Genomic DNA, 105,010 nt, shown 5'->3' on the forward strand with positions numbered 1-105,010 from the left:
ACTTCTGCAGCTCCCAAGATATTTTTAATGGTTAGCGTTCAATCCCAACCGTGTGGTCCACTCGAGCCTTATATCTGGCTAATTTTTGGGTCCATGACTAAAATAATCTGAAAAAATGGGTGGACGGCGTGGATAGAACCCATACATCAAGGCGGGCCTACAGATTCACTACCTGGACGGTCTCGTGCAGGTAGGAACAGGACGCAATCAGCTTCCGCAGAGATGCACCTTTCTTGAACACGAGCTAGTCATTTCTGGAAATTTGTAATACGTGTACCAGATCCAGGCCATTCATCACGTGGGTACTGTGGTTTGGATTCCTTATCCAGAACGTCCGGTTGGTATGGTCATCAGCCATTAGTAAGATGTGGACCTTTGATCAGACTATGGTTAGCCGTCCATTCCACTTGACAGCTGATTGCAGCCTCATTTTGGAGAACGTCACTTAATAGCGCGAGACGCGCGAGTGAGACTGAAGTGGCGAATCACGTCACATGTGCCATGTTTTTAAACAAGTGCAAGATCGGAGCCAATAATTAAATAGGAATCACTAGGAAAAGATCTCCTTCTTAGATAGGATCAACCCCATCATCAGGTGGGCTAAAATCTCATGACAGGAAAGTACCGTGGTCTATATTCAATAAAGTAACATGTGTGACCAGATTATAATTTCAGAACGACCATATTCACATAGTGACACACCTATTACACGTCCCGGATCTCCCACTTGTTCCTGAAATTCTCTCGTGCGACGTGAAGCATCTATTCCCTCTGGAAGTGCGAATTACTTGAAATTTCAATCAGGTCACGTGCCCTCTCCTCGACGGCACGTGTTGTTTCGTTTTTGAATTCTGAAGCGGGCGCCTTTTTCTCCCAAAAGCCAAATTCATTTCGTTAGCCCCCTTTCTTCATTACCCCTTTCATCTTCTCATTTCTTATCTTCTCGTCTTCCCATTTTCTCACTCACAATCTCTCCAAATTCCGTTTCTGTCCCTTCCCTCTCTCTCTGTCACACAAGGTAGGAAAATCTCCCTCCGATCTCGGCCGTCCATGCCATTTCCATTTTCTCGTTAACCGTGATTAGATCTTCAAACGAAGATCTATGACCTTCAAATCTGCATCAGACGCTGCATTTTGTATTTTCCAATTTTCGTGATTTTTGTCATTTTTTTTAATAAGATCATTTTTTGAAGCTCATATGGATCTGTTAGCTTGCTGGCATTTTTTATATATTTGTTTTTGAATTTTTTGATTTTTTTTGTCTGAATAGTTGCCCTAATTTCACCGTTTGCAGTTTGCTACTTCCATTTTTGAGGGTTTCTTTCTCAAATCGGAGGATATAAAACTCAAGAAATGGAGAGTTCGGAAGGGAAGATGGTCTCTGGACATGAAAAGGAGTTGACTCAGTGTGTCAGAGTGGCTGTTAATATCCGGCCGCTGATAACCACCGAGCTTCTCCTTGGGTGTACTGACTGTATCACTATTGTTCCTGGAGAGCCTCAGGTATGGCTGATCTTGATTCTTTTTTTTTTTTTTTTTACTGAATTTTAATGTGAGCTTGTTGATGATTAACTTGCAGTGTTAAACCTGCTGCGGATGTCTTGATTCCTCCTGTTGTAGCTTTGTAGTGTGTATCTTTTGTATAGGATTTATGATTTGAGGCTTTGGACAGCATACTGTGGTTCTCAGTTCCGATGAGTGGGGCCCACAGTTCTGTCGTGAATGGATTATATCGTATAAAACTCTCCCAGGCTGATAGATCCTGGCCACTGGTGTTAGGATTTATTCTTTTGAGTTGAATGTGGATCCTTGCTGTAGTTTTCTTTCCAACCATTCATTTGTTGACAAGAAAGGTTAGCATTGTCCTATGATACTCCATGGTGTGGGGCAACGGACCAGCAGTCTTGTAGACCAAAACATGAGCCCCACTTGCTAGAACTGAAAACCCAAGTGTCGAAGTTGGTCATTTTTCTGATGTCTCCCCCACGGGCGTGCAACCTCAGCTTGAAGATCCTGCTTTTCCTCAGTTCTTATATGGGTTTTACAGGTTTAGAGCTTGTTTGGATGTGTTGACAAGGGCTTCCAAGCGGAAGACCTGTCCATTGACTTGTTTGTCTTGGACATCGAAATCTATGCATTGTGTTTGGATGGATACATGGGCAGGGGTGTGCATGGATGTTGATGTTTTGTCTTTGGATGGCACCTCTTGGAAGTCCTTTTCCTGATGAGCATACCATAGGAACATATATTGAAGAGGTGAGCTATATAGTAAATGTGCCAACTTGGCAAACATACATGAGATCTGGCCCTTGTATAAGGTGGTCCTAAAATGTGAACATGCTCTCCCAGAATCTAAGCCATGTAATGTTGGGTTGTATCTGCTGGAGTACAGTTGTAGTGGGGATGTGAAGCGGAGAGACATTTTTGCGGAAGCCTTTATCCAGGACAATTTCATTCAAGCCTCCCCATTGGACACCACCATACTCAATTTTTGAGACAGTGCTGTCTAAATGGACAACTCTGTCTTAAGTAAATGCTGCATCTAGAATCTAGTCAGCTCCCTTGGACATGCACATCCATGTTTTAAATGGAGTTGTCTACTCATCCAAATGACAACTTATTCTGTTTGAGATATTATAGTACATTGCTTGGCTTGAACCGATGACTTTATTGTTTGGGCCGGCATTCCTTACATTTGGGGCTTGCCTTTCACTGATAGAAGTCAGTTCATCTGGTTGCTCCACTGCATCACGATTGACAAAATAATCTTCTCCATCTTACAATCCCAGCCATTGGTTGCTGGGCATTTTCTCTTTGCTTATACATTATTTTTAGACATCCCTGTTGCCGATTATTGTTTCAATGGGTAGGATTGTGTATTGAGGTTATGCTCTCTGAATAACACATCCACATTAGGGTGGTCATGTAAATGGTCTGGGCAACTAAAAGGTGGCTTCCCCTCTATGCAATGACACCCTGAACATAACTGCTGCTAGTCTGGCCGAACATTTTATTTCTAATATATTTCAACCACTCACAATCTGATTACATCTGTTCCGTTGGTTTTGACCTTTAAAATCTATTGGGTTAGAAAAATCCCGAATTCGTTCATTATTATTATTATTATTTGCATGGGTGTTATTTGTCAAAGTAAATTGTCATTAGGGATTATGATAAGGTGTATAGTCATTCATATTTCAAGATGGTATTTATTTTGGCTTTTGAGTAAGATTTATGTTTTGCAATAAGTCCTTTACATTGGCCAGTAATTTCTTGTTTCCTTATTGTTGCTTGGGTGTTTTTGATACATACACAGGTTCAAATAGGAACTCATGCATTCACATTTGACCATGTATTCGGAAGCAGCAGCTCTCCAAATTCTGCTATATATGATAGCTGTGTTGCTCCATTAGTTGATTCTTTATTCCATGGTTATAATGCTACAGTTCTTGCTTATGGGCAGGTGTGTTTCATCACTATTTTCCAACTCAGTTCTTAAGTTCCTATATCTACTCTCAAAGAGCTGTTTTCTTCATATTTCTGAGACATATTTTTATTTTTGTTGATGAACTGACAATAGTTTATCGCCTCTTGGTGTAGACTGGTTCAGGAAAGACATACACAATGGGGACTAATTATACAGGAGAGGCAAATAGTGGTGGAATTATACCAAAAGTTATGGAAACGATATTTGCAAAGACAGAACAACTGAAAGACAACACAGAATTTCTCATCCGAGTCTCCTTTATTGAGGTCAGATGCTCTCCAATTTCTTTTTTATGTTTGAATATGTTCTCTCTTTAATTTCCTCTTTAGGGTGCTAATTATTTGACGGAACTGTAAAATATAAAATTTCCATTTTAGCATGCATATGACCATGATTTTTTTTCCCTTTTTAATTTCATATATATTAGGAAAGTTGTGAGATGAAGGCTTTTTGATCATTAGAGTTTTCAACCTTTGTTCTGCATCTCTACCATATATATCATTATATCTTGAGTAGATAGGGGCAAAATTGCATGAAATTACTTTTTGAAATGCTAAATCTATGGATTATTTTAGGTCATGGGATGGTAAGGGTTTTAATTCAAAGTAAAGGGCATTTGCAGAATTAAGGTGAAGTTTCCAATTGATGTGTTTTCTCCGCTGGGCTAGACTCCTACAGTAGTTCACCACCATCTTGAAAACACAATGACTTATCTGCTCACACATTGTTCTCATGCTTGACCACCCAACTGTCCAAATTGATAGGTGCATTGTGGCTGGAGCGGATTGCTAAAATAGGTTGATCAAGCAATCTTGACCCATAGCTATCAAATAGATAGCTACAAGTAAAATAATAAGGATCCAAATTCCAAGGGCAAAATCAGATGGTAACTTTCATGTTCTCAGTGTAGTTTTAGCTAAGTCCATCCACTATTAGGTTGGCGATTTGGGTTGTCTGGATTTCTGCACAACCACACCATGTGTACAGTTGAAGAGTTCCCACTATTTTTGAAATGGTGGTTAATTATCACCATCAGTTTAGCCCACCGGAAGAAACCTACTTCTTGTAACCGCTTTCCTCTCCCCTCCCATGGTTTGCAAATCATCCTTGTACATGCATTGCATGTGCTCCCTTAGTAGTATATAACTAAAGCCACTGTATCACCACTTTATTTCTTCCTTGCTTAGTTGCCCCTTTTCATTTTCTTTTATCAGAAGTCATCTTATTTTGCCAATCTTTAGCCAACATTTAATTGTTTCGATGCAACAACAAGATGTTATTTGTAACAAGTAGTTTTTTGGTTGGTTAATTGATCACTTATTCTTCATGAAATGGGTTGGATTGGTATTGTTTTGGATATTCTGTTCGTGATATATTTCCTTGTGCTTCGTAACTTATTTGAGGAACTTGTTGACTTACAGATTTTCAAGGAAGAAGTGTTTGATTTGCTCGACCAGAGCTTACATTCATCTTTGAAAAGTGAAGGGGCTTCTTTAGCCAAGCCTGCCATTCCTGCTAGGGTTCCTATTCAAATTAGAGAGACAGTGAATGGTGGGATAACTCTTGCGGGGGTTACAGAGGCAGAGGTTAGGTCGAAGGAAGAAATGGCATTATATTTGGCTCGAGGTTCTTTATCTCGTGCCACTGGAAGCACAAATATGAATAGCCAATCAAGGTTGACATTTCTGACTCAAATCATGCTTTACAACAATATCCTTATTTTGCTATTATACTTCATCATCATAGTGATCTGCTTAGTTTTTGGAAAGGATTTGTGTAAACTGCATTAGAGTTTAAATACAGGTACTGCACCAGCATTTCTCTAGAAACTCAAATATCACTCAACCTTTATTTGTTCTAGTATTTTACAGGCATAGCCATGGTACTCACTTAAAAGTCAATCTTGCTTAAATTGGTTGAGAATCTGTAACAATTCCTTTAGTGCTTTGAAATTGTTGTTGAGCAGAAAAAGTTTTTGCAGAAAATTGCATTACCCAGATTCCGTGGACAATATATTGTTTTTGTCAGAAGATGGTACAAAGTTGAAATTTGGTTACTCTAATGGTGCTTTCATCGCATTCATTTTACACGTATAATGACTAATGATTGCTATTGCAATCCCTAGTTGCTATGCCTATTAAGCCAACAACATAGCAACAACATACCCACGTTTTTTCTCCTTCATTCCCTACAAGTTTTCCCTGGACTACATTTTTATCAGAAGGTATATCGAAAAATTTGGTTGTTGGATATCATATTCATCTATATTTTTAATCTTCTGTGTTTTTTTTTTTGGTTGTAGTCGTTCACATGCCATATTTACAATATCCATGGAACAAAAGAGAAGCACTAGTTGCCTGAAAGCACTAGCGAATAGCGATGAAGTTGGTGATGACATCCTATGTGCGAAGCTTCATTTGGTGGATCTTGCTGGTTCTGAACGTGCAAAGCGAACAGGAGCAGATGGATTACGATTCAAAGAAGGTTAACTTATGTACATGTTAAAGACTTGCTTATTATATTATAGGGTCTGTTGGGGTGGGAGATCTTTCCTCTGCACAATTGTGTTTTTGGAAGTGTTAGAAAAAAATACTTAATATGCCATAAATGCAATTAAGCAGGGCAAAACAGTGTTAGCGTGGTGGATCTGATTGAATCTTGTTTTTGCAAGATCCCTTATCAACACAAACCCTTGATTTCTTAAGTTGTTGCTAATAAAGATAATTTTTGCATTCTTAGGTATTCATATCAACAGAGGATTGCTAGCTCTCGGCAATGTAATCAGTGCTTTGGGTGATGAGAAAAAGAGAAAGGAAGGGGGGCATGTTCCATATCGCGACAGCAAGCTGACTCGCCTATTGCAGGCAAGGATACTCAATTTGTTTACTTTGCTTTTACCTTCCACTCAAACTGACCAACCATTGGGTCTTGTCTTAATTGTGACGTTGCTTGCCATTGATGTTGAGAAGATCTTTATTATTCTTTTTTCAGGATTCTTTAGGGGGAAACAGCAGAACTGTGATGATTGGTGAGTTGCTTTAATATTTCTATTCAACTTAATTGCTAAGAAGCGATTTCATTTATACATTTATTTTTGGTTTCTTGTGTTATTTTTATGAAACATCTTGCTGCTTGCTTTGACAATACATTTTTATGGCAGCTTGCGTTAGCCCAGCAGATACTAATGCTGAGGAGACATTGAATACCTTGAAGTATGCTAATCGTGCTCGCAACATCCAAAATAAAGCAATTGTAAGTTTACTTTCATAATAGGAATCTGGTTTCTTTCTCTTGTAACATATTAAGTCTTTGTTGCTATCTTGTGTATGTAGATAAATCGCGATCCGATGGCAGCACAGATGCAAAGAATGCGGAGCCAAATTGAGCAATTGCAAGCTGAGCTCCTCTATTTTCGTGGTGAAGGTGCTGCTCCTTTTGAGGAACTACAGGTAAAATCTGTAATGGAGATGTCACGTAGTGCTGCTTAGTATATGGATACAAACCTTATGGATGAATTCTGTCTTTCTTAGGTTCTCAGGCACAAGAACTCGATGCTTGAAGCTAGCAACGCTGAACTACACCAAGCCCTTCAAGAGCGTCAAAATGCTTGTGAACATTTAAAACAACGTGCTATAGATGCTCAGGTTTACTCAATTGGTTTAAACTATTGTCTGATTCATTTTAATGTACTCTCTAGACTGCATGGATGAGTCTAGTTGTTTTCATGTCATGTTTTGAAAGCGAAATAACTGCCTTGTTTCCATGTCATGTTTTGATACCAAACAAACTGAAACAACTGCACCTTTTCTCCAACTTTTATTAGCCGCAATAGAGGATATTCTAATGAAGTTTCGTTAAACTAGATAATCAAAATGGTTTTGTTGTTGGTATTTTAAGATGGACTGGGTAAAGAAGAGGTCATAGCCTTTGTGGTGTATGCACTAATTCGTATACATCTGTGGGGTTTGTTGTTTGCTACAAGTTTATATGTTTTAATATATTTGTTCCATTCGTATACATCCATGCATGGAGCTTGTTTGATATCAACGTTTATATATTTTTCTTATGTAAATTCTATTAAGTCATTTTAGAGCAAGTTTGTCCATTCTTCACTAACATATTCAACTATTCAAGTCAACTTATAAGCTTAGCCCTTTATGGCCTAATATATCAGGTTGATAAAGATAAGCTGATTATGAAAATTGAATCGGCTCGAAATGGAAAATCTTGGGATGAGATTGATAACGCTGAGGGGGAGAAGGTTTGTACTAAGTGGTTTCTTCTTAGTTTTTGAGCATGCTACTGCAGCTATTGAATTTTCTTTTATAAAAAATTCTTTTTGTTGCTGCTTTAATTTCTTAATGTGCTGTCACAGGATTTTGATTTATTGAAGACTTATGTGTCCAAGATTCAGGAGCTAGAAGGAGATCTGCAGAGGCTGCGAGGCTTGAATGGTTCTAAACGCAATAGTTTAATGGATTGCTTTGATTTAGAGGATGATGGGCTCCGCCCCAAAGAAGCACATCTGGCAGGTCTTTATGATTTTTCTCCTCTTGGTGATGATAAAGCTATTGAAATATCTGGTAAGCTGCTGTAGGCTTATCACACCTATATTGCTTCACTTTTTTTTTTTTGAATATATGTTTACGTCACTTCATTATCCATTTGCAAACTAAGATCTATGGATTAAGTCCCTGTTTGGGAGCCTGGAAAAATTTCTCGGAAGCATATGGTTTCAAAGAATTACATTGAAATTGAAATTGACAATTTGGAAGTCTTTCCATATCCACATGTCAAAGTAGAAAACACTAATGTGTCATGATGTCATTTTCATTTTTCTCATAATTATACAGGGACCATCTAACTCAGAAATCCCTGTATACAAATGTATTACAAGAAGGGGGAACAAGACACATTTCAAACAAGGAAGCAAATTCCACATTAGCACATTGTTAGTCATACAGTTTGCCATCCCAAAATCTGTTCACCTTCAAATGGCACAAAAGTAGCGCTTGTAAGCAAGTTAGATTATGTCTGTGATCATATATACATGGAACCTTTTTTAGATGTAGAATGTATTAAAAGTATTACATGAGCAAAATGGGCACAAGTATTCATCATTGATACCATGCCAAAAAAACAGTGTTCTTTAGTCAGGTTAGAACTATTTGCAAAAAACAATAACATGGTAGAGACAATTCTAAAGATTATCACAACAGTCAACAACTCCATATGGTGGCAACTGTTACATCTTACATGAATCACAAATTCGATAGGAGTAGAAGAACGATCAAGTAGGGTGGATGGCGTAAACTAGAATGGTGCAAATAAATTAATTAATGGAATACTAGAGTAAATCAAAGCATAAAATAAAGCCAATCTACCACAAATTTAGAGAAATCCAATATGCAATTAAGCTCAAGTTCAAGAGCAAATCACAATCTTGTAAAATAGATCCTTAAGGTTATTGATTGGACATGGCCCAATGGAAGGTAGAACTTCCATCTAGCATATGATTTGTTCAAGATTTGAGGATCCACTTGTGCTTTGTTAGGGTTTGAGTTTGGAAATTAAGAAATTGAGAATTTATGGTTTTATAAAAGACTAGGATTAGCTTAGGATTTTATAAAACAGAGAAGAAGAGAAATGATCAATGAGGGGGCGGCCGTTCGGCTGTATGGACGATGTACGAGTAGGTCTGTGTAGTGTACGAGCACGTCTGTACAGTTGAACGGACGGTGTGGTGGGGCTGGGTCTGTTTGGTTGGTAATGAGTTGGGATGATGACGATGGAGATAGGGTTTGAGAAATAAGAGAAGATTCAATGGAAAAAGAAGATTTGATAGAGAGAAGAAAGAAATACTTCGATAGGAATAAAAAGATAACTTGGAATCACTTCAATGGCTTCACACCAAATTTCATTCACAGGAACTTTTCTTGCTCAAAAGAAGCAATGCAGAGAAATTTCATTCAATATGTCTATAATCTCAAGTCTCAAGTCTCGAACAAGTATATATGAGAAAACCTTAGCAAACCCTAAGTCTATAACTATTCTTAACCGTCTGAATCTATTAAAGGTCAAGATCAAAACATGAATATCTAATATCCTAAAATAAAATGGAAAAATAAAGTGGAAATAAAGATGTTCTACACAACACAAGGATGATCTCCAATGTGCAACATGTATGTCCACATGTCCACATGTGATCAACGGCCTGAATGAATGTGGTCCAACGTGTCCATGGTTTGGATGTGTAAACTAGAGTGTCTGTACACCTAAAGCTGAGTATCCTAACATATCCAACGGTCTGGATCACCAAACTAATGTGTCCAATATATCCAACAACATAATCTAACGTTTGTAACGTCCAAATGTGGTACATGACAGGTTGGGTTACGTCCAAACAGTCCAAAGATGTATCAATCAGTTCCAAATAAGCAGCTCACATGCATCTTCTTCCCAGTGTGGTGTCTTAAAAAATGCACAACCATGCATGTGGGGTCTTTAATGTGGCTAAGAACTCTAATTGGGTCCACTGGGCCCCATGTAATGATCATCCAACTATAATGAAATCGTGGCTGGGGCCTCAACTCTCCTCCTTCGATAAACTTGTGTAGGTGCTCGGATGCCCTCATCAGATCACCTTATTCGGTTTCAACGTATGCACTTGGATGATACATTCCCAACCTCCTCCTTGGTTTGCAAACCTAAAAAATAGGCTCCAGAACCTGTTTACCTGTGTGCATGACAGGCCTCCCATGTGGTGTATATGTTTGTTTACACCCACTAAAGATGGCATAAAACCTTCTTTGCGCCATTACTGAATAGAAAATCAAACAGAAACCTGTAGAACATCAATACATCTAAATCATTCATATATGAACAAAAACACGCATCTTAAATATATTATCATCCTAGTTTTGCTGCTTATCTGTACAGCCCAAACTTAGAAGACTAACTGAAGGGTGTATACGGGCAATCATGTCCAATTATACAAACATGTAAACAAGCCATCTAATTGAGATTTTAAGTTCCAAAAAGGGTGTCCAAGACAACATATGTACCAAAATAAACTAGAAAGGGGACTCCACATGAGCCCAACACTACAAGTGAACCACTCAACCCGGTCAAAACCATGATCCACATGATACCTCTACTCCATGACCATCATTACCAATTATTTCTTCTTCATATTCTGATCAGGTAAAGAAACAAAACAACAAACTGCTTGTCTTTTATAATTATTTTACAACCTTCCAAAAGTTTAGCCTGACTGAGCACCGCAACCTTGCACAATACAATGCTTTAATCAACACTCTAGCACACTCTATATACGCGGAGCATCTGATCCTGATCTGGTCAGCTATCTTGTTAGCAAGCAATGCAAGACATTCAAGTGAGGAGGCAATGTGCTTTCCAACCTAATTTTTCTTGTATATCTCCATGGACTTTCCTCGCAACTTCGATGCCAATGGTACTGTCCTTCTTCCAGCCAATTCTTGATGCCGCCATTGGAAAACTGACCGTAGGGAACTTCATGGGTGGAACTGACACAGGCTGATTTCATGTTTGTGTTGTCTCCAAGGTGAGTGCTGTTTGCACCCTGGAACTCAGCATTTGATTGAGAATCACCACCACCAAGGTCCACATTGAACTGATTTTCAGTCCCCATCTGTGCACCGGCTTCGTCGGTTTGGTCATTGTTTCCATACAATTTCTTTAAAGTTCTCTGTTGGCTTGTTCTCGAAAGGTCTCTCATTTTTGTGACCCTGTATGCAGTTTTTATGAAATTTGGGAGGCAACTTGAACATTTATTCGGAATTTATTACTACATGTAATGCTTACTGAAGAAAAAACTCTATTGCTTTACCTTCAAGTACTTGATGCATACTACATGTGTCAGTCTTCTCATTTTAGTTATCCCAACCAAAATTGCTAGCCATTTGCAACTGTCTAATAATTTTAAAATCAGACTAACAGGATTTTTCTCGATTTTCTAGCGTATCATTGTAATTTTGGGTGTCTATAAACTCCAATCTTCAAATGTCTCTATTTTGGATGGGCTTCCAGCACGTGTACTAATTCATAGTAAGAAGCTGCAACCATAGAAGTAGCCATGGAAACAATAGTTACAATTGCTCCTATAAAATTTCTTCTTCTTAATCTACATTGTTGTCCTTGTATACCTTAATTCCATGTTCATCATTGCTGACCATTAAAATGAGTTTTGGTCTTCAAAGTTTTGAAATGGTAATAGATGAGTTTTGGTCTTGAGACCTAAATGTGTGCAGCATAAAGGGTGGGAATTTAATTTGAAGAATTGGATCGGATACAATGATTACAAATGAGGTATTTTTTGGTGAGGTTAAGTTTTTTTTTTTTTTTTCTTTTGAGAGGTAAATGAGATAATTTTATAGCAGAATGTGATGTGTGATAAACAAGCACGAATCTGTACATGTGGCATGTAAGAAAATGAAATCGGATTGGGCGAGTGATGGTTCTCAGTTTTAGATATACTGAGCTAATTTTATAAGTATTTTATTAGTGGATTAGTCTGTCCAGTTATGGGTCCCAATTATAGTGGTTTCAACAAATTAGCCACTTAATGATTGAATCAATTTACGTGTATAATATTTATGTGCTTGCCTAAGTATCATCTGCTGATAGAGAAAAAAAACCCCCTTGTGTGCACTGTGATTAATCCAGAAAATGGAGTATGAAGAAAAACAAATAAATTGACCACATGAAAGCATTTATAAATTTTGATGTATGCAGATTATCGTACTCCTCTGGTGTACACAGATTTATGTACACATGTGGAGTACCATATATGACTAGGATTAGGATTAGATCCTCTCATACGTTTTTTTTTGCCTTTTCTCTTCCTTAAAGACTCCTATTGTAAATTATCTTCTCTTAATCTTTTCTATAAATGCAACTTTAAGGTGAGGGGGATATTACGACTCTCCCATCTCATGTTCATCTTCTACTTTCATATCACTTTCCTTCTCCTCTTCTTATTTCACAATAAAAAATTCCTGAACATGGCTGTTGCATTGGATAAATTTAGTGACCCTCGAATACATCATTTTGAAGTGGCAAAAAAAAAAAAAAAACAATATTCTTAACAAAAATGTTTTAGAATATCTACAAATAGCTTGGCCACACCGTAGCTCTCAAAAATATGCTTGAAATTGGCTGTACCATTTCATGAGTACAGTGGCTTTTGAATACAAAGATCAACACTCATATTCTCTAATAGAAGATTTTGGATAAAGAATTACAGATGATTGACCAAGTCCTTAATCAGAGAATAGTATTCAAAATCATATGTTAAACATGGTTTTTGAACACAAGAATTTGAAAAAAAAAAAGAAGAAGATTAATAGATGGACTACACAGCCAATTATTCAGAAAGATTCTTAAACATGGCTGTTGTGCTTCACGAGTTCATTCACTTTTGAGTATGAATATCAATGGCCATTTCACTGTGAAATACAACATTTACAAAAAATTAATTACAAAGGACCATAATTGCTGGGGGAACGCACCTGATTTAATGGCTGCCAGCTGGATTAAGAAACTCAAAAATAACCATAGGGGTCATCGGTTGTGGAAATGAAGAAGATGAAGGAGATGGAAGAGAAGAGCTCGCTAGGGTTTATCAGCTGACATCATTATCATGGTGGGTGGACTGGTTTGCCCCCCAACGTGGAAATGAAATCTCATTCTGAAACCTAAGTAGTGTGAAATGGAAATTATTTGAAGGTATATATTCTGTGGAAAGGCTCGATTTCATCGAACTCCCAATTAAGTGATATATGGTCTTTCCATGGAAATGCATTTCCACTCTTTTCACTTCAAAGCTCCCAAACTCAACATATGATTTCAATCTTTTGCTCGATTTCTTAAAGAATGTATAATTTCTATAAGTCCATCACCTATGCATTTTTTAGCTGGATGACTTCTCCACTTGTTAATATTAGATGCCAATGACCTTCATTAAAAGGTATAGCTATCAACATCCAAATCATAAGATATGTAACGTAACCTGGATCACTTGTTTTGGCAGATTTTGGAGGAGTGATGCTTTGTAACTAGAACAGGAAGAAAGAGGGTTTAAGGGAAATGGAATGCAATCTAGCATCCAAACACACTAAAAAATACAAAAGCAGCTCCGTCTTCTCAAATTTCTCTTAGTTTCTATTTCAAAGCCAATTCTACATGAAATTCTGGAGAATTCCCCTTTCATAGACCTTTGTGCAACTAATCTTAAAAAAACTCTTGTAATACCCTTATTAATCACTAACTAATCCTTGGTTATTAGTTGCTAACTGCAATTCACGAGTAACCCCAACAATCTAAGTAACTCTAACAAACTTTGTAAGTCCCTGACTAGCAACTAACAACTAACAAACACTAGAAGGAAGTCCAAAATTTACAAAAATGTCCCACTTGACGTTACTTGTCTCATGCATTTCATGGGACTAAGCCATGGGTGATGCAATTCAAACTGTCCGAGTAGGGCATGGCTATGTTTCCACATCAATATCCATGTTGATTAACATTTCTCAAATGTTACAGCATTATTTTGGTTGGTTCCCTATTGGGCTTGAAAATATGCAATTGTACTTAGCTAAGGGAGCAGTTTTTGAAGTTTGAACTTCAAACTGATTGCAATGATCTTGGACAAATGTGCACAGGTGATGCTGAAGTAGTCGAGAAGGAGCTAGAACATTCTTCTCTACAAGATAAGTTGGATAAGGAGCTTCAAGAATTGGACAAAAGACTTGAGCAGAAAGAGGTATGCTGTTTCAGTTTCCTCAAGATATAATGATTAATTCATCGTGAAAGTTCGTTTCAAAATGTGGCTTCTTTTTGGGTGGCTTCAAACAACAATACACACACACACACACACACACACATGTTGTTCTTAGCAATTTGGTTAATTTAGGTCAGGGCATGTTCATGGTGGGCCCTCCTATGGGCTGGATCTCACACGTGTGTACTGTTGGCATGTATGCCGCGAGAAACAAAAGTGTAAATCCTCTTTGCACTGCCGTCTATGCATTTCTCAATTGTGTGTGTGTGTGTGTGTGTGTATTTGTTATTTCTCCCTTTTCTTATCTTTCAACCGCATTTAAAATCATGGCTTACACACTTATCATGCATCAGCATTGATTTGTTCCTTCTTTTTATTAGTCTTCTTTTATACTTAAAAAAGCATATCATTTCTAAATGATGAATGAATTGTTGCAGAAAATTCTTGTAAATTTTGTTTCCTTTTCATTGTCTCTGTGTTCCTAAATTTTTAAAAGAATATCTTCTTTTCCAAAATGTTTTATCATCTGCCAACATTCTGGTGTATTTCTAATTTTACCTTCTTTGGGAGTCCTGATCAATATCAGCAGAAGATGCCGTCCTCTGATGATTGTCTTACTAATTCTTGTTAAAGTGTAGAGTTAACTGAACTTTGCAATGATTTTCGTGATACTTTCAAATACTTTTTTCTTCAGATATTTCTGTTATAAAAGAATAAATGAAAACTTCCTCACTATTTGCAACATATAGCAAAAGGATGTAAATTGGGGTATACAAGTAATTCTTGTTAAATTCTTGAGTTAACTGAGCTTTGTAATGACCTTTGTGATAATTTCAAACACCTTTTTGGTCATATATTTTAGTTATAGAAGAATGAACGAAAACTTGGTCACTATTTGCAACATATAGAAAAAGGATGTAAATGAGGGGTGTACAAGTAACAGTGTACAGTGGATGTTATGTCAAATTCTCTTCGTATTAAGAGAAATGACTTGGAAATGCTTTACAAAAGCATAATCTACACCTTTTTGAGTGTTCAAATTGTATATATACAATAGCTGTAGATTCCTTTCTCATGTTGTAACTTCTTTTGTTTATTGAAGGCGGAAATGAAACGCTTTTCAAAGGTTGATACATCAGTGCTTAAGCAACACTATGAGAAGAAATTACTTGAATTGGAGCAGGAAAAGAAAGTTTTGCTGGTAACTTTTCTATTTCCACCGCTTCTCTGTGTTTCCAGTATAGAATCATGCATGCTTTATTTTCTACATTCCTTGATGACAGAAAGAGATTGAGGATCTGCGATGCAATCTTGCCAATATTTCATCTACCTCTGATGATGGTGCTCAAAAGCTGAGGGATGATTATATTCAAAAGTTGAACTTTCTTGAATCTCAGGTTAGTCAATAATTTCTATACCTTTTCAATTGCATCCTATCTACTTTTAACACCTTTTGTACTTGCAGGTGTCAGAGTTAAAGAGAAAGCAAGAAGCACAATCTCAACTCTTGAGGCAAAAGCAAAAAAGTGATGAAGCATCAAAAAGGCTTCAGGAAGAGATTCAGAGAATAAAAACTCAGAAGGTTGGTCTTCATGTCAAAGGAAATTTGCTCCCATGAATGAACATTTTCTATATTCCATCTGTCTCTTTTAATAAGTAAACATGCACTGTCTAGGTTCAACTGCAACACAAAATCAAGCAGGAATCTGAACAATTTAGGGCATGGAAGGCTTTGAGGGAGAAAGAAGTTCTTCAGGTATATATGCACCTTACAATTCTGGACCTTCATGTTTTTTCAATTGTTCTTGCATATACGGAATTATATAGTCTTGATATATCACGGAGTAATGTGTTCGTAATGTACAAGTAGGGCTCATGGTCTGGTGATCAACCCCTGATCTGATGAGTTCCACCGTCTTATTTGTAGCCTTTCTCCAGTATGTTGCTATATTTCATTTTCTTATTTGCACTAATTGAAGAGTTTGGATGTTACAATTGGATTTTTTTTTTTTTTTTTGGAGCATCTCTCTCTCTCTCTCTCTCTTTGAACATTGATAGTATCATTAAAAAAGGCTGAAGCCAAATATTTACAAAAATATAGAGAAATAAGAAAATCACACGCACACGCGTCTTCATGTTTTTTCAATTGTTCTTGCATATACGGAATTATATAGTCTTGATATATCACAGAGTAATGTGCTCGTAATGTACAAGTGGGGCTCATGGTCTGGTGATCAACCCCTGATCTGATGAGTTCCACCGTCTTATTTGTAGCCTTTCTCCAGTATGTTGCTATATGTCATTTTCTTATTTGCACTAATTGAAGAGTTTGGATGTTACAATTGGATTTTTTTTTTTTTGGAGCATCTCTCTCTCTCTCTTTGAACATTGATAGTATCATTAAAAAAGGCTGAAGCCAAATATTTACAAAAATATAGAGAAATAAGAAAATCACACGCACACGCGTGCACACCCACCCCCCCTCCCCCTCCTAGGAAAATGGAATGGAACTAGAATCGCTCAAATCTACCGCCCAATCTATTACAAAACCTTTCGCCAGACCAAACACCTTTGAAGCTTTGGTCCTCTAGTTATTAAAACAAAGATCATTCCTTTCCAACCTCGAGGCCCATTAACCTGCTAGCAAACCCAAGTGCCAAAGTTTTTTTTTTTTTTAAACCTTTTTTTCCCAACTCCCCCGCCATGCCATGATAAGGAAAAAGTCTCAATAAAACCCGGGAGGACCCATAAAACTCCGAAATGCTGAAAAAAATTGTCCCACACATCTTTTGTGAAAGAGCAATGCATAAAGAGATGGTCCACCAATTCTGCATCTTGAACACAAAGCAGATAAGCATTTGGCAAGATCGTTCTTCTTTTGCAAAGGTTATCCACAGTTAGCACCTTCTTTCTCCCCACAAGCCAAGCAAAAGCCGCTACCTTTGTCGGAGCTCCATACCGCCATACATATGTCGTTGGAGAAATCTTAATACAAATATCACCTCCACTAAAAACCTTATATAGGGAATTAAAAACTTGCCTGATTTATCCTTCAACCATATGTTCAAGTCTGGATTTTTCGGAGTCAGGAACACCTTTAACAACACCACTAAAAGACCAATAAACTCTACTTCCTCATCCTCCAAATTCCTCCTACATGGAGTAGCCCACACCACTTCCTCCCCTCTCATAGATAAGCAAGAAGCCACCCTCAAATCTGACTCCGAAGCTAAAGCCACTCAATTTTTGCTCTCCCACCCAAATGTCCTACCAAAATATAATATTTTTCCCATCTCCCACATCAAAACCTATCCCTTCCAAATTTTATGTTTTAGTGATGCCACCGATTTCCAAATATGAGAAGATCAGTATAATGACAACGACTTAGTCCACCATCCCCACTCACCTACCCCATATTTCCTACTTAATATCTCCCTCCAACGGGTACCCTCTTCTGCCCCGAATCTCCAAACCCATTTACCTAGAAGTGCTAAATTTGAAACTTCTAAATTCCTAATCCCTGCCCCCCTCCTTGATCCCACGGTTGACACACTTGCTCCCATTTTATAAGGTGAAATTTCTATTTCTCATCAGCCCCTCTCCACATAAAGATAAAGTCCCTTCTTAATTTCTCTAACTTCTCCAATACCGATTTCGGACATTTAAATAACGGCATATAATAAACCGGCAGGTTACTCAGCATCTCTTTAATAAATGTAATCCTTCCGCCCATTGAAAGTTGCCTCCTCTTCCACTTGGATAACTTTCTCTCAAAACGCTCAATTACTTTTTTCCCATGATGTTCCCCGGCCTCCCAATGCACAAAGGAAACCGAAGATAAGAGGAAGGAAAAGAGCCCACCCTACAACCATTTAATGAGGTTTTGGAGCATCTCCCATCCAAAGCGGGGCCAATCAATTGTTTGATCTCCCAACTTGGGGACCAACTGTCTGAAAATGGTGAATCAGTAGACTACTTATCTCCTGATACATCAAAACACGATTGTTTCTATATCAAATACACTGAAAGTTGTTCTTACTCTATTGGTCCTTTTATCATCCCTTTCTATTCAATCATGCCCAAGCTGATTCATGCATTTCAAAACTATTCTTATTATTTGTTTTGGTCCATATTTTTGAAACATGAACATTTTCTATTAATATAGCTCAAGAAGGAAGGAAGGCGGAACGAGTATGAGATGCACAAGCTCTTGGCGTTGAATCAGAGGCAAAAGATGGTAAATCCTTGTTATTCATTCACCCTAAGTTATTGCTACCGTTATATGACTTGGACTTACACTGTCTATTCATTTTAGGTTTTGCAACGGAAGACTGAAGAAGCTTCCATGGCTACTAAAAGGCTAAAAGAGCTACTAGAATCAAGGAAGGCTTCTTCCCGCGAAAATTCTGGTATGGGCACTGTGTTAGATCTCGTTGCCATTCATGTTGTGGTACACGGTTTATAATTTTCAAAATCTTTTGTTGGTGTGCAGGCATTGCCAATGGGAATGGTCCGGGTATGCAGGTACTAAAAACTGAAACTCTTATCATTTTGTTATATATGTTTGTATTTATTGCCTTTTTTCACTTAGTTTATGGATTTGAAATTACTGTTCATGAAAATTTGAAATGCACTAACATCGTATTGGTATGCATTATTTTGAAATGGGAAGGGACTAATACTGGTGCATTGGTTGCAATGAATAGGCACTGATGCAAGCTATTGAGCATGAGGTTGAAGTTATGGTTCGTGTGCATGAAGTTCGTTCGGAATATGAGCGACAAATGGAAGCGTAAGGCTAAGGATATTCATTATGCTAATGAGTTTTTTTTTTTCTTCCTCTGTTTAAATTCTTATATTTTTCTGAGATGTCCCCCTGTCCATCAACAAGTAGCTCTTTCCTGGAGTAATTTCTGAGTTTTAGTTTGCACTTGTGCACTATGTTTCTTGTATTGTGAACTTTGCATTCCTAGATCTTTATTCATGAAATAAGCCTTGATGCATTTGATTGGGAAACCTAATTTGGGCATGGTGTCCTAATAACCAGGAGGGCGGCAATGGCGAAAGAGGTAGCAAAGCTTAAGGAAGAATCTGAAATGCTTAAGCAGAAAACTATGAGGTGAGTTGCATGTATGATTTTGTATCATTTCATTCGTTTGCTTGTGTTATTTTTTTCTTATAATGTAAGGTATTTTGGATGTTCTAAATAGTAGTGCTCAACTGCAGTAACAGCCCCCAGACAATGTCTCCTGGTGCAAGAAATTCCAGGATTTTTGCACTGGAAAATATGCTGGCTACTTCTTCCAGCACCCTTGTATCCATGGCGTCACAGTTATCGGAAGCAGAGGAGCGAGAGCGTATCTTTAGTGGCAGGGGTCGCTGGAATCAAGTTCGATCACTTGCTGAAGCAAAAAACCTGATGAACTATTTGTTCAACTTACTATCATCCTCAAGGTACACACTTTTTGAAAACATTATTTCCAAAGCAAGAAATTGATCTGGATTTGTGTTTCTAGTTATTTTCTTGTGTTTGGTTTTGTTTTGTGCTACATATTTGTAGAACTTTTGTGCCAATCAGCATGATTTTGTTGATTGGGAAAGTTTGGGTGCTGTATTTTCTTCCTTCATCTTTTACTTCCACTCTAACTTTTTGAGGCATCTTATATTGATGAAGAACACAATGTGCAATATAGCTTTTGTGATGCAAGACATGAAATTAAATATGAGGTGCAAGATTTCAAGCTTAAAATCATACCAATTTCTAAACAATCACAAAAAATCCACGTCCCGCATACGTTCAAACATTCAACAAGGGGAATCTATGGGGGTCCAAGCCTACACACGTTTAGGGCTGGATCAAGTAAAATTATAAACCAAACAATACCCAAAGGAGTGTAAGATTCATCCAATCCTGCAAAGGACTGTTCCCCAATTCAAGAGATTCACCATGTTTCAAATAGGGGAAAACCAAGGGTTTGCAAAAGTTGGAAATACCTGGAATTTGGGATTTACTAGGGTTAGGGTTTGGGATTTAAGGCGAGAGAGGAGAGAAATAGAGGAGAGAAGAACCTGAGAAGGATTTTGCGTGTGGAAAACAGGCCCACCTGGGTGCACATGCGTTACTGCTTGGCCGCACGTGTGTGGGGCCCACGAAACTGAAAAAGGCCACTTAGGGCTTGGTCGGCCAGGGGAGGCCCACTCTCACACCAAGTTTCATGACAATCCACCTTTCGGTGTGTGCGTGGTGCTCCGCCGAAGTTTCAGCCCCTCTGGTGGGCTAGAATCTGAAAATCTGCTGTAGTGGGAAACTTGGGCACAAAAAAGGGATAAATCTGAAGATGGGAGGGCTGTGGAAGATGGTGGATGTGGGGTGGATGAGGTGAGGATGATTTGAGATAGTTGTGGCTTTGCACCACGGTAGTTAGCCCTTTGAAGAATGAAGGGTTTCACACCCAATTAGCTTCTTCAACTTAGAGGGATAGAGGAGAAAATGCAAAATTTTATTCGTAAACTTCAATGAAAAAAAACCTACATGGGTTTGCCTATTTATAAGAAAACCCTAAACCCCAAAAGCCGCGCCATGTGCGCACACTAAGACTTGAGATGAAGTAACAAAAATAACAACTAATCAACGCAATCAAAACCGTTCATAATATTTCTAATAGCGATAATAACCAAAACTCAAAATCCTAGATCATCTAGGGTAGTGTGCCATGATCATGAGATCCAATGGTGGGATCCATATGATGATTGGGTCCACTCCAATGATCCATAGCACAACCTCCTAGCTAAGAGGTCCTCCATAGATGTTGTCGTCGATCCGGATCGATAGTGGGGCCTTCTTCCTCCTTGAGTACGTGCGTAGGGTGGGGGGCGTGCGTGTGCGCATGATGTCCCCATTATTTTGTTTGCGTAGACAAGCTGTTCATGTGGTGCTCAAATTTTAGTGATCAAATTGCTTGTATGGTTGGTCCATTTTGTGTGGGAGAGACCCCAAAATCTCCCACATCAAGTGATCCTAACCGTACACGCTTTCAAGAAACTGTGAATTGGGAGTCAAGCTTGGACATACTTTCATTTGTCTTTTATTTGGGCGCAAGTATACTTGCATGGGTGTGCTTATGTTTTGCTTGAGACTGATAAGGGACATCGGTGAGATAGGGGTCAAGCGTGGACACACTTTGCATTATTCGTAGTACCACTACCATCCTAATGTCATTCTAACATTTTGTTTCCTTTTTTCATGATTTTATCAGGTGCCAGTTACGAGATAAAGAGGTGGATTGCAGGGAGAAGGTTTCAGAGATAAAAGACTTGAAAGAGAAGGTGGTCAGACTCAACAGCTTAGTTAGGCAGATGGAAGTGCAAGTGGCTGAAATGCGTCAACAAGAGAAGATTCGGGTTAGTTCATTTTAACCTCACTTTGTAAATTGATTTTACCTCATTGATGAACTGACCAGTCTTTCTGTCTTTAAATTGGAACAGAGATTAGCATCTAAGAATGTTTTGACAGGAAGTCCTGCATCTCAATTCTCAATTATTGGGGATGAAAAGCGCCCGTACGACCTGCGCAAGGTATTTTTGGCCTCTCTCTCTCATTTCCACTGATATTTCGATCCAAAAACATTTTGTTCTGCAGAATTCTGACATGGGTTCAGTAGGCAGAAAATTTGTCAGCCTTCAAGTTCAAACATCATATTGTCAAGGCATTATTGGGCCTAACACCTCAGCAAACATACAACTTGCTGATTCGCAATGTTATGCACCTGTTTGGCATTTGGTTTGGTGATTCAGATAATTGATCTGATGGACCCAACAGTGTGTGGGGAATGCTGTCAAATCTCCCAGACTTGGAATCCTTGACTATTTGTAGGCCTTCTGGGGAATGGTTATGATCTTCCAATCTGGGATACTATCAGAGGCTCAGAGCATCTCGATTTAGCGGCGCTTGTTAGTCCCAGGTTTAAAATTTGGTTTCGGCATACTGTGCATTCACGACCAGTACAGGGTCATGTTGCCCTGTATCACCCTGTTTCACTTGTTTCGGGCCAACACACCCATATTTTATGGCCAATACAGATATGTGACCAATATATAATGATTTCAGACGATACTTTAAACCCTGGGACTCAGATCAATAAACTGGATCATCAAACAATGGACCTAGCATGTGTGGAATAGTGTGCATCAGCAAACTGTAGGACCATACAATTCCTCTCTGGCGTCATGAGCCAGAGCATGTCCAAATTTTCTAGCTTCCAATAGGATCTGTCTCTAAAAAGTCCAGGCGAGATAGAAGATAGACATAGGTGACTTGTTGGTGAAAGATGGTATTCTTAGAGAGTGATTGCCTCCAATAAATTCCATTAACGGTAGAATTAAGAGTCCAGGGTGAAAGCAATGGAACATATTCCAGCATTGTGAATTTTACAAACATGATTCCTTCCATACAGATTTAACAACTATTATTTTGGGGTTGAGCCAGCCATTTGTTGAAAAATATCAATGCATGTGAAGTAGATAATTGCCGTGGCTTCAACAGCTGCTACCATGGTATGCCAAAATGGTTACGTAATGGCAACTGTGGTAACCATTACTTGTAACAGCTGGTTGAGAAAAAATGGCCTGTAATGGCCCATAACAGATTTTCTTTTGTTTTCTTTTTTGAGAAAAAAGGGGGCTGTAAACAATAACGGCAGTGGCTGTTACACCCTCCATTACTGTAATGGAATACCATGGTAGCAGCTTCAACAGCTGCTACCATGGTGTGCCAAAATGGTTACGTAATGGCAACTGTGGTAACCATTACATGTAACAGCTGGTAGAGAAAAAATGGCCTGTAATGGCCCATAACAGATTTTCTTTTGTTTTCTTTTTTGAGAAAAAAAGGGGGCTGTAAACAATAACAGCAGTGGCTGTTACACCCTCCGTTACTGTTATGGAATACCTTGGTTGCTACTTGTTATAATTCCATTTTACAATATATGGTCTTCCTTGTTGCTATTTTCTTTTAAAATGAAAACTGTGAAGGAAATTAGGATGAGTAAGGAATCTCACTCATGGACAAGTTGCCAGGGGCATGTGTGTGAGATCTGTATTGTTTCATCAGGCCGGATTGAAATGTATGTTCCCTGGCCCTAAAGGAGCCTGATGCACTTAGCAGGTTGGCTGCCCTCGTACTCTTGAACATGGGCTGGTGGTCAATTTTCTACTAATTGGTACATCTTTTCTTTTCATACATGTGTGACCTACTTGGTAACCAGACTGATTTTTTGAACATGGCATATACACATTGTCCCCCCTAATGAACAATGCAGATCTTGCATGAATGTCATAGTGACATGTGTGCCTGTGACTGCAAGCACCCTCAGCAGCACTCACTTATATGTCACCAGTGCTCTGGCCATTCACTTTTCTTCATCTTTTTTTTTTCTTCTCATTGTTCACCAATATACTTGGTGTTATGATCACTTGCATTCAATTTGTTCATCTGATCTCTACTTTTTGTAAGGGTCCACGGAGCTCCCAGGTTTACAGCTATGTCGGAAATATCGGGGACTTGGAGGACATGGACACATCAGATTCTGATCGATCTGACCAGGATTATGCTGGTTATGATGATGATGATGGTGATTGGGTAGAGTCTGGAAAGCTAAATGTGAAGAAGAGGGGATCTAAAATAGGAGCTCAGCAAGCCATTTCATCTTCTCAAGAGGATGGCAGGAACCCGGAAAGTTTGAATTCAGAGAACTTGACCAATGAGGAAGCAATCAACAAGAATGAGAAGTCTGCATCCAACATCTGTTGTTCCTGCAGCAAGTACTCTTCATGCAAAACTGGGAAATGTGAGTGCCGGGCTTCAAGTAGAACATGTGGGCAAACTTGTGGTTGCAGATCCAGTAAGTGTGCTAATAGAGAAGGCAGCAACATGATCAAGGAGGTGGACAGCTCATCACAGACAGAAATAAGTGAGGGTAGCGGGATTGGTTCGTCACCTGACTCAGTTGGCACCAATGACGCCGAGAACAACAGGGTACTTGCTTCACATGGTGCCATGCTACTTCAGAGTGCACTGAGTGAGAAGCCTGTTGAGTTGAAAGATGGTGATACACAGCAAAGAAGGCCCCTATCAGATATCGGCAATACCGTGGTATGGGTTTATTTTCCGAATCTTGGCATGCAAAATCATTTTAGCCTCTCATACAAGTTCTCTCGCTCTCTCTCTCTCTCTCTCTCTCTCTCTCTCTCTCTCTCTCTCTCTCCATAAATTTATACTAGTTATGATGGATTTCCCTAAATTACTAGTGCATTTTCCTCAATGGTTGTGGAAGTCCGATAGACTTGCCAGTCTGGAGGTATTTTGTTTTTGTCGGACAATGTTCCACAAGCTGATGGGTTGTCAAAGCCCCTCCATGTTGGGCAATGAGAAGAGGAAAAATCAGCTAGGAAAATGCCATTTGATTCTTTTTTCCTGTGTAGACTTTTGCGGGAAGTGCGAATGGGAAAACATTATTCCAAAGAGGGGTCCTTGATACTTTGTCAGCAGTCGTTCTGTTGGGAATTGGGATGCATCTATTTTTATGCAAAACCAATCAGGACATAGACAATGCTAGATTGAGCTATGAAAAGTACTTGAATTCAAAGCGGTTTCTTTTTCTGAACACCTGTGTTCTTTCCCTACAGATATCTTAGACCTTTACATGACCACTACTGAATGTTCTCTTGGTTCTGTATTATTTAATGTTTTTTTCTTCTTTTCTTTTCTTTTCTTTCTGAAAATGATTTATGATTGAGTTTATTGGTTTGTCTACAATGGCGAAATTTTGAAAATTATTCGAAAGTGTTGTCAATGAGAAACAATCATTACTTTCAAATGCGAGATGATTTTTCTGATATTGATTTTTTTACTATGCAATTTCTTCACCAGCTGTTTCTGAAATCTTCGCTAACTGAAATAAGCAACTAATGCAGATCAAGTGCAACGCGCCCAGGCCAAGCCAGAGGAAAAAATGGCGCAAGTCGGAGATCCAGCTTGTTCCGGCAGCACCCCTGGCTTCCACTCAACCAGAGAGCAATGAAGCACCAAAGCCAATGGACAATGTGATCGAGCCCGACATTCCTCTGAAGTTACCGAGGGCGATGAACCCAACAACTGTAGTAAGCAACCCCTTGAGAGAGAGGAACTCCCATCTCTCGAACGAATCTGCAAGTGAGAAGGAAGCCACCGCAAATGCTCGAAGAAGCCCTGTCCGACGGGCAGCAGATTTAAATGAGAAAGAGAACAACCGGATATGAGTTTGTGGTACATTAGTGGAATTCACAATGCTGTTGGTCTGCTATTTCTAACTACCTTGTTATTTTTCCCCATGAGTTCAGAAGCTGGGTAATGGCCGCCGTGTGATGGATTCCTCCGGCGGGTCTGCCGACAGCGAAAATGGGGACTGACGGAATGTGATTAGTAAGGATTGTTCGGTAAGCGGATTGCTTTCCCAGTCATTTGCAAGAGACATTATGTAATTTAGTATGAGCCGGTGTTGTTGTTGGGCTTAGTCCGGCGCCTGTTATCTCTCATATGATTCGGTGATGGCGCGTATCTAGAAGCGTTTTGGAAGTTAGAATTTTCAAAGTCCATTTTGAAATGCATGTTATGATTCCCGCCTGTTGTTTGTGGATGGTGTGACCGTTGGTGAATGCATGCAAGCTTTTGCTTTTGTTCTTTATCAGTTTTCTCAGCGAACATCAACCGTTTCCGGTCGGTCCTTTTCGGCAGGAGAATCTCTCAAGTCCAACCGGTTGGACCACCAGTTATGGTCCACTCAGAAGATAACTTCCAACCTACTAAGTGAATGCAACATCCAACCCTTCCAATTGGTTGGTCCCACCATTAAGTTCACATAGGACAAAAATCAGCTATATGTAGCCATCAGGTGGGCCACACGGTAGAGAACAATGTCTATCCATTGATAAATAGAGCAATACCAGTGTGGTCCACTGATTGAGTGGGTGGCGCTGGTTTTTGCAGACAGAAGTCCTCATGGTGTGGCCCAACTTATTGGACGGATTGGATGTTGCACGCGCATGAAAAGTTGGAAGTCATCTGCTGGGCGGATCGTCGCTTGTGCTGTAACCGGACTGGTTGGACTCGAGACCTTCTCTTTAATCAGTCCTTAACTAGAGTTTTATTTATTTATTTATTTATTTATTTTACACACGCACACGCACCCCACACACTCACGCTGTAGTGGAATTTCACCACCTATCGATACTCGAACCCTTGGTCGGGTGTTGAAACTCTTGAGAGTCTACCACCGGAGCAAGAGTAAGGATCCTTATCTAGAGTTATTTGATACCGCGGCTTTGTGTGACACTTGATGCGCAGGCACTCAGAAACTGTACATAAGGTGTAGGTTAAATGGTGGGACCCTCTCAAGATATCAGCCCACTGCCCACCATTGAATGGTGGGAGATTTTAAGCACCGACTCCCGGGCGTAGATCATGAATCAATTTCCAGCCACAGTAGGGCCCACCAGATAAGCTGTCTGGATTATCTTGAACCATTTGCCATCCGCAGTAGGTCCCACTAGATAGCAGTTTGCTGGGTCTGGTTTTAGAGAAATTGCAAAAAACATCCCCAAGCGTCGTCTGCGTGGGCTTGTCTAAGCAGCTCATGCACACACCACACGTGCCACCACGGCACGTATGTATGGAATCCAATCCGCCCATCAGAGGGATACCATTATGTGGATGCTCCAGTCCAAAAATCAGGTCAGTCTATTGTTTTGGTGGCCTGCAGTTTAGACCCAATTGATGGACGGCTTGATATTGCACTTGTCTGCTGTGTGGACTGTTTATGTTGAGGATAAAGTATCTTATTTATCCTCATAGCACGTACACACCTTACGAGATACAAACCTTACATCTGTCAGGCCACACAATCGAGGACGCGGGTTAGGTGCAACCTGGATCCAGCCTGACTGTGGGGGCCACCTCAATGTATGTGTTGTATATCTATGCCGTCCATCCGTTTTGGGGAATGGTCTGAAAATTGAAGTAGATAAAAATCTCAGGTGGACCACACCAGTGGTAATTGAATGTCAACCGCTAAAAACTTCCTAGTTTTTTTTTTTTTTGGGTTAGCTTGTTAGTACACCCCACTGTTGGGGAATCGATGCCAAAACCTCAGTGTTGAAACCAAGCAGTCTACCAGTCGGTCAACAATTCGTTTGGGTCCCAAATAATGGATAGTTCAGACCGATCATCATCCAACGGTGGACATGTTCAATGCCAATTACCAGTCAGTCAGCTGATCCTGAGAAATCTAAGATGGCCCTCCTAATGGACAGTTTAGAGTTGCAATTGGGCCATGAACATGTCCAATAGAAAATGATCAAGATCTTCATTGACATCTAGGTCATCTATCACCAAAGAATCCTCATGGTTCAACGGATCATAGCCGTCAGAACAATCCTAACTATTTGATCAGTTGTAATTTCAAGATGAAGAATGGTCATACTATAATAAGTATTTTTTTATGCCAACAATTCGTTTGGGTCCCAAATAATGGATAGTTCAGACCGATCATCATCCAACGGTGGACATGTTCAATGCCAATTACCAGTCAGTCAGCTGATCCTGAGAAATCCAAGATGGCCCACCTAATGGACAGTTTAGAGTTGCAATTGGGCCATCAACACGTCCAATAGAAAATGATCAAGATCTTCATTGACATCTAGGTCATCTACCACCAAAGAATCCTCATGGTTCAACGGATCATAGCCGTCAGAAAAATCCTAACTATTTGATCAACGGCTTATTAATCAAAACTAGATAACAGATCAAATCAATGAATCGTGCACCAGTCCACTATTTGTTTGTCTTCTTTGAAGAATGTGGTACTGTTGACACCCGACATTGAGTGGGTAAATCCTGACCATTCATTCCAGTCAATCCTTGTTGGAATGGTCGCAAGAGCACCCATTCACGTGCAGAGCCATGATGATAATCAGGCTAACATATTCTAAAAAGAGTTCTTCATGTTGAGGATTTATTTATTTTATTTTATTCGGTATGGGGATTTGGATTTAGGAATTTTTACTGCTCAATTCATTCGAAATTGACATTTTACAAAATATCCCCTAGAGGATTACAAATTACAAGGAGACGCTTTTTAAGGGAGGAAATTACAAGAATGTCCTCATTTTCTTTTTCTTCCCTTTCCTTTAAAAGATAGATGGGCTTTTTGGCCCCCTTCTATGGTATAACATCCAAGCCATCCAACATATGCACAGACTATGGTGACCGTACGAACCAAAAATCAGGCAGATCAAATCATCAGATGGGCTACACTTGAATTTGGATGTTTTGTGTGGTGTGTGTTATTATTTTAGACCAGCCCACCTTATAATTGGATCAACCATATTTTTGTTCACCTAATAAGCACTACCTGCCTGGAGGCACTATTTGATAAATTCGAATTCTAGAAATATTTTTTTTTCTATAAAATTTACTTAATACCAACGGATTTACGGAGGTGTGGATTTGCAAAATCCAACAAAAAAAAAGCAGGAGATTTTATTTTATTTATTATTATTATTTTTTATAACACATGCACCCACGCACGCCATAGTGGGATTTCACCACCTATGGGTAGGGCTGCACACGAGTCGAGTTAGCTCACTAGATTCGACTCAAAAAAGCTCGACTTGCCTCGGCTCGAAATTAGATTCGGATCGAGTCAAGTTGGTTTTTGGAGCTCGAAATAATTTCGAGCTTTGCCCAAGCTCGACTCGACTCAGATCAAACCTTAACTTGAACCGACTCGGATTGAATTAGATTGGTGACTCAGTTATTTTGATATGGATGTTGCTCACTGAGTGTTTGATGAAATGACTCGACAAAGTGTCGGTTGGTGCAAGGAAGGTATGTATATGAAAGAAATACTTTTTTTTTTCTTGATTTTGACTTCACCTACAAGGGGTTTGATGAAATACCTGTGCTGTGGTTTTATATACAGTGAGATTTTGAATGTGCAATCCATGTGTTTGTGAAAATGTTGCATAGGTGAAATTGGCTTGATCTCAGCGAATTGGCCCGAGCTGCTGACCAGTCCGGCTTGAGGACCGAGCCGAACCAAGTTCGAGCTGGGGTCAGCTACTGGCCGAGCCGAAGCCCGCCAAGCTCAACTCGACTGGACTCGTGTACACCTCTACCTATGGGTATCAAACCCAAGACCACGTGTTGAAACTCCTTAGAGTCTACCACTGAGGTAAGGACAAAAACCCCCAAATCCCTAACCCACATTCTTCACTTCAAAAAGCCCAAAAAAGCTTGCATCTACGATGGCTGGATGATGTGGATGGAATGTCTTTATGTGGACGAGGCCTGGACCGTCCATTAGGTGGATCACCCCGGCAAGTTGGGCAAGGAGATGAGAGGTTGCTCGGTACCAGAATTTTAAAAATTAGAGTCGTTCATTCAATAATGAAAATACTTTTTTCTCAAAGCGATACAAGTCATGGTGCTCTTAGTTGCATCCAGAAACTTGGACAGCCCAATCCATTTAAGAAAGGATTGCTCATTAGGTCCAGAGCAGTTTCTTGGGCTACTGAAAATAAGTCACTAATCTGACAAATTTTAACCATTTGATCAGTGCAATTTAATATGGACGGTTGACATTGTTTATGCAAAAATGAGTTCAATGAACAATCTGATCCATCTATTTGTCAGCTCAAATAATGGGTCGCATATGATTCCAAAGAATCACTTTCATTAAGCAATCTTAGACATCACATCCATGGTGGGAAAATGGTTCATCCGATTTGCTAGTCCATGAAATTTGTTCTGGACTTAATAGACAGTTCAGATCCATCGATTAAACTAAGTGACAAATCCACCTGTCCATCAGACAGTTTAGATTGATCGATCAAACTGGGGCACTGGATCATCTCTTTGAAAATATGCTTTCTTGGGGGAGCGGATTGCCTGTGGGGCCCATTAGAGATGTCCCTGACAAATCCACTCTGCCCATCTGTTTATGAAAGACCATAATAGGACAGGATTCTAGAAATCAGGGAGATCCAAAATTCATGTGGGCCATACCACCCGAAACAGTGGGGATTGAACGCCTGGCACTGAGAGAAATTTTGTATCATGATGATATTTGTTCCTACAGTTCATCTGAGTGTGGTAATAATTGTATGAATGGTTTGGATGGCAAATAAACATCATGGTCAGCTCCAGGAAAGTTTCAATGGTGGCGGACATTTCTGTTCCCACTGTTTTGTTGGTGTGGGCCACCTGTGTTTTTGATCTGCCTGATTTTTAGAATCCTGTCCTATTTTGGTCTTTAAAAAACATATGGACGGATGGGATTTGTTACGGACATCTCTATGGACCCCAGACAGCCTCGGGCACAGAGACATCTGTGTCTGGGGTCACAGGCAATCCCCTCTCTTTCTTGGGATTGCAGAAATACCTCTTTAGCCACCAGGACGCCCGTGTGCTGAAGCTGAACTACACCTTCAGGCTTCAAATACCCTGGCTTTCCTGATCCAATTTCTTTTTTTTTTTTTTTAAAAAACACAGATTTGTTTTGAATTGAAAATCCAAGAAGTCAACAACTTCCAGACCACATCTTAACTACTTCGGAGTTTTAATCTCAAACCAACTAAGCCCAACTAATTAGCTCACCAAACTAGCTTTTCATTTTTCAATGAGCCGTAAACCACCCGAATCTGACGTCCGAGTGCCACACAGTCCAGTGAGTTATAATCACAAACCAAGTGCACTAGTTAGCATCAAACAAGCTTTTCAATGAGGCATAAATCACCAAAATCCAACGTTTGAGCACCAGATGATCCAATTGTAAATCTGAGAGGTGGGTAGTCTGATAGAGGGAGTAATTAAAAAGAAGACCTTATATCCTTATGCAGGAATTCAAAAAATAAAAAAATAAAAAATCCACTTCTCTTTTATTTATGAAAATGAAAATACCCCTTCACTACCTTGGCTTGCGAAGTTTCACTTCTACGCTGTTCGATTGAGCTGTGAGACTTTGACACAAGCCTCTAGACAATGTGGATCTTAGCCATTGATTGGAGGACTCTTGAGAATTACACACAGGCAGTTAAGGAAACAGTTTAACAAACAGTCATCGTGCAATGGGCAAAAATCTTCGGCCCATCCGCATGGAAAGGGCACAATGGGTGGATAGTCCAGATCTCGTACACGTGGTTGAGTTGTTGATTAACTACAGATTGTTGAATGATTGGATCTGAATTTCTGGGCATTGATTCTTTTCAAAATTTACAAAGTCAATGCTCCTGTGGTACCTTAAAAAACACATTGTCATCTAATCAAGCAAATTCGACAGACACAAAGGTGAGAACACGAACCTGATTTTCAGCTACCTATACGCTGTCATCAAGCCCCTTCCGCTACCAACAATGCTTCGAGTTCCTCTCTGCGCCGCTCCAATTCCTGCATCAATTGTATGTTTATACAAAAAAGAATCAGCAGCCCACAACAACCCCAACAACAAGTAAACTGCCTTACGACAAAGCAGGATGCGTGTGCGTGCTTGCAGGTATTTTTATTTGTAGAATGCAGGCTAGAACTTTTTGTGAAGGTGAAAAAGGTGGGACCTGCCATAAAGATTATACAGCGTATAAAAAGGCCTGTCCACTCATTAGGCAGCGGACAAGTGTATGTCAAATGAGACTGTCTGTATGTTTAGTTTACAACATCAATTGAATGCCTTGTGTTATTATAGAATAGTAAACAAGCATTGGTAATGGCCAAATGCAATACGATAACTAAATTAGATGTGCCTATGGTTGCACCAAATTTGTATGGTTAACATGAAATTTCATGATATTTGGTGCAGCCAAACAAACTCTAAATGAATAAAAGAAAATACCAAGCACCAAATTACTTATTACTAAGCAATGCAAAGGAACTTGTGCCTGGTCTCTTAAAAGATACCAAAATGACCAAAAAAAAAAAAAGGAATAAGGAAAGAAAGAAAATTTTAAAAAAAAAAGAAAAAAAAGAAAAAGAAAAAAAGGAATGGACTAAAAAAAGGAGAAAAGAGGACAAATCAGAAATCTAGTTTGCTAAGTGCCAAAGGGCACAAATCATACTACCGGAAATAGCAATAGCTGGTTCGGATCAATGTGATTGGACCTGTTGTCTGTAAATGCTCTTCATCAGTGTCATCATCTAAAGCTACATAACTACTAGTTGGAGTTGGCTACACGAATCCTGTTCAGCCATCCAGAACAATCCTGGTTCCCAACCATCCATTATAGGCCATTGATTGGAAGATATGAACCATCCAATTGGTGCGATTTTTGCTTGGCCTACAAAATGTGGTCCATATCAATTGTTTGGACTATCCATATGTTCAAATGCAAATAATAGCACTAGATCATTTTCCACATTATACATGTGGATTGTTCATTGCGAGTAACAATCCACGTTCAATGGACAAAGCTCCCTTAGGGCCTGTTTGGTTTAACAAATGCCCCGGTTATGCAATGCAAGAATGCAATGATTATTTTTTACATTACCCTGACAGACTCTGTCAGTGTAGTTAGACTAATTGGGTATGATGTTTGGATGGGGCTGTAAATTCATGTATTTACTGAACTGTATCCACTCCAAGCGTTTGGGGTAGCATGGAAGATCTGTACAATGAGAGATCACCGCGACAGAAATTAGATGCTTGTGTATACCTGCAGGAAACAATGTGGCCAGTCTTCCTTTCAACTCGTCCACCGTTGTCTGCACACTGCGCTGACCAACCATGGCCTCCGAATGGACAACAAGCAGTATGACCCACTGTTGATTAATTCCACCATATCCATACCGTCCATCTAATTTGTACCCTCATCACAGGTCATGAGGCAGTAAAGTTAAGGGGTCTTAACCTGCTGGTGGACCACACTGTGATGGCAGCAGTAATTATTTGAACTGACACTGTTCATCCATCGTGCTGACAGTCTGAATACGACAGACATGCTGAAAATTCAGCTCTCCATTCAACCATTTCAAAGGGGAAGAAGCATACAAAGAAATTAGAGCAAATAGCCCGAGAGACAAGGCAAGAGAAAACACCCACATACACCCAACTAGCCTTATATAGAAACTTCCAAGAAAAATCCATGCAACCCAATAACCTGTGAGGAAGTACATATGGTTTGCGATAATGGTTGTGAGATGAGGGTAGCAAGTTACACAGGGGCTTTGCATTTTAAATCTATCTCACTGTGCGAGACTATAGTCTCTTGTAGACTGTGGACCACCGAGTGGGCGAAGCGTCATAACCGCTTCCTCGATCAGTAAGCAGGATTTCCTGGTGGATTTCTCCCATTACATGTGATGTCATATGTGCTGAATGCAGTGCGTCTAACCTCACAATTACCTCCACCATCCAAACAAAAGGCGGGAAATTCAAATTTGGTAATTTCTGGGAATTACTGCGGAATTTGTTTCCACTAGATTGCCCAAGGGTAATACAAGATGGCTTCACATGATGGGCAATGTAGAGCAAATGATTAGAGCATCAACAAGTAAAACAAAAAATGACCAAGATCTTAAATTGACTGTCAACCTAGATCGTCATCAATGGGCCCACCTAAGAATCCTAATGGCCAAAGGTCATAGAAGTCCGAACAATCCTAATCAGTTGGCTCATAAATTAACACTAGATGAACAGGTCAAATCAGTAAATTGCACACCACTTGTTTTCCTTATTTCCATGTTATGACCTAGTGAGGGATGCTAATGTAGATGCTTGTGTGAGGTACAAAATAAAAAATAAAAAATAATCATGGTGGGGTCCACCACCACTGCAGATCACCCCATGGGCTTACCTACCACACTGCCACCAACTTGGAATTAGCAAAAAAATTTCCTAAAAAAGTCCAAATAAAAATAGACCGGTTTCACATCTATGTGAAAATGTTCAATTCTCATAAGATCTTCTCGACTGTTACTCAAGAGGTACAATAATGTATATAAGTTGGACCTTTTGAGGCAATAATAGGTCCTAGGAGGCAATTCTGTTTGGTTAATAAAAACACATACAATTTCATGGAAGGTAGATAGTGGTTATGATCATTTTGATAGAAAAGAAGCAATAGTGTGTTATTCATTGGGGATTTCTTGGAAGAAATCGTCACATCTTCCTTTGATTCCTTATGAGAGTTATCATGTCGATCAGAATGGAAGTTATGAGTAAGTTCAAATTGACATAACATGAAAGCTATTAGTCAAAAAGCACCATGGAAAGCAACAAAAGTCCACAGATCGCCTAATTGGACACCAACTATTAAAATCTTCCAAAACTTCTTTGAATGATATTCAAGAGAAGAAAGTTCTAGAAAGATTCATAGAATTAGAACAACTATTCCTGCCAAAATACATGAGGCTTGAGACATATGTCTAGAGACTGAGGCATAAGCCTTGGCTATGAGAGACTTGAGCCTTATGTATGTATGCCTCAAGGTATGTCTTGGGGCCAACTTCTAACACCTCACCTTGAGGCATGAGGCATAAGCCTCGGCTATGAGATATTTGAGCCTTATGTATGTATGTGGTATGTCTTGAGGCCAACTTCTAACACCTCACCTTGAGGCATGAGGTCTAGGCCCTTAAAAGCAACGGCTCTAAGCAATCTCATGGTGGTGCCCACAAGTTTTTTTTTGGCACAGCTCAGATATATGTGGCAGTGGTTAAGTCACCATCCATTGAGTTGTACGTGATTAATACCAACTGTTAATTTTCAATCTTTGGAGTGTTTCATAGCCTACCTCCAAATCTTTAGCTGCTTGCTCTCTCGTGATCTCTTTACGCAGACGAGCACGCTTCAGAAATCCAATGCAAAGAACACCCTGCAAATTGAAATCTTGATCACTTTCGCAGAACAACAAAACATTATACACTCAGTTTCATCTTAGGTGCATGAGTGATGATTCACATTAGTGAGATCATGGTCTCACCAAGATTACGTATGTCACCCCGCAAGCAACAAGGAGATAGCTCGCAATTTCCTGTAGGAGCACTAGATCTTTTCTCTTTCCACTAACATCAGGGAAAGCTCTTGTCATCACTGCGACACTGGAAGAGATGCTTCTTCAATCAGTTAGGAATTAATTACACTAGTATGTCAATTATCATATAATTTTAACACCTGCCCCATAACATCTTCATGTTACACGTGAAAACTAATTTTCTTTTCTAAAAAATGGAGCATTTTTTACATTAATGAAAAGATGCATACAAGATCTGCAGCATGCCCCTACCAGCCCAATACTCCAATACCTGCAGCGTAATAATCCAGAAAGTGGTGTAAGACAATGCAACGGTAAGAACCAAACTGTTTAAGGAAGCAGATTTGTAACAAACACTAGTCCAAATCATCCTAGGAGTACTTAATTCTTATCAATGATAAACATTACGGGTCACAATCTGGAGTCATCTCAAATAAGTTTTTCGTTGGATATGTTAGTGGGGTTGTTGAATACCGCTCATCTAGGTCAGCACGACACAATTAAATAAAGGATGGCTATCATTCTCTTTTTGCCCCCAATAGTATTTTCTTTGTTGAGTAATCTTATTATTAAAAAAAAAGTATTTCCTTCATTCCAGGTGCTACATGAAATGAGATTAGTTTGGCAGGGTTTTTATGAACAAAATGCATGAGTTATACAATATGGGATTTTTCTTAAACCAAGCTAAAAAAAAATCAAATTATGCCCTTCCAAATTAAAAAGAAAAAAAGATCAATAGTACTACAAATCTATTAAAATTCATCCTCCAGAAAAGAATTCAAAGGAACAGCTATTCCAGAAGTACCAATAATCCAACAAAGGCATCAATCTTATGATCTGGGTTCTTCCAAACCCAACTAAAACATCGATATTATAATCTAGGCTTTTCTCAAATTCAACTAAAACATCAAATCAAGTAGAAATTCATTGAAAGTCATCCTCTGGAACTTGAACATTGCATCAAAGGTACAACAACAATGGTTATTCTAGAAATACCCATAATCCAACAAATGCAACAATTTTACGATTTGGGTTTAATAGAACGAAGAATAGAATTCTATTCCATTAAAAATGATTAATTAATATCATAAGAATATTCTTATATATTAGAATATAACTTTATAGAATTTTTATTGAAAATTCACTCTAAACCCTAAATCCCAAAACCCTAAAACCATAAGATCAAAATTACAATCTGGGCTTTTCTCAAACCTAGCTAAAACATCAAGTACAAATTCATTGAGAGTCACCCTCCAGAATTGGAACATTGCATCAAAGGTACAACCGTTATTCCAAAAATACCAATAATCCAACAAATGCATCAATTTTACGATCTAGGTTTCCCAAAACCAAACTAAAACAACGATAATACAATTTGGGCTTCTCTCGAGCCAGTTAAAACATCCAAACCAAGAACAAATACATCGAAATTCTACCTCTAGAACTTGAACATTGCTTCAAAGATACAACAACAGTTACTTCGGAAATACCAATAATCCAACAAATGCATCAATTTTACAATATGGGTTTTCCAAACCCAACTAGAACATCAATATTAGGTTCAGAGCTTTTCTTAAACCCAACTAAAACATCAATATTAGGATCAGGGCTTTTCTTAAACCCAACTAAAACATCAGATCAAGTACAAATTCTTTGAAAGTCGCCCTCCATAGCTTAAACATTGCATGAAAGATATAACAATGGTTATTCCAGAAATACCAACAATCCAACAAACTCATCAATTTTACAATCTTGGTTTTTCAAAACCCAACTAAAACATTGAATATCACGATCCAGCTTTTCACAAACCAAACATCAAGTACACATTCATCGAAATTCACCTCTAGAATTTGAACATTGCATCAAAGATATAACAACCGTTATTCCACAAATATCAATAATCAAACAAATGCATTGATTTTACGATCCGGTTTTTTCCAAAACCTAATTAAAACATCAATATTCTGATCTGGGCTTTTCTCAAACCCAACTAAAACATCAAATCAAGTACAAATTCATTGAAAGCCACCCTAGAATTTGAATATTGCATCAAAGATACAACTGTTATTCTAGTAATACCAATAATCCAACAAAAACATCAATTTTATGCTCTGGGTTTTCCCAACCAAACTAAAACATAGATATTATGATTTGGGTTTTTCCCAACGCAACTAAAGCATCAAATCAAGTACAAATTCATTGAAAGTCACCCTCCAGAGATTGAACATTGCATCAGAGATGCAACATCAGTTATTCCAGAAATACCAACAATCCAAAAAATGCATCAATTTTACAATCTAGGTTTGTTAAGAACCTAACCAATACGCCAAAAGCCCCGGGACTGATGGAACTTGTCAAACTAGGCTCTTTAAACCATTGGGATCATAATATGCCATGACGCTCTGTAGCCGACATCCGCAACGACCCACTCTGTGGCGACACTCTGGACTCTTTTCCAGGTAGCCCTTTCCACTAGCCCTTGTCCAGTTGAGGGGATAGCGGGTGCGCTCTGGTTATCCATGAGGCCCTATCCACCCAGCAGCTGCACTATGGTTGTCCAGTAGCCCTTTCCACTAGCCCCCGTCCAGTTGGAGAGGGCATGGTGGGTGCACTGTGGTTATCCAGGAAGCCCTTTCCACCCAGCAGCTGCTGCTCTGGTTGTCCAGTAGCCCTTTCCACTAGCCCTTGTCCAGTTGAATAGGGCATGGCGGGTGCACTCTGGTTATCCAGGAAGCCCTTTCCACCTGGCAGCTGCACTCTGGTTGTACAGTAGCCCTTCCCACATTGTGATGGCTTTCACTTTGGTCCAGGTTGCCCTTTCCACAGGTCACCCCTTCCATGACTCGAACACAAGACGTGGTGTTGCTTCTAATACCAATCGTTAAGAACCTAAGCTATGCACCAAAAGCCCCAGGACTGATGGAACATGTCAAACTAGTCTCTTTAAACCATTGGGATTGTAAGAGGGTTTTTTCCAAAACCCAACTAAAATATTGAATATTACAGTCTGGCATTTCACCAGCCTAGATAAAACACCAAATCAAGTACAAATTCATCGAAATTCACCCTTCAGAACTTGAACATTGCATCAAAGATACAGCCATGCTCACTGCATAAATACCAATAGTCCAACAAATGCATCGATTTACAATCAAATTGAAGTTAAAGAAAAAAAAAACGCCAAAACTCACCTTCACGAACTTCAATATGAATCCCCACTCTGTCTCAGCAATGGCCACAAATAACGCAATCACCGCCGCATAGCACCGGAAAATCCCGCCAAATATCTGCCAAAAACTCCCAACCACCCAAAAATCAAAACCACAAAATAAAAAGAATAAAAGAAAATTCCAATAATCGAGGGCTGGATTACATCATATGCATTCTTGAAAGATCGGACGGCCGAAAAGACATTGACGATGACACAGAGGATCGCCGTCAAGGCGGTGATGACGCTGAAGCATCTGCAAACGACGAGAAAAGGATCTGGTCCTGATCTGATCCATGTAGAAGGATGAGAAGGCCTCTGGCTCTGAGAGGCTTCTTGATCTCCGTTTCTCGCCATTGGATTAGGGTTCCTGTCTTGGGAATTTCAACAAATTACAAACCCTTACACGAAGAGGGAGAGGGAGAGAGAGAGAGAGATTTGTTGGAAATTTTCAATTCTCTTTTTTCTTTTGGGGATTCTTTTCTTCTTCGTTAGGATTTTGCAGCTGCAGAGCTGAGGAGAAGAGAAAGATATGGGAATTTCTGATATTTGGGTTTTAGTTTTCAGAGATTCGATACTCTGGCGGAGTGTGATTGATGATACGCATGCATTTAGAACTTGTTTGGAAATTGCATACGTGGCAATTGAACTGTACAAACCGTTGGTCCAGTTTAGATTGGATGTATGAATAACCAAAAAATTAGCTCTTTTTATATCTGACTATTGGGTTGGGAGACGTTTATTGGACGGTTAAAAATGAAAAAAAATCCCACGGCTTATTTCAATAAAATGATGTCCAGGAATCAGCGGTTGAGATCTTTCAAACGATATGATTTTCAGAGTATAACTTGAAAAAAGTGGGTCCCACGATTTAGTCGGTTTAATTTGAGTTGATGCGTTGCACATGCGCAATTCCTTAGTCCATGCGTATCAAGCACCGTACTCAGCCAGAGTATTGAATAACTACCTTTTGGATATTTTTTTTCCGAATTTTCTTTTTTGAAAACGCAATTTTCTTTTTTGAAAACGCCGCCTTCAAACGGACGCGGATTGTGCAGTGAGTCTCTCACCAACCTTTACCGGGTATGAAGATTTTGTGGGGCCCATAGTGATGTAAGTGTTTTATCCAATCCGTCCATCCGTTTTTTCAACTCATTTTACTTCCACTAAAAAAAATTGAAGTATATCCAACGATCATGTGGACCACAATACAGGAAACGGTGGAAATTGCTTGCCTACCTTTGAAAACATCATGGGGGCCACGGAACTTTTGGATCAAGATGATATTTGTCTTTTCCCATCATCTAGATCTGTGTGACCTTATTAACAGGTTGTATGACAGCTAAAAATCACTTTGGACCTAGGAATGTTTCAACGGTGGACGTCATTATCACCATTGTTTTCTATGGTGTGGTCCACTTGAGTGTTGGATATGCTTTTTTTTTTTTTCTAATTACCTGAAATTATCTGGAAAAACTGATGGAGAGCGTGGATAATGACACGTACATCAAGGTGGGCTCCAAAGAGTCTTTACACCACGCTAAGCGCATCAGTATAATGCTTGATAGGCAGGTCCTCAGATATTGCCAAAGTGGATTATGTTAATTCAAATGAAACCGTCTAAATTGTGGATTCACATCTTGGTCGATCAAGATCACAGGATTAGATTTTTGTACTATACGCTCGACCTTACCGTAGCATTCCGTAAGGTCCAGCGCTGTCATATTGCTGGCCGTCGGATGGAGGCGGTTTGCATTCAACGGCTGATGCTTTAACGCGGGATGAAGGAGAGAAACCGCTGACAACGGTTTCATTGTGGCCGAGCATGTACACCGTCCTGTAATAAATAGGGTTTTTTTAACCCCTTTGAATCCCTAGCCGCGCAACTCTCTCACTCTCTCTCTCGCTGGATTCGGTCCAGCAGCTACATCCCTGTGCGGCCCTTCTCTCTCCCTCAATCCCTATCACCAGCCACACGCCTGTGCAGCTGCCTCCACCTCTCTCTCTCTCTCTCTCTCTCTCTCTCTCTCTCTCTCTCCACGCAATGCAGACCTCAGATTGAGCGTTACAGGTAAGGTCTCGGCATGGATCAAGCTCTGCCTTTGGATCCGGATCTGAGTTTGGTTCAGGTTCTGGGTCTGGACATGGATCAGGCTCTGGGTTCAAAATTATCATAATGGTGTCTCTTACCATTGCTAGTAAATTATAATAATGGTTCATTACCGAATGCTCCTACGGTAAGGTCGAGCGTATAGTACCTTTTCCCATATATATACACCATGACATTTCTAAACGGCCCCCATGATTTTAACGGTCTGATCATAATTAATCTTACACATGGATTTTTGAAGTGAATACCGGTGCCTGCGTATCATCCATCACATTCTGCCCGAGTATCAGAGTTTATCTCTTGAAGAATTCGTCAGGAGTTGACACGTGTGAGGATGCTCTACGTGTTGCACGTTGGAAGAGGAAGAGATGGTAAAAGTTCAGGCATGGCCTGTTGAGCAAGGTGTTCGGTAAGGGTGGTTGTAACGGCCACCACAGTTACCTTTGGGTCATAACTGAAAAACCTGTATCTAACCCCAAAATGTTGCTAAAAAATATGAAAAACAGATCCTGTGATAGACCGCTACGGGACTACTATGGAGGGGATGTAACGTGCCGTTAATAATAATTACGGGTCATTTTTTACCATAATGAATGTTATAGCCGTTACGACCCCTAACATGTAACGGTTGCCACCATTACCTTTACGGCCCGTAACGGCCTTTATGGCACACGATGTTGTTGAATGACCGAGCCTGGCTTTCATGTAAGATCATGATCATCGTGGACCCCACCTTAAGCACGGCGCGGATGTCAGTCTCTTCGTAGAGAAAATGTAAACCGTGAACATATAAAACCTTCGTGAACTCAACTACAGAATCGAACACGGCTCCATTGTTCGGTTAGTGGGCAAAGCTCAAAGAAAACAAATGGACTGATAGGTGGGCCACCACAACCAGGGCTAGGAAAGAAGGAAAAACAAAAGACTGGAATCCCAGGCCCTGCTGAGGGAAGCTTTAGAAATGGAATTTGAACCATGCATTTACGTTTTCAAACAAGCATCTGCAAACTCAATTTCTATAGAAATTTTAGTATTCTTTCAATCCAAACACTCAAATGTGTTAAAACCCAGGTTTCCTCTTCCCGGGATCCGAATACCTTATCCTTGTTCCACCTTGTGGTGCTTCAGATTGCTCATGTTTCATGTTAGACCCTGTCAAGTAGCAACCAGTGCTGCATTTGGACATCTGCACAATGTCATTGGGGAGGAATGGATTTCCGATGATATATAAGGTCTGTTTGGATGCACAATCAGATTGGACAGGGAACAGTCCATTGAAACTACATGAATGAACAACAGGTTTGGATGCACTAGCAGATTGACCTGACATCATTCACTTCAAATGCAATGGAATGAATGGTGCATTCGGATGCATAAGCAGATCCTGATATCTCCTTGTCAGCGTTACACTTCCATTCATCCATATCTTGAGAGAGAAAAAATAATCCTCTTTTTCATTCCCGTTTCCATAAGAATGAATACGATGATTTGCATTTTGGATAGGCATGGATAGTGTTCATAACCACAAAATATACCTTAAATTGCAGTTATGTTCCTCATAAGTCCCAACCAAAACACAGTAAATATCCTGCTTTGCTAACGGCGGAGAGAGAATTTGTCGATTTAACAACAATGCATGAGGTGTCATGGACGATTTCAATGGCCAAGTTGCTCTTGGGAAAGTTCAGATCGCCGGTGGTTCCTCCGGTACATGGGCCCGGCTCAAGAACGGGTGCACCATTCAATGAGGACAAGCATTAATGCCCAAGCCAGCACATCCACAGTTCAAAAATGAATATCATCCATGCATTTGTAGGTGAAATTTCCTTTCTTGCATGCCTCTATGGCTCCTGGTGACTGTCAATGTTGAGTGTGTTGACCCAGAAGTTGAGTTGCGCAGCCACACGTTCCAAGCCCGTTGATCCATATGAGCAGAACTTTTCAACTGAGTTTTCGACACCAAGGAAATCGTAAACATCCGCATCAAACACGGGATTTATACTTGTTAGCTCCCCGAGAGTCAGCTCACAAAGCTGGCAGCCTTTTGAGAGGGAAAATGCAACGGCTCTCCCAACTATATCATGAGAAGTCCTAAAGGGTACACCCTGCATCATCACAACGAAGATGGAGAGACATGAAAGTGTAAGTAACTGGCTTGATGAATTTGGAAGAAGAAGGAAAGGAGAAACATGAAAAAAATACTATCGAAATAGAGAAGCAATGTGAAACTGATTGTTGGTTCTGGAATCTGGATAATGCTCAAAATTAACAGACTTAATAAATTTCAAAAACAATCACAAAAGCACAAAAAAGGGGTTCCCTAGCAAGAAAGGTATTCCATAACAGTAACGGTGACCGTAGCGGCCACCTTTGTTACCTTTATGATGTGGGGTGTAATGGCTGTTACGGGGGCTGTAATGGCCTCTCTCTCTCTCTCTCTCTCTCTCTCTCTCTCTCTCTCTCTCATTTAAAATAATAAAAACAAAAAAAACCTGTATCAGCCCCCAGTAATGGACCATTATGGGGCCTTTACAGCCTTTACGGGTCATTTTTTCCGTAACAGCCATTACGACCTTTACAACCCTGTAACATGTAATGGCCACCACCGTTACCTTTACATAATGGTCTTTAAGGCACACCATGCTAGCAAGGCTTGTCCTTAGAAAAGCAGTTTCTAACCCACCTTCATATGGACAGTGAGGATCTCCAATCAGTCAGTTTTTTTTTTTCCTTTCTTGTGAGATATACTATGGGACCTTCAAGATAAAAGGTCTGGATTTTCATGTGGTGGGACAGAAGGGGCAAGCAGATTGGGAGCAAGATCGTAAGGTGCGGACCTTGCTGGCAAATGTGCACAAAATAGTACAATTGTCTGAACAATATGGTAAGTTTTGCTGCTTTGTAATCTCATTAGCAGCAATTTCAGTATTTTCAGTGTAATTTTGGGGGTTTCTTAGTGATGTATTTATAAACTCAACCAACTACTAAAAAAGGGGTAGCTTGGATTTTTTAGAAATCAAAACAACTAAATAGAGTACTAAAAAAATCTTAATTCAACTATAATGAACACATGCTTGACTGCTCCGATTGATCAACTCGAAAAACTGGAAAAAAAAAAAAAAGTGTTAGACTGCGGCATAGGCTTGTTAAATCAACATTTTGAATCGCATCGAGTTTTGAGCTGGCTTGGACTTGGGCCCTCATTGAGTTGGAATTGGGTTTTCCTAATTGAAACTTATCTACTATATTGTGGAAATTTGAGGGGAAAAAGTTGGCTAAAGCACATGTTATGGAATGGGTGATTTGTAATTCTTTAGGCTTTGGCCTCTTCTCAATAAAATTATCACAGTTTCAAAAAATGAAAATGAGGGAAAAAAGAGAGACCAAAACGCATTCTTTTCTACCCATGAAAAGCAAATTTTGGAAGTGGAATACGACTTGCCTTCTTGACCAAGTAATCTGCAAGTGTAGTGGCATCAAGATGCCCTGCATGTAGAGACCTTTGTATTCTCTCACGATTGAACGTGATGTTCTGTGCAAACTCTGCGGTCACCTCAAGCATTCCTTTGATGGTTTTAACACTGTCGAATAGCGGCTCCTTGTCTTCCTGTTCTAACAAGAGAGCTATTTACAATCAGAATGATGAAAGTAGAAAGTCACATCAGACAAAAATAAATTAACACAAACCATGACTCGCCATTCAAAAATAAAATAAAATCAAGCTTCGCTTAAGTCAACACACAAAGACATGCAGCCAGAGATGCCAACCTGACATGGGATGCTGGAAACATGCATCGCATGAGCCCACTTTGTAGGCGAGGCCCAATCTGAGAATTATGCCAATTGACTTGTCAGCTGGGCCACTTTTTTTTTTGTTGTTGAAAACAATGGATGGTTCTAGAAAATGCCAAGGGTCCCCATTTAGTGTACATGTGGCCTTCCTGATGAATGGACTGACCTGCTTGCTTTTTGGGCCAATTCATATGCACAGGTATAACCCACAAACCTAAAACTCATATTTCTAAAGAAGAGTTCTACCTGCAGATCACGATTGTAAGCTTGTGGGAGTCCCTTGCACAATACAAGAAGACTGACCAGGCTTGCTACAACTCTTGCGGACTTTCCACGAACAAGTTCCATCGGATCTGGATTTTTCTTCTGAGGCATGATGCTGCTTCCAGTTGAGACCGAATCATTAGGGGTCAAGAACCCAAATTCTTCTGATGCCCACAAAACCCATTCTTCGGCAAGTCGAGAAAGATGAACAGCAGTGATAGAATTAGTGGACAAGAACTCCAAAACAAAATCCCTGTCTGATACTGCATCGATGCTGTTTGAGGACATGGGTAATGCAACGTGTCATTCAAGGAAAGCAGATGTTATTAGTGAGATACAACAAAGAGTAGATAAAGCAATCCCATCTCCTGATCCTGTGTTAGATTGGCTAAGACTAATATGACATATCACCTACACTATTATCCCTCTCAATTAAATTACATAACATTTTACATAACGATTGATCATTCTTCATAGCAGGAAGTCAAAAAGTTGGTTTTGGAGTGCGACTTTCCTAGGACCAAAACAGTTCCAACTCGGTTTGAAATTTTACATGTTTCGAGGGGTTGATTCCAAATCGTGACCACCTAAACCAAGTTGACTTGGCTGGTCTGTCAGACAACTGCATGACTATCATAACTGGAAGTAACCGTCTGAGAACAATCCTCTACAGCCAGTACCCACAAGAGATCTCAGCAATCAACCACACTCTCATAGCACGGTGATGATTCATCCACCAGACTTGGATGTTGTCTCATCAGAACTTTAAGGATATGGAAGTACAAGCCTTTGGAACAAATCCAGTTCAAGGAAGATTGACTAGGCTGGTGTCACCCAAATTTGTATTCCACGCTTCATCGTTAACAAGCAGATAGCACCAAAAGCTAGAGGTGTACACGAGTCGAGCCGAGCCGAGCTTTGCCCAGCTCGTGCTCGACTCGGTCTGCTTGAGAACCAGCTCGTACTCGGCTCGGCTCGGGCTTCGAGCTCGGAGCACCAGCTTGTGCTCGGCTCGGCCGAGTTCGAGCTGATTTCAAGATCTTTATAGTTATAAAACTCGCAAAAGAACAGGAAGAAAACCCACAAAAGAAAGAAAATCAAACGTAGAAGAGAAGTGGGTTTTCTTTATTTCCTTCTTGCGAGATTGATTTGTTTTCAATGGCGAAAAAAAAAATCCAAAGTAGAGGTTATTAGGGAAGCGTCCATGATAGTAGAAACCCACATCAGAGAAAAAGATGAAACCAAAACCGAAAAACAGAGAGAAAGAACTGAAATTGAAGGCAGAGGTTAGAGAAGGTTATACCTTGGAAAATCAAGATGTCCGGAGATAGGATTCTGAAAAAGATCGAACTGCAGAGATGATGAAGGTTGTGATGGTGAAAAAGAAGTGGGTTTCTTCTCTGAGCAAACAATCAAACAGGGTTTTTTTTTTTTTGAAAGAGAGGGTTTTTTTTTTGAAGGGGAACGACCGAACGAGTGCCTGGGCTGGGAATGGGACTAGGGTTTTAATTTTAAAAGGGTATATATACCCTGTACCGAGTTACTGAGTCGAGCTGAGTTCGAGAAGTATTCGAGTCGAGCAAGGGCAAGCTCAAACTCATTTTGAGCTCCAAAAATCAGCTCGAACTCGGCTCAAGTAAAGCGAGTTCCGAGTCGAGTTGAGCTTTTTCGAGCCGAGTCGAGCGAGTTACCAAGCTTTTGCTGCTCATGTACAGCTCTACCAAAAGCATAACTTGACATTTTATGGAGTTTGGTTGAAAGCTGGCATGCCATTCTACATGCAGTTGAGCCCTGCCCATTTGTTTTGAAACATCCAGTAGTGGACAATAAACAATAATACAAATAAGATATCATACTAATAGGAGGGATACATCCAATAGACCACTAGAAAATTAATGAGGCATGTTTTATTAGAAACTAAATCCAACTACTTAGACAAGAAGACGATGAAGAAAAGAAAAAAATGGTAAATACACCTCGCAAAGAGCACATAGCCTTCACCCCTCTGAAGCACGTACTCTACGCTACATCACCTACATGCTACATCTAAATTTTTAATTAAAAAAGAGGAAAAAAAAATGGTAAATACTAAAAGCAAAGATAAAATAGCAAAAAATACTAAAAAGATATAGAAATATATCCTTGATTTTCAACTTAAAGCACATCCAGAACAAGGTATCAAAAGCCAAACCCACTCATATTGAAGCCAGAAAAAGAAAAAAATAATAATAATAATAAATCACATCAACAAGTTTCTAAGCCAAATATCACTAAACTATCTTAGTGAAATCTAACAACAAATACTGTAGGTCATTAAAAAGATCACAATTGAGTATCAGTAAACAAATATACATAATTGCTTTTTGAAGTTTTTGAGAAAAATCGCAAGTATTAGTAAATGAGTAAACGTGTAAAAGCTATGCAACTGCCTGTGTGGGGCTCATCGTGTTCTTTGAAACTGTGTACGCTACCCAACCTGTGCATCAAGTAAACCTCATCGTGATGATGGGATGCCACAAACATTAGGCCTATCTAATCACCAGGTGGGCCACACCATAGAAAACAATGGACAGCCGCCCAAGAATATCTAGCTTATGTGATAGCATGCATGATGGTTAGGTCAACCCTGCTGGATGAGTTGGATGCCACACACAAACCACATCCGGCCCCACACAAGTGCTGTAGAACAAACTCATTCTACATTGTTGCAGAGGAACTGACGACACTAAAAAAAACTATATCCCTTTTTTTTTTGGAATCTTAAAAAAAAACCTAAATCAGCATTCAAAATCAAACAAACAAAAAACACCAAGGGGGGTTAAGACAAGAAAATACCTCTCTTGACCTATAGAAGATATTCAATCAAACGAAAGAGGGGGAAAAAAGAAAGAAAACTTCGATTCGAGTTCCACAGCTGTACGGATGTGAAAAGGGGGAAAAATTGGTATCTCCATCGTTTTGGCTCCAATGCCCCTGAAAATTTTGCCGAGTGATCTTACCCTACGGCTGATTCAACAGCTAAAACCTCATCTAGAAAAGTTGTGAGTTGAGAGAATTGAGCAGCTGAAGTTTTTGGGCATCAGTGATGGTTGCATTTGTGTATTCACGGCTTCAAATGCTTTCATTTGAAAGCATGTTTTACAAAGGCTACACTCATGTGTTAGTTAAAATTTAGAAGATGGTTGTGGCTTGCAACCATACACTACACTTGGCCCGGTCGAAGGATGGTTACAATTCCTTGATCAGTGTCATGTTATCAATCTGCTCCACAATGGAACCCACAATTTGGAACGTTTGGATAGCTGTACATCAGTGCTACGTGTGAGGATGAGTTACCTTTTAAAACTGATGCTGAACTAGCGTGGAAGTACATCCCCTATAAAACTTAAGTTTTTAAGCTATAAATCCCAAAAAACCATGTGGCATATGCTACGGTTGCTATATGTTACATAGCATGTAGTGTATGCTACACCCAAAATAGCATACACTGCAGTCGAAATACACTATTTTTGTATGCTAAATAGCATGCAGGCTACTGCGTGCTACCTAGCATATGCTATTTAAAACATTGATCCACCTAAGGACTAAAAAAGCCTATAGTTGCTAGAAATGTTAAATGAGGAATGCCACTGGTGCAAAATAAACAGACCCAGGGCCTATTTTTGTGCTACCCTAAAATCAGCTAAGCCTATTTTCTGTAAGAGATGCCTATAAGGGCACCGACACTGAAATAATGGTGTCAACACATGTCAGTTGTTCTTCAAATGGTCCTTGAACAGTTGACAGTGGACCGTTATCATTGGCCCACCTAAAATGCATGTGGTGCTGATTTTATAGGGACTATATTGTCCCATGAATATTTTTACAATGGATTATTCGCATCACTCACACATGCCATCCATTGGCACATGTGAGGCTCATATATTTTTGAATGCATCAAACTACTTTCTTCAGGATACTACTTTCTTCAGTATAAATAGGGAGACGGCCTTCTTATTTTATTTTTGAATGGCTGGAGCAAGCTTTTTACTTAGTGCTCCCGACAATATGACCATGTGGCAGGAAAATAAAATGAATGAAAATATTTCAGGAACATTTAAATCAAACAAAAATATTTCAGGAACTGTTGCAGTGTCTACCTGTTCCTCATAGGTGCAGTAAACCCCAAAGCATCTGAAGTCATGTGCCTATCTATTGGAAGGCCAGTACCAGCCAATGCACAAGCACCAAGCGGGCAAAAGTTTAACCCATTTTTGCAGTTTACGAACCGAATAGCATCACGTTCGAGCTACAAAAGCACCATAGGGATTGTTAAGATAGTGCAGTATAAATCAACGGTTACATAGAACTATTCATTTTATAAAAGGAGGCAAATCAACAGTCACACAAAACTCTCCATTTGACAAAAGGAAGCAAAATATACAAGTAGCCTCACAATTATAGTACAAGTTTAGCAACATCACTTTTGGAATTACAGTACTCATTGATTTGTAACTTCTAGCATTGACAATTTGACATAACAAGATTTAGAAAACTCATGAGACACATAAACAGAACCATCATTCTTCTTTTCTTGGAGTGGTAACAATTATTTATTAAAGCTAAGGAAAAACAGAAGGGCCGGGAAGGCCATACAAAGGCACAGATGATGAATGACCATCCTACAATATTGGGCCTAAAGCCACTTTCCTTTCCAACATCGGGAAATCCCTATTACACCCCTAAAACACATTTAGCCCCAAAGCCCAATATACAACTCTATTCCTGGCCTTTGGAAAAACCACCTCCAAGGAATCGGCTCCATTAAAGAAAGTCCTATTGTTGCATTCCTTCCATATCACTTGTTGTTACATAATGAGAAATGTCCATTTAACTAATAATCTTCGTTTTTAAATTTTTTAGGGTATGGTGGTAGAGAAGCATGAGCATGGTTAGAAAGGGATGTCCATATTTTTAAGTGGTACTTCAGTGTATCATAACTTTAGAAGATAGAGATGTATCTTAGAGGGATTAGGGTGTATCTATGTGATTCTGATTTGGGTTAATCCTGGTAACCAATTTGATTATAAACAAAGGTTTTAGGGAAGAGAACAGATAGTTGTATTATTTTCGCCCTCATACAATTCTCTCCCTTCTTTTTTCAAAAGATTTCTTTCCCTTCTTTTCTTATATGATAAAAATAAGTGCTCTTCTTGTTTCAATAATGACCATTATATGTGATAATGGCCTTTAGGGTTCTTTTATAAATGTAACAGTATTACGTTGTGGTATCATAAGCTGTTTTAAGCAACAACAGCCATTATTTTCGCAGCCCAATGTTTCCCATTTTTCCTACTTTCTGTTTCACATTAGCCATTATTGTTACATAATGTAACACAATCAGCTGCAAGATATTTCTTTTTAACTTCTACTTATGCAAATGATCAGCTCAGCTGTCGCATTGACTTTTCTCGCTATGTATTTACAACATTTGCTGCAATACCAATTCATCTTTTCACCCAAACAAGTTGTTTCTCTCAATACTACTCTTTTAGTAAATAAACTTCACCTTCCTACAAGAGAACTTTTTTTTCGAGAATTAATGAAATTTTTATTATAAAAAAAAAAAAAAAAAAAAACACCAAAAGGTGAAACTCTACAGCAACAACACCCAGCTTAAGAAGGAGAAATACAATCAGAAGAGACTTTATCTCCCTCTTCACCCTTGGAAAAACCTATGATAGCGGGCTGCTCTTTGTCACAGAAGCACCAGTTGTTTCTTTCCCCCTAGATAGCCCACAAGCCGGCTAACAGGGATAACCTCCACAGAATCTTGCCTTTTTTCACAAAACCGCCTCCATGCCAAGCCAAAAACAGGCCTTCAATGGTCCCAACATAACCCAAGGTTTCTAAAAGAGAGCAAAATATATCTCCCACACCAATCTAGCAAACGGACAATGGATAAATAAATGATTTACCAAATCGACATCACGCAAACACATGGGACACATGTTAGGGATGGCCATGGAACTCTTTTGGAGATTGTCGATAGTGAGCACCCTGTTTCTTTCCACCATCCAAGTAAAAGCTGCAAATGAGAGAAAGGTGTTGAGCAGGAAGGTATGTAATCAACCATAGCCTGCCGAGCATGTTATCAAAGACATAAATAGACTTCCCTATCAAAACAGGCCCATTTGCCTTCATTTCCCTTTTTTTCAAGGTAGGTCATGTTGCGTATAGCAACAGTTTTGTGCAACTTTTTCAGTAAGGAAAGTACAGATTTGAATTTTTGCAGATTGAATAAAAGTATATAACAGATATACAACAACAATCAATATCTTGTCCGATTTCATAAAAAATAAGCAGCACAAAGGAAAAGGTGACAAGAATGTGCCAACAGGTGGAGTAGCCAGTCAGAACTACACGAGTGCCAATATAAGCCTTTTTAGCTCTATTATAAGAGAAAGCACAATTGGGGCCGTTTTTACCTGCTCAACATATGACAAAAGAAGATGTTGTAGTAGAACAGGCTGAGCCCTCTGCAGATGTGTATATCCTGGAACTATTAGGCCTTCATTTTTTAAAGCTAATTTCACTAGTGCTACCTGCAATTTTTACAAAAGGATTTCTCAACAGATGGAATCTGATAGGCTAAACGATTTAATGATGAAGTGGAGTGTACACAAGCAAAAAGTTTATTCATATAGTTTTTCTACTTTGGGGCAGCTAAATGCAGATGTCTTATTTGCTACGCAAGAAAAGTAACCACCATAGAAATGCTAGAGATATTTTCATGGCATAGATCATTAGATTCTTCTATTCATAAAAAAATAAAAAATAAAAAACCAGAACAATGGATGTTGATAACTGAACTAGGAGAGAGAGAGAGAGAGAGAGAGAGAGAGAGAGAGAGAGAGAGAGAGTTAAGTAGTTCTTTACCACATCGATTGCACCAAATATATGATGGATCATTGGGACATTGCTGACAGCATGTGCGAATAGGTTGATGGCATTATTTAGCCACTACAGAACATGTAGATTCACTAAAAGACTTCTGAAGAGCCCCATATCATCATTGTCTAAGCCTTATCCCAATTACGTGAGGTTAGCTGAAGAGCCCCATATGAGAACTGTTTTACTTATTTTGAAATAGCTCCAAACTAGACCATGGAGTAGAAGCTAGAGCAAAAGGGGTAAACACTATGCAGAACTCAATTGCTGCCATTTTATCTGTGACCTTGTAGTTATGGAAGGCTGTCTAGTGGATTAAAGAGCCTCCATGGATACTTCCTGTATGGTTCTTCTTTATTGGGCAGTAAGAGATTTGCCTTAGGTGTTCAATTTGAAGGAACTTAACATGCATGACACAAATATTTTTTCTTAGTTGGCTGTGAGGGATCGGCTCCTGAGAGTTGACTAAATGAGCTTCCTCCTCAAACTGGTTGATGCAACCAAATGGACACACAAGCCGATTGATCAAGATTTGAAGAAAAGGCTCACATCTCACGCATGCATGCTCTGCATGTGTGCACAAGAAAAATGCCCACTTTCCATTTTTAAGCAAATCACTACATTAGGAAATATCCTTACTATCTATTACTTTTAAATCTCTTCATTAGGTAATTTCCTTTAATATCTTTATATTAGGCAAGAAGTAATCTTAGATTCTTCTTATTTAGGTAGTTTCCTATTTTTCATATCTTTGCTAGCTAGGGGTCCTATTTTTAGATTCCATAGCTTTTATTGCAGATTATAAGGACTGATTATAAATCAAGCCTATAGCTTATGGAATAAAACAAGTTGATTGATATTTTCTTTGAGTAATTCTTGTATTTCTCTATGGTAGTTGTTGAAAGGGGGGAAGTGATCTCTAGTTCAAGACTAGAGGACTATTGAGCTTGCTCATAGCCTTGCATGAGCAGTCTCTAGCATTCGGCTAGAGGATTGTTGGGTCCTTTCCCACAATCTCTTCTTCTTTTCTTTGATCTATTTGCTTCCCCTTTCAGGGTTTGCATTATTGTTATTAAAAAATTATTACAGGCTAAATGAGCTTCCTCCTCAAACTATTGTTAACAAATTATTACAGGCTAAATGAGCATCCTCCTCAAACTGTTATTAACAAATTATTACAGGAAGAGAACGCTACGATGGCTTCTCCTTCCTTGCTCCGTGCAGATCGTCTCCAGATTTGGAGACATCTTTTTCCAGTTCCTCATTGAAGACGGTTCAGTTGTTCAATTTGGAGAACTTCTACAAGAATGACACCAATTTTATTTTTCTCCTCAGTTAGCTGTGAGGGATAGGCTTCTAAGAGCTGACTAAATGAGCTTCCTCAATCAAACAGTCATTTACAAATTATTACAGGAAGAGAAGGCTATGATGGCTTTTCCTTTCTTGCTCCATGCAGATTCTATCCAAAAGTTGGGGCATCTTTTTTACAGTTTTTCGTTGAAGAATATTATATGTCATATTTTTTGGGGTTGGGAAAATGATTAATGCTAGTAGGAAATGAAGTCAAGGTATTTATGGGTTATAGGTTTTCTTTACCATTAGTAGGAGATCCTAGGGGAATAACATGTTTGAGCATTCCGTATCAATGAAAGGGTCGATAGTCCTTGGACTCGCACAATTTATCAAGAGTTCTGGCCCACAAATTACTCTATCAATGCATGATGCCCCAGTAGCCAAATTGATTTGAAGGGGCATTGGGGAAAAGATAGGGTTGTCAATGGGTACTCGGACCCACAGGTATCCAATAGACCCAACCCAACTCTAATGGGTCTGGTTCCTTCTTCTTCTTCTTCTTCTTCTTCTTTTTTTTTTTTTTCGCAGGGGGTGTTTAGATATCAGGTCAGGTTCGGGTCCCACCTTTTTTGGCCCAGTTAAAAATCAGGTTTACTCGGGTTCGGGTTCGTGATGGACCCGATTAGAGTTGGGTTGGGTCCAGTTAGTTTTATTAGTAAAATTCAGTGTTTTAAATAGCTACGCCATGCAATGTGTAGCTTACGCTACATAGGGTCACTTAGCCTTAACGCTACATAGCTCATTAAAATATCTTAAGTCGCGTGTAGCTTAAGCTAAATGATGATTTTCATATGCTACTCACTATATAGCTTACATTACAAGTTATTTTTCACTACAACATTAAAATCAATTAATGTTTTCAAAGATTTGTTACACTTTTTATTTTCAATAAAAATTAGATAATCTTTTCAATGCTTCTGGTAAAATAAGTAATAATATTAAATCAGTTTTACCTTTCAAATATATATATATATATATATATATATATATATATATATATATATATATATATTAGTTTCGCTGCTCTTCTTAAGCTTTATGCTTAATCATTGTCCTTTCCTATTACTATAGGTTGCTCCAAATATCATGCAATTTTGTTAAATTTCGCTATTAATCAGTATAATTTAGTTCAAAATATTATGAAATTGGTGTAACCAAGCCCAACCTTGAATAAAAATCTAGTAGCGTTTAGCTAACGCTACACACTATGTAGCTTACTCCTCACGCTTCAGAGGGGTGAGCGTTACGCTACACACTATTCGCTATTTAAAACATTGGTAAAATTGTATACGTGTAATCTACATAGATTATTCTAGCAAAAGAAACGAGGATTCCTAAGCCACACCCACGTAAGAGAGCCCATGTACATACCCTGCACATGTTGAAGTGCACATTTGTGTTACCTAATCCACCCATCGGGTCGGCCCAACCATGTAAATGCTCTTATTGGTCCCAAACTCAACTCAAGACCTAGATCCAAAGAGCTTATGGGTACCCGACAGGTACTCTTCAAAAACTAGACCCGAGCCATAAAGGACCCGGGTCCGGTAAGACCCAAACCCGTTAGCCCAGATATAGGTATTGTAGGGCTCGACCTAAACCCAACCTCTCGGTAGCCTTAGCAAAAGATAATGCCATACAGGTGAATATGGCTTCAATTATGGTTGAAATTTCTTCCTAGTTTGCTCAACAAAAAATTTTGAAATTGTAAATCTAGATCTCCTGAATCCCTTATGAAAGTGCGTATTGAGAACCCTTGTCCCGAGAAAATAAGTAGAGAATGATTGAGTTCTTAAAGTTATGACTGCCCAATCTTACATCCTGTGAAGACTTGTTGAACTCGACCAAAAGCTTATCAACAAAGTCTGAAATTAAGCTTGTCAAGCAAAAGTTGCCAGGACCATGCCTTCATTCCACATTAGAGTATGTGGCCTGCACACAAACATGTGCATGCTGATGGAAGAAATCTTACGAGTCGATGAAGAAAGATTACTACCAACACATAAGAAAATACTTAAAGTGTCAGGAGCATGCACACAGGATCCATGATACCATGGGGCACTTGAAATGTGGTATTACAAGCTACTATTAAAATGCAGGGGCATTTTCACGCCAAGCATGAGTGGGGTGGCTTGTGGTATGCAAGGGCACACTCGGGGTGGGTAGCCCGTGTGAGGCGGGTAGCTCGTGTGAAGCGGAACTCATCTGAAGTGGGGCCCACGAGGGGGGTTCAGCCGAGGTCCTAACCCATGGGATGTGGGGCCTGGGTTATGAGATAAATGGATTGATTCGCCATGCTCTATCAGTTCAAGCTTTTAGAGCAAGTAGTTAATGGCCCTGCATCAAAGTAGTATCAAAGTGGGATGTCCAAGTAACATGCTTCTCTTAAGCCAAAAGCTTTCTTAATGCAACATGTGCTTTATGCAAAGCACAATGTCCAAACTAAATTTTATTTTTTATTTTAGAAGATTAATGTCCAAACAATGTGGTTTAAGATTAAAAGGAAAAGGGGAAGAGAGAGAGAGAGAGAGAGAGAGAGAGAGAGAGGGCGGAGAAGACTTGGAGTTGTCTTGGCAACATGTTTTAAGTAGCGGTAGCATGTTACATAGCATTCAGCCCTCCGTAGCATGTAGCGTAAGCTACACAATACTTCTATTTTTTAATTTAAAAATAGGAATAATAATAATAATAATAATATATGTGCCTAAAATATGATTCATTTTTTCAAGTATAAGCATGTTCAAACAAGTTATTAATTATCATTTATCAAAAGCCAATCAAAATATATAAACCAAATCAAATCACTATCACATAAACAACTTTTTAATCAAACCACTTTAATTAATAATGTCTAATTGAAACCACAAGTCACAAGTATAGTGTGTCGTAAAGGCTGTTACGAGGCCGTAAAGGCTATTATGTAAAGGAAACGGTGGCAATCGTTACACGTTGCAAGGTCATAAAGGCCGTAATGGCTATTATGGAAAAAATGACCCGTAAAGGCTGTTACAACCCCCCGTAAAGGACCTGTAACAGTCCATTACATGGCCGATATAGGTTTTTCAAATTCTTTTAATTAAGAGAGAGAGAGAGAGAGAGAGAGAGAGAGAGAGAGAGACCATAACGACCCCCCATTACGACTGTTACACCCCGTATCGTAAAGGTAACGGTGGCGGTTGTTACGGCCACCGTTACTGTTACGGAATACCTTGGTCACAAGTATGAAAAGAAATTAAAATCCCACATATGGAGGCTATTAAGTACAAAATACAAAATACAATTATCATTTATATATTAAAAAAGGTGTAGCGTACGCTACAACGCTACATACGCCATGACCCCTATAGCGTACGCTGTAAGGGATTTACATTATTTGCTAACACTATGTAGCATTGTAGCTACACTACGGATGCTATTCGGAACATTGCTTGGCAGTAACCAACCCTTAGTTGATATTCGAATAAAAGCATCCCAGTATCACATGCTTGCACCGCAAAGCAAAATCACATAGAAGACTTGGAGTTATCTTGGCAGTATACCGACCTTTAGTTGATGTTCAAATTAAAACATCCCAGTATCACATGCTTGCACCACAAAGCAAAATCACATAGAAGACTTGCACTTCTCTTGGCAGTATACCAACCTTTAGTTGATATGCAAATAAAAGCATCCTGGTATCACATGCTTGCACCACAAAGCAAAATCACATATTAGAGTGGTTTCATATGAAGTGGGCAATTGTTTTTATGAGGCATTCCACACATCTAAAGATAGGATGCGAACACCATGGATTAGTAAGCATTTGGAGCAAATGTCCATAAGGTCTACTTAGAAAATGTTAAAAGAATACAGAAGTCACTCTGCATGTAAAAGTAATATGATTGTCACAATTAAAGGCCAAGTAGAACCTGAAGTTGTTTAATTCTGGTGAGGATCCCATCTATAGCATCTCGACACCATAGGCGAAGATCTGTTACCACTTGATCATTTCGACTTCTAGCAGTGTGCAGCTTTTTTGCAGGTTCCCCAATCATGTCTGTAAGTGCTGCTTCAATATTCATATGTACATCCTCCCTATCAGCTCTCCAGATAAATTTCCCTGATTCAATCATCCTCTCTATTTCATCAAGACCTCGCAATATCTTATCTCTATCACTGGCAGTCATCAAGCCCTACATCACTACAATAAATAAGCAAATAATCTGCATCTTATAAATCAAAAGGATCAAATTCAACAAATTAATAACTGTACAGTAGACGAAAATGGATACCACATGACCTTGAAGCTAAATAGCAAGATTGGTAAAAATACAAAGAAGAAAATGCAGGCAGACCTACTAAAGTTTTGAACCTTATATTATTGTCGACAAGGAATTTCTACTCAAACACCGATAGAACTTTAGACGAGCATTACACTACACATGTATACCTTGACTTCAAAATTAAAAGAATGCACAATCCATTAAGAAAGCTTCTATAAAGCATGTAATACATAGCGGTGAAAACTTAAGTTATTTCCATGATTCTCTCTGAAAGAATGTGCAAACAAGTGCCTTTCAAAATAATAATAATGTGCAAACAAGTCATTGATACCCCTTTGCCAGGATTAGAGTCAATTTATGCCTAAAAGGTCTATGCAATCACCTCCAATACTAAAGCCAATAAAATACAAAGGTAAGTGTGAGCTCTGAATTTCAGATAGCAAGTACAAAACAAGAGCGGGATGCATGTCTTCTCGATTCCAAGACGTCTTGTCTGTGTTGTTCAAAACAGGTGGCACACTGATGACTTCATTTTTTAATTTTGTGTACAAGCATCACTGAAACGTACTGTGATAAGGCTCTGAAGACCCACACCAACCAAAGAAATAGATTGTGAAGAAAAGAAAAGAAAAAGAAGGCAACAATTCAGGCAGCCATATGGCTGAGATGTCATGTTAAATGCCACTAAACAGACAAGGTACCAGATAAAATGTGATCTTAAAATTGTCAACTCACATACAACAAAAGAAATCTTCACATCCACCTCCTTATGCCCATTTCTTTCTTTTTTTTCTTTTTTTCTTTTTTTTTTTTTTTTTTTTTTTTTTTTTTTTTTTTGAGGCCACAAGGGCAAGAAGAAAGGAAAACAACAAAAGAACAAGAAAGAGAAAAGGAAAAGAAAGAAAAGAATACAAATACAAGGCAGGCGGCCCAAACTGCTGGAGCCCACTACCTAATACAACCATATACCCTGTTAATCACCCAAAGACTGGAATTTTTCATATCTATCAATTCCAAATCCCCAATGAAATGGTTATGACCATAAAATATATAAAAGCTCCAAGAATTTGTGCATGGACTTCATTGATGATTAGTCTCAAAGTAACATGGATTTAAAGAATCAATCACAGAGGCCCTTGATGAGTATCCAATGCTTTCTGCATTGTTTTCTTTTTTAATGGTAACACTTTCTATATTAGTCAAAATGAAAGTTTAAAAAACATAAAATATTTTTTAAAAAAAATAGATTTGACATCGATTGGTTCCAGTTTTGTAATGTCATGAAACTCCCAAGAATTTAGTACATTCCGTGAGCTACATGCCTGAACAATTTTGAATAACAATTCCCAAGTAAAAACTAGAAAAACCCTAACATGCTCAACAGAAATAAAGAAAGCATATTGTAAAGACTCTGAGCTGAAATTTACAACCCTTGATTTGATAGATCCAATGCTTTCAATTATATCTTTCTTTTGCTTCTATGGTTTCTTGGGAAAGGACAAGTCCACGGTGTGTGTTTGCCGCAGTTTACTAAATTGTTAAAGCCTAATCTACCGTACACACATTGTGCATGTATTTCAATCCAGAACATCCAAATAAAAAGCCCCATTGGGGATGGAGCATGGCCCAGAAATCACAATGAACGCATAAAGTTAATGGTCTGATTTCACCCAATGAGTTTGAAGAGCTGACCATTTTCTCTTTGACTGGCCATTTGATTGCCACCAATTGCATGGTTAGGATTGTCTGATTAATATGACCTTCGGGCTATGCTCCATCAACGATGGAGCCCATTACTTTGACATTATGGATTCACGTCCAGTGGTGCACAAAAACTGCCATAGTCAAGCCTAGCCTCACAAAAAGTGGAGATGAAAATGTGGAGCCCATCCATCTCAACTGTACACTACTACATGTGGAGCCCATCCATCTGAACTGTACACTACTACATATGGAGCCTACATTTTGGCAATCCAAGCAATTCCCATGTTAAGCTCAATGGTAGATAGGAACGGCACAAAAACCTGCTCATTGATCCTATTGGCAACTTGTTTAGTGGAGACCAAAGGTTGTAATCAGTGTTCAAAATATCGGTATCATGTTGTGTATCGCATCCTTGGGATACAGATACGGTGACAAAAGTTTTGGATCAAGCTGATATTTGTGTTTTCCCTTCATCCAGGTCCATGTGACCTTATCAACAGGTTGGATGGCAATAAACATTCTAGTGGGCCCTAGGAAGCTTTTCATGGTGGCGTTCAATCAACACTGTTTCCTATAATGCGGGCCCACCTGAAATTTGGATTTGATTCATTTTGGGCATGGGCCATGCCCAAAATGAGCTGGAAAATCTGATGAACGGTGTGGATATGCAAAACACATGCTATGTGGGCCCCACTGTCACAACCTCGCCGAATTGGGGCCCATTCAAATGCAAGAACGGACGAAAAACAATAACGAAAAACCCTACCGCCCTAGCCAACAGCAGAAAGGGAGAGAGGAAGAGAGAGGGAGAGGGACAGGGAGGGAGGGAGGCACACAGTGCCGGTTGTGCAGAGAGAGAGAGAGAGAGAGAGAGAGAGAGAGAGAGAGAGAGAGAGGAAGAGAGCCGAATGCAGAGAGAGAGAGAGAGAGAGGAAGAGAGCCGAATGCAGAGAGAGAGAGAGGGAGTCAATTGCAGAGAGGGGAAGAGGTAGACACACAGAGAGAGAGAGAGAGAGAGAGAGAGAGAGAGCTTAGAGCTTCAATGGCTGGTAATGGAGGTGCATTTCTCCCCTCTCCCCTCTTTGCAAAAATCAGACCGTTGGCCTGTAACCAAGTTACAGGTAAGTGAAAACAGAGCTCTCAGCCATGTAACTTACTTACAGATTGAAAGTGACTTCCAGGCAAGTTTCCTCCCCCAAACACCACCTGCAACTGACTTACATTTCACACAAGTTTCAGGCATCCAAACGACTAAATCACTTACATTTTACAGAAGTTTCATCCATCCAAACGGCCCCATAACAAAAGGAAATGACTGTATCTATCAAAAAGGGGTGCCCAGATATCATTTTCTTTTACAAATAAGATATATAACTACCAAATCACAAACAAAAAGGGGCGTATCTATCAAAACCAGGGTATATAAATATCATCTCTAGATCAAGAGATACAAAGCCTAACCTGGTGCGCGAGCATGGTGGCGTGTGCTCTGCTCCCCATTATATCGTGCTTGTAGAGCTCTTTATCGAACGATACCGATTCGCTGAACTTCTCCACTGCATCCGTTACGCTCTCTTCGAATCGCCCGCCCCATAGCTTCACCTCCTTCCCCAGCTTCTTCTCCACCAACAGATCCGGCATTGGATCCGACGCACACGATATTCCTAGCATCCTCCCGGTTTTTCGGATCCGATATTTCGGGACGGTATGTAACGGATGTGGATGAGAAGTGAAGGTGGAGGGTTTGAAGAGCGATTGCATCTCTAAAAAAAACCGTCGTCTATGAAAATGATAGAGAGAGAATAAAATAAACAAATCCAAGGTATTTCGTTTCCTACAGCCGCCCAAAAAACCACTGTTTTACGCGGAGTGCGTAAGATACCCTAGTCTGTGGGGAATCGGATTGCGTACTGAGTTACTCAGTACGCTCTTATCGTACTGAGTAAACTCATTTGGGCCTACCTTGAATGTATGTAATCTATCCACGCCGTCCATTCGTTTTTCCATCTAATTTAAACGGTTGAGCCCAAAATTGAAGCATGTACAAAGATATCAAGTGGATCATACCACAGGAAACAGTGTGGATAATGATTTCCCCCCATTGAAACCTTGCTACGACCCATAGTGATATTTATTTGTCATCCAAACTTTTCATAAGATCATGCAGACATTGATGGAAGGAAAAAACAAATATAATCTTGATCCAAAACTTTTATGTCCCCCAAGAGTTTTTCAACGTAGACTTTCAATTCAACTTTTCATGTGGTGTGGTGCTTTTGAATATTGCATATGCTTTATTTTTTCCATCAAGCTCTAATGTTATCATAGTGGACCTCACAGAGTTTACTCAGCACTTTAATCCACCCACCTAGGGGTGTACATCAAGTCAAACTGAGTCGAGATGGCCTCAGCTCGAACACTGACTGGCCTCAGTTTGAACTTGGCTTAGCTCAGTCCTCCAGCCTGACTGGCCAACTCGGCTCTGTTCAGTCAGCAGATCAGGCCAGCTCAAGTCGAGTTTGATCCAAGATTGAGCCGAGTTCGCCATTGAGGTATTTCCACAAACACCTAAACTGCAACTTCAAAATCCCACTATTTAAATCCCACTATTTTAGTAACAGAGGGAATGATTTTACAAGTATGTTATCAAATACATCTAAGTAACATACCCCCCCAAATAATAAAAAAAAGAAAAAAAAAGAAAAAGAAAAAAAAGATATTTGATTCATGTACAAACCTTGCTTGCCACCAACCACATTTCGCTGAGTCATTTTATCAAAAAGTTGGCAAACATCAATGGCAAGGTAGCCAAGTTACCCAACTGGTTCAATCTGAGTTCGATTCGATCGGAGTCAAGTTGAGCTAGGGCCTACTTGAACTCAGCTTGAACTCATTTTCGAGCTCAAAAAATCAGCTCGACTCGGCTCAAACTCAGCTTCAAACCTAGTAGCTTTTTCGAGCCGAGTCGAGCGAGCTAACCGCGCTAGCCCAATTTGTGTGCACCCCTACACCCACCTCATATAAATCATAGTAGACCTCACTGAGTTTACTCAGTAAGCGTAGTAGGTTACTCACTACGCAATCCGCTTCCAGTGTGTGGGTGGACGCGGATTGTGTCCTACCACCGTCCGTCTCCAGCTGGGAATGGGCAGGAGATTTGAGTGGCTAGCATGATGTATAGGTATTATCCACACCGTCCATCCATTTTTTCGTATCATTTTAAGGTATATTCCCAAAAATTAGGAAGATCAAAGGCTTAAGTGGACTACGCAATGGGGATTAAATTCTCACCGTTGAATACTTCTTGTGGGCCACGGAAGTTTTGGATGGAGCTGATGTTTGTGTTTTCTCTTCATCCAGGTATATGTAACTTTATGAATAGGTTGGATGGCAAATAAACATTACGGTGGGCCCTAGAAATGTTTCAACGGTGAGAATCATTATCACCGCTTCTTCCTGTGGTGTGGTCCACTTGAGGCTTGGATCTACCTAATTTTTTGTTTCATGTCCTAAAATGATATAAATAAATGGATGGACGGTGTGGATAAGACTCATACATCACGTTGGCCACTCAAATCTCCCGACCGTTCCCTGTTGGAGATAGGCCGGGTAGGACGAAATCCAAGTCAGTCTGTGGGCGTACGGGCTATGGGCGAGGCTTCGGTGGATGGAAGTGGATTGCGTACGAACTCATTGATTAAACTCTGTGGAGCCCACCGTGATTCATGTATTTTATCAACTCCGTCCATCCATTTTATCAGATAATTATAGGTCTTGAACCCAAAAATTTAAGAATATCCAAATGCAAGTGGACCACACGACAGGAAACAGTGTGAATTTAACTTCTACCGTTGAAATTTTCTTTGGGAACTGTATGAACGGATGAACGGTGTGGATAAATACATACATTCACGGTGGGGCCAACAAAGTTTACTCAGTACCTACTTAGTAATTGAGCACGCAATCCAATTTCTCTGCAGGTTCACGTGAATACCTGACTGTGGGACCACCTCGATGCATTTTCCTGACATTCACGCCATCCGTTCGTTTTAAAGAGCTCTTGGGCACCTGGCGTGAGTGTGTGGGGGTTTGTGTGCGTGTGTAGTAAAAAGAAAAAACAAAAACAAAAAGGAGCTGTTGGGCACCATGTGCCTGGCATGTTTTGCCCCATGAGCTAATTGGGAGTTTCAAATCTCTCGTTGGATTTGAAATTCAAGGTGAAAGCTTGATTACATTTAAAATCTTTCCAAGAGTCACATATGTAACATGTGTGTGATTAGTTTATTAATCTATTGGGCAAATGTCATATTGATGATAACCCAAAATAATTAGATTATTGATTGCATCACTATAATTACTTTAGTATGATAATTTGTCGTCTAAACATTATTCATATAAATCAATGGTTAAAAATCATTAGTTAGTGACTCGGATGTATTATTGTGCTTGTAGCCCATCTGATGCTTGGAATTTCATCATTTTCGGACAAAATATATATTTTAATGGGCTTATTACAATTAGTGTGTCAAACATTACATATGTACATTAATTAGATATATAAAAGTTGATTTAATAATTAAATTCAAACCCCAGAGATATACTATACAAAAGTACTTTTGGATTGAAGAGGATTCTAAATTCATGCAATTCCAAACACAATAAGAGGATTTCGAATCAAAGAGATTCTGAATCCAAGGGGTTCTAAATCTATGCTACCAAATAGCCAGGTCAAAATCTCAACTAAACTATGCTGCATGAAATAGTGGTGATTGTAATGGATGAACATTGTAAATTTAAGTAACACACATCTCAATGTGATGTTTGTATTTTATTCATGCTGTCCGTTCATTCTGACAGTTCATTTTAAGGTACAAGTAATGGTGTCAATGAGCCAAGCTTAAGCCTCAAAAATCAAAATTTTCAATCAGGCTAGCTTGACAGTCAGGCCCAAAACAATTCAAAATCCAAGATCGACCATTAGTGGCCCTAGGTATAAAGCCCCAAAAGGAGGCAAATCAAAGGCTTGAGTGGGCCATGCCACATGAAACACCATAAATAATGGACATGGATTAGCTACTGAACCCGGTAGTAGTCAACTCGCTACTGAAGTGACATCATCACGTTCTGTGGGCCCCACCATGATGTATGTGTTGTATCCACACCGTCCATCCATTTAGAGATATCATTTTGTGGCATGATCCAAAGATTAAGGCAAATTTAAAGCTTAATTGGACACCACCATAGAAAACAGTAGGGACAGTGACGCCCACCATTGAAACTTTCCTAGGGCCCACCGTGATGTTTATTTGATATCTAACCTGTTTATAAGTTGAAAAAGACATGGAATAAGGGAAAAAAATAAATATTAGCTTGATCAAAAACTTCAATGGCCTCAAGAAGTTTTTAAGGGTAGTCATTCAATTCCCACTATTTTTTTGTGGTAGGGTTCACTTAAGCTTTGGATGTGTCTAATTCTTTTCTCATGCCCTAAAATGATCTCTCCAAATGGATGGACGGTATGGATACAACACATACATTGTAGTGAGGCTCATAAAATGTGGTGACAAAACTTAAATAGCAAGTCTAGCTATTGCCAGGTTCAGTAGCTAATCTATGACCATAAATAATGACTTATTAAAGTCATCATTCAAATCTTATTAAGTTGGACCGTGAGATTTATTTACCATCTAACTTGTTCATAAAGTTACATAGGTCTCAACCAAGGAAAACCTGAATATTAGCTTTATGCAAAACTTTCATGCTCGAGATGTTTTCAATGGTAGACGTTTAACCTCCACTTTTCCTTGTAACTTTCATGCTCAGAGATGTTGTCAATGGCAGACGTTCAATCTCCACTTTTTCTTGTAATAGTGATCACTTGAGCCTTTCGCTTGCCAATTTTTGTTTCATGTCTTGAACTGGTCATCCGAAATGCATAGACGGCGTGGATAAAACACATGCACCGACGTAGACCTCACAGAGCCTGTCTATCTATAGCTAGGTCGACTGTAGTACTGAATATGGGCCCATGTAAATCGGCTCCGTCTATAATGTTCTATGATTTATTTTAAGTCCTAGAACCAAAAATCAGGAGATTTAATATTTATATGGGGCCACACTACATGGAAGAATGGGAATGGGACCCTAACCATAGGCTTGCGTGTGGGGTCACCACAGTATGTATCTTTCATCTAATCCGTTAACCAGGCGTAAATCACCAGGATGAAGAAAATAAGTAAAAAATTTCAGCCTGATAGAAAACTCAGGAAGGACACAACGTTGGAACTTAGCGATTTTGGGAGCTATTTTAAAATTTTCCCTTTGGTGTGGCCCACAGGAGTTTTTAATCAGAATCATCTTTACGTGTACCGTAAAAATAATGGTTCCCAACAGATGAACGGAGAGGATTGTATACATAAAACAGGGTAGGCCCCACAAAGCTTGGCGGTTGCACGCACTGCGTAAAGCCGGTATGTAGGCAATTCTGGTATCTCTTTTGGTATTTTTTTCAGAGAAATTTCCGACTGTACTCCCACCTTTTTACCCACCGTCTTTTCGAAGCGCTCCCAAACATTACCTTCCCAAACAAAACCATTCTGTACGGAATATTATTTTCAGACGAAAATGCTATGGTATTCACATGGTCAAGTTATAGTTACGGATTTTAACCGTAGCTATTGGAAGCGTAGCCACTGTGGGCCACAAATCTTTGCACAGCATATTCTGTAGTCCGACACTACCAATGGCTACAGTTGTAATTCGTAGCTATTGTCTGATGAATGCAAGGGTAGTTTCGTCTGAAAATAGTATGTCCGTACAGCATGGTGGGTCTGGGAAAGTAGAGTTTGGGAGCGTTTTGTAAAAGACGGTGGGTAAAAGTTGGGGTTTACAGTAAAAAATTTCTCTCTCCCTCTCTCTCTCTTTTTTTCAGTACGAGAAAAACCCTAGATACTCTGGCAGAGCCGATACTTGATAGGCAGGCGCTAAACGTGGTATAACTTCCAACCCGTCCAACAGATGCAACCTATCATGGTGATCGCAAGAAAAACATCTAGCCAATCGAATCAACAGATGGGCCACACTCGAATTTCGGTGTTTTGAGTGTTGCACGTTATCTTTTATGGTTTGGCCTACCTTATGATTGAACCTACCACACTCTCTTCTTGTCTGGATCTATGATAATCTTGGTGTGGTGCATCTAATGGACGGTTTAGATTTCAACATACAACACAGTGCCCACCATTATCAGTTCTTCATTTTTCAATGAAAAATTACACAGGGGCATGTACGTAATTTCCTCCCACAAAAATCGCGGTTGAGGAAATCTACGGGAACGTGTCTATTTCCTCTCTTAGATTCAAGTGGTTCGCAGCTATACCGTACATCTGTGTCTCGCCCTAATTTATAGGGTGAAACTTTGCAAGTGAGCTCAGGAAATTTCACGAGCGGATAAGCACATGTAAAATAAACTTATCCTACGAGGATAGGTGGATCCCTTACAGTGGGGCTTACCTTGATTTATCTGTATTGCATCCATGCCATCCATCCTTTTAAAAGCTTATTTTAGGATATGATCAGAAAAATGAAGCAGATGAAGATTTTAGGTAGACCAGTCCATGCGAAATAGTAAATAACCACCATTAAAAACTTATAGGGTGCCACCAAAATGTTTATTTGCCATCCAACCTATTGATAAGGCTACAAAGACCTGAACGAACAGACTACACAAATTTCAGCTTTGGTCCAAAACTTTTGTAGCCTACAAGAAGTTTTTAACGGCTACTTGTCAATTTTTTCTTGCCATGTGGTATACTTGAGATTTGGATCTATATTATTTTTTATCATACTCTAAAATCAGTCAAAATGGATGGGCAGCATGGATGTAAGGCACGTATATCAAGGAGGGCCCTACGGTCATAAATCCACCCACCTCATACTAATCCTGCGTCCATCTTACAAGCTCTGAAGTGGGTCCACTTAAATGTGCCTTTTGCATCCAAATTGTCATGAAGCGTGGTTCTACCATGAAAGTACGGTGCCCTAAAAATAGGCAATCCAACTATCATGTTGGCCACCTCATGAATTTGAAGATTTTTTTTATAGTTGTCCACTATTTCCGATGGGGCATTTCACTGAATATTTTTATGTTGGCTTGATTTTCCGAGCAACTCATATGATTGCTGATGTGGTGTCTTACATGATGGTTGACCACGATTAACATCAAACTCTTATGATAGAGCAACCCTTCGATTGAATAACATAATATACATAAATAGGTCCCACGTATAACACACTTAATATAAAATCTCACATAAAACTTTAAAAATCATCATTTAGTGCCTTATTTATGGCCTGGGTTAGAAGCTTAAATTCTAGATCGGCTTGGCCAATGGGTCAAGCACTAATGCACCATGCAATAAGTTGGATAGACCATTCATTTTATTTTTATTTTTTTCTTGTGATGTGGGACACGTGTGGGTGGGACCCTTGATGTATGCGTTTAATTCACACCGTCCGTTTTGGGCGGTGGGCCCATTGTACTGACGTCAGTTCCAGGGTCTGATTGTCCAGACCGTCCATAAGATGTATGTGCTTTATCAAACCCATCCATCTATTTTGATATGTGGACCATCCCACACGTGTGACACGTGTGGGTGGGACCACCTATCTATTCTCTATAAACACCCGTCCATCTGGACGGGTGGTGTTTGGCGCACCTGATGTATGTGGTTCATATCCACATCGTCCAAAGTCAGGTTGGTGGGTCCCATTGCTGGTTGACATCAGCAAACCCTGTGGGGCCTACCGTGGTGTAGTGTTTTAGCTACACTGTTCATCCGTGCAGTGGGACCCCACCATGTGGCATGTATTATATCTAAATCGTCCATCCAGCAAGCTTTGTGGGTCCCACTGTATGACGTCAGTGAGCCTCTGTGGGGCCCACCATGATATATGTTCATTCACGCCGTCCATCAGAAGGTGGGACCCACTTGGTGAATGCATTGTATATCCACCCCGTCTGTCCATTTTAATGGACTGGTGCGCCGCACATGTGTATCACCTTAATGATGCAGATTGGCTGGTGTACCTCTCACCAGTAATATAGCTGCTGTACTCAGCAGTTCTGTGGGTCCCACAAGTGATGTGTTAGATCCGAACCGTCCATCCATTCAGCAAACTCGTCTTAAGGGCTGAGACTAAAAATGAAGTAGATTTGATGGTCAGAAGGACCACTGTAGGAAACAGTGTTAAGTGAACGTCCACCATTAAAACCCTTTTAGGGGTCACGGAAGTTTGGATCAATATGAGATTTATTTCCTCTTAATCCAGGTCTTCGTGACCTTATGATCAGGTAGGACGAAAAATAAAGTGGTGGGTCCTACAATTTAAACGGTGAAAATCATTATCCCCACTATTGTTTGTAGTATGGTCCAGATGATCTTTCAATCTCTTCGAGGTTATTTATGGTGCGGCCCATTGATGTGGCCCACTTAATGCACATAAGGCCCATTGGTGTGGCCCGTGTATTGCGGCCCATATGAGGTATTTGAGGCCCAGGTGCAGGGCCCACCTATCGTGTATATAAGACTCATTAATGCGGTCCACTTGATGTATATTAAGGCCCATGGGTTGTAGCTCATTATGATGTATTTGAAGACCATAAGTCGTGGTCCATGGTGATGTATATTAAGCCCGTGTATTTGGCCCATCGTGATGTATATTAGACCCTTGTATGAAGCCATGGGCCTACAGTACATTCATTCCTTATGTGGGCCACTCCTTGGGAGCAATGTTGGTTAAATGTCCATGTTGATGAGCAATGATGGTTAAATGTCCACATTGTGACCTTCCCTTAGGCCTTCTTAGGCCATTCTCATCGATGTCGTTTACCGATTCTGATCATTGAGACCAATTATTGATCAATTTCGATTGGCGTGACCGATTTGTCGATTCTGATTATCGATCGATTCCAATTATCGTGACCGATTGCCAATTCTGATTGACGTGGTCGATTTGCCGATTCTAATTATCGATCGATTCTAATTGTCGTGACCGATTGCCGATTCCGATTGGCGTGACCGATTTGCCTATTTTGATTATCGATCGATTCCGATTGTCGTGACCGATTGCCGATTCTGATTATTGATCAATTCCGATTGTCGTGATCGATTGTCGATTCTGATTGATGTGATCGATTTACCTATTCTGATTATCGATCGATTTCAATTATCGTAACCGATTGCCAATTCTGATTGACGAGACCGATTTGTCGATTCTGATTTTCGAGGTCGATTCTGATTATCGATCGATTCCGATTATCGTGACCGATTGCCGATTCCGATTGACATGATCGATTCGCCGATTCTGATCATCGATCGATTCCAATTGACGTGACCGATTTGCCAATTCTGATTATCGATCGATTCCGATTGTCTTGACCGATTACCGATTTCGATTATCGAGAACGAGTATCGAGGCCGATTGTAGAAGTCAACTCCAATTATCGAGGTCGATTCCAAGTGTCGATTCCGATTGTTGAGGCTGATTTCGATTGTCGAGGCCGATTTCAATTATTGAGGCCGATTGTCGAGACATATATGATGTATATGCGACCCGTAGTTGAGGCCCATTGTGATGTGTATTCGACCTGTGTGATGTATATGTGGCCCGTATTTGAGGCCCAATGTGATGTATATGCGGCCCGTATTTGAAGCCCATTGTGATGTGTATTTGTAAGCCCCGTATCCTAGATCGTACCGTTCCATAGATTTTCGCGGTCTTCCCGGTCGAATTCCGGCAACCTTTGACCATTAACTGGTATTTGCGCGTGACCCTGATTCTCATGCCGTCAACCCTAGTCAACTCAACCCAAGACTTGTACCTTAGCGACCGCGCCATCGCAGCGATTCCGGTGCCACAACTCGCGCGCCAAGGCGATACCCTGGTCGGGAGATGTGGGCCAGCGTTCAGTGCGAGGAAAACGCCGCGCGTTGCAAAACCCGAGAGAATCTCTACGACTTGTCACATCAATCAATCCCATCATATCAAGTATATGTCAAGTACACATTACCTTTCACCATTTCCCAAGTAAGCCCCAAAAGTCAAAAAGATCTTACAAGCCCATACCTTTCTTACACAAAAAACCCCTAAAGTCAAAAAGTCTCTTACACACCCATCCCTCTCTCACACATCCATCACTCCATCACACATCACCCATCTCCCTTTACAACTCTCTCTCTCCTTCATTTTCAAATTACAATCCAAGCAACCCAAGAGCAACATCCGTCCAAGCCCCTCCCATTCCTCCCAAGCTTCAAGTGTGGCCCATTTCCTACCCTTTCATCTCCCATCTCAACCATCCAAACCTCATCCCCTCCGTTGGAATCGAAGCTAAGGAGCTAAGGAAGCCAAGGGAGCAAGAAGATCAAGTGGTGGGTGCTTTGATAGGGTAGTTTTAATATTTTTAAGATGGGCCAAGTGAGGCCAACCGATCAATGGTTTGGATATCACTTTGGACCCTAAGATGTGGCCGATGGCCCACTTAGATCATCATGATCATTCCATGATGGGGCCATTCTCCATGGACCCCATCATGATGTTTATTTTCCTTGCATACTTAGGGTCATGTAGACCGTCTAATCTAGTGGAGAAGGGATCTCCACCGTTGGATTTTGATTTAATGGACCCATATGTAATGGGACCCACTTGATGTATGATTTAGTGCAAGGGAGGGCCCATAGTGCTGGGGTCCCTCCATCACGCGGGTCTCACTCTCTATCTCTCTCTCTCCCTCTCTATTTCTTTTTTTTAATGTGTGATCATAACATGGTTGTATGACCCACTTAAATGAACCCCACCATGAGGCATGATTCTATCCAAACCATCTACAAGTGGGGCCCACTTTGTGTGTGTAGTATCCACACCATCCTCCATGAGGTGGCCCACCTAAGTAGGGCCCACCTCTAATGTATTTGTTAAGTCCAGCGTCCAGGGACGCTGGATGTTTATTGGAAAAACACAAATATTAGCTTGGTTCCAAGCCAATGGGGGAGGCCCACTTATTTTGGCGTCACCTTGATGTATGTCTTCAATCCACGCCGTCCATTCCGTTCCCAACCTCATTTTAGGCGTTGAACCGAAAAATGGTGTCAACCCGAGGTCTTGACGGGCCATACAGTAGCAAATTGTGGTTTTCACCATTGAAACCTTCCCTAATACTTTTATACGACGAAATATGCCCAATATTGGGCTTGTTTTGCTTGTCTGGAGCCATGGAGGGCTATTGGACGGAGTAGATTCTCTAGATGTGGACCCCACCTGTGAAAACAAAAAAAAACTGAAATAAATATAAATAAAAATTCATAACACAGCAGCCAACGCTGCTATGTCAGGAAGGCAGCAGGCGCTGCTTGCGCACCAGCGCTCGGACGAACGGGCGGATGGACAACCACCCACGACTCTAGCCGTGGGCCCCACCTTGATGTTTATTTGTCATCCAATCCGTTCACGAGGTGGGCCACTTCCTTAAGTGGGCCCCCTCCAAATTTCATCCACATCCAGAGCTCAGGTGGACCACACCGTAGGAAACAGTAGGATTGAACGGTGACATTTGAAACCCCTTTTTGGGTCCACAGAAGTTTTGGATCAGGATGAAATTTGTTTCTACTCTTCATCTACGTGACCTTATCAACGGGTTGGATGGTGTATAAACATTATGGTGGGCCCCACATGGAGCCCACAGCAATATATGTGTTTCATTTCCACCATCCGCCTGGACGGTGGAGCCTACTATGATATTTGTATTTTTATCCCCACCGTCCAGGGGACGGTGGGTGTGTTCATGTGCGTTCGTGTGTGGGTGTGTACGTGTGTGTATATATATTTATATATATAATATTGTATGTACCATATATATATATTATATTATATTATATATAATATACTGGTGGTGGGAGGCCCATCTCAGTTTACTTGTGGCCCATGGTTGAGGCCCACTTTGATATATATATGTAAGGCCCATGGGTCGAGGCCCATTTAATACACATAAGGCTCATGTGATTAGGCCCATTGTGATGTATTTTAAGGCCCATGGGCTATGGCCCATTGCAATGTACATAAGGCCCGTTGGTGAGGCTCATTAATGTGGCCCATTTGATGAATGTAAGGCTCATGTGATACGGCCCATTTGATGTATTGAAGGCTCAATGAGATATACTTAAGGTCCATTGCAATGTGCAATCCCAACATAGTTTATGTAATGATGTTTATGACAGTTGTGCCTTGGGAGCAATGTTGGTTTTACGTCCAAATTGCACGTTTAAATGTTGGTTAAACGTCCACATTACGATTCTCCCTAGGGCCCATTGATAGGCCTGTACTCGTTGTGTGTAGGCCGTCTAGGCCATCTGCGTTGTAAGGATAATGCATTACTTTATAACATGTGTAGTATAACTCCATAACTCATGATCATACGCATCATATGTATGCTTGATATGAGAAGTGACTGATCATAGCATATGCCTTCGGGCAGATTGTTTAGGGGCTCCCGGATAGGGGGTGTTGCCCTACATGAGCACACGATACGCGCAGGATTGCTGTATGACTGGATAGTGTGATTCATGCATTCGCATTGTGTGATATGGTTACTGTACGCCCTAACGACATCAGGGTTGTAGCCTCCACAGACGTATCGTGGTTGGCAGGATTAGATACCGGAAATATTGTTCTACATGGGGTGCTATAGATATCCCTGGGTGAAAGTTCCTAAACCCTTATGGTACCAAGAGGTTGCTCCAACATCTAGACCGAGTAGGTGCATGAGCATCGAGTGCCGATTACCAGACGGTTGCGCTTTCCACTGTGTCGTAGTCGGTTGGAAGGGGGTGCGGCCTTACCAGCCCGAGAGTAGGGGCATTGCTAGGCTGAGTCTGACCAGCTTGAGGAATGGGTCTGCTATTGACGAGCCGAGCCCGATATTGGCAGGCGGATAGTGAGGTCTTTTCCACTCACCTTATTGCGCGCGATGGGGCGGCAATCTGGCTTGGAGTGTACTAGACCCCGGTGATATTTCAGATTTTTAGTTGTATTGATATGTGGACTTAGATGAGGATTTGTATGCTTGAGTTGCATTTCGCATTGCATGGCCTTGGTATGGCCGACATCATTCATGCTTTGCACCGCATGGCCTTGGTACGGCTATGGTATTCTTGGCTTTCATCAGCATGTTCCGCATTACTCTGATACTGCATTACTGCATTACCACCTTGAGCACACACTTTCACTACCCTCTAAGCTTTCTATAAGCTTATGCACGACCGTTGCGTGCAAGTGACGTTGGATCGCAACAGCGCTGAGGCTTGAGCACGTGACAGATTATTTTGGAGTTTTGTTCATCATCATTGTATTTCCCTTTATGCTCATTGTACTTGTAAAGTTTTTTATCATAGTGGAAATGTGGTGGAGTTTTTGGTTGTTATTTGTGGGTTATGCCTTTGGTTATACTTATTACGAATCAAACTGATGTTGAAAATTCTCCTCGTAGCATCCCAGGATCGGAATCTGGCGAATGGGCGCTGGGAGCCGAGAATGCCGTTCTACGGAGGCTGTCGGCGCCGGATTCGGCGATCGAAAATTTTATGAGCCCGATTTCCGAGTTTGAGGCGTGACAGTATTCAGCCCGTGTTTTAAGAGCCGAATGTGATGAATATGAGGCATATGTGATGAGGCCCATTGTGATGCATTTGAGGGCTAAGCGATGGAGCCCATTGTGATGTATGTCAGGCCCATTTGAAAAGCCCATCATGATGTGTATTAAGTTCTTGAGTAAGGCCCATGGTGTTGTATAGCTGACCCTCGTGTGGGGCCATGGGTCCACTGTATGTTAGGCTCTATGAGGGCCATGCTATGAGGGCAATGATTGGTTAAATGTCCACATTGTCGAGGTCGATTGTCGATGCCAGTTATTGATACCGATTATGAGTATGTGACTGCATAGCATCATGATACATGCCCATACGCATCATCTGCATGTTTGTTATAAGATGTGGTTGACCATTGCATATGTCATCGGGCAGATTGTTATGAGACTCCTTGATAGGCGGAGGTTATCTCACATGAGCACACGGTATGCGCAGGATTGATGCATGACTGGATTGTATGACTCATGTATCTTGCATGTGTGCCCTAGCGACATCAGGGCCGTAGCCTCCACAGGCATATCATGGATGGCCGGATGGGATACCGAAAATTTGTTCTAGCATCGGTCTGCCATAGATGACCCTGGGTGAAAATTTCTAAACCCTCTTGGTACTAGAGAACGCCTCAACGTCGAGACCGAGTGGATACATGAGCGCCCGAGTGCCAAATACCAGGAGGCCGCATCTCCCACTGTGTCGTGGTCGGTTGGGAGGGGGTGTGGCCTTACTCGCCCAAGGGTAGGGGGCGTAGCTAGGTTGAGTTTGACCAGCTCATGAATGGGTCCACTATCGACGTGCCTGATAAATATTGGCAGACTATTAGCCAAGCGGATGGTGAGGTTTCTTACGCTCACTTGGACTGTACTGCTGGGAGAGGGGCAATGCCATTTGGAGTTATTAAACCCCGGTGATGATCCCAAAGAGGAACCGTACTGATGTGTGGACTTATTGAGTAGGAATTGCATACTCATTCATTCATTTATTCACTACCCACTCGGGCTGGTGGTGCGCAACTAATTGTTTTGTACCTTCACATGGCCAGGATTTTGGTTGAGTGTGCAACTAACCAGAGATCAGGAGTCTACTACATTGAGTCTGACTATCCAAATTTAGGTATGAGACTGGTTTGGATAAAAGTCCTTTGTGATAGACCCCATAACTTGTGATACTACGTACTAGCATCCCGACTTCACTCCAACTTAGTCATTTCATTCGCACTGCATATTGCATTGCGTCATCAACATCTAATATTTGGCTCACTGTCATCGCATTGCATAACTGATCTACATTGCTTCATCAGTATATGATATTGTTTTTATTATATTTTTGCATCACATAGCCTGGATAAGGCTGATGGTATTTATGGGCCTATCAGCATATTTTCGCATTACTCTGATATCGTATGATTTATGAGCTTGCCAGTATTTCTGATATTGCATGATTTATGGACTTATCAGTATTTTCGCTTACTCTGATTACTCTGATATTGCTTACTCGACACTTACCTTGTGCACACACTTTCACCACCCACTAAGCCTTCTATAAGCTTATGCACGATAGATGCATGCAGGTGGCGTTAGGTTGCAGCAGCGTCGAGCTTGAAGCATGCAGTGGACCTCTGGAGCTTTGATTTTTGTCAGATGTATTTCCTTTTCAGCACTGTATTCAAATGTTTGTAGTAGTGGATATGTGATGATGATGTTGCATTTGTGACTTAGGTAAACTTATGGTTATACTTATTACGAGTTAAATGTACAAAAAAAATCCTCCTTTTAGGATCCTAGGATCGGAATCTGGCGTATGGATGCTGGGAGCCGAGAATGGGGTACTACGGAGGCTGTCGGCACCGGATTCGGCGATCGAGAATTTTGTAAGCCCGGTTTTTGAGTTTGGGGCGTGACACGTGAGTCGAATACGATAGTATGAGACACTGTATTCGATCTGTCGGCTTACACCGGCGTAGCTTGGCTACAGTCCCAGCGTGGGTTGGGGTGTATCGTCTGATCCGGACCCCCTTCAAAAATAGCGCTCTAATTGGTTGAGCGTTGGTGGAGTGACCTCGAGTATAATCAATTGAACTTGCCTATCCACTACTTTCATTAGGGATGATGCCCTACAATTTGCCTATCGTATGTGATTAACTAGGATTGACGACCCTAGATGGATCACTGTTGGGTTAATAATATAAAGGGAGGTACCTTAGCTTACTGAATCTACTATATAAATAAACTTAACTAAATACTCGGCTAACAGACTATGCATCGCATTGCATCTAATACCCAGTTGCAGCCTGGCTGTGGTCCCAGTGTGGGTTGGGGTGAGCCGTCTGATCCGGACCCCCTTCGAAAATAACGCTTCAATTGGTAGGGTGATGGGTGAGGTTATTTAGGATGTGCTTTGGTGTTGAAGTTGCACTTTGTGAGGAAGTGTTGTCATGCGCGAACTTGGTTGTCGGAGTCGCTTGAGGGAGCTTTGTGCGAGGGCATGCATCATTACAACATACCATTCCTGCATTAATAAGAGTACTTAGGAAATGATTGTTGTATTGCTTTATCATTACTGCTTGACTGAATTGATAACATGTTAACCTTTATTTTATAGTTCCACTAAATTAGCTACTCATTCCCACCTGGGATGGTGTTTTAAAACAGCAACCAGACTTTGTTGCAGATGCAGGTAATGGCGGAGTCTATGCAGCTGAAATGGACTTCATGGACGAGGAGGAAGAATTCTCCTATGTTCAGCTATCAGGCGGGTATTCGTAAACCTTGTTCTGATTCGACGGGATTATAGAGTTGCATGGATTAGTTGGACAGTTACACCTTGATATTTCTAAATTTTGAAACAATACATGTATATATTTAGCCTGAAATCATACTCATATTCCGGGGATTGGGAAACACTTACGTACTGTATATACCTATCTCAGTCTTCTGCTCGCTTAATTTGATTATCTCTGGAGTATGATATGTTGTTTTAATGTAATCTCACTCATGTTTAATGCGCTAATATGAACAACATTTAAACATCATTATTTATCTTGCATAAGTGATGCGTCGACTCGGGAGTTGGCTTTTGCTCGACCCTCGTTTTTCAGGGCGTTACAAAATCACCGGGATGAAAAAAATAAGTAAAAAAAATTCAGCTTGATAGAAAACTTAGGAAGACACAACGTTGGAACTTAGCGATTTTGGGAGCTATTTTACAATTTTCCCTTTGGTGTGGCCCACAAGAGTTTTTTAATCAAAATCATCTTTAATAGCATGATAAAAATAATGTTTCTAAACAGATGAACGGAGAGGATTATATACATAAAACAGGGTAGGCCCCACAAAGCTTGGCGGTTGCACGCACTGCGTAAAGTCGGTATGTAGGCAATTCCCGTATCTCTTTTGGCATTTTTTAGAGAAATTACTGACTATAATCCCACCTTTTACCCACCGTCTTTTCCAAGCATTTCCAAACTTTACTTTCCCAAACGAAACCAAATTTTCATGAAGCATCGCTCCACCATGAAAGTACGATGCCCTAATAATCAGGCAATCCAACTATCATGTGGGCCACCTCATGAATTTGAAGATTTTTTTATGGTTGTCCACTATTTTCGATGGGGCTTTTCACTTAATATTTTTATATTGGTTTGATTTTTTGAGCAACTCATATGATTGCTGATGTAGTGTCTTACATGATGGTTGACCAGGATTAACATCAAAGTCTTCTGATAGAGCAACCCTTCCATTGAATTGAATGACATAATATACATAGAATAGGTCCCATGTATGACACACTTAATATAAAAGCTCACATAAAACTTTAAAAATCATCATTTAGTGCCTTATTTATGGCTCGGGTTAGAAGCTTCAATTCTAGATGGGTGTGGCCAACAGGTCAAGCACTAATGCACCATGCAATAAGTTGGATAGACCATAAGTTATCCGATGGGCAGAAATAGACCAGTTGGGCCACACCAAAATTCATCGCAGGGCCGAAAAACATGGGCCCAGGAACAGATAGTGGGCCTCTAGCTCAGCCCAAATCTAACAGAAGGTATCTGGGTCAACTCATATTGGAAGGTTGGGACTACCAAATGGGATAGGTCCTGTGAACACGATATTGTGATAGAAACATTTTAATACTCTGGAAGAGTGTGTTGGATGATACACGGGTTCTTAGGCATACGAGTAATTCAAACCGCTGAAGATATCATAGGTGCCGTTTTAGATGTACCATGGACTAAAAGTTGCTGCTTTTATTGGTTTATCTCACTATTAGATTGCTGGCCATTTATTGGACGGTTAAGATGAAATTTATCCAATCTCCTTGTTTAAGGATTTTTCAACCAATTTGGATTTCGTAGTGTCACGTGTACCATTTCTAAGTGGCCGAGTATCACGCGTGATACGTGGCCAGAGTATCAAATAACTACCATTTTTCTGTGATGGGCCGCCAATGTGAGCTGTCAGTAAGAGGTTTAGTAGAATAGATCCTTACGCATTGACCTAGGATACGTTAGATTAGATATTAGCCGTTGGATCGAGGAACTTTTCAATTATCTAATCCGTTTATAAAATGTTCATCGCGGTGGATGAGATGTAAAAAACACCGTCAATTAAAATATCTGATCCGTTTGATTATTTAAGGTTCAAGACCGTTCATATTCAAAGGAAATAGTTAATCAATCAAAGCTTTATTAACCAAATTAAGTATATTATTTATCAATTATTCCATAAATATTGATTGAGAGGCATCATATGAACGGTTCACATCATTAAAATACAACCTAATATCCACAAGATAAAGTGCCAACGTACCATATTCAGTACATCGGAATGTTTCAACCAAACCCCCAAAGTCCAACCGCTCCGCAACTTGCCCATATCGTCCCACCGCTCTGCAACTTGCGGATCTTTGATCGTACCCGAATCTTCTCGACGCCTTATCTACGCATCTCTTTGCGTAATACCAATCAAGCTCTGTGGGCCCACCATGTTGTGTTTGTGAAATCCACTCCGTTCATCAGGTGAGCCCCTCCATGTTTGAACCTGAAACGGAAAATCATACTGATCAACAACTCAGGTGGGCCACACGACAAGGTACGCCTACCATTGGTCTGTGCTCGTTTCTCATATTCTCCGTTCATTTCATAGCACGTGTGACCTTATCAACGCGTTGGATGGCAGATAAACATTACAGTGGGCCCTAGGATATTTTTAATGGTGGACGTTCAATCATCACTTCATGTGGTCCATTTGAGATTTGGATTTGCTTCATTTGTAGGCTCATGCCTTAAAATGATCTGGCAGAGTGGATGGACGGCGTGGATGAAACACGTACATCATGGTGAGGCCCACCAAGCTTTGACATCAGCTAGCGGCTGGTGTTGGGTCACTAGCCAAGCCGCGTGTGATTTTTAGTATGCAACAGAACAAGAGAACGCTCCCCCGACAAACGGATGGGATCGTACACGCACAGGGGTGGGCCCCACAGAGCTCGGTTGTTTTTTTTACAGCTGATTACAAAGGGTGCTGGCGTGTTGCCGAAGATTCCAAATCCTACGGATGAAAAGCCATGATACGTTGGCCGATAGTGATGGTTGGTACGCATGCGCTGAAAGATTCTATTCGTAGTGTACGTATGCATGATTGAATTTAAGCCGTCTATATGATGGGCCACAATTAAGATTTGCCATAAATGAATCTAAACCGAATGATGTATTTTAAATCTACGGTTTGTGAAATCTAATGGACGATTAATATGAAAAGTAGTCAACGGATTAAATCCAACAATCAAGTGTCCGTTGATCAGATTTCGAATAATTCAGTTTGGGTTTGACCTATCTATAGCGTGTCCCATTATTTGAACGGTTAAGATTTAATTATATGTGGGCCACGTGTTGTTTATCTGAGTGAACGCGTATGAACCTTGACGAACTGCCAGATTCAATGTATCATATTGAACTCCCCGTTGGGATTGCGAAGGTAAAGCTATGTGGGCCCACCATGATGGATGTGTTTTATCCACGCCGTCCATCCATTTTTCCAGTTCGTTTAGTGCATGAGAACAAAAAATGAGGCAGATCCAAATCTTTGGTGGACCACACCACAGTGGTGATTGGGATTCGTTATTCCGGAATCCAGATTCAGATCCCTGCGAGCGGACGTGTCACCCACACGTGAAAGATCCAAGCCACTCATCATGTCGTCCCCGCCGTTGCACAAGAAAAGCCCGGCCGGATCATAACGTGGGCAACACGTGCACGGAAGAAATGCCATCTGCGGACGGAATCGATCGTACGGAGGGAATCGTGGCCGCACGACTGCGACGCACGCGCGTGGGAGATCGAGGACATGCAATAGACGACTCCCACCACGAACGAACATGTTTTGGCCGACAATAGGACCGTTGTCTTATCCGGCGGCCGTAAGCTCATGTTGAATCTGGCAGCGGATTACGTGAGACCCAGGAATACCTAAGACTGTATGGCCCTTACCGTGGGGCCCACCTCGATCTATTTATTTTGAATCCAGTCCGTCCATTCGTTTTTAAAGATCATTAAATGTCATTATCCTAAAAAATTGAAGCAAATTCAATTATCAGGTATACATACCATATGAAATAATGGTGATTGATCATTAACGGCCCAAAAAAGTTTTGGATCAAGCTGATATTTGTTTCTTATATTCATCCAGGATAATGCGACCTTACCAACAGATTGGATGGAAAAAAATCCACACTGTTTCCTACAGAAACATTAATGTCCGCCTTAAAATGTTTTTAATGATAGGATGTTCAATAACCACTTTTTCCTATGGCATGACTCATAGATTATTTGATATCCTTGATGGGCTAAAATGATATGTAAAAACGGATGAACGGTCCGGATAAAGGATACATACATCAAAGTGGGCCCCACGGTAAGGGCTGCACCGTCTTGGGTGTACCCGGGGCCTCACCTAATACGCTCCCGGTTGAAGATGGACCTGCGGCCTAGTTTTTCCGTACAAGTCAAGCCCACTGAATGAGGGAGTAAAACGTTAGTGTGTGTTTCCCTGACCGTGAGGCCCACCTTGATGTATGTGTTATAAATCCACACCGTCCATCAATTTTTCCAGTTCATCTTAGGGCATTGTCCCAAAAATGAAGCAGATCTAAATCTCACAAGGAACGGTGGTCATTTAACGATTATTATTAAAAACTTTTTAAAGCCCACCTTAACGTTTATCTGCCATCGAACCTGTTGATAACGTCACAGAGACAACATAGTACATTGCTTTGGGCACACGTCTCTTGCACGTGCCTACTTGGCCGACATGCTCGTTAAGGGGAGTAGAATAGGTAGGTTTGTGAAACACGTGGTTGTTTCCCTGACCATCGCCCCACTTTGATGTATGTGTTATACATCCACACCATTCATCAGTTTTTTCAGCTCATTCTAGAACATATTCTAAAAAATGAAGCAGATCAGTATCTCAAGTGGACCATATAATAGGGATAAAATTTCCACCGTTGAAAACTTCTTGGGGCCACGAAAGATTTAGATCTGCTTCATTTTTTGGAACAATGCCGTCAGATTAACTGAAAAAAATTGATGAATGGTGTGGATGTATAACACATACATCAAAGTGGGCCCATGGTAAGGAAACAGCCACGTGTTTCACAAGTACCTACCTATCCTACTCCCCTTAATGAGCAGGTCGGCCAAGTAGGCACGTGCAAGAGACGTGTGCACAAAGCAATGTACTATGATGTTGGAGGGAACCTGCGGAGGATCCGGTGGGAATCAGCCGATTTGGGGCGACTTTTAACGTGGGTCACACCTTGATTCTTGTATTACATATCTATGTTGCATATCTTTTACACCCTGATCCATAAGTGGTCTTGAGCTAAGATCGTTTCAACACTGAGGTTTTGGTATCGATTCTTGGCTAAAATTAAAGTGTGCATTGACACCGTCACTAGGTTTGTATACTAACAAGCCGGCTGACACTGAAGTGTGCACTGTACTAACAAGCTAACCTTATTCTCGGCTATAACACTGAAGTGTACACTGTACTAACAAGCTCACCTTAAAAAAAATTCCCGGTTCAGGCCAGCAGCTCGGGCCAAGTTCGAGCAGAGTAGCAATAGTTATCCAGCACTTGGTGAACAACATCAATGACAAAGTAATCGAGTCACCGAACTAGTTCGATCTAAATTTGATTTGAATTGGATTCAATCTGAGCCGAGTCGAGTTGAGCTGGAGCCTATTGAACTCATTTTCGAGCTCAAAAAATTCACTTGACTTGGCTAGAACTCAGCTTCGAACTGAGTCGAATTGATCTTTTTCGAGTCGAGTTGAGCGTGCTAACCGAGCTAGCTTAGTTTGTGTACACCCCTAATTATCATCCAAGTGTCACATGCCAATGTGGCATTTGGTTCTTACCGCCTTCGCATGTAGTGGTCCCTGCAATGGTCCTTATAACCTTCACATGCAGTGGTCCTTGCCATAGAAGGTTATATGATTTGGACAATACCACTACAACATGCACATCAATTGCGAGTCATATGTGCCCCACAACGAATAAAAAACATTGTCCTTTCACACGAAGGGTTTTTGCATTTCGTTGTCGGCTCCTCATTTAATAGAATCAGGTGGTACCTTTTTGTTAGGCCATGTTAGAGATTATAGGGGGGCCCCTTAACTTGGACCACTAGAAGTTAATTGGTGCCACTTATAAGCCACATGTGAAAACAACTCACATGAGCCAATGCAACCGAGATACCTCGGGTTCTAGGGTAATGTAATATATCTTGGTGAACCTAAATATGATCATTTCCAAGAGAAGATAATAGAGAGTGTGAGCAAGTGATGGAGAAGGGGCCCACCTCCATTTCTAAGTTTTGAGAATTTATAAGCATAGTTGTCTCTTTGAAGGCTTCTAATGTCTTATTAAGATAATTGTAAATCCATCCCCTTAGGTTTTTGAAAATTATAAATATTTTTATCCATGGTTTGGATTATTACACATGTCTCATATGATAAAGCTGTTAGGGAATCTACACCAAATGACAAAAATACCCTCATCATTGAATTTCATTTAACTCACTTGGGGCCTACCATTATCTATGCATTTTGTCCAATAAATTAATTGGAGCCATCCACCATAAATACTTGACCAAAAAAAATGGGCTAGTCCAATCACTAGGTGGGCCACACCTATTCTAAAATCTCTAAATCTTTGTTATGGGCCACTTGATGGTTTGATCAACCTGATATTTGAGGTTTTCCATTTTTATGGTTGAGTGACCAAGCTGAATTGGTTAGATGACATTTTCTGTCAATCTTTGCTTTTCATCACTAGATCTAGATGGAGTCTTAAAAACTTGTTATATGAATAACAAGCAACACTTGAACTTTGTGGATCTATGTGATGTTTGCATGATATCCACTCCCTTTATCAGTTGAGAAATCTCATGTTAGGACTTAATGCTAATAATTAAGTTGATCAAAAACTCAAGTAGGTCACTGAAGGTGAGAAGCAAAATTCTCTCCCCTAAGAAAATCACTTTAAAATTTCCACAAACAAAGGGATGCAACAAAAGTATACAGGCTAATCCACACAGTCATAGCTAGATGAGTCTAAGAGAGAATTTTTTTTTAAAAAAATGAATAAGAAAAGAAAATATTAATTTATATGAAAAACCCTTTCAATAAAAAAAGATGAAAAAAATCACAGGGTCACCGATCAACTCTATTATACAAAAATAGAATTACAAGTTTTCTTTTAAAGCCAGTATTTGCTTGAGGATCACTTTCTCGCATACACAAGAACTTCCATTTCTATTTGAAAAGATTAAAAAAATAGATATCTCATTCTCTCAAAGAAATATATCATTCATTAACTTAGAATTTTAGATTCTAAGGGCATGTTTGGGAGCGTGGATTTGAAACCCCCTAGATTTGGAACCTCCTGGATTTGAAATCCTCCTGTTGTGTTTGACACCCTAGATTGAGATTTGAGAATCAACTTTAATCCAAAAGTACCTATTTATTTTTTATTCGCAAGAGTTTGAATTTAATTACTAAATCAACTTTAATATCTCTAATTAGTGAACTTGTGTAATTTTTGACACAATGGTTATAATAAGCCCGCTGAAATATATACTTTGCCAAAAAATGATGAAATTACAAGTCTCAAATGGGCCAAAAGCACAAGATCACGTCCGAGTAACTAACCAACGATTTTTAACTGTTGATTTACATAGATAATGTTTGGATGGTGCTGATTATCATATTAAAGTAATTATAGTGATGCAATTGATAATCTAATTATTTTAAGATATCATTAGTGGGTCATAAATTAATAGTCTAGTGATACACATGTTATAAATGCTACTATGAAAATGATTTTAAATGTAATCCAATGTCTCACCTTGAATTTCAAACCCCCAGTTCTTTTATAGTGCCAAACGAACTCAGGGATTTGAAATCCCCTCAAATCCCTCCAAATCCATGGTGTCAAACAACCCTTAAGACTCTTTATCTCTCTTCCTATACACTTTTTTTTTTTTTTTTTTGACTTATCTTTGATAAAGGAAAAAACCAAAAAGAGTGGTATATAAGAAACAAATACACCTCCATGTTGGAGACATGCATGTGAATACTACTCGAGACCCAACTTTACATTTTAAAGTGGGGTACACACATGAGGATGGACCATCACACACAATAATCTCCCCCTTCAGACTCACGAGGAAAATGTGTGTGCCTAAATTTTATTTATTTATTTATATATATATATTTAAAGAGTCTTAGGAGGAAAATTGCATCTTGCCCGATGATCATCTACCCAATGAACCTAATGCTTATCTGACATTAAGCCTTGTAAGGTCTTAATACAGCTCTAACATGTCTTTCCGTCATCATGCCAGATAAATTTCTTCCTGTAGAGGCTTTCTTCGACGTTAACAATCCCAATTCTAATACATCTCAATATCGGATGACATTGCAAGTCCAATAAATGTCCATAAATCTGATACTATACTAAGATAATCAAATAAATTAAATTTTTGGGTTATCATGCATCTAATCTTATATACATAAATGGGACGGTTTCATTTGCATTTACGCATCCCACGCAGGTAATTTCAAAGAAATATTTAAGTGCATGTGTATCATCCATCAGATTCTGCCATAGCATCAAAGTAAATTTTTTTTTTTTTCATTTACATTACCTGTCACATGACGTGTAATAAAAGAACGTGATTTGTGTAGTGACTACTAACCACCCTTTACCGTGTGAAGACTCTATGGGCCCCACCATAATGTATGTTTTATCTAATGAAAACAAATAAGTGGACCACAACATATGGAAACACCATGAGTCCTTACTTACGGTGCTTAAAAAAACAAATAAAAAAATAAATATCCAATCCGCGCTCTGTTGAAGCTGGGAGCGGATAAGGTGAGACCCAGGAATCACCTAAGAATGTGTGGCCCTTACCGTGGGGCCCACCTCGATCTATTTATTTTGAATCCAGTCCGCCCATTCGTTTTTAAAGATCATTAAATGTCATTATCCCAAAAGAATGAAGCAAATTCAATCATCAGGTATGCCATACCATATGAAAGAATGGTGATTGATCATTAACGGGCCAAAAAAGTTTTGAATCAAGCTGATATTTGTTTCTTACATTCATCCAGGCTAATGCGACCTTACCAACAGATTGGATGGAAAATAAGCCACACTTTTTCCTACAGAAACATTAATGTCTGCCTTAAAAAGTTTTTAATGATAGGATGTTCAATAACCACTCTTTCCTATGGCATGACTCGTATGATTATTTGATATATTTAATTCTTTGAATGATGGCTTAAAATGATGTGGAAAAACGGATGGACGGTGCGGATACAGGATACATAAATCAAAGTGGGCCCCAAGGTAAGGGCTGCACCCTCTTGGGTATACCCTGTTGATAACGTCACAGAGACAACATGGTACATTGCTTTGGGCACACGTCTCTTGCACGTGCCTACTTGGCCGACATGCTCGTTAAGGGGAGTAGAATGGGTAGGTACTTGTGAAACACGTGGTTGTTTCCCTGACCATGGGCCCACTTTGATGTATGTGTTATACATCCACACTGTTCATCAGTTTTTTCAGCTCATTCTAGAACATAGCCTAAAAAATGAAGCAGATCAGTATCTCAATTGGACCATATAATAGGGATAAAATTCCACCGTTGAAAACTTCTCGGGGCTACGGAAGTTTTAGACCGAGAGGATATGCGTGCCTTCCTTGTGAGATTTAAATCTGCTTCATTTTTTGGGGCAATGCCCGTCAGATTAACTTAAAAAAATTGATGAATAGTGTAGATGTATAACACATACATCAAAGTGGGCCCATGGTAAGGAAACAGCCACGTGTATCACAAGTACCTACCCATTCTACTCCCCTTAATGAGCATGTCGGCCAAGTAGGCACGTGCAAGAGACGTGTGCCCAAAGCAATGTACTATGTTATTGGAGGGCACCTGTGGACCTGTGGTGGATCCCGTGGGAATCACCCAAGGGAGCCGATTAGGGGCGACTCTTAACGTGGGTCGCACCTTGATGCTTGTATTACATATCTACGTTGTCTATCTTTCACACCCTGATCTATGGCTTAAGTGGTAGATTGAGTGTAGATACTTAGTTTCAACAATGAGGTCTTGTCAATTCTCAGCTAACACTAAAGTGTACATTGACACTAGGTTTGCGTACTAACAAGCTAACCTTATTCTTAGCAAGTACTGAAGTGTGCACTGGCACTAGGTTTCTGTACTAACAAACTAACCTTTAAAAAAAATTCCCGGTATATGGGAAGCAGTTCGAAGTGAGTAGCAATGGTTTTTAAGGTATTTTATCAAACACCTTCTAAGTAACATAAAAACTAAGAAAAAATGGTATTTTGTTTTATCAAACACTTGGTGAACAACATCAATGACAAGATAACCGAGTCATTGAACTGGTTCGATCCAACTTGGATTCAATCTGAGTCGAGTCGAGCTGGGGCCTACTCGAACTCATTTTCAAGCTCAAAAAATTAACTTGACTTAGCTAGAAAGCTTCGAACCGAGTCGAATTGAGTTTTTTCCAATCGAGTCGAGCGAGCTAACCGAGCTAGCTCGGTTTGTGTACACCCCTAATTATCATCTAAGTGTCACATGCCAGTGTGGCATTTGGTCCTTATAACCTTCGCATGTAGTGGTCCCAGCAATGGTCCTTATAACCTTCGCATGCAGTGGTCCTTGCCATAGAAGGTTATATGATTTGGACAATCCATAGAAGGCTATGTGATTTGGACAATACCACTACAACATGCACATCAATTGCGAGTCAAATATGGCCCCCACAACGAATAAAAAAATATTGTCATTTCACATAAAGGGTTTTTGCTTTCCATTATCGGCTCCTCATTTAATAGAATCAGGTGGTACCTTTTTGTTAGGCCATGTTAGAGATTATAGGGGGGTCCTTTAACTTGGACCACTAGAAATTAATTGGTGCCACTTATAAGCCACATGTGAAAACAACTCACATGAGCCAATGCGACCGAGATAAGCCGGGTTCTACGGTAATGTAATTTATCTTGGTGAACCTAAATATGATCATTTCCAAGAGAAGATAATAGAGAGTGTGAGCAAGTGATGGAGAAGGGGCCCACCTCCATTTCTAGGTTTTGAGAATTTATAAGCATAGTTGTCTCTTTGAGGGCTTCTAATGTCTTATTAAGATAATTGTAAATCCATCCCCTTAGGTTTTTGAAAATTATAAATATTTTTATCCATGGTTTGGATTATTACACGTCTCATATGATAAAAATGTTAGGGAATATACATCAAATGACAAAAATACCCTCATCATTTAATTTCATTTAGCTCACTTGGGGCCTACCATTATCTATACATTTTGTCCAATACATTAATTGGAGCCATCCACCATAAATACTTGACCAAAAAAAAAATGGGCTAGTTCAATCACTAGGTGGGCCACACCTACTCTAAAATCTCTAAATCTATGTTATGGGCCACTTGATGGTTAGATCAACCTGATATTTGAGGTTTTCAATTTTTATGGTCGAGTGACCAAGCTGAATTGGTTAGATGACATGTTCTGTTAATCTTTGCTTATCATCACTAGATCTAGATGGAGTCCTCTTAAAAACTTGTTATATGAATAACAAGCAACATTTGTGGATCTACATGATGTTTGCATGATATCCACTCCCTCTATCACTTGAGAAATCTCATGCTAGGACCTAATGCTAATAAATAAGTTGATCAAAAACTCAAGTAGGTCACCAAAGGTGAGAAGCAGGGTTCTCTCTTCTAAGAAAATCACTTTAAAATTTCCACAAACAAAGGGATGCAACAAAAGTATACAGGCTAATCCACACAGTCATAGCTAGATGAGTCTAAGAGAGATTTAAAAAAAAAAAAAAAAAAAAAATGAATAAGAAAAGAAAATATTAATTTATATGAAAAACCCTTTTAATAAAAAAAGTTGAAAAAAATCACAGGGTCACCGATCAACTCTATTATACAAAAATAGAATTACAAGTTTTCTTTTAAAGTAGTATTTGCTTGAGGATCACTTTCTGGTATACACAAGAACTTCCATTTCTACTTGAGAAGATTAAAAAAATAGATATCCCATTCTCTCAAAGAAATATATCATTCATTAACTAAGAATTTTAGATTCTAAGGGCATGCTTGGGAGTGTGGATTTGAAACCCACTAGATTTGGAACCTCTTGGATTTGAAATCCTCTCATTGTGTTTGACACTCTAAATTGAGAATTAACTTTAATCCAAAAGTACCTATTCATTTTTTATTCGTAGGAGTTTGAATTTAATTACCAAATCAACTTTAATATCTCTAATTAGTGAACTCGTGTAATTTTTGACACTAGTTGTAATAAGCCCGCTGAAATATATACTTTGCCAAAAAATGATGAAATTCCAAGTCTCGGATGGGCCAAAAGCACAAGATCACGTCCGAGTGACTAACCAACGATTTTTAACCGTTGATTTACATGGATAATGTTTGGATGGTGCTAATTATTATATTAAAGTAATTATAATAATGCAATTGAAAATCTAATTATTTTAGGATATCATTAGTAGGTCATGTGTCCTATAAATTAGTAGTCTAGTGATACACATGCTATACATGCAACTATGAAAATGATTTTAGATGTAATCCAAGGTCTCACCTTGGATTTCAAAGCCCATGATTGAGGGGATTTGAAACTCTCTAGATTTCAAACCCCCAATTCTTTTATGGTGCCAAACGAACTCAGGGATTTGAAATCCCCTCAAATCCCTCCAAGTCCATGGTGCCAAACAACTCTTAAGACTCTTTATCTCTCTTCCTGTACACTTTTTTTTTTTTTTTTGACTTATCTTTGATAAAGGAAAAAACAAAAAAGAATGGTATATAAGAAACAAATACACCTCCATGTTGAGACAAGTATGTGAATACTATTCAAGACCCAACTTTACATTTTAAAGTGGGGTACACACATGAGGATGGACCATCACACACAAAAATCTCCCCCTTTAGGCTCACGAGGAAAATGTGTGCGCCTAAATTTTATTTATTTATTTATTTATATATTTTTAAAGAGTCTTACGAGGAAAATTGCATCTTGCCATATGATCATCGACCCAATGAACCTGATGCTCATCTGACATTAAGCCTTGTAAGGTCTTAACACAGCTCTAACATGTCTTTCCGTCATCATGCCACATAAATTTCTTCCTGTAGAGACTTTCTTCAACGTTAACAATCCCGATTCGAATACACCTCAATATCCAATGACATTGAAAGTCCAGTAAATGTCCATAAATCTGATACCATACTAAGATAATCAAATAAGATAAAATTTTGGGTTATCATGCATCTAATCTTGTATACATAAATGGGATGGTTTCATTTGCATTTACGCATCCCACATCCCGCGCAGGTAATTTCAAAGAAATATTTAAGTGCATGTGAATCATCCATCAGGCTCTGCCATAGCATCAAAGTAATTTTTTTTTTCCATTTACATTACCTGTCACTTGACGTGTAATAAGAGAACGTGATTTGTGTAGTGAGTACTAACCACCCTTTACCGTGTGAAGACTCTATGGGCCCCACCATAATGTATGTTTTATCTAATGAAAACAAATAAGTGGACCACACCATATGAAAACAACATGAGTCCTTACTTAAGGTGCATAAAAAAACAAATATCCAAAGCATAAGTGGACTACACCACATGAAATAATGAGAATTGAATGCCTATAGTTGAAAGGTTTATGGGCCCATGTAAGTTTTAAATCAAGCTAATATTTGTATTATCTTTTCATCTAAGTCTATGTGACCTTATGAACAGGTTGGATGACAAATAAACATCAAAGTGAGCCTTATAAAGGTTGTAGTGGATGTCATTGTCTCTATTGTTTATGTGGTATGGTCCACTTGAGATTTGGATATAATTTAATTTTAATCTTATACCATAAAATGATATAGAAAACTGATGGACGTGGAGTATAAAATGCATACATCACTTGATCCTTACTCTTGCATGGGTGGTAGACTCTCGGGAGTTTCAACACCCAGCCAAGGGTTCGAGTATCCATAGGTGGTGAAATTCCACTAGCGTGAGTGTGTGGGTGTGTGTGTGCATGTGTAAAAAAGATTTAAAAAATAAAAAAATAAAATAAAATGCATACATCATTGTGGGCCCCACAGAGTCTTCAAACCAGACGCAGATTGCGTATTACTAATCTGTCCAGGCAGGGCTCTGTGGGGCTCACCTGGATGTAAGTGTTTTATCCACACTGTTCATCGTTTTCCTCGGATCATTTTAAGATATTATCATCCAAGTCCATGTGACCTTATGAATATAGGTTGGATGGTAAAAAAACATCACGATGGCCCTTAGAAAGGTTTCAATGGCGGAGGTCATTATCATTGCATCTTCCTTTAGTGTGGTCCACTAGAGCCAAGGACCTACCTCATTTTTAGGTTCAAATCTTAAAATGATATGAGAAAAACGATGAAAGGCGTGGATAAAATACTTACCTCATAGTAGGCCCCATAGAGTCCCGCTTGAACGGATTACGATCTGGGCAGGGGTAGGACTCAATCCGCGTCTCCTCTACAGTACCCTTCAAACCACTGCAAAGGAGTCAGCTGATTTACTGAGAAAGCCTTCCATGGGGAACTTTTTGAATTGGGATGTTAGGTGGGGCCATGGTGATGTTCGTGAGAAATCCACACCATTCATCCATTTTGAGAACTCATTTTAAGACATGAAATAAAAAAATTTAGGTGGATTCAAAACTCAAGCAGGCCATGCAAGAGGGAAAACAGGAAAAAGAGTTTCCTACAATTGAAACCTTTCTAGGATATAGCTTGATATTTATATGCCGTCCAAACCGTTTATAAGGCCATTCCCACTGGGATGAACTGAAAATATCAAAAACTTAGCTTGATATAAAACTTTGTGGCCATGCAAATGTTTCAAACAAATAGTGGTTACTGAATCATAACCATTTCCTCTCCTGCAGTACACTTGTGTTTTGAATCCACCTCATTTTTAGTCTCGTGTCCTACAATAAGCTCTAAAAATGGATAGACAGTGCGTATTTCACACAAACATAAAGGTGGCCCCTAGCATCCCAATGCAAGGAAATCCCCTAATTCCTCTGCTTGCCGCAAATATAAAGTTGTAATTTGATTGTGCCACATCATCAGACACTACATTTAATAAAGACCAGGATTAGCTTCTGACAGGTTGAGTTGGACCACATCATCACACACTATATATTTAACGCCAGCAAGGATTAAATACTGGCAGGTTGAGTAGCGAGTCTGAAGCACCGCCACCAAGCCTTATGGGCCCCACTATGATGTATGAGTTGTATCACACTATCCACTCATTTGGAGAGATCATTTTAATGCATGACCCAAAGAACGGGTCCAATACAAAGCTCAAGTGGACCCCATCACATAAAATAGTGGGAAGAGTGATGCCCACTGTTAAAAACTCTCAAGGACTTCGAAAGTTTTCGATCAAGCTTATATTTGTGTTTTCCTTTAGTTCATGTCCATTGTAACTTATAAACAGGTTAGATCTCAAATAAGCATCATGGTAGACCTAAGAACGTTTCAACAGTATGCAATGCTCTCCCCCACTGTTTTTCTACAATGAGATCACCCTTGATTTTGATATGCCTCATTCTTTGGCGAAATGCCTAAAATGATCTCTCCAGACAGATGCACTGTGTGATACAACACATACATCATGATAAGGTTGGTGGGGCCCACAAGACTTGGTGACATCACTTCAGTAGCTAGTCTCACTACTCAACCCGTAAGTAGCTAATCCACGTCCATTTAATGCAAAAGTGCCAATAACATAAATAATTATGTGGATAAATCATAATGCAAGGAAAACAGTTTTCTGATTATGGCAAGCAAAGTACCCCGTTCCCAGGTGAGGGTGGTTACCCTCTGGCTACACAATCACCATCCGTTATGAGATGGCTGATGGCTCTACCTTAATTATTCCAGATATTCAGGCTCTAAGTCTATGCAGTGTATATAGCAGTTTTCTATCCTGACATACGTAGACCATGTTTCGGTAATCCAGACGGTTGATCTGCTGGGCCCCACTATGTACGGAGCACAGAGATTGGAGATCCAAGCCATTGATGTAAGATCTATCTGATATACACAACAACGCGCGTGTACTCGCCCAATCTTGTCACATTGTATCATACGTGCTCCTGGCATCTTTTCAATGGTCAGCATCGTTGGATGAAGTTATCTAGTGGGGTCCAATTTCCATCGCCACTCAAACGAATGAGATTGATTGATCACCCAACCAACCTAAACTATTCTCCACCTTATAATTACTTTGTTGACTGGTTTTTGTGGATGACAGATAGCCATGCAATGCATTTAATGACGGCGACCATATGGGCACTTCTCTAAACTTTTCTTCGCTAGAAACTGGGAGATTTTATTGGCGGCAAACTGCTGTTAGAGATGAAATCAATCGTAACATATCTACAACTTGTTGGTGGTTCATGTACTTGATTGTTTGCCGTTAGAGATGAAATCAATCATAACATGTCTACAACTTGTTGGTGGTTCATGTACTTGATTGAGCGAGATGAAATCAATCATAACATGTCTACAACTTGTTGGTGGTTCATGTACTTGATTGGGCTCATCTTTTACCGTGGTCTCTGCCTTAAATAATAAATGCTGATTAGATACTACCCTATGAATTGATAGAGCTCCACCCACAATTGACTAAGTAAGATTTAATAATGCAGTAGGCTGCTATCAGGATAGGCAGGGATAAGCTATACAAAGCATGTTAAAAATTGTTTGGTTGATTATATATTTGATAGGATTTATTTCTAACAGCGGTCTGACATTCAATGAAATCTTACTATATTAGATGTGAGGAAAGTTGATCCAAGTCACGTAGTACCTTCTTCATGTCCCATACTTATTGAAGCGGACTGATTGGTGACCCCATGTTATAGATATCTTGATGCTAGTAGTTATGGGGTCACTATGAAGCATGTGTTTTTATCAAAGTCAATTATCTATTTTGTCATCTCATTTTAAGGCATGAGTCAAAAAAAAAGAAAAAATGAAAAAAAAAAGAAAAGTAGATCCAATGCTCAAGTGGATCATATCATAGGAAACAATGATAATTGAACACCTGCCATTAAAAACTCTTGGGAGGCACAAATTTTTTTTTGAATCAAGCAAATATTTTGGTTTTCCTTTCACGTTGGTGTCTGTGGATGGCAAATAAACATCAGGATTAGCCCCATAAAGTTTTAATGATGGATGTCATATATTATTTCATATGATCGCTTGAGCTTGATTTTGCTATTTTTGGTTCATGTCCTAAAATGAGTTGACAAAACGAGTGGATGATATGAATATAAATGCATATATTGCGGTGGGCCCCACATGGCCATGTATCCCAAGGATATTCCTGCTACCGAGTTAACTAGAGAATCCAATTTCCTTATCCCACTCTATCCAGATCTGTGTAGAGTATGGCCATTGAGCAACTTACAGCATAAGCAGTTTGCCCGGTGACTCTAGGGATACCTTAGTGACCTGGCCTATTGGGGTTTGAACGATTGGGCCATGTGTAGCCGTTAGAGATGGGTCAACTTTCAAACATGTTCTGCATAGGTCTTATTTTCAACAATGGCACTGACCCAATTAAATCCTACCACGTTGGGTCATCAAAGATATGCCTCAGTAATTCAGCAACCACGTAATCTACCTCATGCATGATCAATGTCTATTTTTGGTTGGTCATTTGCTAGTCCCATCTTACAGAGCAAATCAAGAGGCTGTCCCAAATGTATAGACCAATATTTGATCATCATTTGAAGTGGGACCCACTAGCAAAAATCCTACGTGTAAATTTCCTACAACCTGTGCAACAAAAAGTTGTGCAGCCTACCATGATGTGTGGCTTGAAATCCACTCCCTCCATTCAGTCCAGATCTAAAAATTAAGGCTAAATCAGAATTCGGTTAGGCTTCATCGATCAATGGTAGAGAGACTCTGTTTCAACAATGAGATCGTAGGATTGAGTGTGCATGTGGTGTGGATGGGTGTGAGCGTGTGCAAAAAAAAAAAAATCGAAATTCAAGTGAACCATTAGGGCATGTTTGAGAGCTAAGATTTAGAATGCATTGGAATCCAAATCATAATTACATTGTAATCAAGGTGATTTTGAATACTCATTTGTGTCTAGTTTAAATACATTGGAATCCAAATCTTCCATTTGGAAGCTTGTATTTGGAAGGCAATGGAGTTCTTTTGTGTATTCACATGACTCAGATTTGACTAATTAAATCAGCTTTCATATATCAAATTAGTATACATACGCGATATTTGATAGAATGATTATAATAAGCATATTAGAATATAGACTTTGTAAAAAAAGAAAAAGGTAATTTTGAGCCTTAGATGGGCCACAAATGTAAGGATCACAAACAAGCGACTCACCAATATTTTTTAACTATTTATTTAGATGTCCAATGTTATTTAGAATACAGATGATTCAAATCATTCAATTAATTTGATTTTAATGTCATAGTACATAATTAGATTATTTTAGGGTATCATCATCATGTCATGTGTGCAATAAATTGTTAGGCTAGAAACACTTCCGTGACAAGTGCGACTCTCCTATTCTTAAAAATGAGTAAAAAATAAATAAAAAAGGCATTTTCTTTGAATTACTATAAAACTGCATTATTTTGTTGAGATTTAAAAAACATAAATAATGAATTTGAAATACATTGATTTTATTTACCATCGATTATTGTCGCCAAACATAAAATGTAGCTACTTAGATTTGAAATACACTTATTTACCATAAAATCTAATATGCCAAAGGGGAGATAACCTATTCAAAATTGAGGATGGGACACGTGTCGGATGAAACCTTGTTGGTGCCGACACGAAGCTTCTGATATTTGGTTTTTGCTTTCATACTCGTGGGAGTCACTTTTATGAATGGGGCTGGTTGGCATATAAACATCAAGGTGGTCCCAAGAGGGTTTCAATGGCAGGCGTTCCAACTCATACTATTCCTCATGGTGTGGCTCACATGAGTTTTGGATCAGGCTAATTTTTGGGATTACATCTTAAAATGATCTGGCCCAAACGATGAATGGAGCGGATGTGATAACACATCACAGTGGGGTCCACAGAAATATTTGTTGCGCGGGCTTCCTGTTCTCCATGTACGTGAACTATATGATCATTTGAGGATGTTTATATCGCAGGTGGGCCATGAGTCAGGAGACTTTGGAAAATTGACTTGATCGAGATGGTCGATCTGATGTTTGATGGACCCAGTTGCGAATTTCTACCTCGTAGTAATCCTGACCTTCCAATCACCAGTCTTCAGATGGACGGTTCAACACTATTCAACGAAGAAAACAAGGCATCTATCAATACGTACTTTTTTCGTCTGATGATCCACGGTCCACCGCAGCCCAAACAGTTTCAAAGGTCTGGATTCAGGTTTCCACGGTCCACCGCAGCCTAAACAGTTTCAAAGGTCTGGATTCAGTGAACCTAGTTGCGGAGGATTATAATTCCTCCGGACAAGACGTACATCTGTGCTATCCAGACCGTTCAAAAAGTTGGGAATGCTGTCCATGGGAATATCTTGAAAACGACACCGATTGTGTAAGCGTCACCATCCAACTGGTGGCTATTCAATGGATGCTATGAAATAGTCCACTTTCAGCAAGAAAAATAAAATGTTTATCCTCATCGACAACTCTGGAGCAATTTAAATGGCTGTTTTGGTGGATTTCATCGTATATGAACCATGACATTAATGATAAAATAAAAAATAAAAATGGATGGATACCGTCTTCATATCTTAAGACATTTGGGCCATCTATTATATCATACATTAGATGTCGATCATCTATCGTATAGAGACCACCTTTGATGTGAACGGTCTATCATGCGAGCCAAACCTTCAAAGTGGGATGTCCATCATGCAAGGCCCGCATTGGATGTGGACCATTCATCATTAGGGGCCTATTTTGATGGAGGCCATCCATCATGTGGGGCTCCTCAATGTCCACTACCCATCACACATCACGTTGGGTCCACATTTGATGCATCCATAGTGTGGGCCGTACCTTCGAAGTGGATTGTCCATCATGTGGGATCCACTTTTGATATCCACCGTCCATCATGTGGGGTGCATCTTCTATGAGGATCATCCATCACATGGCCCACTTTGGATATGGGTCATCTATCGTGCGAGACCTTGGATATAGACAGTCTATTAGATGGAGCCCACCTAATGGGCTAGACCAATCACTAAGTGGGCCACACCTACTCTAAAATCTCTAAATCTATGTTATGGGCCACTTGATGGTTAGATCAACCTGGTATTTGAGGTTTCCCATTTTTATGGTGGAGTACTGACCAAGCTGAATGGTTAGATGACGTGTTCTAATCAATCTTTGCTTATCATCACCGGATCATCTTATCTTTACATGGAGTCCTCTTAAAAACTTGTTATATGAATAACAAGCAACACTTGAATTTTGTGGATTTACAGTGATGTTTGCATGATATCCACTCCCTCTATCAGTTGAGAAATCTCATGTTAGGACTTATTGCTAATAATCAAGTTGATCCAAAACTCAGGTAGGTCACTGAAGGTGAGAAGCAAAACTCTCACCTCTAAGAAAATCACTTTAAAATTTTCACAAACACAGAGGATGCAACAAATGTACACATGCTAATCCACACAATCATAGCTAGCGAGTCTAAGAGAGAAAATAAAAATAAAAATAAAAAAAGAAAAATAAGAAAAGAACATATTAAATTATATGAAAAAACCTCTTTAATAAAAAAAGATGAAAAAATCACGAGGGCACCGATCAACTCTATTATACAAAGATAGAATTACAAGTTTTCTTTTGAAGTCTGCATTTGCTTGAGGAACACTTTCTCATATACACAGGAACTTCCATTTCCACTAGAGAAGATTAAAAAAATAGATATCTCACTCTCTCAAAGAAACATATCATTCATTAACTTAGAATTTTAGATTCTAAGGGCCTGTTTGAGAGTGTGGATGTGAAACCCCCTGAATTCGGAACCTCTGAAAATGGTTTTCTGATTTTGGCAAGCAAAGGATCCAGATTTCCCGTTGAAAGGTGGTTAGCCTCTCACCACACAATCACCATCCCTTCTCAAGGCACGGATTAGTTACTTAACAATGTCAGTAGCCAAATTGTTATCCAAGTTAAGTCACCAAGCTCTGTGAACCCCACTATGATGCATGTGTTGCATCCATACGGTCCAAACATTTGTAAAGATCATTTTGTGGCATTAGAAAAAGAATGATATAGATCTAAAGTTAAAGTGGACCCATCATAGAAAACCATGGGATCAGCCACACCCACCCTTGAAACATTTATAAGTCCCACCATGATGTATTTTTTAAATCCAACTTATTCATAAATTAACATAGAGATAGATGAAGTGAAAACAAAAATATAAGCTTGATGGGAAACTTCTGTGGCCCCTAAGAATTTTTGAACGGTGGATGTCACTATCCCCACTGTTTTCTATGGTGGGGTCCACTTGAACTTTAGATTTATCTCATTATTTTTATCATTCCATTAAACCATCTCTCCAAATGAATGGACGGTACAAATATAACACATGCATCATGGTGGGGCCCACAGAGCTTGGTGACGTCACTTCGGTAGCCATTTGGATACTGACCTTGTCAGTATCTAATCGGCGCCCCACTTAATGAGAGGAAGCCGATTGTGGACTGAGTAACTCAGTACGGTAAGTGTACTGAGTAAACTCCGTAGGCCTCAGTGTCATTCATACATTATATCTACTTCGTCCATCTCTTTTAACACATAATTTTAGGGGTTTATGCAAAAAATGGAATATATAAAAACATCAAATGGACCACACCACCGGAAACAGTGTGAATTGAACATTTACCCTTGAAAATTTCTTGGGGAAAACAGAAGTTTTAGATCAAGCTGATATTTATGTTTTCCCTTCATCCATGTCTTTCTTATCTTATGAACAGGTTGGATGACAAATAAACATCACTGGGGTCTTAGAAAGTTTTCAACGGTTGAAATCAATATTTCCACTTTTTTCAGTGGTATGGTCCACTTGAGCTTTGTATGTGTATCAATTTTGGGTTGAACCTATAAAATTATCTGGAAAAACGAATGGACGGCGTGGATAAACCACACGCATTCGCGGTGGGCCCAACTGAGTTTACTCAGTACGATAAGAGCGTACTGAGTAACTCAGTACGCGATCCGATTCCCTTATGAGATGGCTGATGGCTCTACCTTAATTATTCCATATATTCCAGCTCTAAGTCTACGCAGTGTATATACTAGTTTTCTATCCTGACATGCGTAGACCCTGTTTCGGTAATCCAGACGGTTGATCCGCTGGGCCCCAGTATGTACGGAGCACAGGGATTGGAGATCCAAGTCACTCATACTAAGATCATTGCTAACTTGTATGCCCTCCGTTGATGTAAAATCTATCTGATATACACGACAACGCGCATATACTCGCCTAATCTTGTCATATTGTATCATACGTGCTCCTGGCATCTTTTCAATGGTTAGCATCATCGTTGGATGAAGATATCTAATAGGGTCCAATTTCCACCGCCAATTAAATGAATGAGATTGATTGACCACCCAACCAACCCAAACTATTCTCCACCTTATAATTAACTGCTTTGTGTGGATGACACCTGGCCATGCAATGAATGATGGCTACCAACATTTGGGCACTTTTTTCAGACTTTTCTTAGCTTGATGTTGGAAAATTTGATTGGGCGGCAAACTGTTGTTAGATATGAAATCAATCGTAACATGTCTGCTGGTTGTTAGTGGTCCATGTACTTGATTGGGATCATCTTTTACCATGGTCTGCCTCAAATAAGATTAGGTACTACCTATGAATTGATAGAGCTCCACTCACCTTTGACTAAGTGAGATTTAATTATACAGTAAGCTGCCATTAGGGATAGGTTATACAAAGCACGTTAAAAGTTGCTTAATTGAGTATGAATTTAACCGGACTTTATTTTTAACAGCGGCCTAACATCCAATCAAATCCTATAATATTAGATGTGAGGAAGATCAATCCAAGTCACATAGTACTTTCTTCGTGTTCAATACTTGTTGAAACGGACTGATTGGTGACCCCACTGTTATAGATATCTTGATGCTAATAGTTATAGGGTCACTATAAAGCATGTGTTTTTATCAAAGTTAATTATCTATTTCGCCATCTCAGTTTAGGGCGTGGGTCAAAAAAATAAGTAGATATAATGCCTAAGTGGATAACAAACAATGATAATTGAACACTTACCATTAAAAACTCCTTGGAGGCACAATTTTTTTAAATCAAGCCAATAATTTTGTTTTCCTTTCATGTTGGTCTCTGTGACCTCATCAACTGGTTAGATGGCAAATAAACATGAGGATTAGCCCCAAGAAAGTTTTAACTATAGATGTCATTTATTTATTTATTTTTATGGTGCATCTACTTAGTTTGATTTTGTTCATTTTTTGCTCATGTCCTAAATTGAGTTGGCAAAATGAATGGATGACGTGAATATAAACACATATTGCGGTGGGCCCCACATGGCCATGTATCCCAAGGATCTCCCTCCTATGAGGTTCACTAGGGAGTCCACTTTCCTTATTCCACTCTATCCATATCTGTGTAGAGTATGGTCATTGAGCAACTTACAACATTAACAGTTTGCCTCGTGACTACCAGGGATACCTTAGTGACCTGGCTTAGCGGGGTTTGAATGATTGGGCCATAAGTTGCCGTTATAGATGGGACAACTTTCAAACATGTTCTGCATAGGTTTCATTTTCAACAATGATATTGGCCCAATTAAATCCTGCCACGTTAGGTCATGAGAGATATGCTGGTAATTCAGCAACCATATAATCTACCTCACATGCATGATCATTGTCTATTTTTGGTTGGTCATGTACTAGTCCCATCTTACAGAGCAAATCAAATCACGAGGTTGTCCCAAATGTATGGACCAATATTTGATCATCATTTGAAGTGCGCCCCACTAGCAAACACCCTGCATGTAAATTTCCTACAACCCATGCAACAAAAAATTGTGTGGCTTGAAATCCACTCCCTCCATTCAGTCCAGAGCTCAAAAATAAGGCTAAATCAGAATTCGGTTAGGCTTCATGGATCAATGGTAGAAAGACTCTGTTTCAAGAGTAAGATCATAAGATTGAGTGTGCGTGTGGTGTGGATGGCCATGAGCGTGTGTAAAAGAAAAAAGATTCAGAATTCAAGTGAGCCATTAGGGGCATGTTTGGCAGCTTGAATTTAAAATGCATTGGAATCCAAATCATAATTACATTGTAATCAAAGTGATTCTGAATACTTAGTCGTACCCAATTGAAATATGCTAGAATCTAAGTCTTCCATTTGGGAGCTTATATTTGGGGTAACGGAGTTCTTTTGTATATTCACATGACTTAGATTTAATTAATTACACCAGGTTTCAGCTATCAAATTAGTATACATATGTGATATTTGATAGAATAATTGTAACAAGCTTATTAAAATAAATACTTTGTATATATATATATATATATATATATATATATATATATATATATATATATATATATATATATATATATATATAACAAAAAGATGAAAATTTCAAGCCTTAGATGGGCCACAAATGTAAGGATCGGTAAACAAGCAACTCACTAATATTTTTTAACTATCCATTTAGATGTCCAACATGTACATGATTCAGATCATTTTATCAATTTAATTTTAGTGTTGTAGTAGATAATCAGACTATTTTAGGGTATCATCACCATGTCATGTGTCCAGTAAATTATTAGGCCAGAAACACACTTGTGTACGACTCTCCTATATTTAAAAAGGAGTTTTAAAAAAAAAAAAAAGTATTTTCTTTTGCATTACTCTATAATCGAATCATTTTGCTAAGATTTTGAAAACCTAAATAGTTAATTTGAAATATCTTCCATTGTATTTAGCTCAAAATCATTGCCAAACATAAAAAAACAGCTACATTTTTACCATAAAATCAAATGTGCCAAAAGAGGAGATAACCTATTCAAAATTGAGGATGGGACACGTGTCGAATGAAACCTTGTTGGTGCCGACACGAAGCTTCTGATATTTGGTTTTTGCCTTCAGGCTCGTGGGAGCCACTTTTATGAATGGGGCTGGTTGGCATATAAACATCAAGGTGGTCTCAAGAGGGTTTCAATGGTAGGCGTTCCAACTCATACTATTCCCCATGGTGTGGCGCACATGAGTTTTGGATCAGACTAATTTTTGGGATTACATCTTAAAATGATCTGTCCTAAACGATGAATGGACCGGATGTGATAACACATCACAGTGGGGTCCACTGAGATATTTGCTGCGCGGGCTTCCTGTTCTACATGTACGTGAACTATATGATCATTTGAGGGTGTTTATATCGCAGGTGGGCCGTGAGTCCGGAGACTTTGGAAAATTGACTTGATCGAGATGGTCGATCTGATGTTTGATGGACCCAGTTGCGAATTTCTCCCTCGAAGCAATCCTGACCTTTCAATCACCGGTCTTCAGATGGACGGTTCAACACTATTCAACGAAGAAAACAAGGCATCTATCAATACCTACTTTTTTCGTCTGATGGTCCACGGTCCACCGCAGCCCAAACAGTTTCAAAGGTCTGGATTCAGGTTTCCACGGCCCACCGCAGCCTAAACAGTTTCAAAGGTCTGGATTCAGTGAACCTAGTTGTGGAGGATTATAATTCCTCTGGACAAAACGTACATCTGTGCTATCCAGACCGTTCAAAAAGTTGGGAATGCTGTCGATGTGCATGTCTTGAAAACTACACCGATAGTGTAACCGTCACCATCCAAGTGGTGGCTATTCAATGGATGCTATGAGATAGTCCACTTTCAACAAGAAAAATAAAATGTTTACTCTCATCGACAACTCCGGAGCAATTTAAATGGTTGTTTTGGTGGATTTCATCGTATATGGACCATGACATTAATGATAAAAAATAAAAATAAAAATGGATGGCGACAGTCTTCATATCTTAAGGCCTGTTTCGCCAATTGGAAGGGATTGGAAGGTAAAACAGACCGGGTGATTTGATCCGGGATATAGCAATCCCTTGGGATCGCTAGCAACCCACTGACACCGCCATCATTACCTTGAAATTCATCCAATCCACCCTAATCCCGTTCAATTTTGATTAGAAGGGATTGGAAGGTGCAATCTTGGGATTGGCCGGGCATGCCAAACAGACTAGGTGATCTGATCTCGGGATATAACAATCCCATGGATCTTGCACCAATCCATTGATGCGGCCATCATTACCTTGAAACTGATGTCATCCACCCTAATACCATTCAATCCCTTCCAATCTGCCCGGCCAAACACGCCCTTATGACATTTGGGCCATCCATTAAATCGTACATTAGATGTAGATCATCCTTCATATGGAGACCACCTTCGATGTGGACGGTCTATCATGTGAGCCAAACCTTCAAAGTGGGGTGTCCATCATGCAAGGCCCACATTGGATGTGGACCATTCATCATTAGGGGCCTATTTTGATATAGGTCATCCATCATGTGGGGCTCATCATTGATGCTAATTATCTTTTATGTGGGGCTCCTCAATGTCCACTACCCATCACACATCACGTTGAGTCCACATTTGATGCATTCATGTGTGGGCCCTGCCTTCAAAGTGGATTGTCCATCAAGTCGGATCCACTTTTGATATCCACCATCCATCATATGGGGTGCACCTTCTATGAGGATCATCCATCACGTGGCCCACTTGGGAGATGGGTCATTTATCATGCGAGTCCTTGGATATAAATAGTCTATTAGATGGGGCCCACTTGATGTGGACCATCCATTATGAGGGGACTCACTTTGATGCGGGCCATCCATCATGTGAAACCCACTCTATCGATTATATGGGCCCGCCTTCATGTGGACCATTCATTGTTTGGGGCCCACTTTTAATACAAATCATTCATCTTGTGGGCTTACCTTTGATGTCAACCGACCATCATGTGTCCCACATTTAATGACCATCATTCATCATATGGGTCTCACCTTTGGTGTGGATTGCCCATCAAATGAGGCCACCAGATGTGGATGTTCTATCATAGTACTGGCCCCACTTTGATGTGGGCCATTCATTATGTGGAGCCCGCCTTTGATGTGAACCATTCATTATGCGGGCCCACCTTGATGTGGGATCATATATCATGTGGGGGCCAACATTCAATATGGTCATTCATCATGATGGGGCCACCTTTGATGTCCACCATCTATCATGTGGGTCTCACCTTTGTTTTAGACCATCTATCATGTGGGGCCCACTTGATGTTGATAGTTCATCATGCGGGCTACATTTTGATATGAGCCATCCATCATGTGGGACCTACCTTTAATGTCCACCATCCATCACATAGGTCCCACCTTGTTGTGGTCCGTCCATGTGGGCCCACGTTTAATGTTAACATTCCATCATGTGGTCCAATATTCAATGTCCACCATCCATCATGTCTCTCCCACCTTTGATGTGGACCGTCCATTTGGTAGGGCTTGCTTGATGTGGATTGCTCATCATTTGTAGCCACACTTTGATGCTGGCAATCCATCACGTGGGGCTTACCTTTGATGTGACCGTTCATTATGTGGTCCCACCTATGATGTGGACCATTCATCATGTCAGGTCCCACCTTCAATATGGGTCGTTCATCGTGTAGGCCTACATCAAAGAGATGATAAAAAGGAGAAGAGGGCAAGATGAAAATGATTCGAAAAGTTTAATGAACAAACTTATTAAAAAATTAGCCAATAAATGTCTACCCACTTAAGTTAAATATATTTTTTTTCAAAAAATAATTTGAAACAAATAAATTCCCTAATTAGTCTCTCACAACCAATAAGTTTTTGCTTTTATATATATAAAAAAAGCCAACAAACTTTTATTTGTAGATATGCCAAACACCATTCCGGATAGTCGAGTGTCAGCCTAGCCTAGCATGGTCAGAGGGACGTGGTTTAGCTCGTAACCTCAACACCAGCCAACTAGTTGGTGTCAAAGCTCTGTGTGGGTCCCACTATGATATATGTATTTGGTCCCTTCCGTCCATCATTTTGATGGGTTATTTTTGGCTAGAAAAATGAGGCATATCTAAATCTCAGGTGCACAAGACCACAGGGAACAATGGTGATTGAACTCCCACCAAACCTCCCCGGGCTTGTTGTAATATTTACTTTCCATCCAACATGTTGATCAAGTCACATAACCCTCGATGAAACAAAAACACAAATATCAAATTGATCCAAAGTGCCTATGGCCCCAACAAGTTTTTAACATCTAGCGTTCAATCTCCACCGTTTCTAATACTATAGTGCATTTGAGCTGTATATATGTTTCATTTTTAGACTCATGTTCTAAAATAATCTGTAAAAATGGATGGAAATGGTGAGGCTGGCGGAGCTTTGACGCCAGCTAGCTGTCCTGTACAGTGACCAGCCAAACGGTCCCATAATTAGACCGAACTTGGTTTAATCCCAACCACTACGAAAATTTATAAAACACCTATTTTTTCTTAATTTTTATAATTCATCCATTTATTAAGTGGGCCATGCATGTAC

The 105,010-nt window shown here is 39.8% G+C and overlaps 3 protein-coding genes and 1 non-coding gene across 12 annotated transcripts; 1 reads left to right on the forward strand and 3 right to left on the reverse strand.

Annotated features, from left to right (window-relative positions):
* The first annotated feature begins 1,262 nt into the window (after window positions 1-1,262).
* Window positions 1,263-25,968, forward strand: LOC131218674 (kinesin-like protein KIN-4C). Of its 5 annotated transcripts, none has more exons than XM_058213355.1 (27): window positions 1,265-1,503; window positions 3,317-3,463; window positions 3,601-3,753; window positions 4,909-5,162; window positions 5,790-5,971; window positions 6,227-6,351; window positions 6,457-6,515; window positions 6,658-6,739; window positions 6,820-6,936; window positions 7,018-7,131; window positions 7,662-7,748; window positions 7,863-8,070; window positions 14,191-14,291; window positions 15,412-15,510; window positions 15,593-15,706; window positions 15,775-15,891; window positions 15,985-16,065; window positions 18,475-18,546; window positions 18,625-18,718; window positions 18,802-18,833; window positions 19,016-19,101; window positions 19,357-19,428; window positions 19,536-19,763; window positions 21,566-21,710; window positions 21,795-21,884; window positions 23,821-24,459; window positions 25,281-25,968. In XM_058213355.1, exons 1-27 carry the CDS (start codon window positions 1,354-1,356, stop codon window positions 25,602-25,604), a joined length of 3,972 nt encoding a protein of 1,323 aa, XP_058069338.1. In that variant the 5' UTR covers window positions 1,265-1,353; the 3' UTR covers window positions 25,605-25,968. The 5 variants fall into 5 exon arrangements, with proteins under 5 accessions (XP_058069336.1, XP_058069337.1, XP_058069338.1 ...); XM_058213356.1 differs by having other exon boundaries at window positions 1,266-1,503; window positions 6,479-6,515; window positions 6,648-6,739; XM_058213357.1 differs by having other exon boundaries at window positions 1,266-1,503; window positions 6,479-6,515; window positions 6,663-6,739.
* Window positions 25,969-31,435: 5,467 nt separating this feature from the next.
* LOC131218675 (uncharacterized) lies at window positions 31,436-39,073 on the reverse strand. Its single transcript, XM_058213358.1, has 6 exons — window positions 38,737-39,073; window positions 38,555-38,650; window positions 35,594-35,634; window positions 35,313-35,430; window positions 35,124-35,204; window positions 31,436-31,788 (listed from the first exon to the last, which is right to left on the reverse strand). Exons 1-6 carry the CDS (start codon window positions 38,926-38,928, stop codon window positions 31,732-31,734), a joined length of 585 nt encoding a protein of 194 aa, XP_058069341.1. The 5' UTR covers window positions 38,929-39,073; the 3' UTR covers window positions 31,436-31,731.
* Window positions 39,074-42,108: 3,035 nt separating this feature from the next.
* LOC131218676 (argininosuccinate lyase, chloroplastic) lies at window positions 42,109-60,832 on the reverse strand. 5 transcript variants are annotated; one of them, XM_058213359.1, is made up of 8 exons: window positions 60,448-60,832; window positions 56,929-57,192; window positions 51,205-51,321; window positions 48,877-49,025; window positions 44,720-45,011; window positions 44,450-44,639; window positions 44,124-44,293; window positions 42,109-42,786 (listed from the first exon to the last, which is right to left on the reverse strand). In XM_058213359.1, the coding sequence occupies exons 1-8, from the start codon at window positions 60,745-60,747 to the stop codon at window positions 42,523-42,525; spliced, it is 1,746 nt and encodes a 581-aa protein (XP_058069342.1). In that variant the 5' UTR covers window positions 60,748-60,832; the 3' UTR covers window positions 42,109-42,522. The 5 variants fall into 5 exon arrangements, with proteins under 5 accessions (XP_058069342.1, XP_058069344.1, XP_058069343.1 ...); XM_058213361.1 differs by having other exon boundaries at window positions 56,929-57,200; XM_058213360.1 differs by lacking the exon at window positions 44,450-44,639 and having other exon boundaries at window positions 44,124-44,288.
* LOC131219832 (small nucleolar RNA U3) lies at window positions 45,346-45,556 on the reverse strand. The gene has a single exon (XR_009158474.1). It is a non-coding gene; the product is annotated as a small nucleolar RNA U3 (small nucleolar RNA).
* Window positions 60,833-105,010: the final 44,178 nt, after the last annotated feature.

The sequence above is a fragment of the Magnolia sinica genome, chromosome 11, assembly GCF_029962835.1.
Source record: "Magnolia sinica isolate HGM2019 chromosome 11, MsV1, whole genome shotgun sequence".
Taxonomy (NCBI): domain Eukaryota; kingdom Viridiplantae; phylum Streptophyta; class Magnoliopsida; order Magnoliales; family Magnoliaceae; genus Magnolia; species Magnolia sinica.

Excerpts from the sequence above, each read along its gene's own strand:
- LOC131218674 (XM_058213353.1), top strand. The coding sequence starts at position 1,354 with ATGGAGAGTTCGGAAGGGAAGATGGTCTCTGGACATGAAAAGGAGTTG. Across the intron at positions 6,516-6,657 it reads CAGCAGAACTGTGATGATTG|CCCAGCAGATACTAATGCTG; the intron begins GTGAGTTGCTTT and ends AGCTTGCGTTAG. Across the intron at positions 19,429-19,535 it reads CTTAAGCAGAAAACTATGAG|TAACAGCCCCCAGACAATGT; the intron begins GTGAGTTGCATG and ends GCTCAACTGCAG.
- LOC131218675 (XM_058213358.1), bottom strand. The coding sequence starts at position 38,928 with ATGGCGAGAAACGGAGATCAAGAAGCCTCTCAGAGCCAGAGGCCTTCT. Across the intron at positions 35,205-35,312 it reads GGGTGACATACGTAATCTTG|GGTGTTCTTTGCATTGGATT; the intron begins GTGAGACCATGA and ends TTCAATTTGCAG. Across the intron at positions 31,789-35,123 it reads AAGCAGCTAAAGATTTGGAG|GAATTGGAGCGGCGCAGAGA; the intron begins GTAGGCTATGAA and ends CAATTGATGCAG.
- LOC131218676 (XM_058213359.1), bottom strand. The coding sequence starts at position 60,747 with ATGCAATCGCTCTTCAAACCCTCCACCTTCACTTCTCATCCACATCCG. Across the intron at positions 44,640-44,719 it reads CTTACAATCGTGATCTGCAG|GTCAGTCCATTCATCAGGAA; the intron begins GTAGAACTCTTC and ends AAAAGCAAGCAG. Across the intron at positions 42,787-44,123 it reads CAGATTACTTGGTCAAGAAG|GGTGTACCCTTTAGGACTTC; the intron begins GCAAGTCGTATT and ends GTGATGATGCAG.